Genomic DNA, 141,532 nt, shown 5'->3' with positions numbered 1-141,532 from the left:
GGTTTCCTCATCTGTGCAATGGGATGATAACTGTCCCCGAGAATTCTAACGAGGCTTATAGGGACGCAGAACAAACTATACTTAAGATGCTTCCATTTCTCACCCATTTTCACTCACTACATGAAATATTTTTATTACAAGCAGCACCACCCCAGACGTCTTTGTACATGTCTCCCTGTAACGTCTGCAGGGGTCTCTCCGGCAGACACCTGCGAGGGCATAGGCCCATCTTCACCTTTACCAGGGGTCACGGAGCTCCCCCCGAGGAGCTCCCGTTTCCTCCTCGGCACACTAGGGGTGACGTCATCACACACTCATTTTTACCTGTTAGGACTGTTACTTTTTTTCTTTGTGTCCGTGAGTTCTAAGACCTTTTTAAATGACTTTTAAAGAACTTTAAAAAAAACTTCACAAAGTTCTTTCAGAGATTACCTCGGCCCCCGCATCAGCTGTTCTCTAATCTCTGAGGTGGAAGGACGCCTTCCGTGAGTGTGTGCAGACTCCTCTGTGTCAGACAGCACGTGATATGCGTCTTCGGTCACAGCCCTTGTCTCCAGGCCAATCGGGGTGACACACACTAGGTCACATTCCAGAAAATAAGAAAGACTTAGTCTGGGGACTATATTAAACCCTCTGACTGAAAGAAAGGGAAACTCACTCAGGTTACATGTGTGTGTTAATATTACCTATATATGTACAGAAATGAAAGAATTCAAGGCGGTGCTAGAAACCGATCACTCTCTTCTTTTACTCAGGACGCCTGCAGCCACCGCTTCTTTCTGTGAGCCATCCGTTGTCCGCTTCCGGTGGGCCACTCCTCTCCATGTTCTGCTGTAAAAATTCCAAAGACAGGGAATAATTTGATTGCATTAGAGAATTAGCTCTGCCTTCGTTGCTGTCTTGGGCAGAGACCTTTATGGCCGACGGTCCCCAGAGAGAGCCTCTGACCAGCCTACATGCAGGTCAACTGACAACCGTGTCTCATCTCGGATCAAGCAGTGGGCAACCCTATGCACAGAGAGGGCTAGGGTTTCTTCCATGGAAGGCAGCAGGGCAGCGGCTTCCCCTGACCCAGGTATGAGGCTCGTGGCCAAGGCCGTGTCCCTGTCAGCGATCACATGACTGAACTTCTCTGAAGACAGGTAGAAGCTAAGTGGCATTCATGTGCTCCTGAGTTTCTCATTAGAGAAACAAAAGGAAGTTATTACTCCATAAATCAAGGATCTGTTTCCTGATGAGGAAATGGTTTGACAATAATTTAACTGAAATTCTGTTCAACAATAGCATGCCATTCATTCAATAACACGCCATACCACAAAGTTATTCAGGGAAGGAAGCCAGCGTACCTGAGCTGCACAGTGTTCTTGGCCAGGATGGAGCTATTTTTACCGACTTCGTTTTCTCACCTGGAATAGAAAACATTCCCGTGTAACACAGCTATGCCAGATGTAATAAATGAATACATGTCCTTGTCCCATCCACTCAGGACAGGGCAGATGGGAACATTGAGAGTATACTTGAAAAGAATTTAAGTTATGAGTTTATCCAAGGGTGTGAACCAGAGAATAAAACATACATGCACTCTTCGGCTGCCTGCTTCTTATACTGATGACCTCAAAAATATTCAAAAAGCTTAATTAGAAACTTCTGGCTTAATAGTATTATGAAGAGTTAGCACTTTTAGGACACCTCTCTTATGCCCCTTCTTTGAGGACAAATTGTCCTTCCTGAGGATTTGGACCACTCAAGCATGTAGACAACTCTTCCAGACACGCGGATGTTGCTAACAATAGATCTTGGTGAAACCAGGTTCCTAAAGTACTCAAAATATGGCAAACAGTTGGATACAAGTAATAATTACATCTGAGAAACAATCATGTTGTTTTCTATTGGAAATACATACGCAGCCAGTGAAACGGATTTGTAAGGCTCAAAGCTATTCACTTAGTAACTAAACTGTGAAGTAATGGTATAGTTTTCTGGTCATTTCATATGTAAAAAATAATGTTGGCAATACTGATTCCTAATTCTCAGTAGTTACATTAAAAATAGGAGCATGCGCATTTACTGTCACTGTTGGGGAAAACATCCATTTTTGTTAAGTATTCATTTTCATTTGCGAATGTCTTTAGTTTGCTGTGTGACTGCTTTCAGATGTAATGCTCTCGAGTAACAGCGTTTAAGTGTGTGCTCTCAAGAAAGTTCTGCTGACGTCAATACTATTTTCAACAACAGTGCATGTTAGTTCGCTTTTCTTTACCTTTATAATACCAACACGAATACAATTAGTACTAAGATGGATAAGTGTCAGTCAATGCAGTCATCCACCTATTTCATATACGTGAATGAATCTGTCTACGTCACACACGGAGAATACACACGGACACCTGGGGACACGTGAATAAAACCTGGTCAGATTCAGCCCACCTCAAAAACACTGGCAGAAATGATAGATTCTACCCATGCAAGAAATACTACTCTCTGCCTCTAAAAATTAATAAGGCAGAACTTGCAAACATTTAAAATAGCCCATTTGAAATCTTGCTCAAGCAATGCTGGAAGTAAAATGATGGAGCTGGAGAGTGCGGGTCAGACGTGTGCGCGTGCCCATGGCTGCTGCAGCACCTAACCGACTCTTTCTTGCCTCTAATCGAGAAACTGACTTTTTTCTAACTTCTGCACTACTTCATTGTTTTTTTAATTTAAATTCAAGGGGCACCTGGGTGGCACCATCAGATAAGCATCCGACTCCTGATTTCGGCTCAGGTCATAATCTCAGGGTCGTGAGACTGAAACCCCACATCAGGTTCCACTCTGGGCATGGAGCCTGCTTAAAATTCTCTCTCCCTCTCCCTCTGCCCCTCCCCTAACCCCTGCATGCACGCACTCATGCTCTCGCTCATAATAAATAAATAGATAGATAAATAAATTCAAGTTAGTTCACATATAGTGTAGTACTGGTTTCAGGGGCAGAATTTAGTGATTCATCAGTTGCATGTACACCCAGTGCTCATTCCATCAAGCACCCTCCTTAATGTCCATCACCCAGTTACCCCATCCCCCCACCCACCTCCCCTCCAGCAATCCTCAGTTTACTCTCTATATTCAAGAGTCTCTTATGGCTTGACTCCCTCTCTGTTTTTAATCTTTTTTATTTTTCCTTCCCTTCCCCTATATTCATCTGTTTTGTTTCTTAAATTCCATGTATGAGTGAAATCATATTTATTTGTCTTTTTCTGACTGATTTATTTTGCTTAGCATAATACCCTCTAGTTCCATTCACGTCATTGCAAATGGCAAGATTTCATTTTTGATGGATGAATAATATTCCTATGCAGTAATATTCGTATATATATGAGATATATATGATATTTTTAATATATTGTATTTTGATATATTATATATATATTTTGATATATAGATATATATCCCCCACCTCTTCTTTATCCATTCATCTGTTGATGGACATTTGGGCTCTTTCCACAATTTGGCTATTTTTTTAAATATATTTTTTTTTATTATATTCAATTAGCCAACATATAGTACACCATTAGTTTTTGCTATAATGTTCAAAGATTGATTATTTGCATATAACACCCAGCACTCATCACCACATGTGCCTTAATACCGTTAATACCCATCACCCGGTTACCCCATTCCCCCAGCCCCCTCCCTTCCGTAACCCTCAGTTTGTTTCCCAGAGTCTAAGAGTCTCTCATGGTTTGTCTCCCTCTCTGATATCTTCCCCTTCAGTTTTCCCTTCCTTCCCCTGTGGTCCTCTGCACTATTCCTTATATTCCACCTATGAGTGAAGCCGTGTGTTAATTGTCTTTCTCTGCTTGACTTACTTCACTTAGCATAATACCCTCCAGTTCCATCTATGTCGATGCGAATGGAAGGTAGTCATCTTTTCTGATGGCTGAGTAATATTCTATTGTATATATGAACCACATCTTCTTTATCCATTCGTTTATTAAAGGACATCTCAGCTCTTTCCACAGTTTGGCTATTGTGAACATTGCTGCTATGAACATTGAGGTGCATGTGCCCCTTCTTTTCACTACATCTGTATCTTTGGGGTAAATACCTAGTAGTGCAATTGCTGGGTCATAGGGTGGCTCTATTTTTAATGTCTTGAGGAACATCCATACTGTTTTCCAGAGTGACTGCATCAGCTTGCATTCCCACCAACAGTGCACGAGGGTTCCCCTTTCTCCACATCCTTGTCAACATTTGTTGTTTCCTGTCTTGTTAATTTTAGCCATTCTGACTGGTGTGAGGTGGTATCTCATTGGTTCTGATGTGTATTTCCCTGATGGCTAGTGATGTGGAGCATTTTTTCATGTGTCTGTTAGCCATTTGTATGTCTTCTTTGGAGAAGTGTCTGTTCATGTTTTTTTTTATATAATATTTTTTTATTATATTATGTTAGTCACCATACAGTAAATCCCTGGTTTTTGATGTAAAGTTCCATGATTCTTTAGTTGCATATAACACCCAGTGCACCATGCAATACATGCCCTCCTTACTACCCATCACCAGCCTATCCCATTTCCCCACCCCCTCCCCTCTGAAGCTCTCTGTTTGTTTCTCAGAGTCCACAGTCTCTCATGCTTCATTCCCCCTTCTGATTACCCCCCTTTCTTTATCCCTTTCTTCTCCTACCGATCTTCCAAGTTATGTTCCATAGATGAGAGAAATCATATGATAACTGTCTTTCTCTGCTTGACTTATTTCACTTAGTATTATCTCCTCCAGTGCCGTCCATGTTGCAGCAAATGTTGAGAAATCGTTCTTTTTGATAGCTGAGTAATATTCCATTGTATATATGGACAGATGTAGTGAAGAGAAAGGCCATATGCACCCCAATATCGCATTGTCCATGATAGCTAAATCGTGGAAGGAGCCGAGATGCCCTTCAACAGATGACTGGATTAAGAAGATGTTCATGTCTTCTATCCATTTCTTGACTGGATTATTTGTTTTTTGGGTGTTGAGTTTGATAAGTTCTTTATAGATCAGATCTTTTATCTGTTATGTCATTTGCAAATATCTTCTCCCATTCTGTGGGTTGCCTTTAAGTTTTGTTGACTGTTTCCTTTGCTGTGCAGAAGCTTTTTATCTTGATGAAGTTCCAATAGTTCATTTTTGCTTTTGTTCCCTTCCCTTTAAAGATGTGTCTTGCAAGAAGTTGCTGTGGCCGATGTCGAAGACGTTACTGCATAATTTGCCTATCGCTGATAGTGCTGCTATAAACAGTGGAATGCATGTGTCCCTTTGAATCAGCATTTTTGTGTCCTTTGGATAAATACCTAGGAGTGCAATTGCTGGGTCCAGGAAGAAACTAGTTTTGCTTAGACGTCTGTCTTTGTGGGATGCTGGCCAATTGCATGCTCAAGTCCTAGTCATTGAAATGCAGCTCTGGCAACTCCACGTACATTGTCTTTGGTTGCTAAGCGTGGACGGACTCGTGAGGCGTCTAACAAGCAGATGTGCGGGGGGCTCATGAGCAAGTGTTCTTCATCTTTAAAGAGAAACACAAGGAACACTCACTCTGTCACACGTCCTCACAGGACAACGGACAACAGTGCCATCAGTTGCTGGGACGTGCTGAGGGTAGGGCGGCAGGGTCATGGAAGAGACCTGGTCTCTCACCTCACTACTGTGCTGCTGAAGTAATCAATCTTTGCGTTCCGTATTTGGGGACTTCTTCTAGTAAGGACTACATTTTCCTTCTTTAAGCCAACTCGCTACGTGATTAGATGCTGAGGCGTCCAGAGACGTCCGAACTAATTCTGTCAGCTTGAGGATATTAAAGACTTTGTGTACAGAACAGTTGTGAATGTTTTTTCAGAATTTTCCCACGTGTCTGCATTTTTAAAACTACAATATAAAGAGAAAAAGGTCAGCATCCACAGCTGGAAAAAAACTGGAGGCATTCATGAAGAGTCTTCTTTCTAGTTTTACTTAAAGTTATTTTTTTGATAACTTCAGTTATTTCGTAGTGTTAGTTAACGTTAAGAAAACAACATTTTTACAAGTGCTACTGTGAGGAGATGTAGGTCCCGGATTGTCTTTTCTGTGCAGGACCATTAGACATCCAGCCACCTCTTTCCGGAGGGAAAATATGAAATCAGAATTGTAGCTATCTGCGTGGGCGAGAATCGCCTCAAACACACAAAGGGGAGCCCAGGCCCAGGTGATTCTTGGGGAAACACAGTGTGAAACCATCCTTCTGTCCTTCCTACCGGCTCCCGGTGACCTGTCTTTGGGGAGCCAAACTGCAGGGGGGCACAGAGGCAGCCGGTGCACAGTGACGCCTGGGGCTCTCACTGGCCAGAGACAGAAAGATGACGTGAGGCTTTCCCCACAAGTGACCGTTTACAGCCTCGATGAGACGGGAGGTTCAGTGGGGCTGTGCGTGAAGGGCGAGCAGAGCGCTGTGGTCCAGGCGGCGGCTGTCATCAGCCCCAGAGGAGTGGGCCACGTTTCCTAGACACCTGAGTGTGCACAGTGGAACCAGATGGGGAGACTTAGTCCTCCTGGCCTGGGGCTGGGAGGATGGAAGCAGATGAGAGGAAAGGGGAGCCTGCCCTCGTGCCTCAGGGGCAGACTGCAGTTTCTCTGCGGGCACAGCGCCGGCTGACTTCCCACCAGCGGGGCCCACGAGACTGCAGCCGTGCCAGGCCTTTAAAGGATGCCAAGGACATGTTCAGGAAAGATGAGTGGTCCCAGAAAGAAAGAGAACACAGAAATCCCCCTGCACATACACAAAGGGATGGGGGCGGCAGACAACATGAATTTTTTAAATTGATAGAAGATTCAATTGCAGATAATTTTTTTAGGAACTGAGAAAGAGTTCCATCATTTTCCAGTTAAACAGTTTAAGAGATGAATCCAAGGCAAGGATGGTCACTTCAGAGCTCTGAATTACTGGCCTGCAGTCCCGAGGGGAAGTCAAGCCCCAGAACACAGAGTACAAAAAAAAGGAGACGTAACGTGGTGGATTAAAGGCACAGTAATTTGAAAACATGAAGGGGGATGGGGCGCCTGGGTAGCACAGCAGTTAAGTGTCTGCCTTCAGCTCGGGGCGTGATCCCAGCATTGTGGGATTGAGACCCACATCAGGCTCCTCCGCTGGGAGCCTGCTTCTTCCTCTCCCACTCCCCCTGCTTGTGTTCCCTCTCTCACTGGCTGTCTCTATCTCTGTCAAATAAATAAAATCTTAAAAAAAAAAAAGAAAAAGAAAAAGAAAAAGAAAACATGAAGGGGGAAAAAACCTTTCTGAATCCCATAACAACCTAAAACCTGTTTGCAAGTGCATACCAAGGGGTAGTTCCAAGAAAAACCTACCCAAGGAAGCCTAATGAAATCCCTGCGCACACCAAGTCTGTGGGGACTGCAGGAAAGACGCCAAAGCCTGGGAGATGCACTTCAAACTCTTTCTATGGAGGAAATGACAGCTTCGATTGTGTATTTTGGTAAAAGGTGAAAGATTTATGTGATCTGAAGGGAAAAGCAGAGTATGCTGGGTGAGAAATGTAGCAAAGGAATGGCAAATAATGAGCTAAGCATACAGTTCACAAAGTCCTGAAAAATTTAAAAAACTAATAGCAAATTAAGCTTAAAGATAGAAGATAAAAAGATAAGATATGAATAAAATAGGGGCACCTAGGTGGATCAGTCGGTTAAGCATCTGCCTTCGGCTCAAGTCCTGGGATCGAGCCCAGTGTCAGGCTCCCTGCTCAGCTGGGAATCTGCTTCTCTCCCTCTGCTGCTCCCCTCTGCTGGTGGGAGCTCACAAGTCGGCTCTCTCTCTCTCTCTCAAATAAATAAATAAAATCTTTAAAAAAAAAAAGAATAAAACAGATAGCAAGCAACCACACAATACAGAGGAGAGAGGAATCTGGTTATTTGAAACAAAAAGTAAAATGAGTAAATTTTAGGAAGACAAAGAAAAAAAGAAAGTACAAATTCGTACTAACAAAAATGACAAATGGGACATTTCTAGAGTGACTGCAGATGCCAAAAAGATGGGAGGGGGTTTGATGAACAAATTTTTGCAGTAATGATAAGGGGAAATGGGAATTTGTATTTTTTATCTTGAACAAGAAAAATGAAATACTAAAGCAGGGAAAGCACAGCAGATGAACTACCACTCAGTCCGTCATTAATGCTCCAGGTGCCAGGGGTGAGAAGGACAGGAAGAAAGTGAAGATAGAAAAAAGAAAAGAAAGAAATTTAAGAAGAAAGGTTGAAAACTCCTGCTTCCTGGACGTTAAATTCTGCTGTGTGAGATCATCCATTTCAAACAATTTCAAATTATAATAGATTTTTTTGAAAAGATTTTATTTATTTATTTGACATAGAGAGAGAGACAGCCAGTGAGAGAGGGAACACTAGCAGGGGGAGTGGGAGAGGAAGAAGCAGGCTTCCCAGCGGAGCAGGGAGCCTGACATGCGGCTCAATCCTAGGACCCTGGGATCACGCCCTGAGCCAAAGGCAGACACTTAACAACTGAGCCACCCAGGCGCCCCATCAAATTATAATAGATTTATACAAAATAGTTCTATCTGGTTTTCTACGTAATATTTATTATCTGTGGTTGTCTTTTTTTTAAGTCGTCTACTTATGATTTCTCCCTTTATTTCATGAAAAGATAGCTAAAATGTATTTGGTTACTTTTTTCTTTTTAAGATTTTATTTATTTATTTGACAGAGGGAGAAGCAGCAAGAGAGGGAATACAAGCAGGGGGAGTGGGAGAGGGAGAAGCAGGCTTCCCGCTGAGCAGGGAGCCCAGTGTGGGGCTCAATCCCAGGACCCTGGGATCATGACCTGAGCTGAAGGCAGATGCTTAACGACTGAGCCACTCAGGGACCCCATGTATTTGGTTACTGTTATCTAAGCAATCAACAGATGGTTTTACTTGTCATCTTTAGAATTTGCTTAGTTCTGCTCTTCTTAAGTTTGTTTTGTTGTTCTAACCTCTTCAGTTGAATGCTTAAATCATTCATTTCCTTTGTTATTTGATACAAAGAGGCTATTAAATTTCCTAAGAGCATTGCTTAGCAAAATTCAATCATATTTGATATGCAATGTTTTTTATTATTAATATTTTCAAGAAAATCTCACTATTTGGTTTGGATTTCTACTTGGACCCAAAAGTCATTTAAGAGGTATTTGCTGGGGTGCCTGGGTGGCATAGCAGTTAAGTGTCTGCCTTCAGTTCAGGGCGTGATCCCGGTGTTATGGGATCGAGCCCCACATCAGGCTCCTCTGCTATGAGCCTGCTTCTTCCTCTCCCACTCCCCCTGCTTGTGTTCCCTCTCTCACTGGCTGTCTCTATCTCTGTTGAAAAAATAAATAAAATATTTTTAAAAAAAAGAGGTATTTGCTAATTTGCCTTAATTTCCTGCATTTTTCATTTTTCTTACTAATTTCTCACTTATTGCACTGTTATGATCAATTTTCTCTTCCTATTTCTATTTATAAAATTTAATTAAAGTTTCTTTGTAGATAAATATTTTCATTTGTGTGACTGTAACACACATACTTTTATAAAAGTCCACAATATCTTGTTTGTTTATATAATCTGCTACAGACTAATTGAGATGGATTAAAGTCTCCTACAACCAATGTTTTATTTGTGTATTTCCAGTCATCCCTCCCTGTGGTTTACTGATACTATAATATTTAACATTATATTCTGGACAGACACATGGAGAAGCACCCCAGGGTCCCAGTGTGAGAAGGCCAGTCTATCCCAGTGGGGGACGGGCAGACACATGGAGAAGAACTCCAGGGTCCCAGCCAAGAGCCAGCATCCAGTGTCAAAAGTGTGAGGGAGGCCAGCTTGAGCCTCGCAGCCCAGACACATGCAGCCGTGATAATGAGCTAAGGCGGCACCAGCAGATGCATCTGCCAGAAAGCCACAGAACCACAAAACTAATAAATCATCACTGTTATAAGCCACTAAATTAGGGTGGTTTCTCACTTAGCAATAGGTAAATGAAATATCACATTCACTGATTATAGTTTAATAAAAATAGAAATCATTTAAAAAGCTGATCAAAGGGTTGTTGACTTGAAAATGTAAAACTACAAGGTCGCCTGGGTGACTCAGTCAGTTAAGCATCTGCCTTTGGGTCAGGTCACGATTCCCGGGGTCCTGGGATGATGGAGTCCCGCGTGTCAGGCTCCCTGCTCAGAGGGAATCGGCTTCTCCCTCTCCCTCTGTGCTCTCCGTTTCTCTCTCCCGATCCCCCTCAAGTACAGGAATAAAATATTTTTTTAAAAAAATCTTAAAAAAAAAAGAAAATGTAAAACTGCAATCACAGATAAAATCTCAATCAAAGAGTTATGCAAAACTGAAGTTAGAAACCACCTGGAAAGCACCGAGAAGAGAAACAATTTATATTAAAACTCCAAGGGATTAGTCACTAATGAAATCAGAGCAGTGAAAACAAAGCTATCATCAAAACACAAGAATATTCGGAAGAAATCAGAAAAGGAATAAAATAAGCCAAAGTAACCCAGGAAGTGAAAGTTAATAAAGGTAACAAGCATTGATGGTTAGTTGCTAATTATGTATTACTGGTTAGAATGTGAGACAAGAACTCTTTCAAAAGTGCAAAATAAAAAAGTTGTTTTAGAAACCACTCTGGCAATACCTGGTAACGTTGAAAACACATTCGCACTTTGATTCCACAGTCCTGCCACCGAGAACTTATCCATGGGGGGAGGAAACAGTAGGAAAGGACGGATAGACATGGTCTCAAGGAAAATTCTATCTCCTTATGTTTAGTCCTCTACTGGCAATCAGCAATTTCTTTTGTGTTTTCCTGCTACTCAAAATATAAAGCTAAGGACTCTCTTGTTCTCAAACTGTTTCATTGCCAAGTCTGAATGCCCAAAATATTTATAAGAAAATTGGTAAAAGCTGTATTAGATAATTGTGGGGAGTCATAAAACTTATCTACTGGGTAATTACCCCAAAGATACAGACGTAGTGAAGAGAAGGGCCATATGCACCCCAATGTTCATAGCTGCATTGTCCACAATAGCTAAATCGTGGAAGGAACTGAGATGCCCTTCAACGGATGACTGGATTAAGAAGCTGTGGTCCATATATACAATGGAATATTACTCAGCTATCAGAAAGAATGATTACCCAACATTTGCTGCAACATGGACGGCACTGGAGGAGATAATGCTAAATGAAGTAAGTCAAGCAGAGAAAGACGATTATCATATGGTTTCTCTCATTTATGGAACATAAGAACTAGGAAGGTTGGTAGGAGAAGAAAGGGATAAAGAAAGGGGGGTAATCAGAAGGGGGAATGAAGCATGAGAGACTATGGACTCTGTAAAACAAACTGAGGGCTTCAGAGGGGAGGGGGGTGGGGGAATGGGATAGTCTGGTGATGGGTAGTAAGGAGGGCACGTATTGCATGGTGCACTGGGTGTTATACGCAACTAATGAATCATCGAACTTTATATCAAAAACCAGGGATGTACTGTATGGTGAATAACAAAATAAAATAAAAATTTATGAAAAAAACTTATATGTTAGTAAAAATTCATCAATCTTATTGTTGATTACTTCTGAATCTTCTGCATTTAAAATGAGCTGATTTTTTGTCTATTCCTCTTAAAAATAGGTCTCTTTGTTCTACCACTAGTGTAAAAAAAGAGGGTGATTTCCAGAATTTTAACCAAAAGCATAATCTGTTATCTCACGGCTTCAGCTGTTTACATATTTTAAACTGAATAATGGGCTTCTAATAGTTTCAAAAATTAAACACAGTCCAGACCCATGTTGGTATTTCCACGCTCAGGAGAAGCAATCACGATGCAGTGCAAAACTCCTGTGAAATTCTCATTGTCACTTATCAATCAGCAGTACTCGTGATAATTAACCAAGGATGACAAGTAAAATCAAATAAAGTATAAACTCTATCTGCTGGTGACTATTAAAATCCCTCCCCATTTCAGGGCGTCTGGCTGGACCAGCTGGTAGTGTATGTGACTCTTGATCTTGAGGTGGTGAGTTCGAGCCCCCCATTGGGGGTAGAGATTACTTAATAAATAAAACTTTTTAAAAAGTCCTTCACCATTTCAGAACACTAACCTTAAATCATTCACTATAGGTCATGAAATTGCATTAATATACAAATTACATAAAATTTACCACCTTACCCTTTATAAAGGCACTCTTCAATTTCTCTTTAACATAGCTGACTTGTGAATTTATAATTTTCACCCCAACTCAGACAAGGAGACCTATTTCACTTTGGGAACCCTCTGCATGTCATGGATTTTGCAGCACAAACAGGATTTATACATCATCTCAGGCTCTAGAAGGCGGCAATGTGTGGGGACCACTCCACTCTACTTAGTACAGAGAAAGGTATTTTGATTCCCAGGACTGTCCTTTGCCTATGATGCCTCCTCTGGCCCTAGATTTTTTTTTTTTTATGGTGATAGAAAACATGCAACATAAAATTTACCATCTCTCGTTGTTGGGCAACCATCCCACCATCCATCTCCAGAACGTTTTCATCTTGCAAAACTGAACGTCTATTCTCATTAAACTAACAACTACACTGCCCCAGCCCCTGATAACCATCATTCTACTTCCGGTCCCTATGATGTTGACACTTCAGATGCTCAGGTAAGTGGAATCATATAGTATTTCTCTTCTTGTGACTGGCTTATTTCACGGAGCATGATGTCCTCAAGGGTCATCCATGTCATGGCTTATATCACAATTTCCTTCCTTCTCAAGGCTGGATAATATTCCATTGTATGTCTGTGATTAACGTAGGTGGCCCTCATCCACTCCGTTGATGACCCGAATAAAACAGAGGGTGACCTTCCCTCAAAGAGGGAATTCCTCCTGCCTGACTGCTGAGCTGGGACACAGGTCTTCTGCCTTCAGACTTGAACTCACACTGGCTCTTCTGGGGTCTGGAGCCTGCTAACATTCAGACTGGGACCTACAGCTTCAGCTCTCCGGGTTCTCAGCTTTGGGATCTGCACTAGAATATTCGCATACATGTACACATCCGGTTGTTATGGGTCCCTGGGGCACCCTGGTCAACGCAGTACCACATTTTGTTTATCCACTCATCCACTGATGAGAGAGGATGATGCCTTGGATGGCTTCCACAGTTGAGCTACTGTGGATGTGCTGCTAGAATGTTCTTGTGCAAATACTTCTCGGAGGTCCCGTATTCAATCCTTTTGGATATATACACAGAAGTGCAATTCCTGAATTAGGGTATTTCTATTTTTTATCTTTTGAGGACCCTCCATGCTCTTTTCCACAGTGGCTGCACTAGTTTGCATTCCCACCAACAGCGCAAAGTGGTTCTGATGTCTCCACATCCCTGCCAATACTTGCTACTTTCTATTTTTTGATAGTAGCCATCCTAACGGATGAGAAGTGATACGTCCCTGCCGTTTTGGTTTCCATTTCCCTGATTAGTGAAGAACTATGGACAATTCTTAAAGGTCTTTAAAAAATTACCTTTAAAAATAGCACACATTAACTTTCTACTATGAAATAAAGCTACAGATAGACACATGGTTCTTGATCAAATCTGCTTGTAAGGAAAACCTGTCTTCCTCCCATGTATCTCTTTTATCTCACATGACTACCACACTCACAACACTTCGGACGTCAGATGTATAGGTGCTTTCCCCAATCAGTAATTTTCTGCAAAACCAGCTGGGTGTCCTACAATTTAACTCAGTTCTGACACCTTCTACCTGGAGATAGGATCTGATCCCACAGGTTAAGGGCTCAATCCCATAAGACTGCCCTCACCTCCCTTCAGATGCCAACCACAAATCCAGGCTGTCACCTGTGCTTCTGATGGAGGTGCTTACGACGCCCTCCTCTGGTTCGGTTAATTGCTAGAGCAGCTCACAGAATTCAGGACAACAATAGTAAGCAGGACTGTTGTTGTCCTACTTACTATTTACCAGTTTGTTGCAGAAGGATATGATAAAGGATACCCAGAAATATCCAGATGGAAGAGGTGCACATGGCAAGGTAAGTTTGGAAGAGGCGTGGAGCTTCTAGGTCCTCCCCGGGAACAGCACTCTCCCAGCACCTCTATGCTCTCATCAACCCGGAAGCTCTCCAAACCCCATATAGGGTGCTGAAAATCCCAGCCCCATCCAGGAGCCCACCAAGAGTCACCTCATTAGAACAGAAGACACTGCAATCACCTAGGATATCCCAAGGGATTTAGGATCTGGGGTCAAAGACCAATATCTATATGGTCTTATATATAAATAAATATATGTATATATATATTTTTTTCTAAATTCTTTTTAAAAATAACATGTGTGCTAATTTATTTACAATGTAAAATAAAACTATAGACAGACAGTTCTTGTTCACTGATCTTCAACTTTTCTCAAACATGCTGTTTCATTTGCAAACACACCAGTGAAGCAAAATTAGAAACACAAGGTTGCTGAGTTGACCAGGGGATTTAGCTGGATTAACTTCATAGCTACTGTTATCAACCTGTGTTAGCAAAACAAACCTACACCCTCTACAAGACCACATCCGCTCTAACACCCACACTCTCTAGGTCACCGTGTCCTTGGTCACTCAGGAGATGTACTGACAATCTGAACTCCACTTTCTCAGCCCTGGTGCCTGACCACTCCTCTCTCTAACTGAGCAATTGTTTTCCTCTGGATTTGTTAAGTCTCGTCCCATGGACCATTCTACTTTTTAAGGTGATTTTGCATATTTTTAACTTATTGTAGTCTGTTCTGTAATATAAAATATAAAACCCAAATGCAATGTACAACCAGATGAAGATTGTGGTTCAAAACCGGAAAGTTTCAAAGACTTCTGGGGAGAAGATGAGGAGAGTTGAATATGAACTGGCTACTTTATTGTTCGTCATTGCAGGTGTAACATTGATAATGGGCTTATGCAGGAGCACATCCTCGTTCTTAGGTGACGCACACTGAAGTATTAATGGGTAAAGTGTCACCATACTGCAACTTACTTTCCAGTAGTTCAACATAAAAGAATAGATACTTAATGGATGTAACAGAGTAACACAAGTAAAGCAAAATATACCCAAATTCTGAATCTAAGTGACAAATGAATCCTTATTCATTGTACTATTATTTCAATATCTCTGTATGCATAAAAATTTTGTAATCTCCCCAAAATGAAACAAAAATCAAGCACCTTCTTCTATTTACAAGTTCCAGGAAAAGCAAATGTTGGAGGTGGCCTCAGTCTTTTGTCCATGTGCATAACAATCCTTTGCTCAAAAGTAAAATGATGATACAAAGCTGACCTTATTAAAAGCAGACTTTTCATTAGCCATTACTTTTGTTTATAGCATTGTGTTTGCAACTGAGTTTTTGGTATGAAAATAGTCTACCTAAACAACTGTGTCAGCTTTAATGATGCTTTCTCTTGCTTCTGTCCTTCCTTCCAGAAGGCAGATCAGCTTTTTCCCCACTCTAACCCTTCAGGGTCTGTGCCCTGACATGCGCTCTGTTGTTTTTTGGGTTTTTTTTAAGATTTTATTTATTTATTCATTCGACAGAGATAGAGACAGCCAGTGAGAGAGGGAACACAGCATGGGAGTGGGAGAGGAAGAAGCAGGCTCATAGCGGAAGAGCCTGATGTGGGGCTCGATGCCATAACGCCGGGATCACGCCCTGAGCTGAAGGCAGACGCTTAACCGCTGTGCCACCCAGGCACCCCCGACATGAGCTCTGTTGATGTGGGTTTTTAAACTATACAGCATTCATGTCAGTTTCCAATAGACAAGCAGTCAGAATAGAGACTTGAGAGAAAAAGGGGGTGTCTGCCACCCTGTAGGACCTCCGATAAGGATACCAGAGACAAATGGTATCCTTAGAAGCCATGGAAAATGGTCTCCTGGCTGAGCCTGGTATGGAAGGAGTGACGCTGCCTTAGAATGAACTCGGGATTAGAATCACCCGACACAGGCTTAGACAGCAAGCACGTCCGCAGTTGTCATAAAATATTGAAAATCAGAGGCACTGATCCTGTTGTCTTGGATCCCATAAGTCAGATGGCTCTTCAACCATCCCCAAAAAGAGATTAGTGTACCCTGACATCAGAACCATTCTCCAGTCAATCATCTAGACTGACAATCCAGCAAGACAGGTCAGGGACCGCCGAGGCAGGTTAATTTGATTTAGAAAAACAAAGGGAGCACCTGGCTGGCTCAGTCCATAGGGCGTGTGACTCTTGATCTCAGGGTTGTGGGTTTGAGCCCCACGTTGGGGGGAGAGATTACTTAAAAATAAAATCTTTTTTAAAAAAAAGAAAGAAAAGCAAGGACACATGATGTTTCCTGCTTCCAAGCAGAAGGGAGACAATTCTTTTTCAGTGAAATCTATTCTTTCCAATTGCAACACTTTTTGTACATTTGTAGTGTGTGTGCATATATTTATTTATTTACCTGTTAATTGTTTACCTCCCAAATACCAAGAAGGCAGAAGCTGTGTCTGTTTTGCTTGCCTTTACAGAACCAAAATCTAGCACAGTGACAGATGTATCGTAGATGTTCCATTCACAGAAAGAATGCAATGAGCAGGACCCCTTGTGCAGGCCACATGTGTTTAATATGGCCACATCCGTCACATCAAGAATTTAGGCTAGCTTATCTACATATACAGTTGTCTATTTATGGAAATTTATATACCAAAATCGTATCAGCATGTCTTAGATTGAAATAGTCGATTTCTGGTAATTTATTACACTTCAGTATGCCAACTGTGATGCATGCCAATTAATCAGACTTCATGAATTAAGGTTGGTTAATTATTATATAGAGTGACCTTGTCTGTATCGCATTTTAGGTTTTATAAGAAACATAAAGATTGTCAGATATGTGGGCACCTGGGTGGCTCAGTCGGTTAAGCACCCAACTCTTGAATTTGGCTCAGGTCATGATCTCAGGTCCTAAGATGGAGCCCTGCGTGGGGCTCTACACTCAGTGGGGAGTCTGCTTGAGATGCTTTCCCTCTGCCCCACCCCCCACTCACACGCACTTGGGCTCTCTAAAATAAATAAATAAATCTTAAAAAAAAAAGACTCTCAGAAATGAATTTTAGGGGCAACTCGGTGGCTCAGTTGGTTAAGCATCTGCCTTCGGCTCAGTTCATGATCCCAGGGTTCTGGGATCAAGCCCCACGTCTGGGTCTCCACTCAGCGGGGAGCCTGCTTCTCCCTCTCCCTGCTACTCCACCTCCATGTGCTTGCTCTCTCTGTATCAAATAAATAATCTTTTTAAAAAATGATTTTTAATTGGCAAAACCAGTGGACTTCAAGATATGTGATCATGAGGTGTGGAATGACAGGAGTCACACCTTTGTACCAACAAGGATTAGAAGCCGGCAGGTGCAGCCATCATAGAGCTCTGGAGGCATGGATCCTATTAACCCTGTATCTCTCCATTTCAAGGGAAATCCTGCTGTCTGAGCTGCTGATCCTGTCTCAAAAACATTACTAAACAACAGCGGAGTGACCCGTTGATTGAGGTGTTAGGTACATCAGAGGGCAGAGAAAGGCACCTCCCTCCTCTATCCAGTGTGGCCATGCCTGCTTGATACTCAGAGTCCGTGTACTTGGAAGAATCCAGTCTGGCATGCTCATCTGACATCCTATCTGGTTGCTAGGTGGAGGGGCTGGGGCTCATGGCCTGCTGCCTCTAACAGCTAGAAAATACAGATACTCACAAATATAAGCTGTATGGTGCTTGACAGCTGATGATCCAGCAAAAAAATTTCAAAACTCTGTTAAAGGGACCTAAATTTGAAGTTCAAGGGCGGCTAGGTGGCTCAGTTGGTTAAGCGTCTACCTTTGGCTCAGGTCATGATCTCAGCATCCTGGGATTGAGTCCTGTGTCGGGCTCCCTGCTCAGCGGGAAGCCTGTTTCTCCCTCTCCCTCTGCTCCTCCCCCTGCTTGTGCTCTCTCTCTCTGTCAAATAAATAAACAAAATCTTAAAAAAAAAAAAGAAATCTGAAGTTCAATATAAACTTTTGTGTATTCCAATTATGCTTAGACCCTTAAAATGTCAACAATATGAAAGTGCTTCTCTTATATTTTTCTAAATATTCCTAAATATATTAAGTGAAAAATGCAGAGTGTAATAAATCATGTATAGAATGCTACCATTCCTATGAACACTGGGGTGCATATGGCCTTTCTCTTCACTACGTCTGTATCTTTGGGGTAAATACCCAGTAGTGCAATGGCTGGATCATAGGGTAGCTCAATTTTTAACTTTTTATTCCTCTAAGAAGAGATCATTGGGGGTAGAAAGATGATAGATAGATAGATAGATGATAGATAGATAGATAGATAGATAGATAGATAGATGATATATGGAATATATTACAGATATAGATGTATGTATACATGTATGTATGTATGTATGTGTATATATAATGACTGTTGTTCGGTAATTCACAGCTGACATATTTAAACTACCTTTTCTTTATTTTGGGCAATGTTACAAGCCACAATGCCCCAACTTCTAACACCGTATCACTAGAAAGATTTCTTCCATGAATTAGGGAAGGGGAAAATTATTAAAGCAATCACACATAAACCTCCCCCCCCACAGCTTTATCTTTTCAATGTTAAGTACAACAAAACCCATATTTTTGTTTAAAGCCTGGTGATGGGTATTAAGGAGGGCACGTATTGCATGGAGCACTGGGTGTTACTTGCAAACAATGAATCATGAACACTACATCAAAAACTAATGACTAACAAAACTATGGTGACTAACATAACATAATAAAAAAATTAAAAAAAATAAAGATCCTTTTTATTAACCATTACTTCACTTATACTTTAGGTCAATACAATTTTGAGTTCTATACCAACTAATGATCTCTTTCTTCTTTCTCCTACCTATAGCAATCTCTTTCTCTACATAATATCAACAGTTTAACGTATTACTGTGTATATTACATATGAGTCAGATAACATATACAAATTCTATACCAACACCTCTGTGTGTGTATTTTTGTTTTGAACCTTCAATGAGAAAAGCATATATCAAGTTCAAGAACACTGTGTGTTTGGTGTGTCACTGGGTTGAGGGCTGGTGTACACACACACACAGGTTTTATATATGTATAGGCTTCCCAATAGACGATTACTATTCACATTGCACTGCAATGGATTTGCTTCAGTAAATATATCATGAGTATTTTTGCAGATCAAAAAAAAAAAGAGTTAATTCCTTCTGTAATTTATTATTTCCCACTGATGGAGTTTATAACTGTTCTGCAGGGTTTTTTTTGGGTTTTTTTTTTGTTTTTTTAAAGATTTTATTTATTTATTTATTTGACAGAGAGAGAGACAGCCAGCGAGAGAGGGAGCACAAGCAGGGGGGTGGGAGAGGAAGAAGCAGGCTCCCAGCAGAGGAGCCTGATGTGGGGCTCGATCCCAGAATGTCGGGATCACGCCCTGAGCCAAAGGCAGACGCTTAACGACTGAGCCACCCAGGCGCCCCTGTTCTGCAGTTTTTTGTTTGCTTGCTTGTTTGTTCTGGCTACTCCAAAAATGCTACATTAAAATATAATTTTACACATGCCTTCATCTAGTTATATCTTGGGGACAGACTCCCCAAAGTGAAAAGACTAGGTTAAAAGTGATGGAACAAATCTTCATGTTCAATACGTAGATGCAATTTGGTGTCCAAAATACAATTCATAATCCTGCCAGCAATATTTTCTTGTACTCTTGTTGGCAGAAGGTCTTATCAACCATTTAAAGATTTCATCAACCATTTAAATTTTGTTCCTGTTAATGCTGAAAAATGAAACAGTGCATTGTTCATACTCCAACACCAAATTAAACTGTTATTCCAACTACCTCCATATTGAAATGCCCTAATTCTCCACTAATTTTACTAAAAATTAAGTTCTTATGGTTTTAAAATACAATTGCCAACAAATCCTCCTAGAATTCATATATTCCAAAAGAAAGATACTATACCAAAGATGCTCATCATATCCCCCCCCCTTTGTCCTATATTCCCCTCTCAGATACCCTGTCCCACGGACAGCCCGATAACTGAGTAGTGGAGCTGAGGGCATCCCCGATGGCACCAGTTATGGGCTAAATCCAACCACAGCAGAACTCAATCTGCCAAGAGAGAGCAGAGATGTGAGTCCATGTGACCCTAGAGCAGGCCAGAGAGAAGCTTCATTCATTGGTTCTTTGATCAAAATGGTCATGCTAGGGCCTGCTTTTGTTGGCATTTAACAAAATCCTGGATTCTTTCATGATGAAAACACTCAACAAACTAAACTAGAAGAAAATTAACTCCACATAATAAAACCCATATACTAAAGCTCACGTCTAACATCATACTCAACGGTGAAAAAGTGAGGGCTTTCCCTCTAAGGCCAGTAATAAGGGCAGAATGACCATTCTTGACACTTTTACTTAAAACTATACTGGAAGTCCCAGCCAGAGCAATTAGGCAAGAAGAAATAAAAGGCATCCAAAATTGGAAAGGAGGTGGTAAAACTATCTCTGTTTACAGATGACATGATCTTATATGTAGAAAACAGTAAGATTCCATGAAAAACCTATTAGAACTAATAAATTCAGCAAAGTTGTACAGTATAAAATCAACACACAATCTGTACAATGACAATGAATAATCTGAAGGAAATTACAAATACAATCCCATCTACAATAGCATTTAAAAATAATAAAATAATCAGGAATAAACTTAACCAAGTAGGCAAAAAGACTTGTACGCTGAAAACTTCACAACATTGCTGAGAGTAATTAAACAAGAGACACATCAGTAGAAATACACTCTGTGTTCATGGACTGAAGCTTTAATATTGTTAAAATGTCCATAATATGCTCAAAGTGAACTACAGATTCAATGCAATCCTTGTCAAAATGTCAATGGCATTTTTTGCAGAAATAGAAAGAATCATAGTAAAATTATATGGAATTTCAAAGGACTCCAACTAGCCCAATCAATCTTCACGGAAAAACAAAACAAAACACCACTAGAATCCTCACACTTCTTAATTTCAAAGCATAGTATAAAGTGAAGTACAAAAATGGATATACAGACCAACAGGACAGAACAGACAGAAATAAATGCATGGCCATGTATATGACCAAATGATCTCTGACAAAGTTGTCAGAGCTACACAATGGGGACAGTAGAGTCTCTCTTCAATAAATGGTGCTGAGAAAACTGGATATCCACCATGAAAAGAATAAAGTGGGACCCTTACATAAATACCACATCCAAACATTACCTCAAAATAGATTAAAGACTAAACTTAAGACCTGAAACTATAAACTTATAGAAGAAAGCATACAGGAAAAAATCTCGTGATGCTGGATTTGACAATAATTTCTTAGATAAGGTAACAAAGGAACAGGTATAAAAATAAAAAATACACAACTGGGACTATATCAAACTTGAAAACTTTTGCACAGCCAAGGAAACGGCAAAATGAATAAGCGACCTACAGAATGAGAAAATACTGCAAACCATATGTCTAATAAGGGAGTAATATCTAGGCTATATAAAGAACTACAACTCAACAACAACAACAGAAAGCCCCAAATAACCTGACTTAAAAATGGACAAAAGAACTTGAACAGACATTTCTCCAGGGGCGCCTGGGTGGCACAGCAGTTGGGCGTCTGCCTTCGGCTCGGGGCGTGATCCCGGCGTTATGGGATCGAGCCCCACATCAGGCTCCTCCACTATGAGCCTGCTTCTTCCTCTCCCACTCCCCCTGCTTGTGTTCCCTCTCTTGCTGGCTGTCTCTATCTCTGTCAAATAAATAAATAAAATCTTTTTAAAAAAATAAAATAAAATGTGTGNCTTCTCCAAAGAAGATACACAGATGGTCAACAAGAATGTGAAAAAAATGTTCAACATCGCTAATCATCAGGGAGATGCAAATCAAAACCACACTGAGATATCACCTCTCACCTATTAGGATGGTCACTATAATGACAAACAAAGCAGAAAGCAGAAAATAAAGCATTGGCGATGGTATGGGAAAAGTGGTAGCCTCGTGCTCTGTTGGTGGGGATGTGGAACAGTGAACCTGCTCTGGGCAACAGTATGAACATTCCCCCCAAAATTAAATATAGAAGTACCATATGATCCATGCAAATCTCACTTCCACTATTTATCCAATACGATTGACAATGGCATCTCAAAGAGATATTTGCACACCTATGATCACTGAGACATTATTCAGGACAGCCAAGATGCGGAAACTAAATGTCCACTGACTGATGGCTGGGATAAAGAAAATGTGCTATATACATGCCATGGAAGACAGCTTTAAAATAGAAGGAGAGCCTGTCGTGAGTTGCAACATGGATAAAGGACATTGAGGACATTGTGCAAAGTGAAATAGGTCAGTGCCTGCTTCCACTTATATGAGGTATCTGAAGCAGTCAAGTTGATAGGAACAAAAAGTAGAATGACAGCTGTCAGGGGCTGGGGGGAGGGGGAAAGAGGAGTCATTCGGTGGGTAGAGTTGCAGTTCTGTAAGATAAAAATGTTCTAGAGATCTATGCACACGGTACATGCACTGCTCACTTAAAAATGATTAAGACAGTAAATTGTTATGTGATTTTTACCACCAAAAAAAGATAATTAGCTGATGGCAAAATAATAATTATGGAATGTGTAAGCTATATAGAGGCAGAATACACGACAAAAATAGCACAAAGGCAAGAGATGGAAACGCATAAATATCATTTGAAAATAAATTACAAATTCAAAAAGGATGCTGAGAGAACTTAAAGCCTAAGGATGCATATTGTTAGGATATTAATTTGACCCAAATTGATAAACAGTTCATCAGTTTGCAGGCTTTTTCTTTTTAGAAAGTAACATGCTGATTTCAATGGTTAGGGAAATGCAAATGATTTAGAACAGTCAAAAAATGTTGAAAAAAATAAATATTGAGGATTTGCACTAATAGATTTCTGAACTCCAAAGAGTCAATAAGAACAGTACTGAAATACAGATAGAGAAGTCAACAGAACAAGATCAAAAGGCCAGAGAGAGTCTTTCTCAACCAAGCAGCCTCCCTGCGCCCCCTCTCCTACTACGATGGCAGCCGTTGTCAGTGCCAGTCTACTGCCTTGATCCGGTCACACTTCGAACGACTTGGTTATACTTCCAAATAAAAAAACTTCAAGGTAACAGAAAGTCTAAACATAAACGCCACCATCTCTCTCTTTCTTACCCTTTATCTGAATATGTTCATTTCTGCCACCCCTAAGTATCCAGCTAAGGGGAAAAAGAAAATGTAAGAATTAACTNAATTTAAAAATAATAAAATAATCAGGAATAAACTTAACCAAGTAGGCAAAAAGACTTGTATGCTGAAAACTTCACAACATTGCTGAGAGTAATTAAACAAGAGACACATCAGTAGAAATACACTCTGTGTTCATGGACTGAAGCTTTAATATTGTTAAAATGTCCATAATATGCTCAAAGTGAACTACAGATTCAATGCAATCCTTGTCAAAATGTCAATGGCATTTTTTGCAGAAATAGAAAGAATCATAGTAAAATTATATGGAATTTCAAAGGACTCCAACTAGCCCAATCAATCTTCACGGAAAAACAAAACAAAACACCACTAGAATCCTCACACTTCTTAATTTCAAAGCATAGTATAAAGTGAAGTACAAAAATGGATATACAGACCAACAGGACAGAACAGACAGAAATAAATGCATGGCCATGTATATGACCAAATGATCTCTGACAAAGTTGTCAGAGCTACACAATGGGGACAGTAGAGTCTCTCTTCAATAAATGGTGCTGAGAAAACTGGATATCCACATGAAAAGAATAAAGTGGGACCCTTACATAAATACCACATCCAAACATTACCTCAAAATAGATGANATCCTTGAAATGTTCAAGTTCCTCAGGCTAGGTCCTAGGTTCCTCCTTTCCTTTTAGACTCTCGGCCTCAACATTCTCTCGCTCTCTCTCTCTCTCTCNTAAAGACTAAACTTAAGACCTGAAACTATAAACTTATAGAAGAAAGCATACAGGAAAAAATCTCGTGATGCTGGATTTGACAATAATTTCTTAGATAAGGTAACAAAGGAACAGGTATAAAAATAAAAAATACACAACTGGGACTATATCAAACTTGAAAACTTTTGCACAGCCAAGGAAACGGCAAAATGAATAAGCAACCTACAGAATGAGAAAATACTGCAAACCATAGGTCTAATAAGGGAGTAATATCTAGGCTATATAAAGAACTACAACTCAACAACAACAACAGAAAGCCCCAAATAACCTGACTTAAAAATGGACAAAAGAACTTGAACAGACATTTCTCCAGGGGCGCCTGGGTGGCACAGCAGTTGGGCGTCTGCCTTCGGCTCGGGGCGTGATCCCGGCGTTATGGGATCGAGCCCCACATCAGGCTCCTCCACTATGAGCCTGCTTCTTCCTCTCCCACTCCCCCTGCTTGTGTTCCCTCTCTTGCTGGCTGTCTCTATCTCTGTCAAATAAATAAATAAAATCTTTAAAAAAAAAAAAAAAGACACTTCTCCAAAGAAGATACACAGATGGTCAACAAGAATGTGAAAAAAATGTTCAACATCGCTAATCATCAGGGAGATGCAAATCAAAACCACACTGAGATATCACCTCTCACCTATTAGGATGGTCACTATAATGACAAACAAAGCAGAAAGCAGAAAATAAAGCATTGGCGATGGTATGGGAAAAGTGGTAGCCTCGTGCTCTGTTGGTGGGGATGTGGAACAGTGAACCTGCTCTGGGCAACAGTATGAACATTCCCCCCAAAATTAAATATAGAAGTACCATATGATCCATGCAAATCTCACTTCCACTATTTATCCAATACGATTGACAATGGCATCTCAAAGAGATATTTGCACACCTATGATCACTGAGACATTATTCAGGACAGCCAAGATGCGGAAACTAAATGTCCACTGACTGATGGCTGGGATAAAGAAAATGTGCTATATACATGCCATGGAAGACAGCTTTAAAATAGAAGGAGAGCCTGTCGTGAGTTGCAACATGGATAAAGGACATTGAGGACATTGTGCAAAGTGAAATAGGTCAGTGCCTGCTTCCACTTATATGAGGTATCTGAAGCAGTCAAGTTGATAGGAACAAAAAGTAGAATGACAGCTGTCAGGGGCTGGGGGGAGGGGGAAAGAGGAGTCATTCGGTGGGTAGAGTTGCAGTTCTGTAAGATAAAAATGTTCTAGAGATCTATGCACACGGTACATGCACTGCTCACTTAAAAATGATTAAGACAGTAAATTGTTATGTGATTTTTACCACCAAAAAAAGATAATTAGCTGATGGCAAAATAATAATTATGGAATGTGTAAGCTATATAGAGGCAGAATACACGACAAAAATAGCACAAAGGCAAGAGATGGAAACGCATAAATATCATTTGAAAATAAATTACAAATTCAAAAAGGATGCTGAGAGAACTTAAAGCCTAAGGATGCATATTGTTAGGATATTAATTTGACCCAAATTGATAAACAGTTCATCAGTTTGCAGGCTTTTTCTTTTTAGAAAGTAACATGCTGATTTCAATGGTTAGGGAAATGCAAATGATTTAGAACAGTCAAAAAATGTTGAAAAAAATAAATATTGAGGATTTGCACTAATAGATTTCTGAACTCCAAAGAGTCAATAAGAACAGTACTGAAATACAGATAGAGAAGTCAACAGAACAAGATCAAAAGGCCAGAGAGAGTCTTTCTCAACCAAGCAGCCTCCCTGCGCCCCCTCTCCTACTACGATGGCAGCCGTTGTCAGTGCCAGTCTACTGCCTTGATCCGGTCACACTTCGAACGACTGGTTATACTTCCAAATAAAAAAACTTCAAGGTAACAGAAAGTCTAAACATAAACGCCACCATCTCTCTCTTTCTTACCCTTTATCTGAATATGTTCATTTCTGCCACCCCTAAGTATCCAGCTAAGGGGAAAAAGAAAATGTAAGAATTAACTTTGATGTCATTTTTATCGTCAATGTAAAGGAGGGGGCATTATTAATTAAATAAAGGTGTGGTAGTCCGGTAGTAATGCAGGTTGGTAATAATGATGTAAATTCATGAATAAATCTTACTGGACACACAATACGTTGAGTTAAAGTGTGTGTTTCAGAGGCACTGCCCGGCTTCTCGGGACTTGCAGAGTCAGTGGGACTGGGCTGAGAGTCTCCTCTCCCCTTCGGTTCCCATGGACTCTGCACTGTAATAAAAGCAGCCGTTCTTTGCTGTAACACCAGTTTGCTAATCCTTTTCACCACCACACTATATACCAACTTTTATAACCCGTGCGTATTTGCATAAGCAATCAATACTCAGCAACCTCCAGAGCTCTCTAGCTGGGCCGAAGCTCATTCATTCATTCATTCATTCGTTCACACTGTGAGTAAACCCTCGTCTAAACTGTCAATACCTTCTATCCTCCTATCCTTGAAATGTTCAAGTTCCTCAGGCTAGGTCCTAGGTTCCTCCTTTCCTTTTAGACTCTCGGCCTCAACATTCTCTCGCTCTCTCTCTCTCTCTCACTGCGGTAAAACATACGTACCATAAAATTTACCACTTTGTCTGCTTTTGTCAGTATACGGCTCCGTGCATGAAGGGCCCTCACATTGCGCACTGTCCATTCGTGTGGCATCCCTCGAGGCTGCCTCAATGCCCGTCCTTAGATCTCTTTCCCAAAACCCACTGACCTCTCAGGTAGCATATCCTCCAGGTTTCTCTTAAGTGCAAGTGACAAAAACCATCTCTAGCTAGTTAAATAGGAACGGACTTCACTGAACAGATTTGCAGTAACTTCCAGAATCTTTGTAAAGAGCTAGAGAATCATGCTTGGAGGCTCTGTATCTGTAAATCCTCTCCCCATCACGGTGCCTAACTGGGCCCATACACCACTGCTGTTGCCCCTGGCACAGACCCTCCCACCGGCACCGCCGCTGGCACGCCCGCCTGGGGGAAGCTACTCCAAGAACCACTCTGAAGTTTGCCTCTGGCTGCCGCCGCTGCCCACCGCACCTGCCCACGTGCGTGTGCGCCGCTTGTGGCCTTCCTTTTCCGTGTCACCGCTCTCCACCTCCAAGCCTGGAGCAAGCGTGTCTGCTCGACAAAGTCTGGGCCACATACAGGACCTGCGCCTTTGCTGTGAGAGGAGCATCCCACACTGGGGAGACCAGCTCTGACGCATCAGACAGAACTGCCAAAGCAAAGGACGGGTGCTGGGCAGTGAAAAGAATGGTAAACGCTCGTTATTTTGGTTTATAGGCACTTCAAACTCATTCTGAAGTTAACCTGATCTCCTGGTATTTCTGTCAAAACCTTCCTGTGCTCTCCTAATCATCCAGGTATTAAAGGCAGAGATAGAGAACTATTCATTCTGTGTTCTCCCGCACTCCTCCCCATCAGCTTCATCCCAAGTGTATCCTGAATCCATCCACTTCTCTCCAGATCCAACTATCATTTGAATCCAAGGTTTTTTACTTGGACTATTTCTAAATGATCTAGACCACACCCATTATAACAGTTTTATTGAGATAATTTACACGCAACACTACGCACCCACGTAAAGGTGCAATTCAATGCTTTGCAGCATTTTCACATAGGTGAGATACAGATAGTAATCTGTTTTAGAGCATTTTCATCACCCCAAAAAGAAACTCTATCCATCAGTAGTCACTCCCCATTTCCCCTCAGTCCCCTTTTGGACAGACATTAATCTACTGCTTGTCTCAACACAGCTGCCTAGTTTGGACACTGCCAATGACTGGAATCATATAGTACAGCTGAACCTTGAACAATGGGGGCTAGGCATGCTGACCTGCCACCCAGTTGAAAATTCATGGATAACTTTTGACTCCCCCAAAACATAACTACTAATAGTCTACTGTTGACCAAAAGTCTTACCAATAACCATTGATTNTAATGATGTAAATTCATGAATAAATCTTACTGGACACACAATACGTTGAGTTAAAGTGTGTGTTTCAGAGGCACTGCCCGGCTTCTCGGGACTTGCAGAGTCAGTGGGACTGGGCTGAGAGTCTCCTCTCCCCTTCGGTTCCCATGGACTCTGCACTGTAATAAAAGCAGCCGTTCTTTGCTGTAACACCAGTTTGCTAATCCTTTTCACCACCACACTATATACCAACTTTTATAACCCGTGCGTATTTGCATAAGCAATCAATACTCAGCAACCTCCAGAGCTCTCTAGCTGGGCCGAAGCTCATTCATTCATTCATTCATTCGTTCACACTGTGAGTAAACCCTCGTCTAAACTGTCAATACCTTCTATCCTCCTATCCTTGAAATGTTCAAGTTCCTCAGGCTAGGTCCTAGGTTCCTCCTTTCCTTTTAGACTCTCGGCCTCAACATTCTCTCGCTCTCTCTCTCTCTCTCACTGCGGTAAAACATACGTACCATAAAATTTACCACTTTGTCTGCTTTTGTCAGTATACGGCTCCGTGCATGAAGGGCCCTCACATTGCGCACTGTCCATTCGTGTGGCATCCCTCGAGGCTGCCTCAATGCCCGTCCTTAGATCTCTTTCCCAAAACCCACTGACCTCTCAGGTAGCATATCCTCCAGGTTTCTCTTAAGTGCAAGTGACAAAAACCATCTCTAGCTAGTTAAATAGGAACGGACTTCACTGAACAGATTTGCAGTAACTTCCAGAATCTTTGTAAAGAGCTAGAGAATCATGCTTGGAGGCTCTGTATCTGTAAATCCTCTCCCCATCACGGTGCCTAACTGGGCCCATACACCACTGCTGTTGCCCCTGGCACAGACCCTCCCACCGGCACCGCCGCTGGCACGCCCGCCTGGGGGAAGCTACTCCAAGAACCACTCTGAAGTTTGCCTCTGGCTGCCGCCGCTGCCCACCGCACCTGCCCACGTGCGTGTGCGCCGCTTGTGGCCTTCCTTTTCCGTGTCACCGCTCTCCACCTCCAAGCCTGGAGCAAGCGTGTCTGCTCGACAAAGTCTGGGCCACATACAGGACCTGCGCCTTTGCTGTGAGAGGAGCATCCCACACTGGGGAGACCAGCTCTGACGCATCAGACAGAACTGCCAAAGCAAAGGACGGGTGCTGGGCAGTGAAAAGAATGGTAAACGCTCGTTATTTTGGTTTATAGGCACTTCAAACTTAATCTGAAGTTAACCTGATCTCCTGGTATTTCTGTCAAAACCTTCCTGTGCTCTCCTAATCATCCAGGTATTAAAGGCAGAGATAGAGAACTATTCATTCTGTGTTCTCCCGCACTCCTCCCCATCAGCTTCATCCCAAGTGTATCCTGAATCCATCCACTTCTCTCCAGATCCAACTATCATTTGAATCCAAGGTTTTTTACTTGGACTATTTCTAAATGATCTAGACCACACCCATTATAACAGTTTTATTGAGATAATTTACACGCAACACTACGCACCCACGTAAAGGTGCAATTCAATGCTTTGCAGCATTTTCACATAGGTGAGATACAGATAGTAATCTGTTTTAGAGCATTTTCATCACCCCAAAAAGAAACGCTATCCATCAGTAGTCACTCCCCATTTCCCCTCAGTCCCCTTTTGGACAGACATTAATCTACTGCTTGTCTCAACACAGCTGCCTAGTTTGGACACTGCCAATGACTGGAATCATATAGTACAGCTGAACCTTGAACAATGGGGGCTAGGCATGCTGACCTGCCACCCAGTTGAAAATTCATGGATAACTTTTGACTCCCCCAAAACATAACTACTAATAGTCTACTGTTGACCAAAAGTCTTACCAATAACCATTGATTAATATATATTTTGTACATTATATGTATTATATACTGTATTCTTAGAATAAAACGAGAGGGAAAAAGGTGTTAAGAAAATCATAAAATACATACACAGTGTTATACCACATTTATGTTTAAAAAAATCCGTGTNAATATATATTTTGTACATTATATGTATTATATACTGTATTCTTAAATAAAACGAGAGGGAAAAAAGGTGTTAAGAAAATCATAAAATACATACACAGTGTTATACCACATTTATGTTTAAAAAAATCCGTGTTCACTGCAGTTCAAACCTGTGTTGTTCAACCGTCAACTGTACATAGGATTCTGTGATGCGTGTCTTCAAGGTTACTTCATGGTGTAGCACCTAACAGTATTTTGTTTCTTTTTATTGCAGAATAATAGTACGTTCACTGCATGGATACAGCACATTTTATTTATTTAATCATCACTTAATGGACATTTGGACTGGTTCTACTCTTTTTGCAATTATGAATAATACTTCAATCAACAATCATGTACAATCACGTTTTTATGTGAACATGTATTTTCAATTCTCTTGAAATTACACCCAGGAGTGGAAACCTTGCGTCATATGTTAACTCCATCTTTAACTTTATATGAACTGCTAGACTGTTTTCCAAAGTGTCTCCTCCATTTTTATATTCCCACAAGCAATGTGAGTGTTCACAATTTCTCCACATTCTCGCTGACACTTGCTGTAATCATCTTTGATTATGGCCATCCTAGTGGGTGTGAAGTACTATATTATTGTAGTTTTGATTTGTATTTCCCTTATCACTAATGACACTGAGCATTTTTTTATATGCTTATTGGCCACCTGTATTCTTCTTTGGAGAATGTATTCAAATCTTTTGTCCATTTTTAAATGGGGTTGCCTTTATATTGTTGAGTTGTAGATGTTTGCACATGCTAGAAACAAGTCCCTTATCAGATATGTGAGGTACACATTTTCTATCACTGTGTAGGTTGTTTTTTTCACTTCCTTGACAATGTTATTTGAGGCACAGTTTAAAAAAGCTTTTTTTATCAAGCTCAATTTATCTATTTTTTTCTTTTGCCACTCGTGTTTTGGTGTCATACCTAAGAAACCATTGCCTAATTTAAGGTCACAAAGATTGTGGCTATGTTTTCTTCTGTTCTTTGTTCCACTTTGAGTTACTTTTAATGTGGTGTAGATGTAGGAATCCAAATTATTCATTTGCATGTGAATATCCAGTCGACATATCCATTTGTTGAAAAGACAAATGAATAATGTCAAAAATCCATTTTTGGGGGGATACACAATCCAACCCACAAGACTACCATGTTTGGGTTATTTATTAATAGTGCATATATACAAATTTATTTTTGTACCTTGATCTTGAATCCTGAAACCTTGCTGAACTCATTTATTAGTTCTGATTTAGTGGGTTCCTTAGGATTTTCTATATACAAATCATTTCATCTATAAACAGATATAGTTTTAGTTCTTCCTTTCCGATCTGGCTTTTTATTTTATTTTCTTGCCTAATTGGTCTGCATACAACCTCCAATATAATGTTGAATAGAAGTGGCAAGAGTACATATCCTTGTTTTGTTCCTGATCTTAAGGAGGAAGGCTTTCAGTCTTTCACCTTTAAGTATGATGCCAGCCACAAGTATTCGGTAAATGCTCATTACGGGCTTAAGGTTCCTTCTATTCTTAGTTTGTTGAGTGTTTTTCATCAAGAAGGTGTGTTGAATATTGTCAAATGTTTTCTTCTGTTCATATAGCGTTATGGACTGAATTGTGTCCTCCAGAAATTCCTATGTTGAAGCCCTAAACCCCAGCGTGACTGCATCAGGAGATATGGCTTTTAAAGTTAATGGGGCACCTCAGTGGCTCAGTCGGTTAAGTGGTCAACTCCTAATTTCGGATCAGGTCATGATCTCAGGGTTGTGAGCTCGAGCCCTGGGTCAGGCTCTGCGCAGGGCACGGAGCCTGCTTAAGATTCCCTCTCTCCCTCTCCCTCTGGCCCTCCACTACTGCTCTCTTTAAAAAAGAAAATCCTTAAAGGGATAAAGTTAAATATGGTCTCCCCCCTAACCCAGTCTGTCCTGTGTTTAGAGACCTGCACGATCGCTATAAAGGAGCCTTGAACTCATTAAACATCAAAGAATGTGTCCTGGTAATAAAGGCCACAAAAAATATCAATAGGCCACATTATGTGCATATCTTACTGGTATAAAAAAATGGTAATAGGGATCATGATAAATTTTTAAAAGGGAATTACAGGTACATGGTTAAAAATACAATGGAAGATAACAAAACCGGGTCATAATCACTACCACCCAGAGGAGAAATCCCATGACAAGGGGGTCCTTCGGCCTTCCACTAGTGTGTCTGCTAACTGTGGTCCTTCCTTCTCATCCTAAATCAGTTCTACTAGTTACTGCCAGGCTTAGTGATCATATCTGATCTCTGTTCCATACCCTCCCTCCATGTTGTCTCTTTTTAAGTGTGTTTTCACCTTTGTCTCTTTCCTCTGCTCAGCTTAAGATCCTGCAAGTGGCATATGTCCTGCATAATTACTGCTACCCCCTGCCCACCCCTGCAATCACACACTGTTAACTTCTGATGTTTCTACTTTAATCACTGGCTAGGGGAGTGTGTGTGTGTGTGTGTGTGTGTGTGTGTGTGTGTGTACCTTCATTTACAGGTTCTGTTGCTATTCTAGATCTACACCCTTAAGAAATATAAAATATTACATTAATTGCCTTTGTGCATCTTCTTCGTTCTTAGAGAAAGAAAAGTGCGGACCAACTTCAGTGAGCACATGCCACACAGAGAACACACTTAGCACTACCAGGTGCTTAACACCGTGCTAGATTCTATGTCAGACAGAAAGAAACAAATGGCAGCCTGCCACATTTTGGTTTATTGCAAAGCCAAGACATATAAAAGGGAAGTAAGACAGTGTGTAATAAAGAACTGAATTGAATATAATCAAGTACCAAACTACAAAAGGTCGTGAGTGCCACAGATCTTCAGAAAGGGGAGAAACGATTTCTAGAGCTACCATGAATTTTGGTTACGGGTGTGGGAGCCCAGCAAGGTGAAAGGACATTCAATCTAGAGGTTAAAGCATGGGGCATAAGGACATGCACAGAAGAGAAATGGGATTGATTCATGAAAGAGTAGCCACCTTTAGAAGAATATGGTTAAGTTTACCTTGTGACGGACCCTAGATACCAAGAAGTCTGACTTTGATCTACTGAGAAATGCAGTCACTAAAGTGCCCTTTGGTAGGGAAAGGTGTGGAGTTGTTTTGGCAAGTCAGAACAGGACAAAGATCAAGGAGTGAGATCAGCGAAGTTAGAAACCAGTTCACTGACTATTTAGGGATCAAGAATAAATGTCAAAAAGGGGTCAGAACGATACTTGGTATGTCACGATCACTCAGTAAAAGTGCTAGCTATTATAAAATAATTTCAGGGACCCGTATGGTAAGGCTGGGGAAATAAACAGTAAGATCTATTTCAAAAATATCCATTGCACAACATGAGGAAGATAGACACCCATATTTTTTTAGCTTTGCTTGTCTATCAAGGGCTGAAAAAAGAGAATGAGAAGTCTTGTAAGGTTAACTTCTAGATCTTCCACAGAAAAACACATGTAAATGCTTTTGGGACAATTTGTAACATTGTTACACAATGTTATTGTGTAACATTCCTAATTTTTTATCTATAACCAATTTTTTGGAAGTGTTCCTAACGAGTATATTACTCTACAGCAGATTACTCAAAGGTTTGTTGTGGAAGTTCAACAATCATTAACACACTCTATACTCAGAGGTCTTACACTTACAGGTATTCAGAAAATGTCTTTCCCTCCCTTTTCCTTAATAAGGCAACTGTTATATTCTCTAACCAGATTCAACTGTCCATGACTTTTACCATGTAACAGAATGTAAAGCAAGCGTTGGAGAGTGAAATAGGAATGTGAAAAAATCCTTTTTGAAAATAAGAACTAGTATTTTAAAAAACTACTTTCTCTTGGAATTCAGGTTGGCAGTCCTTGAGGAAAGTACATGGGAGATCTCATCTCCCACCACATCTACCAATGGAATGGTCGTCTCCAACAAGTGAACTCTTCATCTCCACTTGTAGGGGGCCATTTAAAATGGTTTGTCATGCATTTCCTATCATCCGACTGGCTCTGACACTATTGAAGCATGTGAGTTTCTTGTCAGGGAAAGCAAGCTACAGACTCTCAAAGACTGAATGAATATCAGGCCATTTAAAATCATCCTAAACCATCAACTCCATAGTACTGGGAGGGAAAAAAAGACCAGAATTTTGTGAGAAGGCACTTTATGAAATCTGAAGGCAACAGGACTATGAACAATTCAAATGTATTCATTCCTAGATTCATTTAAGTAATCAAATACTTCGGGGCCTATTAATTCAACAGCGGTTCATATATAGAAAACATTTATAGGTGGGTGGGAGGCTCAGCCAGTTAAGCATTTGCCTTCGGCTCACCTCATGATCCCAGGGTTCTGGGATCGAGCCCCACATTGCACTCCTTGCTTGGTGGGTAGCCTGCTTCTCCCTCTGCCCCTCTCCCTGCTTGTGCTGTCTCTGTCAAATAAATAAAATCTTAAAAAAAATAAAACCTTTAGAAAAAAGAAAATATTTACTATTAGCCTAAATTAAATGTCTGTGGGAGGATAATATGAAGGTAGAGAATATAAATCTTAACTTCTACTTATCATCCATACCATTACAACAATAAAAAATCATTAATTTCCATATGAATTCAGAAATTTTATTTAACCATTAAGGAAACCTTAATGTCCTATCATATAATTTAGGTTAATAGAAAACTGGGGGAAAAAAAGACTGAATACAAACTATCTTAAGACATTAATCAAACTTTTAATGTTATCAATTTATTGCATATGTCAGTACAGAAAAATAGAAAGTATATTCTAAAAGAAATTTATTGTTAAAAAAACAATGTCAATGTTTGCTTGCCATGGCTAGCACATCATGTACTATAACATTCAAATGTGAGTTATAAAACTGTATTACTGCTTCAAATAAAAGATGGCAAATAACAAAAATATGATTTACATCATGAAATTGGGTTATTTTATCCTGAATGTACCTGAATATGCTGAAAACAACTTGACTTTTCAGTATTCACTGTACTGACGGAAACGGTTATAATCACGTTGAACACCACACACTCATCCCTGTTACACTGTGTGTATATGGCACTTTTTGTAAAAAGTGTCTCTTATACGTAGTCCTATTTTTAAACTACATTTTTAGATACAAAATATAAATGGAGGTATATTTGTGCCATTTGGCAAAAACGTGTTGATTATAATCAGGATGAATGCATTTATTTTGCTATACAAATGAATATATTATTTCTGATTAGCTAAGATGATGTGCATATGTGGTAATACAAATAAACAGAAGTGCTTTTCATTTTCTACCCTACTGATTTAAAAAATAGATGTCTGTGCTCTGTCGTTTCCAACTTTACCTGAGTGATATGAAAACACATAAATTTAAGTGGATAATCCGAAAGCATCATAATGAATATTTCTCACAGTTTTTTTTTTTTTTCATTATTGTTGTCAAACATAATAGGGAAAAGGGGGGGAGGTCAGTGCAAGAGTTCAGTATATCTCAACCATGACCTAATTTTAAAAGTGACTTCTGTGACATCCTATTTAAAAGTTTACCTTATTTTTTCCCAACCTTAAGGAAGAGAAGGACTCAATAATAAAAAATGCCCTTAAACTGAGATTGCAAGAAAATTTATATAAAATTGAACATGGCCTTCATTCTGTAATTTGACCATACAAACCTATCCCCACCTCAAACCAAATCTTGCAAAAATAAGAAATGAATATAAAAGCATCCAGTGGTATGAATTCTCAATAAGAGAATGTAACTGGCATATTACCAAAGCTGGAACTTGGGTAATTACCAAGTATCTACAGCTCATCATGAAAAAATAAGCTTAAGCTGCCCAGTAACAAAACTGAAAATACCATTTCAGCAAAAATATCCATTTTACAGTCAAAGTATTTGCAATGTCAGGTGCTCTGGTCACTGTCTTGGTTAGAGGCGCCTTGCATACAACTGTATTGTTTTGCACTATTAGGTATCCTTTTTTTGCCAATCTCTTCAGTTAATTATTTTCTGGATCTACATTCAAGAACCAGGTCACACTCCCTTTCCAGCTATTTCTATTCATTTAGTATCGTTTAGCTTTCATCTGTCACAAATTATTTCTCCCCATATTTTGCAATATCCTTTTTCATATTCTTTTTGCCAATCCCTCCCCCCAATAATCCCTTTTAAAATAATGGATTTTGATCTAAATAAAATGTATCTTGCCATATTTAAAATCATCCTAGGATTTCCAAATTTACAGTACCTTAACAACTTAAAATTCATTCATAATCTCTTACAGCTCCTCTTACAAAACGAGCCAGGAATTAATACACAAGGCAAAAACACTTCTATCCCCACTAAGACATGGGTCCAAAGGAGTGACCCATGAAGAATTCATGCTTTATTAAGACCAATTGTTTTGGCCACAAAATTAGACATATTTTGAAAAAATGATGCTATGGGCTTCACAGACCGCTGTTAACAAGAGTTTGTTTTCTACCCTCTTCCCATCTAAGGAAGAGTCAAATAGAGAAGCCAGGAAAGAAAGATCTACTACAACCCTAAACACAGCCTCTTCCCTCTGCGACAGGAAGAAACGCCCCTTAATCCGAAGGGAATGGAGGTGGGGATGGACACAAGTACTCTACAACTTTTGAAATCTTAGTTTTAGGGAAAACAAAAACAAAATTTTATAAACCCTTAAAAAAAAAAAAGGCAGCATAAGAACAAAACACCGATGAAGAAAAGCTTTTATCCTTCATCAGCATAATACTTACAACTAAAGTTGATAAACCCCTCCACAAGCAATAGACTAAATAATCACATGAGAACACACAAAGACACTCTGTAAACTTTAAAGAATGACACAAGTCTAAGGTGTGCCAAGTAAGCTCATGTCTAAGGACACTACATTTGTTGTATTAACTCTTTTCTTTTTAATACATTACTACTCAGGATAGTCATTCTACATAGCAATGATTGACAAGATGAAAAGTATCCTTTAATCGTGGTGAATTTATACATAAAAATACACCTTCCACGATATGCATCACCAACTTTTTTTTTAAAGCATGACTTTCTAACAATAATTTATAGAAAAACAGTGTCCTTCAGAAATCATACTTGCTAGAATGTATTTTTTTCTAAATACTGACATAAAGTGAATAAGACTGTGATTTGGCAAAAGTATTTCTAGCCCTATCTCCACGGAGAGATTTTAAAATTAAGGTCAAGAACATTGACCCATTATTTCTCTGCCCTAGCTGCTTGCACAAAGCCAATAAATACAGCTAAAATATTCAAAATATGGTACATTAAAGCTGACATAATGTAATGTACAGAGCTCAATTACCCCTAATTTTTGAGGACAACTTGAAACAACTTAGCACAATCATACCTCATAGCTTATATTTTTTAAGGTAAATCCTGCAAGTTTTAGGGGCTCTTTTTTTTTTAAGTAGGATTTTTCTTACTCTTCGACACGTGTAAATGCTACTTCTCACTTACAGCCACTTAATTGTTAATGTGGTAATAGATTCTGTAAGAAAATGCTCTAGAGTTCCTTCACTCCTACATTCCTACATGTAGGAGAAAAATAGATAAGACTTCCTGCAACTGTCTTTGAGTGCTATCGTAACAACTGAAACATTAAATCAAAGAACAGCTTTTTTGCTTTTGTTTTTGTAACTTTTATTTTCAGAAAGTCCAATAAATGATATCTTGACTTTAGTGGGCTAGATATACCTAGATACTGGACTTAAAAATCAAATGTGGGAATTTCTGTAAAATAGCATGTACAATCATGTAATGATAAGACNTAATCAGGATGAATGCATTTATTTTGCTATACAAATGAATATATTATTTCTGATTAGCTAAGATGATGTGCATATGTGGTAATACAAATAAACAGAAGTGCTTTTCATTTTCTACCCTACTGATTTAAAAAATAGATGTCTGTGCTCTGTCGTTTCCAACTTTACCTGAGTGATATGAAAACACATAAATTTAAGTGGATAATCCGAAAGCATCATAATGAATATTTCTCACAGTTTTTTTTTTTTTTCATTATTGTTGTCAAACATAATAGGGAAAAGGGGGGGAGGTCAGTGCAAGAGTTCAGTATATCTCAACCATGACCTAATTTTAAAAGTGACTTCTGTGACATCCTATTTAAAAGTTTACCTTATTTTTTCCCAACCTTAAGGAAGAGAAGGACTCAATAATAAAAAATGCCCTTAAACTGAGATTGCAAGAAAATTTATATAAAATTGAACATGGCCTTCATTCTGTAATTTGACCATACAAACCTATCCCCACCTCAAACCAAATCTTGCAAAAATAAGAAATGAATATAAAAGCATCCAGTGGTATGAATTCTCAATAAGAGAATGTAACTGGCATATTACCAAAGCTGGAACTTGGGTAATTACCAAGTATCTACAGCTCATCATGAAAAAATAAGCTTAAGCTGCCCAGTAACAAAACTGAAAATACCATTTCAGCAAAAATATCCATTTTACAGTCAAAGTATTTGCAATGTCAGGTGCTCTGGTCACTGTCTTGGTTAGAGGCGCCTTGCATACAACTGTATTGTTTTGCACTATTAGGTATCCTTTTTTTGCCAATCTCTTCAGTTAATTATTTTCTGGATCTACATTCAAGAACCAGGTCACACTCCCTTTCCAGCTATTTCTATTCATTTAGTATCTTTTAGCTTTCATCTGTCACAAATTATTTCTCCCCATATTTTGCAATATCCTTTTTCATATTCTTTTTGCCAATCCCTCCCCCCAATAATCCCTTTTAAAATAATGGATTTTGATCTAAATAAAATGTATCTTGCCATATTTAAAATCATCCTAGGATTTCCAAATTTACAGTACCTTAACAACTTAAAATTCATTCATAATCTCTTACAGCTCCTCTTACAAAACGAGCCAGGAATTAATACACAAGGCAAAAACACTTCTATCCCCACTAAGACATGGGTCCAAAGGAGTGACCCATGAAGAATTCATGCTTTATTAAGACCAATTGTTTTGGCCACAAAATTAGACATATTTTGAAAAAATGATGCTATGGGCTTCAAAGACCGCTGTTAACAAGAGTTTGTTTTCTACCCTCTTCCCATCTAAGGAAGAGTCAAATAGAGAAGCCAGGAAAGAAAGATCTACTACAACCCTAAACACAGCCTCTTCCCTCTGCGACAGGAAGAAACGCCCCTTAATCCGAAGGGAATGGAGGTGGGGATGGACACAAGTACTCTACAACTTTTGAAATCTTAGTTTTAGGGAAAACAAAAACAAAATTTTATAAACCCTTAAAAAAAAAAAAGGCAGCATAAGAACAAAACACCGATGAAGAAAAGCTTTTATCCTTCATCAGCATAATATTTACAACTAAAGTTGATAAACCCCTCCACAAGCAATAGACTAAATAATCACATGAGAACACACAAAGACACTCTGTAAACTTTAAAGAATGACACAAGTCTAAGGTGTGCCAAGTAAGCTCATGTCTAAGGACACTACATTTGTTGTATTAACTCTTTTCTTTTTAACACATTACTACTCAGGATAGTCATTCTACATAGCAATGATTGACAAGATGAAAAGTATCCTTTAATCGTGGTGAATTTATACACAAAAATACACCTTCCACGATATGCATCACCAACTTTTTTTTTAAAGCATGACTTTCTAACAATAATTTATAGAAAAACAGTGTCCTTCAGAAATCATACTTGCTAGAATGTATTTTTTTCTAAATACTGACATAAAGTGAATAAGACTGTGATTTGGCAAAAGTATTTCTAGCCCTATCTCCACGGAAAGATTTTAAAATTAAGGTCAAGAACATTGACCCATTATTTCTCTGCCCTAGCTGCTTGCACAAGGCCAATAAATACAGCTAAAATATTCAAAATATGGTACATTAAAGCTGACATAATGTAATGTACAGAGCTCAATTACCCCTAATTTTTGAGGACAACTTGAAACAACTTAGCACAATCATACCTCATAGCTTATATTTTTTAAGGTAAATCCTGCAAGTTTTAGGGGCTCTTTTTTTTTTAAGTAGGATTTTTCTTACTCTTCGACACGTGTAAATGCTACTTCTCACTTACAGCCACTTAATTGTTAATGTGGTAATAGATTCTGTAAGAAAATGCTCTAGAGTTCCTTCACTCCTACATTCCTACATGTAGGAGAAAAATAGATAAGACTTCCTGCAACTGTCTTTGAGTGCTATCGTAACAACTGAAACATTAAATCAAAGAACAGCTTTTTTGCTTTTGTTTTTGTAACTTTTATTTTCAGAAAGTCCAATAAATGATATCTTGACTTTAGTGGGCTAGATATACCTAGATACTGGACTTAAAAATCAAATGTGGGAATTTCTGTAAAATAGCATGTACAATCATGTAATGATAAGACTTGCTAATTTAATTCTTAAACAAGTTCTAATTGTCATTATGACTGCTATTAGTGGTTCAGCTGTAGACGTACAAAACTGACAGAAGCTAAAATTCTCTTTGCCACCAAAATTACAAATGTTAAAAAGTTCAAATATGCACATCAAAGCTGCAGTAAAATTCTAAATTTCTATTTTTACATGCCATGATCCAGACTGTACCTAACAAAACATGGTACATTTATATTGGAAAATGGGGTCCCATTTATTCGTAAGAAAAAACTGGATCTCAGCATTCACCAGAGCAAAAGTCAGTGGCAACCTGCACACAGGCCTCAATTTCACTTCTTGCCAAGAACAAAATAGAGTTTACATAAAAATAGATATGATCCAGGTTACCATATACATCGGTATATGACCAGTAGTATTTACATTAAAAACATTGCATTGCATAATTCAAGGAATAAAATACCATCATGCATTTCATTTTAACTGTTAAGGGGAAGAATGCAGTTACAGACTACGTTTGCTTACCATGATTGTCCTGGTATTTACTAAAGGCAGATACTCAAAGGTTTCTCGTTCACAAATCTCCTTCCACACCCCGCCATTAATCCAAGTGTCACAGAGCACACACCACTTAGGCAACAAGAAACTTTTGAATACAATATGCTATTACACTGGCATATTAAACTAAAGGTATGGATCCATAACCACATTGAAAGGTTGGATGAAAACGTATGAAAGAATCCCAAGAATTCTAGTTCTTCAAATGTAAAAAACTATTTGGATCATCTCAAAGGAGCACTGAAGTCCTTTCAAAGTTTAATGTCACTCTTCAGACAAGTACAGACATAACACACTTCTAGAAAGGAACATTCTTTATCATTCTGCACAAATTAAAATACAGTGCATGAATCAAAAGGAACAACATTATATGATTGTTACGTTAGAGGAAGTTTTCGCCATTTCTTCTGGAGAATGACTTTTGAGGACTTCTCTGATGAACTGTTCGAGGGCGGGAAAGTAGCCCTGGCACTGCCACGTGTCATTATGAGTTCCATCCGGAAAAATGGCTAATCTCTTAGTCCGAGATGGGGAGAGTTCATAGAGTTGCTTCATCATCACTGGCGGAATTAACTGGTCAGAGAGTCCAGAGATGAAAAGAGAAGGCATTCTGCACTGAGAGATTTTTCTGTAGGACAAGAATTTATTTTTGTAGCACCATAAAGGAAGGTAACGCATCGGAAAGAAGGAAAATAAAGTGCTGGCCATATGCGGTATGCTTAGAAATGTGTTCTCCACCATAATGGCTGAAATCCTGTGTGAATTTTCGGAGGCCAAATGAATAGCCACTGCTCCTCCCAAGGAACGGCCAAAAAGGAAAATTTTTGTCTTGTCAAGGTCAGGTCTAGTCATCACATAGTCTAGCACAGCTTCAGAGTCTAAGTAGAGTCCTTCCTCGCTGGCTTCTCCTTCGCTTTTCCCATATCCTCGATAATCAACAAGCAAAAGATTAACTTTAAGGTTAACCAACATAAGCAACGCGTTTGGTAACCTGTGACCTATGTTGCCTGCATTCCCGTGAAAATAAATTATAGTTGGGGAATAGGGTGAATTGTCTCCAGTGTATCTTATCAAAATAAGATTTAGACGCACTCCATCTTTGGTTCTGATGAAAATGTTTTCATGTGGAATACCAGTGGGCATGGGGACATAAAGGCGTGAAGAAGATGGCTGTTCTGGAAAATAAAGCAATACATCCTGGAATTTATATAGAATACCTGCTATTGATATGAATATTAACAAAAGTAAGATAATGCCTCCATACAGATGAAAAGTCACTATTAAAGGTAAAAGAGAAATACGGCAAAGAGCCCAAGACCATGAAGCCAAGGCTATTAGCCATCTTTCAACAAAGTTCCACAGCATCCAGGACTTTTCCATGGTTGCTCTCCGTAAGTATCCTGAAGAGAAAGAGAGAGAGAGAATCAGTATTTTGACATATGTTATTTTAAAAGTTAGATCCATGATATAATAAATTATGGTACTAGGAGAATGCTTGGAAGGCTACATCAGTCCATCCACAGTTGCTCTAATTCCCCTTGTTCCTTCTGTTCTCAACAGTCTCCTTTCTCCTTCCACTGCTGTATTTATGAAACACGAATATTCATCAAATTACACTCATTTTTTTAAAAAGTGCTTAATTACTGCTGGGTACTTTCATTAATGCGTTCTCCTTGACTTGACAGAAAAATCAGTTGATGCCACGTTCCCAAATTTTCATATGAGGGAATGGAGGCTCAGGGGCATAAGTAAAGTGCTGTGCCCCCAGCTCCTCAGGTAGAAGAGGCCCGAGGCCAATGAGCATGACCCCAAAGCTCCTTGTGTGCCCACCAGTGAGCTAGGCAGGCTGAGAAAAAAACATTTTTGTGTATTGAGGCTTGACATGTAACATTATTTTCAGGTGTACAACGTAAGGAGATTTATATATATTGGGAAATGACCACCACAGTAAGTCTAGTTAAATCTGTCAACATGCACAGTTGCAAAAAATTTTCTTTTCCTGTGATGAGAACTTCTAAGAACCACTTTCTTAAAATTTCCAAATATGCAATACAGTATTAATGATAGCTGCCAAACAGTACATCATATCCCCATGGCTATTTATTTTACAACTGGAAGTATGTACATTCACCCACTTCATCCATCCCTGACTCTGGCAACCGATAATCTGTTCTCTGTATCTATAAACTTGGGGTTTGGGTTTGCTTTTTTTGTTTTGGGTTTTTGGGGGGTTTTTTTAGATTTTTGTTGTTGTTGTTGTTGTCTTTCTCTGACTTATCTCCGTTAGCATAATGCTCTCAGGTCCATCCATTTTGTTGCAATGCCAAGATTTCATTCTTTCTTATGGCTTGGTAATATTTCATTGTATGTATCACATTTCCCTTATCCTTTCATCCATCAATGGGCACTTAGGTTGTTTCCATATCTTGGCTGTTGTAAATAATGTTGCAATGAACATACACATATCTTTTTGAGCCAATGGTTTCATGTTCTTTTGATGTAGGCCAAAAGCAGCCTTGCTAGATCATATGGTGGTTATATGTTTGATTTTCTGAAGAACCTCCACACTATTTTTCATAGTGGCTGGCAGCATTAACATTCTCACCAACAGTGCACGAGGGTTTCCTTTTCTCCACATCATTGCCAACAGTTATTTCTTGTCTTCTTGATAATAGCCATTCTGACAGGTATGAGGGGATAGCTCACTGTGGTTTGTGATTCGCACTTCCCTGACAATTAGTGATGCTGAACATCTTTTCATGTACCTACTAGCCATCTGTATGTCTTCTTTGGAAAAAATGTCTGTTCAGATCTTCTGTCCATTTCATAATCATATTGTTTGTTTTGTTGCTACTGAGTCATGTGAGTTCTTTATATACTGTGGAGACTAACCCCTTATCAGATATATCATTTGCAAATATATTCTCCCATTCAGTAGGCTGTCTTTTCAATTTGTTGATGGTTTTCTTTGCTGTGCACAAAAGCTTTTTAGTTTGATGTAGTCCCATTTAATTATTTCGTGCTTTTGTTGCCCCTGCTTTTGGTGTCACAGATACAAAAAGCATTGCCAGGATAGATTTCAGGGGCTTAGTGCCAAGTTTTCCTCTAGGAGTTTTATGGTTTCAGGTCTTAAAGTCTTTAATCTATTTTGAGTTAATTTTTGTTTATGGTGTAAGACAGCGGTCCAGTTTCATTCTTCTGCATGTGGATATCCAGTTTTCCCAGAGCCATTTGTTGAAGAAACTGACCTCTCCCCCACTGCATATTCTTGGCTCCTCTGCTATAAATAAACTGACCATTTGTGTGTAGGTTTATTTCTGGACAATCTACTCTGTTCTACTGATCTATGTGTCTGTTTTTATGCCAGTATATTGTTTTGATAGAGCTTTGTAATATAGTTTGAATCAGGGAGTGTGATGCTTCCAGCTTCTTCTTTCTCAAGACTGCTTTGGCTGTTTAAGCTCTTTTGTGGTTCCATACAAATTGCAGGATTATTGTTCTCTTTATGTAAAAAATGCCATTGGAATTTTGATAGTGATTGCACTGTATCTGTAGATTGTTCTGGGTAATATGAACATTATAACAATTCTTCTAACCCATGAACAAGGAGTATCTTTCCATTTATTTCTGTCTTCTTCAATTTCTTTCATTAATGTCTTAGAGTTTTCAGTGTACAGGTCTTCCACCTCCTTGATTAAACTTATTCCAAGGTATTTATTTTTTATGGAAATGTAAATAAAACCATTTTCTTAATTTCTCCTTCTGATAATCATAAGTATATAGAAAAACAACAGATTTTTGTATATTGATTGTGTATCCTACAACTTTACTGAGCGAGGCAGGTTGAAGGCAAATTTTAATAAGAGATGGTTAACATATTCTAACCAATCAAGGCCAATATGATATAATTTATTGTCAATTTTCTTTTTCACATTATAAATTATAACTAAACAAACTAAAGAATAAAATATTTCTTCTCTACCTAGAGGTTTTCACAGTTAAACAATCTATTTAAATTAACCACTGGTTTCTAATACTGTATTATTTTTGAGAAAAAGTTGGATAATTTGTTGTTCACATCAAAAAAGAAATTTCAGAAATTTCAGATTGCCAGTATCAAGAAATAATACACAATCTTTCATACAGCCCTTATTGCAATTTAGTTATCAGTTGAGTCAAAACATGTTGCTATGATGTATTGTACTGATAAGGCCATAAAAACCTGGGGAATAAGTGTGAAACAACAGACATAGCATTTCCATTTGAGAACCAGAGATAAATGAAGAAAATGACTTATTGGAGAAAAACCTTTTTAAAATTATGACTGATAAAAGAAAATACAGAAGAAAAGTGATTCAAGTCAAATTTTTTTGGTTACCAAATAAAAAAGTTTATGCATGTTGCCTTAAAAAGGCAAAAAAGGTGAGATGTGTTGTAAGTTTTCTTATGTAGCAGTCATCTATATATTTGCTAAGTTTTAAAAAATATTAAATTCTCTTTACTAACAAAACTACCATAAAGTTATTATTAAATTTAATAAATGTTAGTGATTGATTTTTTAAAATTTTGCTGTATTCCATAAGCTAATAAATGTGACACTTTCATTCACTGAATTAAACACTGAAAAAAATCATAAAACCAAGTTAAATTAGATTGGCTAATAAAGATGAGTTAGATGACTTAACAGATTTGATTTTTCACTATTAGCTCACCAAACATGGCTTACTATCTTGCTAAACACAGACTTTCAAATTTGAGTTCTTGTTCAAATGACTCAGAACACACACCAACAACGTAACATTTTTCTGCAATTTCTCTGAAATCAACACTGCCACCCAGTTGTAGCAAGTTTTATTACAATGAGCACTGCGGTAAGCCAGAGAGATGCACACACGTGAGGGATCACAGAAGCAACACCGGAATAGTAGGTGTCAAGAACTGGTTAAAAACCAGATTGAAAGAGGCTAATAAGCCAATTAAATTCAATACCGAAAACTGTTCCAGATCAATTATCAATTTTTTGTAGATTGTTCTGGGTAATACAGAACCTTTACAACCTATGACAGATATTTATCAACAAGCTTAGATCAGACAGGGCTACTCTATATTCCTTCAACACAGTGGATAAGTCTCAACAACACATCTGGCCCACTTAAAACTTTTCATCTAATGTTTACTTAATTTTATTCTTATTTTTTTAATTATAAGTGATATCAATGATTTTCATTTGTACCCAAAAGGTGTACTGGAGAAATGTGAAATCACACCAGCATTAACTTTTTACATCAAAACAAAAAAAATTTTTGTGTAATGATTAGGATTAGCAGGGTTTGGGATAAAATACAAATATACTAGAGCAATATACTATTTGGAAAATAAGATACCATTTAAGATTATTTCTTCAGTGAACAATTTTGCTGTCTTTTTCATGGTTAAAGCCAATCATTTATGACAGTTATCAGAGAGATGAGTAACTCAAACACCATTTATTTCGTGCCTTAGTAGGAAAAAAACACAGTAAAATTTCATCAACCTAAACACTGCTCTACCATACATTTCCTGAATAATCTTGTGTTTATTTCCAGTCCGAATTTCCTTTTCAGTAGAATGAGAATTCTTTAAATGCCTACACATAAGGCCAGTCAGCACTACCAAATGAAGCTAATTTACAAATGCTATAGAGACAGGTTAACTTTATTTGCTTTCGTGACTAGTATTTCTAGCTGTACTACTATGCTCCTAACCGCGTTCTGCTCAAATTAACGTCAACATCAGAATGTACCAAGGAAATCTAGAAATTTGATAAGGGTCCCGACATCCTGGATAATCAAGAGTTGACCAATTTTCAAATCAAACAAAAACTACTACAATATTTCATATGTACATATGTATCAAATACATAGGGAAAGACAGTTACAATTTTCAATTATTCAAACTTTGAAAAATTATCTTTTTAAAATAGCCTCTTTAGTTTCTAATTTCAATATACAATACTGCATTTAAATCTATAAGGCCAAGAACTGTCTTTCTCTTTTTCACTACGTATCCCTAACTGGGTAGTATACCATTTCACATATATTCAAGACTAAAATAGTTTCTAAATGAACAATCCAGTAATATATCTAAATTACTAGACTTCAGAGAAAACATAACTGTATTCTGAGCAATGGGCATATATTTAGGACTGGACATCAGAAAAATGGCATATTTGAGTCCACTTTTGAAATAAGAGGCATTAAATTTGCAGTTTTCCACAAAACATTCCTGAAAAGTCACCTTAACTAAATGACTTTGTGATAAACAAACATAATCTTATAATTTTAAACTGTGTAAGAAAGAATCAAAGTCAATCCATTTGGAGGAATATCAAATGGAAATCAACTTTAAGGACAGGTGAATAAAAAACACTCTGAAGTGTGTATGCTGTCTTCTCTTTAATATGCTTTTGCGTATTGGTGGTTTAGAAAGCGACCTCTACTCACAGACTGCCTATTTTTACCTAATCCAATTTGCTAATAATTTCTGCTCCCTAGTCTGCGTCACACTTCTATGCTCTTAAAGAACTGGAGCAAGCAAACCTAATAAAGGGATGGATTTTTTTTATTTACTAAATGTGTTGAAACTATCAGCAAAATAAAATTATGGGAGCCATCCGCTGGCATGTAAAAACAACTTCGTATAGACCCAGATGTCATGAAAGGCAATGAAATGAAAATGAAGAGTGCCTCCAGTACATCCACTGCATAGATCCTGCAGCTAGTGGTATGCAAGTTTTCCATATATTCTGTCAATAACTTAGTGTGAGTAAAGAGTTAACAAAACCTTTTCTCTGGCATGAAAAAGATGACTTCTGGTTAACCTTCTAGTACTGTTTCCCTGGAAACCTCATAAAAGTGGGATGCCAGCTTTTTCTAAGCAACATTTTGTGTGGTAAACTTGACCCCTAGAGGTGAGCTACATATGGATGGAGCAGACACTGAGTAGGGCTACACATGTCCAGTAGGAAGTATAAAGAAGGCCTTCTCTCCGGGGGCATATGACTTGTAACAGACGTGTTCTCTGCTGAGTCCTGGATGCGATGCCCACGTGCTATTACAAAAGATACTATTTGCCATGCAGCAGGAAGCAGCTAAGTCAGGGTGGGACCTGCTCCCACCCACATGTCATCTCTCCACCAGCCTGAGCTATTATTTAGGAACAACACACCTGATGCCGACATGTTGGGTTTTCCATCTCATATCTTTCAAGAAGGGGGAGAAAGTGCCAGGTATGGCCTATCGGGTCTTGAGAGTGTGCTGTTGAGACCACTGCTGTTGGTCATGGACAATAAGCAAGGCAACTGGTTATACCTTAGAGTACATTTTATGGGGCAAAACATTTATGAAATGTGTTGCCAAAAGAGATGAATTATCTGTCAGGTTCTTTTGTATGCTCAGATGCATTTGCTGAGACCATCTTAGTATCCTAACCAACCAACAGAAATGATGAGTTTAATATATTCAAAGTTAAACCAAAGTTCATACTAACTAGAAGAGTTGCTTAGAGGGAAAGAGCATTAGACCTATAGACAACAGAAACTCAGTCAACCAGTATCTTCTCATCTTCCATGCTTATGCCTACATCTTAAATATCCAACATATTCCCATTTCTCAGTTCTCCTCTTGCCATGCTATCACACCAAGTTTCACATGTCAAATGTCTCTAAAATCCATCTACCTGTGGCTTTAACCACTCCAGGAACTCTCTACTTAATATCTGAGAATCTGATGAATGAGCCCTCAACACGATCTCTCATAAAAAGTAAACCTCAATTGCTAATAAATCCAAAGGATTTTTCTCAATCCACACTGTAACACCACAATCTTCAGCAGCACCAAACACTGACTCTTTCTCAGCTTCCAGTTTACTCAAATCCCAGTGTTCCTCCCTCTGATACACCCCCAAATGTAGGTATTTTCCAAGGTCCTATCCGTTTATCTCCCTTCCCTCAACCATCTCATTCTTTCTCATGGCTCCAACTATCACACTTGTGTATAACTTATTCCAATTCTCAATGTCTACTCCATCTACAATCTCAATTTATCTGTTCCTTGAGTACCTGATGTTCACTGACACCTCAAACTTATCTACAAATAACCACATCCTTCTCCTCACCTTGCATTTTGCATGCTTTATGTTAATTACGAAAAAAAAAAGCATGATGTGCAAACAAATACTTTTTTTTAAAAACACAGGTGAAATTCTGGAGTTCAATACATAATAACATGTAAACTAAAATTTAATTAATGTGTTACAGTTTCAAAAATAAACACATTATTATAACATGCACAGGACTTGACTTTGAATGAAAAAAATCAACATTAAAAATAATTTTGTGCTTTTTATTTAGATGAAGTGATCAGAGGCATCAAATTGATATTACTAAGCACTTCTCAAGAAATAATCTTTTCAGGGACGCCTGGGTGGCTCAGTCAGTACAGCGGCCAACTCTTGATGTTGACTCAGGTCATCACCACAGGGTCAGGAGACGGAGCCCCATGTCAGGTTCCCAGTTCCGCAGGGAGTCTGCTTCTCTCCGTCTGCCCCTGCAAGTGCTCTCTCTCTCTCTCCTGCTCTCAAATAAAAAAAAATTAAAAAAAAAAGATCTGTTGAAAGCATTACTAACGTTTATCATAATGTATAGACAAAGTAGATATGATAGATTTTCTTGTAAAAGAATGGTTTTGAAATATTAGTAACACCTCGATGTACTACAGAAGCACTTTAATCATGAACAGAACTTACAGATCTGGTGGTGATCACCTTGAGAATTTTATGGTCCTGATTAACTTGTTTAAATAAAACAAGTTAAATAAAACCTTCAGGGCTCCATGTGCTTCAGGTATTGAAATACCAGACCATTATGAGTGTACAATCACCAATTTAAGACTAAAAATAAAAAAAATTTGAAGCCGTGAAGCTGTCAGAACCATCTCGTTGGCTACAGGGTGAGCGGAGTGATAAGTCAACCAAGTGAGTGACAGGCGTGCTCACCTGATTCCATTAATCACCTCATGCTCTCCCTCATACATATGCCCTTGGAGAATTGCAAATGGTTCCATTTCTAAGGGAAAATATTTAAATAAATATTGTCTCAGCTGATGCTCAAAAGAAGGAGAGACCAGTACCAAAGTCATGCACTTCCTCAATGACTCAAGTCCCCAGAACACAACCACAAATCGCCATGGGAGTTCTCCAACCCAGCACGGGCCACTGACGCGGTCCCACCGTTGGTTTCCCAGCCTCATCAGATTCCAGCATCCCACCATACTACTTAAAGATTAAAGACAATGCCACAAATATGTACAGACCCTACTACGTGCTTGGGCACTGCAGACTATTTACATTTCATAAACGCATAGCGCTCGTTCTCAAGTAGCTCATGATCTACTCAGGAAACAGGCGCATATAGAACAGTGCATATCTAACATAAATTGATTTAATTATAGAGCAGACGAAGGAAAACAAAGATCACAACTGCCCTTAAAAACAGAAAAAGAAAAATAAAACCATAACTATGTGTCCTTTACAACCTAATTTGAGTAATCTCCTACTTTCATCATGCTTGCTTACTTACAGAAACCAAGTGGAAATTTATGCAAACTTTTAAAAACAGGTCAAAGCACAACTCCATGATTAAGGATTTCTCTTACCTGCCATCAAATAGCTGTCTATGCCACTTACTTTTATTCATTTAGCACAATTATTCACAGAAACTGGAAGTATTCAAGCATAATCTAAGTAAATACTTGGCAATCACAGAGTCGAGGAAATCAGAGCAGTTGAACCGGATGATCTTTAAGGTCCCTATTAAGCCTCAGATCTTTCTATGCCACTGGTTCTCAAAAGGTGGTTGCACTGCACACTCCTGGGGCCACCAAGACCCTTTTGAGGTATCTTTAAGATCCATATTATAATTATACTAAGACACTATTTGCCTTTTCACTATTTGCATTAACGGTACAAAACCAATGCTGGGTAGGACTGCAGCCACCTTAGCAACAATTAAGGCAGTGGCACCAAGAGCGGGAGTCCTATTCTTTATCCTCATGAACTCCAGGAAAGGGGGGAAAAGCCAGTTTTACTTAAGAATGTCACTGAAAAAACTGTAAAAATTATTAATTTAATTATATCTCAACCAGTGAGTACATATCTTTAACATTTTGTGTGACAAATGTGTGACAAAATGGGAAGGACACAAAAAGCACTGCGCTATGTACTGAAATTCTGATTGTGTGCTGAACTAGCTGCTGTTTGTAGGTGACAACATTTTTACTTAAAAAGACAACTGGTTATGCAGGCGTAGGTGTCTGGCAGACTTTTTACAGAAAATGAATGTGAGGGGCGCCTGGGTGGCACAGCGGTTACGCGTCTGCCTTCGGCTCAGGGCGTGATCCCGGTGTTATGGGATCGAGCCCCACATCAGGCTCCTCCACTATGAGCCTGCTTCTTCCTCTCCCACTCCCCCTGCTTGTGTTCCCTCTCTCACTGGCTGTCTCTATCTCTGTTGAATAAATAAATAAAATCTTTAAAAAAAAAAAAAAATTAAAAAAAAAATTAAAAAAAAAAAAAAGAAAAAGAAAATGAATGTGAAACTGCTAATAGTTTTCCATGACTTCAGGGACTTTTCTGATGGCATCGGGGTAGGGGTGATACCAGCAAATGTCATTTTTGATAACCTTTTAAATTATCAACATTTGAAAGAACCTGCCCAACACAGCAAACAAATATTTTCCAAATGACCAATGAATGATGTCACGTATTCAAGCATGAGTAAAAAATTCATTATACGATAAACCAATAGATTTTAATGTAACAAAAATAAAAATTCTTTGATCCAAGTTTCAGATTCCATAATGTAACTAACCCTTAAGAAACTACCATCTGTCGAGTAGTGCAATAATATCGAAGAACATCCGTAATACTCCTTCCTTTACAACTACAGGTTTGTATGCGCCTGATTTGCTTCGCACAGTTCACCTAAAACAACCTGCCTCCTGAGAATGAATACAGACCCATGATAACCTGCCTTCTGTTAAGGAGACATTAGAGATATTTACAGAAATGTAAAACAATGCCACACTCCTCAGAACAGGTGTTTTGGATAAAAATATGTTAATATGTAATGAATTTTTTGCCACCACTTTAAAATGATGTTATATATTTTATAAACTCCCAGCTTTAATTTCTAACACAGTAAATATCTCTCTCTACAGTACACATATACAAAAACACTTCGGCATTCTTGATAATTCTTTAAAATATAAAGAGGTTCTGAGACCAGAAAGACTGAAAACCACTGTTCTATAGTGCCTCACTACATAACCTTACTGTCTTTCTCCTCCAGAAACTTGTATCCTTCAAATTAAGAATGACGTACTACGGGGGAGAACTTAGATAACTATCAAAGCATCCTCAACACCCCAGAAATCGACCTGAAGATTGCTCTCCTAAGGGACAGCAAAAGCCACACTGAAGAAGATTCCTACAGCTGGGACTTCCAGTACTATGGGGAAGAAAGTGGGGCAAGTGGACCTCCTTGTCTCGTTCCTGACCTTAGGTGAAAAGCATTCAGTCTTTCACCACTGAGTAGGATGTTACTTTTGGGTTTTTTAAATATATGTATGGCCTTCATTATGTTGAAATATATCCCCTCATACCCACTCTGTTGAGAGTTTTTATCATGAAATCAGACGTTCAATTTTTTCAAATGGTTTTTCTGAATACTAAAATGATCTTATGATTTTTAGCCTTCACTTTGTTAACGTGTTGCATCATGTTGACTGAGAATACGGAACCATTTTTGCATCCCCAGAATAAATCCCTGACACTAATATAACCCTGTATGCCAACTATACTGGAATTAAAATAAAAAATAAAATAAAACCTGAAAAATACCCCCCAAAGAACAATGTACTACATTAATTTAAATATTTTGTGCATTATAATATATACAGGTTGCTAAAGCTTGCTAGATTCTGGAAGAGAAATATCTTTAATAAAAACACAGTATTCTTCAGGCTCCCAAGGATCCTAAACAGAAGATAGATGACAAACTTTGGAGAGAGAACTTTCTGCCCAGGCAAAAGTTCTGTCACTCTGGGTGAGGCTTGTACTCAGTGAATGCTGCTTCAGACATGCTCAGATCACTAGCCAAGTCCACATCTAGATGTGGCAACCCATTTTGAATGGTTATTCCCACACACCACTTTCTTACCTTGGGTTTCTGTTTCCACATTTGCTGAAGGAAGCTGTTACCTGAATAATCCCTAAGGTCTCACAAATTCTACTTTATAGGTGACAGAAAAATTACAGGTAGAGTTGGAAAATAAGCATTAGATTATAAATAGTCTTTGCTAAATAATACAGCAGAAGGTTGGAGGGCCCAGTTATATGACTTTAATAAGTAACTGAAAAAAATAGTGAGAGGGGTTAAGTATGCACCAAGATTAAAAATGAGTCTCTAGAAATCCCCGATGTGCACACAGTGATTTTATATTTCAATTGAGGTTTGTGAAATATTTTATTCATCATACATTTTCGGTCTCCTTTCCAGACCACTATTGTCAAAGTAACATATTTTTAAAGCACACACAGTTAAAGTTGTAGAAAATAACTTTCGCTGAGCAAACTTCACATAAAACATAGCATGTTTTAGGACTGTGTAATTACTGGGAGGGGAGAAAGGAAAGCCAGGAATATACAAGGAACTATCATGAGTTTCTATGAACTCTGAAATGTCTTGTTTTTGCTTTAGTTAATGGAACTCAGGTTAGTCTCTCCAATAAAAAGTAATGTACACAATGGCAAACACTACATTAAAGATTAATTTCAAGTCTAGAGTAACAACCACATCAACTTCCTCCTTGCCAAAAAATATTATCACTTCCCTCTGAAGTGGTAATCTATTCAAATCAGTTCTTTATCCAGTTATATTTTATCCACAAATGATAAAGAAAAATAAAAACAACTTAAATATATCAAGAATTAAAACTCAAACTATGGGAATGAATACATTTTGACGATCATTGTATCAATAACTAGCAGAGTAAATCAGACAAATATGCTATTCTTTCAATCATACTTAAAATTATATTTTAATAAAGGTTGGAATTCTCACAACAAAAAAGTAAATGCTAATTATCCTAATTATTTTTTAATTGCAAATGTTTACGTGGTATTATACAGTGTATAATGATTAGTGATTCTGCCAACAGTACAAGGTCTTTGGAAAGGACAGATGTTTACTTGTATGTGAAAGACAAATTCCCCCAAACAATCTGACTGAGGTTTCACCAATTACATACAATGGAAAAAGTCCTCAGTCATGAATGTACTATTATTTTAAAGGCCCTTAAGTCCATCTAAAATCGGTAATTTGGGGGGGAGCTTGTTTAAAAATAAAAGCTGATCGTCTGTTAAAAAGCATACCTCCAAGTGACAGAACAATGTGCAGGTTCAAGTGAAGGCTGAAAACACAGACAGCAAATTCGTGTGTCACTGCTAACAGCCAGATCACAAGGCAACAGCAAGGGGTCTCTCCTGCTGCTCATCAAGTACTGAGGGGATTCAGTCTGCAACCCCATTTCCAGTAATACAGAACTCAGGTTCAACCTTCCTGTATCAACGTATCTCTTTTTCTGCTAAGCAGGGGGAAGTGAAGAAATCATGCCAGACGCACAGCTGACGTGGAAACACAAGCAGCTATCAGTGTGCTGGAGACACCACAGAATGAATTATCTACTTCCCTAATGGGTACCCACATGTCATCAATAATGAAAAGGGTGTACTAATAGTCCTCTGGGACAAATGAACAACAACGGCCTGTGGAAATGTTGGATAGGAACTGAATCATTCCCAGAGCATCTTGAACTGGGATTTAAACCTGCCTGAGCAGGTATCTCAGACATATGTACCAGGCAGCCACACAGAAGCATTTTTGTGCTTTCCCCTCTACTTGAAGCATGGAAGACTTGGCAAATACAGTCAACTCTGACAGAACAAAGATGACAGATCATTGTCACTGTGGAAGCCAATCACAGTTTGCTCTGAGATTATAAATATCTGTAACAAAGAAAATTATTTAAAAAGATCCACAAAGGCTAAAAACGCAAATAGCAATGTTAGAATTAAGACTGATAATGAACTTTAGGAAGTTTCCAACTTATGAAGGGGGTACTGTTCTAGACACTTGACTATACACTAGATGCATGTAACTTAAAAATTATTTTCTGATAATGATTTTCAGGCCAACTCATTAATGCATATAGTTCACGTCCTAGAAATACTACACCTTTGCAACTTTAGAATGTACTACTATAGAAATTAAGACATATAAGAAACAGTAACATAAAATGCAGTAATTCATTATGAAGTTTATCATTGGAGNCTAAAAAGAAGATAGATGACAAACTTTGGAGAGAGAACTTTCTGCCCAGGCAAAAGTTCTGTCACTCTGGGTGAGGCTTGTACTCAGTGAATGCTGCTTCAGACATGCTCAGATCACTAGCCAAGTCCACATCTAGATGTGGCAACCCATTTTGAATGGTTATTCCCACACACCACTTTCTTACCTTGGGTTTCTGTTTCCACATTTGCTGAAGGAAGCTGTTACCTGAATAATCCCTAAGGTCTCACAAATTCTACTTTATAGGTGACAGAAAAATTACAGGTAGAGTTGGAAAATAAGCATTAGATTATAAATAGTCTTTGCTAAATAATACAGCAGAAGGTTGGAGGGCCCAGTTATATGACTTTAATAAGTAACTGAAAAAAATAGTGAGAGGGGTTAAGTATGCACCAAGATTAAAAATGAGTCTCTAGAAATCCCCGATGTGCACACAGTGATTTTATATTTCAATTGAGGTTTGTGAAATATTTTATTCATCATACATTTTCGGTCTCCTTTCCAGACCACTATTGTCAAAGTAACATATTTTTAAAGCACACACAGTTAAAGTTGTAGAAAATAACTTTCGCTGAGCAAACTTCACATAAAACATAGCATGTTTTAGGACTGTGTAATTACTGGGAGGGGAGAAAGGAAAGCCAGGAATATACAAGGAACTATCATGAGTTTCTATGAACTCTGAAATGTCTTGTTTTTGCTTTAGTTAATGGAACTCAGGTTAGTCTCTCCAATAAAAAGTAATGTACACAATGGCAAACACTACATTAAAGATTAATTTCAAGTCTAGAGTAACAACCACATCAACTTCCTCCTTGCCAAAAAATATTATCACTTCCCTCTGAAGTGGTAATCTATTCAAATCAGTTCTTTATCCAGTTATATTTTATCCACAAATGATAAAGAAAAATAAAAACAACTTAAATATATCAAGAATTAAAACTCAAACTATGGGAATGAATACATTTTGACGATCATTGTATCAATAACTAGCAGAGTAAATCAGACAAATATGCTATTCTTTCAATCATACTTAAAATTATATTTTAATAAAGGTTGGAATTCTCACAACAAAAAAGTAAATGCTAATTATCCTAATTATTTTTTAATTGCAAATGTTTACGTGGTATTATACAGTGTATAATGATTAGTGATTCTGCCAACAGTACAAGGTCTTTGGAAAGGACAGATGTTTACTTGTATGTGAAAGACAAATTCCCCCAAACAATCTGACTGAGGTTTCACCAATTACATACAATGGAAAAAGTCCTCAGTCATGAATGTACTATTATTTTAAAGGCCCTTAAGTCCATCTAAAATCGGTAATTTGGGGGGGAGCTTGTTTAAAAATAAAAGCTGATCGTCTGTTAAAAAGCATACCTCCAAGTGACAGAACAATGTGCAGGTTCAAGTGAAGGCTGAAAACACAGACAGCAAATTCGTGTGTCACTGCTAACAGCCAGATCACAAGGCAACAGCAAGGGGTCTCTCCTGCTGCTCATCAAGTACTGAGGGGATTCAGTCTGCAACCCCATTTCCAGTAATACAGAACTCAGGTTCAACTTTCCTGTATCAACGTATCTCTTTTTCTGCTAAGCAGGGGGAAGTGAAGAAATCATGCCAGACGCACAGCTGACGTGGAAACACAAGCAGCTATCAGTGTGCTGGAGACACCACAGAATGAATTATCTACTTCCCTAATGGGTACCCACATGTCATCAATAATGAAAAGGGTGTACTAATAGTCCTCTGGGACAAATGAACAACAACGGCCTGTGGAAATGTTGGATAGGAACTGAATCATTCCCAGAGCATCTTGAACTGGGATTTAAACCTGCCTGAGCAGGTATCTCAGACATATGTACCAGGCAGCCACACAGAAGCATTTTTGTGCTTTCCCCTCTACTTGAAGCATGGAAGACTTGGCAAATACAGTCAACTCTGACAGAACAAAGATGACAGATCATTGTCACTGTGGAAGCCAATCACATTGCTCTGAGATTATAAATATCTGTAACAAAGAAAATTATTTAAAAAGATCCACAAAGGCTAAAAACGCAAATAGCAATGTTAGAATTAAGACTGATAATGAACTTTAGGAAGTTTCCAACTTATGAAGGGGGTACTGTTCTAGACACTTGACTATACACTAGATGCATGTAACTTAAAAATTATTTTCTGATAATGATTTTCAGGCCAACTCATTAATGCATATAGTTCACGTCCTAGAAATACTACACCTTTGCAACTTTAGAATGTACTACTATAGAAATTAAGACATATAAGAAACAGTAACATAAAATGCAATAATTCATTATGAAGTTTATCATTGGAGAGGAAAAAATGTTAATTAGAAGAATTAGAAAAACTACAACCTTTTTTGGTCTAAATCTAGGAAGGGTTATCTATGGGCCTCGGGCATTCCTGAGGTCATTAAACAAGAATTAGAAAGATTTTAGAATCTGAGTTATAACTGAGGCCTAAATTAGTAAAAAACAGAGAGAAAGAGAAATAGACTCCCCTGAGATGAGAAATGAGAGAGGGGAGATCAAAGGAAAACACTGGGCCTGACAGCTTCCTGAACCTATCACTAAGTGATACTGTTAACCCAGAACAACTTGGTTCGTAAATCCTATCACTCAGAGGGCAAGGGGCCAGAGGTGTGCCTGAGAAGGCACGCGGGGCACCAGGATCCAGAGGTACAGATAGCCAGAGGCTGGCTTACACTCATCATCTCAAATCCACTACCCATGGGAGGCAGTGTGGTGCAGTGGAAAGAGGCATGTTTTCCAGCTCAGTCTGTTATTACTTAGGTGACTTTTGCCAACTCGCTTAGCTTCTCTAAATACAGGTTTCCTCATACATAAAGGGGAGATGAAACATGTAATTAAAAAAACTGCTGGGATCAAATGTAATAGGTAGTGTGTATGCAGCTATGTCTGTAAGACAAAATTTAAAGTATTTCATGATCCACCAAAGCCGGGTAAGTGAAAGTACAACTAGAAGTTCTGCTAGACTTGGATTAAATAATGGATAAGACTCACCAGAGAATACCTGAGTACTTGCGCACAGAAGTAATTAGGGCAATGCCTTATTTTTCTGTCAAAACCCAGCTCAGGTAGCAGCTCCTTCAGAAAGCCTTCCCTGGACCTCTCCTTACTAGCAACCATTCCATATTCTGTAGTTTGTACACAAAGTAAGTGGCAGCACTTACTACTATAGTATAATTAATTCATCCGCCTTACATAGACTGGGAGTTCCTTGATGACGGGGACTTCATCTATTCGATTCTGTATTTTCAGTAGACAGTGCCTGGCACATAGTCTATCCACAATTACTGAATTGAGCAGTCTGTGTTTTAGGTAGGGTAATTATGAGATGATATGACATAGGTAACAGCAAATTGTTACCTCCTGAAATAAAATTTAACTTTTTAGTAAAAGACAATAATTAAACTAAGCATGCACACAAAGAAGTATTAACCCGTGCCAAAAGAAACTGGGAGGGGATCCATGAAAATTAAACATGAGCCCATATCGTCTTGTGCCTTTCTACTCCGTTACTACTACCTAGCAAACCTATGTTAAACAAGTGTTGAAGAAAAGACCTGGTTTTTTGGTCATGACACCTTGGGCAATAACACGAGTGATGCATTTTGCAGAAAATAAATGCTGACAGAAATCCACAGCAAGATGGGCTTCGACTGTGCGGGGTGCGCTCCCGCTGTTTCCTAGACACCCCAAACGTCCTGCCGTGAAACCCGCAGGTCGAAACCTGTGAGTGGCAGGTCCCTGCGCCCTAGCAGCTGGGGATTTTCTGGTTCACTTTTCCTCGGGGCGTGGGAGGGTGGGGGCGGGGAGGGGCGGTCTCCCAGTACCGGTCTGTGCGCGTTACTGGGAACACCGCGGCCCGGATTCTGACACCGGTTCCAGGTCCGGTCCCCGCACGGCACCCCGGGGCCGTCGGTAACCCGCGCGCCTGCGTCCACGCTGGGCGTCCCTCTGGGCGCCTCCCCCGGCCCCCGTCCGGATCCCCCAGCCCAGGGGAGGCCCCGCCGGCCGCCCCCCGCGTCCCCCCCGGCGGGAGCGCACCCCGCGGCTCGGCGACCGCGCACCGCACTTACTTAGACCTGCTCGCAGGCTGCGCAGTTGGCCGCGGACTCGGAACCCGGCGCCGCGCAGCAGCGTCCCAACGCGCCGCTTCCGTCGCTCCTCATCGTCCTCCGCCAGCCGAGGGGCCGCCGCCGTCGCCACGGTCTAGCCCGGAGCTCTTGCGGCGCCGCTCTCGGCTCCTCCACTTCCGGCCCACGCTCGGTGTCGCCGGCAAATATCCCCGCCGGCTCCCACATCACCTGCTCTCCTCTCTGCCTTCCTCCCCTAAGTGAGAACCCGACCCGCCCTCCCGGGCATGCGCACAAACCGCAGTCGGGGGAGTCCCCGCGACGGTGGCCCGCACGGACAAGATACCTTGGAGCCTGGCCCCCGGCGCACCGGAGCTCGCGGTGGGCTACCCCTTGGCTTCTGCGCCAGGGGGTCGACCCTGGAATCCTTCCGCCCCTCATCCGAGGTCCTCAGGGTGAGTGTTCGTAACGCACCAGATTTCCCTTCCGGACACAGTTCTAAGCGTGCACACAAATAAGTATTAATTACATAAGAAAGCGTGTCTGCCTAATAGAGTCAGGAGGATATTGGAGTACTTAAAAGGCGTGCATAACTCGTTTTGTTTCTGTTTTCTCCCAAACCTGCCGTCTCCTACCTCTGTCAGAGGCCTGAACCTGGGGAGATTTAGAGGGTCTTTCAAAGAAAAGGAATGCAAGATTATCTTATTTTTGCAAATTTTACAAAAGCACAAGACCAGGGGACACATTGCTAGGGTCCAGGGCCTGGGAAGTGGCCACACAAATGGGCCCTTGAAGCTGGTGTTTCATTAGGTTCACTGTATTTTTCTTTTCTAAGATTCTATTTATTTATTTTGAGAGAGAGCACAGGTGGGGCACAGAGGGGGAGAGAGAGAGAGACAGAATCTCAAGCAGACTTCCTTCAGAGCGTGGAGCCCAACTGAGGGCTCTATCTCACCACCCTGAGATCATGACTTGAGCTGAAATCAAGAGTTGGAGGCTTAACCAACTGAGCCACCCAGGGATCCTTCAATAGCTTCACTATCAATCCCCCTGGGCACCAAGTTGTACTAAATTGTTTTTCTACAGATGTCTGTCCCCCTCCCTCAGTCATTCCCTATGCCATGTACCCTATTTTATATATACAAAGAATATTTCATATTTAAGAACAAATAAACATGTATCCTCCATCAGATGGAGAGCTCCAGGTCAAAGGCTCTTGATAATAGCTTCTTGTTGTTTGTTGCCTGGTAAATGCTAGGCACTAAGGTAGACTACTTACATAAGTAAACTAATGATCACAACTCTAGAAGATACTTAATGAAAAACCCCAGATTATCTTTGAACCAAGCATTAGGAAGGTTAAAATATGGTAAATTGAAGACTAAGATTTGAATTAATTTGGAGTTTGATTTCATAATCCATGGTTCTTCTCTTAATCAAAAACATAAAGTGCAAAGTCTGACATTGTAGGAGCTCAGTAGATGCTGAACAAGGTGCAAATGTGCACAGACGAATGCCCTTTCATAAGATGGGCAACTGTGGGGGGGGGTCTTCTACCAACACTGTTGGGTGCTACTCCAAGACAAATTGATAATTAAGTTGAATAGCAGGTAGAGAAATTATCATCACAAGAGTATCATGTGACTTTAAAATTTCATAGCTGATTTCAGAGAAATCTTTGGAAAACTTAGGTGAATTAGACACACAAGGAAATTCACTGAATGTTGTTAGGCTAGAAGGAGCCCTAGATCTAGCTCTACTACACACTAATACTGTGAATTAAATAAGTGTCAGTTTTGTAAAATGAGATTTTTGTAGACTAAGTGCTCCTAAGGGCACTTAACAGCTCTAAGATGTTCTGAGTCCGTTGCAGCAAAATACCACTTTCTTAAAATACCATATCTTAAAGCAACAATATTTTATGCTAAGAGGAAATAATTCTAACTTGTTCCCCCCATCCTCATGGATAATTTCTCAATTCTCCATGAAAGAAGACAAACCATAACAAAACATTGGTAGAAATCAACAGTTCCTGGAATATGTGAACTGAGTTTGTTTTCATCTCAGTATTGAATGCCTAGCACAATTACTGTATTGTTGCTGAATAAAGATTTGCCAAATTATTTTATTTTGAATCCTTGAACGGACACTAAAAGAGTTCAGAGTTGATTTCTGGGCATGCAACTCTTTATGTCTGTATTAAGAATTATATATTATGTATTTTTGTGAATTATGTATTATTTCTGTATTAAGAGACAATTCACATCAAAGTTGTACCATCGTGAGAAACAAATAGGAAAGGACAGTCTTAGGCAGTTTTGCAAAAGCCTATTTTTCCATTTAAAGGAAACAGCAGACACTTGGGAGGGAAGATGCCCTTTTCAATCCTGGGCATTTTCACAACCAACCAGTGAGATGAGTGTTGGTACCACTGTTTACAGACACAAAACAGAACTCTATGAGGCTGTCACTTGCTAGTGAGCAGGCCTAGCGGAGAGAAGACGAGTTTCATGGTCCAAGTAAGGAGCTAGTACAGAATGTGCTCTCGGTTCTCACTCAGAGACGAAATCCACTCTCATGGGTCAACCACTTGCAAAGAGCACCTGCTGCCTTGGGAGGCTAATGGGAATTGTGTCTGTAGTCACACTGTTACAAGGGCTCCCAGGAGTCCTCCGCAGCCTTGCAAGACGCGCCAGAGCCCATCCAGAGCGTCACTGCGCCTGCGCACATTATCCCTATGACGTCACGGCCTGGAGCTGCGACGGCGTACGCGCTCGTCATCTTCATGATGTCAGGGCCTCCTTGGCCTTCAGTGGCGGTTGTGTCTGCGCCCGGTGCAGCTGGCGGAACAGCTCCTTGGGCAGCGGCTTCCGGTTTGGTGACCGCATCTGGGGCTCCGCTTCTGATAGGACATTTGTGCGGCGGCGCGGCTGGGGCGGGGCCTCGGAGTCCACGGGGCGAGCCGGAGGGCAAGTCCGGGCAGGCAGAGGCAGAGCCTGGGTGACCAAAACGGGAGGGGGCCGTCCCGCGTCTTCTCAATCCAGCAAATGCTGATGGTCTTCAAAGTTTGTTTTTCTTGTTTCGGGACAAAAAGTCTTTCAGTCCCTCCGCCCCTCCCTGCGTCACAGGTGCAGGGCTCGGGCCACCTTGGCGACCTCGCTACGTTAGGAGTCGGGCCTTCCGTTTGGGGTTCTTGATCTAGACCCCCACCCTTGGACTCGGGGGCGCGAGGATTGGAGTTCGCCTGCGTCTGCCTCCCGGGGACCATGTTGGCTGCTGTGATGCTGTGGTTGCAGACGTTCTGATTCCAGGGACCCCCTTCTCCCCAAGCCGGTGGGGACCCTCGGGCTCAGAGAGGTAACGGGATCTTCCCCGCGCCAGAGATTCACCCGGGATCCGTGGCGGGTTTCCTTTTGGGGAGGGGGTGGCGGAGGAGGGGTGTGGACCCCTCTGATGGTTTTGCAGCACGTTCCGGAGGAGTCGGACAGAGATACTGGAGCCTTATTTCTCTTCTTACATTTCGTCTCCCACCGCCTTCTGGTCTTTTCCTTTCAGCTGAGATTCTCCCTCCGATTGTCACAAGTCCTGTGGGAGGGAGGCTACTGTAAACCCTTTGTCTCATAGGAAGCCCATCATCTCCTCCTGGGTGCAGGGAGGAAACTTAAGTTGTTCCATCACTTTCTCTCCAATCAAATAGCCCTGAATCATCTTATTCACGGAATACTATCTTGCTAGTATGTTTTGTTTTGTCACTTGAGGACAATATAGGCAGCAGCTGAATAGACGATGAGTCATTATTGTACACTAATTGTATTCATTCTCTTGAGTGTCTTCTTTATATCAAAGAATAAAGCATACCCCTCCCTTAGTTGCTTAATATTTTGCAATACTTACATTTTAAATGTTACTTGCATCAACAAGCATTATGGTACTAAAATTAAACAAAGATTTGCTAACTGCCAAGTACTGTGTTAAGGACCTTGTTAAAATATCTGATGTCATCCTCGTCTTACCTTCTACAGTCATTAACCCCATTTTACATTTAGGGAAACTGACTCTGAGAGAAATTATGTGGTTGCTCCATGTCACACAGCTATTAAGTGTTGAGTCCACAGTTGAACTCACATTTGTTGGACTCCAGAGCCTGAACCCTAACCACCAACTGTTTTGTATTTTTACAGATCAAAAACATCAGCTAACAAGCTCAGAACCCAGAAAATAAAATTAGAGAATGTTTAAAAGGAAATCCTTTTATGTTTAATGGAAATCCTAATACTTGACTTTTTTGTACAATTTTAATTTATTTTTGTTTTCTTGTACAACTTGACACTTGATCTTAGCCAAAAGGCTGAAAAGCGATTTTCTTGTGTAATTTTAATGAGTAAAAATATTTAAGCCTATTCATTTTATATTAATTTTGGAACCCTTGTTATATTTATAGCGGTTTTGGCATACATGTGTAACCTAGATTTCAGTGTTGTTATAAAATAATTTAAGTCTTTGCCTGGAACTTGTTGAGGGAAATTGAGATCGAGTAGAATATTCAGATAGATCAGAAGCTATATACCCATCTTGAACATTCCAAGAAGTATTTCTTAACATTCTTTGTTTTATGTATATATTGTATATGAATTGTACATACATTATATACCATAATGTACTAGCTTGAGGGAGCATGTTTTGAGAGGTAGACAGTGAACACAAGAATCAGGTGGTTCAGTCAGTTATGCAAATGAGACAGAGGCAGCAGTTACTGTATTCAAAGATAAAAGTCTCAGGAAAGTGGTCTCTCATGGGTTTGTCTCTTGGTCTAACTGACTCCATAGAAGTTGAGTTTCCTTTGTCAGGCATTAGACTGAGAAGTGCGGCCTTTTTCCCTAAAGGCCACCAAATGGCTGTTGTGAAATTTTCCCAGTGCCGTCGTAGCTGCTAAATGTTTTTGAGCAAATGAATCCCCCAGGCATACTGGGGGCAGAGCGCTGTATGACCAGCCTCTGGCCTTTCCTCATGTGCTTCTCCAGGAGCTCAACTCTAGGTGCTCAGTAATTCACTCCATAAACAAACCTACTATGTGCCAGGCACTATGGACACAAATTACAGCTCCTGACCTCCGGAGACTGGCAGTGTAGTGACAGTGGTACCATAACCAGCTGTTGGATTTCTTGCGCCAGACATCAGGCAATGCAGCCATGTGCTGGTAGTGTGTGCTGTCTTGTTTGCTGCCATGGGGAATCTCATGGTCTCTGAGACTTCAGTGATCTCCCTTCTCCCTGGGAGGCTGCTCTGACTCCCTGCTCTCTAGGCAACATGGGGATGTGCCGGGAGATGTCTGAAACCACAAGATAGGACACGGCTTATATTCCTGGAACACACTTTTTTACTTGAAGTCTTTTTTGGAAAACTTAGTTGATTTTTTTTTTAAAGATTTTATTTATTTATTTGACAGAGACAGCCAGTGAGAGAGGGAACACAAGCAGGGGGAGTGGCAGAGGAAGAAGCAGGCTCCCAGCGGAGGAGCCTGATGTGGGGCTCAACCCCAGAACGCCGGGATCACGCCCTGAGCTGAAGGCAGACGCTTAAGGGCTGCACCACCCAGGCGCCCCAAGTTAGTTGATTTTAATGTTACATAGTTTAAATCATATAATAGCTCTGATATCTTATAGATTCTAATAGAATTTGCTGGGGTGCCTGGGTGGCTCAGTTGGTTAAGCATCCGACTCCTAATTTCGAGTCATGGTCTCAGGGTGTGAGATGGGCTCCATACTGGGCATGGAGCCTGCTTAAGATTCTCTCCCGCTCCGTCTGCTCCCCGCCTAAAAAAAAGAATTTGCATGAATATTTAAAACTTCAAAGAAATTTCACACTTGTGGTGACCACTTTGGGAAAGTCTAGACCCTAACCCAGCAAGGTACCCATTATTTCCTCTCTGACTTTAGAAGATGCTTCAGTGAAAAGGTCTGCCTCATGACATTTTACTTTTATTAAAAACACTTAGCATTTTATAATTAGTTCCCATTATATCCCCTCTCTCTTTACAGAATGTATGCTCTCTTAAGGCAGAAACATGTTGTGTGCCTGGCGCACATGCAGTCGGTGAATTGTTGGGAGGTAAATGGCATGCGAATATGAACAAAAAGTGTACTAGTGAATTTAAGTTTGTAAAGCTATTAAGTAACTATGACAAAATAGAGTCAAAAGAGGAAGGTCAAGTAAGGATTTCATAGGGAGGGTATTTAAAGCTGGGTTTTGAACACTGGAGTGATTTGGCCTAGCTAGCCATGAAGTGAAAGTAAACACAGATGTGGCCTTTGTTTGGCTGAAAGAAGAAAATACCTGGTTTTTTGGGTGAACTCCTACACTTCCTGCAAAGCGGAGTTTCAATTCAGTGATTTGTTAAAACTGCCTATTTTTGATGCTGTACGGTAGTCTGACAGAAAAGGAGGAGAAATGTAAGGAAAGGCCTTACCTCAGAAGCCCAGAAATGAAATGAATTGAGCCTTGTTTTTCTGTTGTTACTCTTTTGCACAATGAGCTAAATAAGGAATGGAATCATTAATTCAATAGAAGTTAGAATTTAGGGAGAAAGAGAAAGTGGTCGATTTCAGTATTGTAAATGTAGCAAAAGGGGCCGGTGATACTTTTGATAATGCATACTAAAGAGGATTGAAGTGAAATAGTTGATTTTCATTCAATGTAGAGATTGAAAAGAGACAATTTCTAGCATCGATTCATTTTCATTGAGCAAACTTTGATCACGAACGAGGCACTCTCTGTAAGGTCTTCACATTAAATATGTGGTTGAATTTTGTCTTTTACTGAAAGTTATTGTCTTCTTGCCTTATTAGTTAACCAGAAGGTTCACCACCATCTCCATGGCGGCCTCACACACTTCGCCGACTGTCGCATCTCGCGTTCCTTTTGCAGACTTGTGTTCGACTTTAGAACGCATACAGAGAAGTAGAGAGCGTGCAGCAAAAATCAGACACTTCAGGGAGTTTTTAGATTCTTGGAGACGATTTCATGATGCCCTTCATAAGAACCAAAGAGATGTCAGCGACTCCTTTTATCCAGCGATGAGACTCATTCTCCCTCAGCTAGAGAGAGAGAGAATGGCCTACGGAATCAAAGAAACTATGCTTGCTAAACTTTATATTGAGTTGCTTAATTTACCTAGAGGAGGAAAAGACGCCCTTAAACTTTTAAATTACAGAACACCCACTGGAACTCGTGCGGATGCCGGAGACTTTGCAACAATTGCGTATTTTGTGTTGAAACCAAGATGTTTGCAGAAGGGAAGTTTAACCATACAACAGGTAAATGACATTTTAGACTCAATTGCCAGCAATAATTCTGCCAGAAGAAAGGACCTGATAAAGAAGAGTCTTCTTCAGCTAATAAGTCAGAGTTCAGCCCTGGAACAAAAGTGGCTTATACGGATGATTGTAAAGGACTTAAAACTTGGTTTCAGCGAACAGTCTGTATTTTCTGTTTTCCATAATGATGCTGCTGAGTTGCATAATGTCACCACTGATCTGGAAAAAGTCTGTAGGCAACTGCATGATCCTTCCATAGGCCTCAGTGATATTTCTATCACTTTATTCTCTGCCTTTAAACCAATGCTGGCTGCAATAGCAGATATTGAGCGAATCGAGAAAGACATGAAACACCAGAGTTTCTACATTGAAACCAAGCTAGATGGCGAGCGTATGCAAATGCACAGACAGGGGGATGTGTATCAGTACTTCTCCCGGAATGGATATAACTATACGGATCAGTTTGGCGACTCTCCCCGGGAAGGTTCTCTTACACCGTTCATTCACAGTGCATTCAAAACAGACGTACAAATCTGTATCCTGGATGGCGAGATGATGGCCTTCAACCCTAACACACAGACTTTTATGCAAAAGGGGAATAAGTTTGATATCAAAAGAATGGTGGAGGATTCTGATCTGCAGACTTGTTATTGTGTGTTTGATGTACTGATGGTTAATAATAAAAAGCTAGGACGTGAGACCCTGAAAAAGAGGCATGAAATTCTTACTAGTGTTTTTACACCAATACCAGGTAGAATAGAAATAGTGCAAAAAACACAAGCTCATACTCAGAAAGAAGTGATTGATGCTTTGAATGAAGCAATAGATAAAAGGGAAGAGGGAATCATGATAAAACACCCTCTGTCTATTTACAAGCCAGACAAAAGAGGTGAAGGATGGCTGAAGATTAAACCAGAGTACGTGGATGGGCTGATGGACGAGCTGGACATCTTAATTGTCGGGGGCTACTGGGGTAAAGGTTCCCGAGGGGGGATGATGTCTCATTTTTTATGTGCTGTAGCAGAAAAGCCTCCTCCTGGTGAAAAACCATCCGTGTTTCACACTCTGTGCCGTGTTGGTTCAGGTTATACCATGAAGGAACTGTACGATCTGGGTTTGAAATTGGCCAAACATTGGAAGCCTTTTCATAAAAAAGCTCCACCCAGCAGCATTTTATGTGGCACAGAGAAGCCAGAAGTATACATCGAGCCTTGCCATTCTGTCATTGTTCAAGTGAAGGCGACAGAGATCGTCTCCAGTGATATGTATAAAGCTGGCTGCACGTTGCGTTTTCCACGGATTGAAAGGATAAGAGAAGACAAAGAGTGGCACGAATGCACCACCGTGGATGACTTAGAGCAACTTCGCGGGAAAGCGTCGGGAAAGCTTGCGTCCAAACACCTGTACGTAGGTGACGATGATGAGCCGCAAGAAAAGAAGCGGAAAGCTGCCCCGAAGGTGAAGAAAGTTATTGGGATTATCGAGCACTTAAAAGCACCCAACCTTTCTAACGTAAACAAAGTTTGTAATATATTCGAAGATGTGGAGTTCTGTGTCATGAGCGGAACGGGCAGCCATCCAAAGCCTGATCTGGAGAACAGGATCGCAGAATTTGGAGGTTATATCGTCCAAAATCCAGGCCCAGACACATACTGCGTGATCGCAGGGTCTGAGAACATCAGAGTGAAAAACATAATTTCTTCGAATAAACATGATGTTGTCAAGCCCGAGTGGCTGCTAGAGTGTTTTAAGACCAAAAGCTGTGTGCCGTGGCAGCCTCGCTTTATGATTCATATGTGCCCATCGACAAAGGAACATTTTGCCCGTGAATACGATCATTATGGCGACAGTTATTTTATTGATACAGATTTGAACCAACTGAAGGAAGTGTTCTCAGGCATTAAAAATTCCGGCGAACAGACTCCTGGAGAAATGGCTTCTGTGATTGCCCATTTAGAGTTTCGGTATTCCTGGGACCGCTGCCCTCTCAGTATGTTCCGACAGCACATTATTTATGTGGACGTGTATGCTGTCATTAATGACTTGAGCACCAAAATCGAGGGGACGAGATTAGCTGTCATGGGTTTGGAACTTCGATTTCATGGAGCCAAGGTAGTTTCCCGTTTAGCTCAGGGAGTGTCTCACGTAATCGTCGGGGAGGACCGGAGTCGTGTTGCAGATTTAAAAGCTTTTCGAAGAACTCTTAAGAGAAAGTTTAAAATCCTGCAACAAGATTGGGTCACTGATTCCATAGACAAGTGTGAGTTGCAGGAGGAAAATCGATATTTGGTTTAAACCTAGCTTTTCTACTGAGGAAAGCCTGTGATCCGGTAGCCTCATTGTAACAGATGGTCGTGATAAAATATTAAGCTACACTCTATTTTTATCTCTTAAAATTAATGCTTAAACAGTATTATTAGATATAGAAAAACAATAATTTTAACTTTTGAGATAGATAAGACACCAAATGGACCAAAGCCATGAAAGAAAAAATTCTTTTAGCAGTGTAGTATTTAATGACTTTTAAAACCAAGATGAAATAAGCAGTTTAAAGAAGCGACATTTATATAATATTCCTAGAGAAATCAAGAATTTTGACTCAAATATTAATAAGATACATTCAGAAGCTTTTAGAGTCATTAAAAACATTGGTCTAAGTGGATTTTCTGTGGTCAAAATTTTAATAGTTTTTATCTAATAAAAGCATTGCAAGAAAGAAGCAGAATTGTTACAATCGGACTTGTAAAAAATAGGTCTTTTAAATTGAAGGCTAAAATTCTTTCAAGTGTGAAATGTAAACAAATTTAATTTTTAAGGTTAAGGGCAAGCTCATGAATGAAACCTTGTTGATGATGTCATTAGGTAAATTAGGAGAAATAACTTAAAATTATATGAATTTAATTAAAAGAAACTTGCAGCTTTAAAAGTACTTGGCCCATATTTATTTTTTTCTGAAACAGAGCATGTGTTAAAGAGAGTGTCTCTGTGTGAACTGTACTCCAGGATAAATCGTATTCACAAAGAGTGATTTTCCTAGATGTAATCCAGGGTACATGTCAAGATGGCATATGTGTTGTAACTTCCATTACAGAGTGGTAAATTGTTCTATTTAAAATGATTTTTATCCTTAGATTATTTAAAATCATTATGTGTAATATGTATTGTATCTGAATTTATTTACCAAATTTTAGAATACAGTCTATTCATTTTGAAAAATACACTTTCATGACACCTTTGCAATACTTGAAATATGGAACCCAAGGAATTATTATTTGTAAGTAATTTGAAATTTTATCAAAACAGTGTAACAAATGTTTTATTTCTTAATTTAAATAAAATATTTAATATGCTATTAAAATTTATGATGTATTTATTTTAAAACAATTCATAATAGTTATTTCAATCAGATAGATATTATGGTATCAATATAATTTTTCACTGATTCAAATCAGGTTCCTATTTGAGGTCCTTTGTATTTCATATTACTGAAATGAACTTTATTAAAAATTTAAACTTACGGGGCACCTGGGTGGCTCGGTCAGTTAAGCGTCTGCCTTCGGCACAGATCATGGTCTCAGGGTCCTGCAGTCAAGCCCCACATTGGGCTCCCTGCTCAGGGGGAAGTCTGCTTCTCCCTCTCCCTCTGCTCCTCTCCTTGCTTGTGCTCTCTCTCACACACACACTCTCTCTCAAGTAAATAAATGAAATCTTTAAAAAAAATTTAAACTTGTATATTTTTATAATACCTATTGAGAAAACTACAAAACAGATACCAGTAAGGGTAATAGGGGAGAAAAGTACATAATTTTACCACCAAAGATAGTAAAATTCACTATTTTAGGTTATCGATAGTAAGGAACGTGCAAAATACATTATTTACTGTGTAACAGATAAGTATAAAATTATAATGCTGTATTTGATCAGCTTCTCTCAATGGGAGAATTTACAGGTCACTAAAATATACCACATCACTTTAAATTGTTGTATACTATTCTATTGAATGTAGTGTAATGTATTCAGCTAGCCCGTTATTGTTCAACTTACAGGATATTTGACCTTGCCACCATCTCCCTGCCCCACCTTTTCGTTTTCCTAGTGAAGATTGCATTAAATCTGTATCATGGTCTGTGTATTCTAGTCCTGTTTGTTTCTTATACATTCTTAGAATGGAATTGCTGATTCACAGTTATGTATTTTTTAGTAAATTGATATGCATTTATGCAAATTTGATATGCAAAATGCCTTTCTAGATTCTTTTCATCTCTAAATGTTGAAGAGTTCAGTTACTTAGTACGGTACCTATTCTCTATCTTTATTCGCTCCCGAGGTATTCTCATCCCATCCCTTGGCTTTAAATATGCTGATACCTCCCACATATTTTTAGCCCCAAGCTCTTTGCTGAACTCCAGTTCCTGTATCTATCCACGTAGCATCTCCACATGAAGTCTAATGAGCCTCCCATACTCACTGGGTCTAACTACATTTATCATAGCAAAATTTTAAAATTCAAGAGAGAATAGTACAACGAACCTGCATGTGCTCATCACTCAGTGTGAGCAATTGTCAATGATCCATCTTTTTCATATTTACAGACCTCTGGATTATTTTGCAGTCACTTAGATGACCTAATTTAATTTACAAGTATTCTGTATAGAACTCTGGATTTCTTGAATACACTTACGCTCTTTGCCAGTGTTCCCCTCTTCACTAAATGGTGCATTTGTCCACCCTACTGCTCAAGCTGAGAACCGTGTAGCCATCCTCGGCCCCCTCTGTTCTCATGTTTCCAATACACAGCAAGTCTTTTTGACTAGACTTTCCAAATAATCCAGGATGTGACCTCTCAGCACGCTCCCCAGTAACCATGGTCTGCCCCTATTACTCCTGGACTACTATCACCTTCCTTTTTGCACTGTTATTGCAGTCACTCTCCAGGATGCCATTTTTACTTTTGAAGATGCAGTCAACTCATTTTTTCCTCTACTGGTCAGAACTACTGAATCCCCATCACTCATAAGTTCCAAAGTCTTATAAACAGCCTGTTGGACCTGGCCCCGATTACCTATGTTCTGTTAGCTCTCTGACTTGATTTCCTACCAGGTACGCCCTTGCTCACCATACTGTAGTCTCACTGGTCCGTGTGATTTTCCTTTCAGCTTCGTTCGGGTCTCTCATAGTTTGCCCCACTCATGTCCCCAGCAGTCACTATCCCTTCACTCTGCTTTATGTTTTTCCAAGGCACTGTATCTTTCTTTCTTACCACTAGAATACAAATTCCATGAATGAAGACACTTGGTATGTTTTATTCACTGTTGTAATCAGTCACTCAATAAATATTAATGGAATAAATCCTCCGAATCAGACAGGAAAGCCTACTTTGCTCTTCACCAAGGCTGTGGGTTCTTGCCAGAAAGCAGGATGAGGTATTTACTGTTCAAGAGCTCCACGTTTTTCTGCATCCCTGATGACCTAGCACCATCCTGAAAGAGTTCATATGTTTAGGCTGATGGCACCTTCTTTGAAAATCAGGTGGCTGCCCTAGCTGCTTCACAGTTGTGCACTTTGCCTGACATTGGCATGAACAGGGCTGATTGGACACCTTGGAATTCTCACTTTGGGGAAAATGATTGGAAACCTTGGAATTCTCACTTTGGGGAAAATGATTGGAAACCTTGGAATTCTCACTTTGGGGAAAATAGGTTGAGCATAGCTTTAAAACATCTAATATGGAATTCCCTGATCACTAGAGCTATCCTATAAACCATCACCATTCAGTTTTAAGCAACGTATGTTAAGTTCTTACTTTGACGGTCATATGAGTTAAAAAAAAAAAAAAAAGAAAAAGACAGCCTCTGCTTTCAAGGAACTCACAGAGTACAGAAAGATAAAGATAATTGGAATACAAAAGATAAGTACTTTCCTAGTTAAGGGAATGATGGATTTCCTGGAAAGCCATATGCCGTAGTGAGAAGAATACAAGCTTTAGAATCTAGTTATCCTGGGCTCAGTTCCAGTTCTGCCACCAATTACCTGTGTTATCTGAGCAAAACCTTAGTTTCTACACTTTCAAATGGAAACAGTATCTATCTCACCCAGAATGTTTGAGGACAGAACTATAGCACCCGACATACAGAAAGGCCCCTCTAGCTTTTATCTGCTGCTCTTACATGGGCTTTTCCAGAGGAGGTTAATTATACCAATGGGGGTTAATAAGTGAGTGGATTCTGGAACCATCAGTTGAATTCCCTCAGATATAGTGGTATGGAAGGTTTTTCCTGGCAGAGGGAAGATAATAAAAACAGACATGGGGACTATAAAAATTCAGGGGAGAATGTAAAACACTCAGATCTAGGTGGGAGGGAGAGATATAGGTAAATCAGGATAGATTTTGAAAGATTTTATTTATTTATTTTTAAAGATTTTTTAAGTTCATTTATTTGAGAGAGAGCAAGAGTGCGGGGAGAGGGAGAAGCAGACTCCCCACCGAGCAGGGAGCCCTATGTGGGACTGGATCCGGGACCCTGGGATCATGACCTGAGCTGAAGGCAGAGGCTTTCACCGACGGAGCCGCCCAGGCGCCCCTTGAAAGACTTTGAATGCCACACTTCAGAGTATGAGTTGTATCTGGTGCTCAATAAAAATGCATTGAAGAATTTTAAGCAAGATATTTCAGGCTCCCGTCTAAGACATATTTCTTGATTCCCCCATCTTAGTTCAAGCTCATGTAACAAAAATACCATCAGCCGAGGAGCTTAAACAAGCAAGCATTTATTTCTCACGGTTCTGGAGGCTGGAAGTCTGAGATCAAGGTGCCAGCATGGTTGGGTGAGGGGCGTCTTCCAGATCACAGACTGCTCGTGGCGTGTTATCTGGCGGAGGCCACTAATCTCACTCACGAAGGCGCCCCTCTCATGATTTAAGCAACGCCCCAAACTCCTAGCTCTGAATACCATCACCTTTGGGGGTTAGGATTTCCACACGTGGATTTGGGGGGCACACAAACATTCAGACCACAGCGGTCACTTCGCAGACTAAGAAAGTTTTATTTAGATGTCAATTTGTCTTCCTGTCTGAGGGCCTGCAGCTCAGTATTCTCGAGCTTCTATGGCTGCCACACGCTCTTCATTCACACTGTTGTAAAGACTAAATATATTTTAACAGACCTGACGAACTACCTGAGCCATGATAGTCTCTAAACAAACGCAGTTCCCCGCTTCTCTTCATCGCTGCTTCTTCTCTGGCGGAAACACACCAGGGACAATCCAAATCGGTCTTTGGTCAAGACTGATTTTTTCCCTTGATGCATAATGATGACATTAAACAGTCATTTTACTACTATTCAGGGTATCATGTCATGTGTGATCTCAAACAAATGATGTATGTCCCCAGACCTATTTAGCCTCAGTGGATCTCAGTGTGGGCATTGGCTGAGTGGTATAAAGGACAAAGTGTTCTTAGGTCTCTCACAGCCCTAAAATTCTTATGTGCTTGTAACTTTTCATTTAGGGTTATTGTGTACTGGTTGGATTTATTAAAAGCCTTTTTATGTCTATGGGTAGTTGTAGTGACTATAGGACGATCCTAATTCTATGTAAAATTTAATTCAATAAAGGGTTTTCAACACATACTATGTCTCAAGCATTATAACAAACTTGGGGATTAAAAAGTAACAAAATAAATAGAAACGTGAAACATGTTTCACCATGAAACATGAAATATGATGGTTTAGAATATGTTATATAACTTTAAATTTTTAAAATTTAACATTCTAGATTAAATTAATGATCCTAAATGTGTTAGGGATATCTCTTTATTTCAAACTATTGTTTAGATAATTAATGAAAAAATAGCCTGGGCTCCATCCCAGGACCCTGGGATCATGACCTGAGCCAAAGGCAGATGCTTAACTAACTGACTGAGCCACCCAAGCTCCCCAGTAGGATTTTCAGTGTATCTGTAGATTAACTAGTTTTGCCGTCCTTGCATGTTTTCTTTCATAGACATGATAGCAAATACAACATTTTGAAGTAGATTAAAAGTAATTTAAATTCCTTCTTTAAGTGAGATTCTAGCAATTTCTTTTAGAGAGCAAGAGAGTGGTGGGGAGGGGCAAGAGTGGGGGGAGAGAAAGAATCTCAAGCAGACTCTGGGCCCAACGTGGAGCCCAGTGCTGGACTCTGATCTCATGCCCCTGAGGTCATGACCTGAGCCAAAATCAAGAGTTGCGTGCTTAACCAACTGAGCCACCCAGGCACCCTGATTCTAGCAATTTATTAGTTTATTTTTAGCTACATAGATTAAAAAGCTTAGAAATAGCTACAGTATTTTCATTTGGCAAATGTATTTTGCACACAGGAGGGAGGCGGAATCATTGAGGGTCAGAGGATGGACTTTGGTGGGCATAGTGTAAGGTCATCCCCATGATCCCTGCATAATGGTGTTCACATCCTTGTACAATCTTCTCCCTTTGACGGTGGGCAGGCACTGTGGCTTACTTCTTATCAGGAGAATATGACAAAGACGATAGATGCCACCACATGATTACATGATATTTTGTAAGTCTCAGTCTTACTAGCCTCTCTCTGTCTCCCTTCCTCCCTCCTTCCGTCTTCCTCTTCCCTCTCTCCCTCCTTCCATCTCTTTTCCCTCTTCCTCTCTTTGCTGACTTTCATAGAAGTAAGCTGTCATGGATCCTACAGCGGCAAGGGGCTGATCCTGCCAAAGCCATGAGAGCAGGGAAGCAAACGCTTTCCCATTTGAGCCTCCAGTTGGAAATGCAGAAATAGGTGACTAGTGCACATCTCATCGTGCTCTCCTCCTGCTGAAAACCTTCAGTAATTAAATAAGGAATGCACGTCAAAGTGCTAGCAGTGTTTAGTGCTGAAGAGGCAGTAAAGAAATACTTCCTCCTCCTTCTCCATTTGCTCTGTAAGGCTTACTAGGAAAAAAAAAATCCAAATTGATTATAACACGTTTATATCCTGACTTCAGTCTTGTCTTTCTCTGCTTAGCCAATTCCAGCCACACTGACTTATTACACTTCACCCTTTCTACCTCCACGACTATCCTGTTTTCTCTTCTGAAATGCCCTCTTAGAGCACCTGCTATGACAATCCCCCCATTTTAAATCCTATTTATCTTTGTAGAGCTGATATGCCACTTTTATCATATGATCTGCCCCAGTTCCCTAGTCACGATGCCTCTCCTCCCTACCACCCAGGAACTTAGCAATTTTGTGCTCTTTATAATTCTCTGCCTCAAAATTGATTTATCTGATGATATCTTTTGAGTTAGCTCTGTGAGGATCTGAAGAATGCTGCAGGACTCTCATGCTTCAGTGTGTCTGGTGTCTATGGAGGGTCATAAATATAGTTGGAGTACAATGACACAGTGTTGCTTCACTACTTTCTTTTTTTGAGACTTTCTTCTTTCCTTATGCATCGTGTCACTGAGGTTACTGTGGTTTTGAAGAGACTTTATACTGACACTTAGGACGTCAGGGGTGCTCACCATCTAAAAACTCTGCTGGAAAAAGACACACATGCACTTATATCTCAGCGGTTGACAGCACGGACCCTGGACACAAGGGGCCGGAGTCTGAATTCGGACCTTCGTACTTGGGCAAGCAATGCAACTTTTCTGTGCCTTGGTTTCCTCTTGTATCAAATAGGGTAGTAACGGCACCTAATTTATCAGGTTTTCTTGAGGACGAAGCGTGCGTGTGCGTGCGTGCATGTGCGTGCCCGTGAGCGTGGACGTGTCTTCCAACAACGCTTGGTACTCGGCGTCATCGGGCTAGTATTTTGTCCGTAAGGGAGAAGGGGAATAACAGGTACAGGGGTTCTGTGATACATGGTAATAACAGAATGTGAATTGGAGAAAAGAACTGTTCTTATAAGGGAGAACCTTCCAACAGGCAGGCAGGCATTTTTTGCCCTTTCTTCTCCATAGTGGTTCACAACTGGGGATGATTTTTACACACCCCCCTCCCCCCACCCCTGGGCGCAGGCAGCATCTAGAGACTATTTGATTGTTAAGACTGGGGAAGCACAACTGGTGTATGGTGGGGCCAAGGAAGCCGTTAAACAGCCCGCGATGAACAGGGAAGTCCCCCACAGCAATTAACCCGACGAAAAGCTCCATTGTATTGAAGTGGAGAAAGTTGTTCCAGAATCATGTGAAATGTGATGGGGGAAGACATTCTTTTTTTTTTTTTTTTTTTATGTTAATCACCATACAGTACATCGGGGGAAGACATTCTATCATTTGTGAGTAATACCTTCTGGCCAGCCGTAATCAAGCTTTATTGCGAGTCAGTTTTTCATTCATAGAACGAATGTTCATTCCTGCTTATTTCTTTTCAAGGGGTTGGTATGTGGGTTAATTAGTGTTTGCAAAGTCCTTTGAAGATGGAAAGTCCTATGTAAGTGCTATTTATTATTAATTAGCATTCCGGAAGACCTCTGCTGTGACCATGCTTGCTCACTAGCCCAGCCAAACCTCAAAGACCTGAGCAACACTGAATGATTTTTTATAAGTTGGAACATTTATAATGAGAAAGATAGGCATCAGGGACCCAAGCCAACTTTAGATGGCTGCGACATGACTGTATATAAACTGGCTCATTAAAATCAAGAAAACTATAGGTTTTGCTTTGGGGTCTGTTTGCTAAATTGGAGTAAATTACTTCCAACTTTGCAACATCATATATAGCAAGGTCGGGTGGTAGCCAGAATCTATAATACAACTTCAATTACTATGAAGAAACAAAAATAATTCATTGGAAAAATTACATTATATTATTTATATTTATAAACTGATTTTCTCTGACCCGTGAGTCACTGTGTAATTTACACTGTCCGATAAAATGAAAGCAATAAAATGGTTTGCAAAAACTTCAAGAAACGAGGACACTGGGTATAATACAATATGCTTTTTTCTATAAGTATGAAGTATAATTTATGTCATGAATACAGTTTAACACTTTCCTGTATAAATGTCTTTAAATTTCAAAATACCTCTTAATCTCACCTAATGTGACATTTTCCTGTTAGAGCAAAGAGTCTAACCTATAGATTTACATAACAATGTTATCTTTAACCCAGCATCAATCTGGATAAAAGTATTTGTTGGTGACATACTGAGGTAAATCTGGGGTGGCTAGCCATGAAAAGGCATAAACTCAAGCTATAGGATTTAGTTTTGTCAAATTCTGATGGAAGACCATGTGTGAACTTCAGTGTAAAGGGGATATTGCATATCAATGGGGGGAAACATGGATTTTTTAAAAAGATTTCTTAATTTATTTTAGAGAAAGAGAGTAGGGGGAAGGGACAGAGGGACCAAGGGAGAGAGAGAATTTCCAACAGGTTGTCTGCTGAGTGTGGAGCCAGATGCAGGGCTCGATCCCAGTACTCTGAGATCATGACCTGAGCTGAAATCAAGAGTCAGAGGCTCAACTGACTAAGCCACCCAGGTGCCCTGAAACATGGATTATTTAACAAATAGTTTGGAGACAACTACATAGTCATCTAAAGAACAATAGTCGATTTGGAACCCTCACTGCTTAAACCAAATATATTTAATACAAACCAGATATTTAAGAGTAAAAACCAGGGGTGTCTGAGTGGCTCAGTCAGTTAAGTGTTGGCTCTTGATTTTGGCTCAGGTCATGATCTCAGGGTCCTGGGATCGGCCAGAATCTGCACTCAGATTCTTTCCCTCTGCCCCTCCCCTGGGTCACGCTCACTCTCTCTCTCTCAAATAAATAAATATTTAAAAAAATAAAAAATTTTAAAAATAAAATAAAACAAAACCATACAAATAATATAAATACAGGAGAAGGGTATCTTAAATATTGAGAACAAATCAAAATAGAAGCCAGAGAAGAAAAGATTTCTAAATGTAATTTACAAAATTTATAAAAATACCAAGCAGTAAATATCATCAATAAATCAAAGGAGGTGACCGAGTAGGGAAAATATTTGTAATGAAATAGTAGAAAAATGACTTTTTTCTTTATGATATGAAGAGCTTCTATAAAAAGGCTATCATCTACGTAAGAAATAACAACTATGACTTTTTATAAAAATGCTCAAAAACACAAAAATATAGGTGAAAAAAATGGCTACTAAACTTATAAAAAGATAGATTGCTCATCCTTAACACATACTAAAATCTATTTTTCTTTTTGCTATAAAATTTATAAACCAAAACTTTGATATTTCATTTTGATAAGAATGTGAGAAAACAGATATTCTTATGCTTTTTTAATGCAAATGTTTATTTATCTCATGTATATGTTAATCTTCTATGGGGGCAAGTGGCAGTACCTGCCAAAATTTAAGATGCATTTATGTTCTGCCCAAGTTATTAAGTTTCCAAGGGTTTACCTTACAGATGTTGTGACACATATACAAAAGACACATTTACAAGGATAGTTTTGTAAAATTACTGTGATGAAGGACAAGAAATAAATGTTAACAGAAGTTCGATTACATAAGTGATGGTATGTCAGCCCGTGAGAATATGAAATTCTGATATACAAAAAATGCCTTTTCGGGGCACCCGGGTGGCTCAGTCTGTTAAGTGTCCAACTCTTGATCTCAGCTCAGGTCTTGATCTCAGGGTTGTGAGTTCAAGCCCCACGCTGGGCTCCGCACTCAGCATAGAGCCTACTAGAAAAGAAATGCCTTTTCTTTTCTAGGAGTTTCCCTTTTTTTTTTATTCTGACTATATCTCAGGAAACTGCAGGGCACTGAGGAAATTCTTTTAACATTCGTATTTTTTTAAGGGACATAGAGACTTGTGTGCTCATACAGGTTTCCCCCAATATCCAAAAGTGGCGTGTTCCTAGGAAAACTTCTCTAAGCTCCACGTGAAGTGAAGAAACCATTACCATTAATTTATACAAAAACATTTTTGAGCATTCTTAGGCTTTTCTGAGACCTTAGGACACATCTTGCTAATACAAGCACAAAATAAATCAAGATGAAGCCCAGATGCTCACAGATAGATGTCAGAGCCCTGGTGGTGGGATGGGGAGATGTTGAATGTGTTTGCTGGGGAGCGACTGGGCAGGCATACAATTTTACTCATACGTGGAATTTAAGGAACAAACAAGCAAAGGAAAAAGACAAACCAAAAAAGAGGCTCTCAGCTGTAGAGACCAAGCTGATGGTTATCAGAGGGGAGGTGGGTGGGGGAGATGGGGATTAAGGAGTGCCCTTGGGATGAGCACGAGGTGATGTATGAAAGTGATGCTTCATGATGTCCTGCACCTGAAACTAATATTACGCTCTATGTTAACTAACTGAAATGTAAATAAAAACTTTTAAAAAAGGAACACCTTGTGTAACCACGACAGAGACCCACCACCTTCTTTCCTTGTTATTATTGCCATGACAGCGACCACACTTGCATATCGGTCCATTTATTGTAAATACAAATTAAAAGATAAGATCTGGTTCATCCAAAATGGATACTCTAGATTAAGGATGAGATGGAAAATTAAAGTGCACAGTTGTCGCCAGATGGCCTGGCCCCCACTCAGCAGTGCTGCCTTTCTCTGCCCCACAAAACCGGGGGACACGCTTGGAGAAGATACCAGTTCCTTCCCCCACAGTATATCTCAGAACGCCTGTTTCCAGCACATCCCGGGCTGAAATGTAAATTTATCAATTGAAGGAGCTTCCCCTTTTGTATCGGAAATCCCAACGCAAAATCAGCTTAAACTTTTCTCAGGAGAGAAACTTGGTCATGTATTTCTTACAACATTGTCTCCTAAGAATAAGTTCATTAGAAGATAATCAGCAAAATACTTTTTCAGACAATCTGTTAACAGCCTGGCATCACTCTTGCCTTGGTAGTAGCAGCTGCCAGACTCATGATTCACTGAACAGGACAATAAATTTCAACCTTATTTGATTCTGTTAATTAGCGTAAATGAGATCACTGTAGGAGCAGTTGCTAATTATCAGTTGCCATCAAATACCTGATGGGACAGGTGGAGATGATATGCATAATTTTAATCACATTCCTTTATTGGAACATAGGGAGAACGATCCAGTTCTCGGTTGGCGTCCGTCTTTAAAGTGAAATCCCATATATATGGCTGGATGGATGTGCAGGGACGCTCATCATAATATTATTTGCAACAGAAAAAAATTGGAAACAACCTGAGTGGTTATATAAATAGAGTGCTTCGTATAAGGATATGGTAGGCAGCTGTTAAATTATCAAGGGGAAAAGTTTCATGGTATGCAATGGATGAAATATATAAGCAATATGCAATTCTTTTTTTTTTAATAAAGATTTTATTTATTTATTTGACAGAGAGAGAGACAGCCAGCGAGAGAGGGAACACAAGCAGGGGGAGTGGGAGAGGAAGAAGCAGGCTTCCCAGTGGAGCAGGGAGCCCGATGCGGGGCTCGATCCCAGGACCCTGGGATCACGCCCTGAGCCAAAGGCAGATGCCCAATGACTGAGCCACCCAGGCGCCCCTGCAGTATGCAATTCTTAAAAAGTATATTTTAAATGCATAGAAAAAATATAAACTTATAGATCTTGTATCAAAGTAGGGCCACCAAATGTATATTAAGTGCCATCATTAGGACTCCTTTTCTTTTTCTTTGTGTTTTTATGGGTTTTCCAGTACTTTCATACTGAGGGAAAAATTCCAGTGAAATGAAATCAGGATGAACTTAAAAATGAAACACTGAACACTGTGTTCAATGAAAATTGAACATCAAAATCAGAGGTCTTATTTTTTTTTCCTACTGGCATTCATAAAGTAGGTTCGTTTTTTTCCTATGGGCTTATTTAACTTCTCAGACATCCATTCCTTTCTAATGATTCCTGCATTCAGTTCACAAGTTTTTACTTAGTGGGAAGACAGGAGTTATGTGTGATTCGGATCCTAGCCTGGGAGGCCCAATCCAGCTCTGACCGACGTGGTGGTGTCACTGACAGCACGCGGGGACGGCAGGCTCGCGAGCCTGCACTCTGGTCCGGCCTGCGCTGTGGCCTAGCAGCCGGGGCTAGGCCACCAGAGGCAGCACTGTGAGAATGAGCCTCGCGGACACATGTTTTCCTGCTTTCTTTAGACAAAGAACTGATTTTGTAGCCCAAGAGATTAAAGATACAAAGTAGAAATTCTCCAGGTGCTCTTTGTGTCGGTGACAGGAGCCATAAATTAGGAAGTTATCAAACACAGGTTGGATGCCTGGGGGGCTCAGTTGGTTAGGTGACTGACTCTTGATTTCAGCCCAGGTCATGATCTCAGTGTCCTGAGATCGAGCCCCACAACAGGCTTCATGCTGAGGGTGGAGCCTGCCTGATATTCCTGCGCTCTCTCCCTCTGCCCCTCCCCCGGCTTGCACACGCACTCTAATCAAATGAATGAATGAATGAGTGAATAAATAAATAAAATCTTTTTTAAAATGCACTATAAGTGAATCACATTATTATTATTTATAGCCATGCTCTGTTCACAGTGATCTCAGAGCACTGGCCACCTCTCGCCTTTGAATGTCCATCCTATTTGCGTGGTCCATCCCCACCCTTACCTGCCCTGCACCCTCCTACAGCCCCTCCCTCTATGAAATCCTACTGTGTTTTTAGCCCAAACCAGACAAGTTGGTACTTGATCCCCCTGTTTTACTAGAGTTATAGTAGTCTTTAGTAGGTCTTTCAGGGAAATGCAAAATTTTACCTACATTTTCACAGAATTTTTCCCGCCTCAGTTATAATTCATAGAGATACATAGCAAACACCTGTTGGTTAGCAGGTTAGATATTATTGTACAATTTTACTTTTATACTTATATTTTTATCTGAGTAGTGTAAAATAAATAGAGAATAAAAGTAAATAAAACAAGAAATAGACATAGTGCTGAAAAGTTGGCAAGTAAATAAATAAGTAATATTTCATAGGATTGCTGATGAATAATTTATGGAACTATACTTTTTAGTAGAGATTTAGAAAAATAAAAACTAACTCCCTGGTGGAGCAATGATGTTTAATTTCAAAGGAATATATATACATATATACACATTAATATATAATACATTTTTATTAATATATTAATATATAACATATATTATTAATATATATATTAAAAAGGAATCAGCAGAAGGAGGCACTGAAGTTAACTCTAGAACATATTCAAAAACAACAGAACGTAGAGGGTTTGTACATGATTGGAGCGGGGCCTGGGGACTGTGGATGGCAGGAAGCACCTGCTACCAGTTTTAAGGTGTGTCAGCTCAGTGTTTGCGTGCTGCGCTCTGAGTCCGGTACTGCCGGCAGAGTGACTCTGGGCTGCTCGTTCTGCCGGCTCTGAGCTGAATGCCACTTCCAGGTAGAATCATGATGATAATGGGCTTCCCTCAAGGGATTGTGGTGAGAGTAGACTAATATCTGTAAAGGACTTAAAACAGCTGCTTAGCACCAGGGACACAGATTCATTTTTGTGGGGGCCTAAGGCTTGTACAATTTTTAAAAGAGTTTATTTATTTATTTGTCAGAGAGAGAAAGAGAGAGCACAAGCAGGGGGAGGGGCAGAGGGAGAGGGAGAAGCAGGCTCCCCACTGAGCAAGGTACCCAATGCAGGACTCAATCCCAGGACCCCGGGATCATGACCTGAGCCGAAGGCAGAGGCTTTACCGACTGAGCCACCCAGGAGTCCCAAGCTTATATAGTTTTTGAGCTCTTCTATAAGAAAAAAATTTTTAAAGTTTATTTATTTATTCAAGCAATCTTTACACCCAACTTGGGGCTCAAACTCACAACTCAGAGATCAAGAGTCACACACCCTTCCAAATGAGCTAGCCAGGTGCCCCTTTAAAAAAATCAATACAAAATTAGATACGACAACAAATGATATCATTGGGAAAGGCAGAGTAACATGCTTCAAAAGTCTCCTCCTCCATAAAAGCAACAAGAAAACTGGCAGAACTTGTCAAAGTCAACTTGTTTTTTTTTTAAAGAACTCTGGTAATTAATTTGCACTCAGGCTTGCAAAAATCGAGGGGACGTTTATTTAAGAAAAACGGTTTGATTTTGTTAAGACTCGTGAGCTCTGTGGTGTCTTAACTTGCCCTGTTTCCATTGCCCTCTCCCTAATTCCACGGCAGCCCTAAGACCCAGCACCCACAGTGACAGAGGATTCCAGCAGCCACCAGGGGGGCCAGGGCAGACCCTTTGTCAGAGACTTGTCATGATGTGGCCTATCTGGCAGCTCCCCAGGAAACCCAACTGTAAGGCTAATTCTAATTTTACTAGACTCAGAGAGGGCCCAGGTAAAGAGCTTTTCCCTGGGGACACGGACAGGAAACAACGAGGGGAACTGTTGGACGTTCCATCTGCCTGAGCTGGGATGACGTTGGGACAAACGGCTAGCTAACCCCAAACCTAAAAGGAAGGGCAAACCCTAAATGTAAGGAGAGTGGACGTCCACAGAGGCCTTTGAAACACTCCCACATAGTCTAGAATCCATACCCAGGGGGGCCTGTCCTCAGAAACCACCTGGAAAGGCCCCGAGCTCTCACCAGGGGCTGATATCAAGGCTCTGAACCGGCAGGAAGCAAAGCTTCGGGCAGCGTGGTCAAGGCCTGGCTGAGTGGAAGGCACATTCCAACACACACACAGCCCTCACTCCTGAGACACCTTGTGCAACATAAGCCCTCTCAGCTCCGGCTTCATCGTCCAGGCTCTTGGTGTCTCTGAGATTGTCTCCTCCCCGACGTGCACCAACAGAAACTGGCTCGTGCAGATGTGGCAGAAAAAGGCAACACGGAGGAAACAAGAGAACTACCCGTGTTAGGTCTCACCCTACATTCAAGGGATGCTACATTTTATACAGGTGAGGTAAGAAAGCAGGTATGATAGGAAATTATTTATTAAATAGAAACGGCCGTGATTTACGGGGCAGAGCATAGTAGACTTTGTACCCTTGAAGACTGTAGTAAGTGACTGATGTTAGGACTCAGAATTTCTTTGACTGAGAAAGTGAAGAGACATATTGAAGGGGATGGAACCTGAAATTAGAGGCTAGGCTGGAGGAGGGATATTGCTAAGCCTCCTTAGAACCCTGTGATTCTAACATATTAATCCATTCTGTCACCTGATGTGTAATATACTCGTAGTATTAAGAATATTCAGTACAATGTTTCAGAAGCACACCAATCCAGACCAAAAAAGTACATATAGATGTATATGTGTATAATTAGACGTATATATATTTACCTATTTACACCCTAACTCTCTGCCTTGTCTTTACTTCTAGTAAGTGCTTCCAGACCTTCTGCATAATTTGTTGCTTATTTAAAGATTTACTACTTTAATTATAGACATCCTCTCTCTTTGAAAATTCTTTAGATGTTTAGGGAAATCTTACAGCTCATTCAAACCCATATAATTTATTTATATAACAAAATTTAAAAGCTTAATCAAAACATTCCTCAGTCCAAATTATTATTGGCTATTTTAAATCTTTTGACCTTTTGATAGTTCCATAAAACATTCTCAAGCAGCTATAATTTTCAAAGGGCTAGAGCAGGAAAAAAAAAATCCACCATCTATTACCTCTAGACAGCTCTAAGGATGAGAGATTATGAATCTTGGGCTGTCATCAGACCTAGAAGAGGGAGGGAAAAGGTTTATGTTATCATAAAAATGTCATGGAACTTTCTAGACATTTCTTTAAAAGTGCTGGCACATGTAGATTTTTCCAGGGAGTTAAAAATATTTGTGCGTATGTGTAACACAAGCCTCCAAAAGAAAAGGGCTCGGTCAGGAGAAGCAAACATCCCCGGGCACGTTAGGGGCAGGAGAGGAGAGATGCCGGCTGAGAATAAAATACAAAGCGAGAAAGGACAGGCAGGCAGAGGGAAGGGAGAAAATATCAGGGTCTGTAGATTTGGGACAAACGCTCGTGAAAAACAGAGACCTGCAGCTCCAACCCAGATTTTCACACAGTACATCTGCCCAGAGTAAATGTCTTAAATGTGCAATGGAAACATACTTAAGATAGTTCTTAAATATACATGGTTTTATTTCCCCCAAATGAACAGTACCTGTATGGGCTGAATTGTGCCCCCCCATTCCTATTTTGAAGCCCTAACCCTCAGTACCTCAGAATGTGACTGTATTTGAGACACGACCTTTGAAAAGGTGACTTAGATAAAATGAGGCTGTTTGGGCAGAGCCCTAATCCAACCTGACTGATGTCCTCCTAGGAAGGGGAACTTGGGACACAGAGGACCCCAGGGATGCGTGTGCGGTGGAAAGACCACATGGGGACACAGCACCCTCGAGCCGAGGAGTGAAGCCCCAGGAGAAACCAAAGCTGTCCACACCTTGATATTGGACTCCTAGCCTCTGGGACTGTGAGAGAACACATTTCTGTTGTTTAAGCACCAAGTTTGTGGGATTTTGTGACAGCAGCCTGGAAAACCAGTAAGTGCCTTCGTACCATGCAAAGATCACGGGTCTCAATCTCAGTTTCGCCGTATACTAACAATGTTCTCGAAGGCATTTTTTTCATAAACATTTTTATTTTAGGATAGTTTTAAACCCCTTTCTCTGGAATGTTTCGACGATGATTAAATCTAAATGGAAAATTGTTCACATCCCTCTCCTCGTCCTCGTTCAGCAGCAGTGGTTGCTCGCTTTGGGTCAGTTTTTTCCTCTAACATTCGTCGCTGGTACAGGCACGATTTCTTCAAAACCACAAATATTCCAGAATAGGAAAGTAGACTTTCAAACTGGGGCATGTGTCATATATGCATTTAAGCTATAGCTTAATTATAGGAATAAAAGCTATAAACCCTTTTATCAGTTCTTTGAACATAAATATTTTACAGGATAGGCTAGCGAAGCAGTAATGTTACAAATGGGATAATTAAACCTGTTCTGATTTTACGGTGCTGGAAGAAGATGCAGCAAATCTGGAAGGCATCTAGAGAAGAGTAACAGGAACTGTTAATTAATACAATAAGGTGACTTCCTCTGGCAAAACTGGCAGCCCCGCTGCTTACCTCCAGGAAAGGACCTGGTCCGGTCCTTGGGGTCACTCCCTTGCTATCGGTCCCCTGTTGCCACCTACTGGTCAGGAGTGAATTTCCTCTGCTGTTCTGTTTTTTGGTTTTACTTTTTTTAAATGGGCTTCACACTGGGCTTGGAGCCCAGGGGCAGGGTTAGAACCCAATGCTGAGATCAAGACCTCGGCCAAGATCAAGAGTCGGATATTTAACCGACGGAGCCACCCAGGCGCCCCTGGCCTGGCTGCTTCAATATTCATTGGTTTAAACGTCTATCTTTCAGTAATGCAGGAAATAGAAATTACGGCCTGTTCTAGGTAGGCACTGGTAACACAGCAGTCAGACACCGTGCTTGCCTCAGAGTTCAGAGTTCGATTCAGTAAAATGTCAGGGCCACGCCACGACATTGAAGGAGGGTGGAGTGATTCTGGATGAAAAGAGCCCACGGGAGACACATCAAGTCCAGTGTTGGAGATCAGGGAAGGATTTTCAAAAAGAAGTACAAAGAAATGGTTCAAATTTGGGGTTCTGAGGTGTCCCCAGGTGGCTCAGTTGTTAAGCATCTGCCTTCGGCTCAGGGCATGATCCCAGTGTTCCCGGATCGAGCCCCGCATCAGACTCCTCTGCTGGGAGCCTGCTTCTTCCTCTCCCACTCCCCCTGCTTGTGTTCCCTCTCTCGCTGGCTGTCTCTCTCTCTGTCAAATAAATAAATAAAATCTTAAAAAGGGGGGGGGTTCTGGAATCAGAACGCCTGGGAGGGAAGTCCCAGTTGTTACTTTGGGGAGAATGCTTTGCTTCTCTCCATCTCAGCTTTCTCACCAGGGAATAGGGACACCAGCCTCAAAGAGCTGCAGGGGAGAAGAAAGAAGGACAAGTAAAGGGCTGAGAAATGTGCCCCATCAGTAGTAAGTGACCAAAAATATTAAACGTCAGTCTTGGTGCACAGTACTGTTCCCGGGCTCAGGGCATACAATGGCAGCAGTTTAAAAGCGTGTCCACTGGTTCTGCCGCACCGAGAAGCCTGTGCGGGCAGGTGCGGTTTGCCCAAGATAAACAGGGCAAGGGGGTTGCGGTTTTAGCTCAACTGACCAGCATGCCTCCCTTACCACCGTCAGGCCGGCTGATTCCCCTTCTAGATCAGGGTTTTTTGTTGTTGTTGCTCTTTTGGTTTTTGTTGTTGTTGTTGTTCCAAGAATGAGTTTTTGTTTTGTTTTGTCTTTCGCCATCTTTTTCTCACCATTGTGCACAGACTAAATATTCCTGTTTCCTTTCTTCCAAACTTACTCTGATTTCACATCATGCTGTCTGGATTCTGGGTCACTTATCGGCTGGATGCTGTCCCGAGTCACTGACATTGAAAAATATGTATCTACACATTGCCCGTCATAGACCTCCGAGTTCAGAAACCGCTTTATCATTACGCCAGTGCCTAACTTGTACGTGCTCTAAATTCATTCCAATCTCTTTAGTAGTTCGGATTCTCTCATCACACAGCAGTTCACCCCTACTCTGTGTAGCTGGGACTTGGTAGCCTGGCTAACATAGCCATTTGTTTATTGCACGAACCCCACCTTGTGGTTTATCGGGTTACTATGCATTCCTGGGTAGACTACCGGACGTAAGGAGCAACCTTTCTTCATTGTATTGATTTTTCCCCCAAATAACAGAAGGAGTAGGAATGACTACTCCTGATCGCTGCATTTTTTGTGGGTACTTCCCTCCCCCCCTTTGGAAACAAGAATATGGCAACTTTGAGTGTTTCTGCTTACTGGATTTCAGACCCGGGGGTGAGGTCAGAATTGCCAGGTGGAGCATTATTAGAAGTTAGTTAAGTTAGTTTTCTCTGTGGAAGTCATGTGTCCGTCTTTTAAACTGACCCAGAAGAATGGCTGCAACTTCGTACCTAGGTAGCACCCCACATTGTAGTGGAGAGCTTCTGCATTTTCTTTTTTGTGATTGTTTGATGTGCTCAAGGAGAGGGGACGAGACCCATAAGAAATAAGAGCAAGGAGCCGGAGTTAAATCTCTCGGACAGTTTCCTGGCAGGCAATGAACTCACCCCTGAGGGAGGCAGGACAGAGTTGGATGAACCCGGGTCCAGGTTGGTCTTCAGCTCTGGGGAGATGCTTCCAGCAAGCATACTGGGAGGTCACGCAGCCCCAGGCCACTCACCACTCTTTATGAGAAGGGACGGTAGAGAGGGAATAATTAGGGCCGCCTCAATGGCTTGTCAGAAGAGCTCTCCCCGCCCCAGTGAGGGCAGCGTGCTCTCTCTGCTACATTCCAGCTTCTGTGGGAACACGTTGCAGGCTCACTTCCCTCACACGACTGTCCCAGCGGCCCGCCCAGTGACTGGCACAGAGCTCAACACATAGTGGTGATTGACTAACAGGAGGAACGGCCTCACCAGATGATAAGGACAAGGAAACGTGGAGCAAGGTCACAGGCTAGTCGGGGAGTCAAGCTGAAAGGCAGGGGCAGCAGCAGCACCAGTAGCACCAGGTGGTACCAGGAAAGCTGTCCGTGCGGAGAAGAGACTGGCAGCCACGGAGGGTCCCGAAATCAGGAATCCACTGGCCATCTCATCTTGTTTGCTCTGGACACGGAAGGTCTCTGGGCACAAAGGGGTAGTATTTGCCTTGTCAGTTTTTGATGTTGCCTCATGATGGGTACAGTCCAGGGAAGTCCAAGTTGCAATTCACCTTATATTTCCGCAATGTCATGTGATAAAATATTGTTTCTGGTAACACCTGTATCCAGTGCTTCTTAAGTTTTATCTCCTTCTCCAAGCCAAACGGAAGTTACTCTATACTTAGTAACTATAAGGAGTAGATTTGCTACTTGTTACATTTCTGTGTATTGATGACCAATATAATCAGTTCTCATCTGTATGTGAAAAAGGAACTCAGGAAGGAAAGATAACTGAATTTTGTATGGCTTCTATAAATTGTATAAATTGAGGTATGAATCTATTGATCAAGCAATATCACCATTTGTAGAAAATACACAAAGGAAGTGGCTCTACCATGAGTCACAGAGAAAATTTAAAGAAAGAGACTTATTTTCATAAGAGTTGATTAAAAGTAAACAATATATATCCTTCAATGAATATCTATTTATTTGTGTATTTATTTATAAATTGTGGAATAATCGACATAAAGATGATACTAGTCTCAGTACAACATGATTGGCTGTCTGTATATATTGCAAAATGACCACCACAGCAAGTCTTGTTAACGTGCCACCACACAGAGTTACAGAATTTTTGTTCTGTGATGAGAACTTTTAAGTTTACTCTTTTAACAACTTTCAAAGAGACAATACATTATTATTAATTATAGTCACCATGCTGTACATCACACCTCCGTGACTTACTTATTTTATAACTGGAAGTTTGTACCTTTGGACGCCCCTTGTGGCCCCCCACACTCAGCTCTGACACATGGCAATCACCGTTTTGTTCTCTGTATCTGTGAGCTTGATTTTTTGTTTGTTTTAGATTGCACATGTAAATGAGATCATACAGAATTTGTCTTTTCTCTAACTTATTTCATTTAACTTCATGTCCTCAAGGTCCAGCCATGTTGTCCCAAATGGCAAGATTAAATTCTGTTTATGGCTGAGTAATATTCCACTGTATACATACGGAGTAATATTCCACTGTATACATACGCTGAGTAATATTCCACTGTATACGTATACTGCATCTTATTCATCAATCCGTCATTGATGGAATGGATATTTATTACATATCAACTGTATACCAGGCATGGTGTGGCTGCTGGGAATTAAACAGTGATCAAGACAATGAAAAAGTTCACTTTCCTTGTTTTTACAGACTTGCAGAATACAGAAAAATAAGCCAGAACTTGCAGTAAAGAATGGAAATGTTGGGCGCCTGGGTGGCTCAGTTGGTTGGGTGACTGCCTTCGGCTCAGGTCATGATCCCAGAGTCCTGGGATCGAGTCCCATATCAGGCTCCTGCTCAACGGGGAGCCTGCTTCTCCCTCTTCCCCTGCTGCTCCCCCTGCCTGTGCTCTCCTGCTCTCTCTCTGTCAAATGAATAAATAAAATCTTAAAAAAAAAAAAAAGAATAGAAAGGTTTGCTTGGGGAAACAGGGATTCCTACAGGCCATGGCGTCTAAGTCGGGGAAGGTGATTCATGGGTGTGGGGTGTGTGGGTGGAGGAAGAGTCCCAGGCAGAGAACAGCGTGAACAGATACTGGTGAGGATTTTACTCTCACCCTCAGGGCGAAGGGGGTGTTTAACTGGGGAGGGGCACACGCAGTCCAGTGCACTATAAAGCTCTGACTGATGGTGGAGAATACACTGCAAAGGAGTAAGGACGGGGAATAGGATGGCCTCTTGGAATGCTGTTTGTCGTTCCTCTTTCACAATCACGGTGGGTGCACCCCAGAAGTGGGAAGCCTTTGGTGTGGGGCACCACCTGACTTCTAATCAGTGCCTCTTTCCCCGTATGTTAGCACTCAGTTTTCTTTCCATTTTATTCCAGCCTTTGAACATTTTTCCTTTTTTTCTACCTCTTCATTAGCCTTTAGTGAAGACAATCCCGTCTACCGTTGCTAAGGCTTACAGTGTGCAAAGTCCTGCATGTTCTCACGTGGTGTTTGCAACAATCCTTTGGAACAGGTGATTTGCACGCTCAAGAAAGTTTGAGGAGCGCTGTTCTAAATCTTCCAAAACCCTTATCAGTGATCCACAAGCCTGTGACCCAGCGACTTCGCAATTGCCTGATGTGTTAGTTAAATAAAATGCAAATGTGCAAGCTCCATAAACACCACACTGAATGGGAACCTCTGGACATAGGACCTTGGCTCTGCAGTTCTAGAAATCCCCCGTACAGGGGCGCTTGGGAGGCTCACGTGGTTGGGCATTGGGCTCTTGGTTTCAGCTCAGGTCGTGATCTCAGGGTCGTGAGATTGAGTCCCGTGTCAGGCTTCACACTCAGCGGGAATCTGCTTGAGATTCTCTCCCTCTGCCCTCCTCCCGTTCACTTGCTCTCTCTAACCTAAGTAAATAAATTTTTTTTAAAAGAAATTCACCATATAATTCTGGTGCACAGACATATTTTAACCCCTAATATAAGGCAAGGGAAACCTCCAATATCTGCCTGAGTTTCTATATTATTTGCATATCAACAAAATTGTTCTTTTCGAAGACTATTTGGAGAAAAACATTGCATAAATTAGGTCCCATTTGATTTATGAATGTATTTAAACTGTCATTCAGTTATGCTGTTCAGGACATTTTGCAAGCATTTAAGAGTATTCTAAAATGTCTCCAGGAGAACATGTTGCATTGGTTCTGTTGTGTGGTAAGTATCTGTCTTCAGACTCTAGACTTTGTCTTCAGAACTTGGAGCCATTCCTAGAAAAATCAGGGGAAGCTCTGACGCCCACTCACATTTACAGTGGGCCCGACCTTTTAAGGCATTTAATCACAGAGTTTCATAACATGCAGATACTAAATTCAAATTCTGGAAACTCAGTGTTTTAAAATTTTCCGTTTCTATTAAATCATCACATTTGAGGATTTTCACATCAACGAGTGAAAGCAAGTGAAAAATGCACAAAAGCAAATGAAATGTGTTCCTGTTTGTTATTAGCTTCAATGCTGAATATTTCACCTTGAGGCCATTATCCTGTCGCCTTTCGTGTCATATAGGCCAGGACGTTGATCGCTGGCCCTGGGATGTTTGTACGTGGGGCTAGACGACAGCGCCCCCTGGGGGCCGCGGAGTTTGCAACGCTCGAATATCGGAGAATCACATGCTGATTAGAATTGGGACCAGGCTCTCTGCTCCCTGGGGAGTCGGCTTCTCCCTCTGCCCCTCTCCCTGTTCATGCTGTCTCTCTCTCTCTCTCTCTCTCAAATAAATAAAATATTAAAAAAAAAGAATCGGGGCCACAACTGTAATGAAAGAGGCATTTTCTTTGGTACCTGCAGTGTCTGTGTTAATATTCTAAGCTTTAATATCCTATTGTGGGTAGACTAGGCATTCATGTAGGAAATTCAAGCAATTCTGCCACAGGGAGTTATTGAGATGGGGATATGTTGGGTTCTATTAGCACATTCAGTCTTGTAGGCCCACAGTTGCAGGGGGGGCTATGTTTCAAATGCTTCGGACACAGTTCTGAGAAGCTTCTATTTCAACCGAGATGATTTGGTACACACCTGGAAGTCAGCTGCTTGTCCTGTGTAATTTCGGAAGGTTTTCTGCCATTCCCATCACCACCCCTTCTGTTTAGTCATAGATCTAATTCCATTTTGGGCTCTGTGTTCTGATTTCAGATAAAAGTGAGACCACCACTAGGTAGGAAGAGCAGCGAGCTTCAGGAGCTGAAGCTTCGGGTTAATTCTTCCTCAGTGCCGGCGTGCACAGTGGGGCAGTTCGTGTTGTCCATCCATGGGTGGGTGTTGGAACCGGGAGGGTCTACACTGCCCAGCCTCCTGGCCGGAAGTGTGGCTGTGTGGGAGCCACAGAAGGAAGGGACCCAGATCCTGAATGAACACGGGCAGGAAAGCTGTCTGGTGCCTGGGATCACCCATCCTACACTGTTTTTCTGATTGAGAAATGATTGAGAAATGAGCTGCTATTGTGCTGAGCCATTATCCCTTGGGGACTAGTGTCACTGTCTCTCTGTTCAAATGGAGAGAATGGCCTGGGGAGGAATGGAAGGAAGGCGCCTTCGGGGAGAGCAAAGATGGACTCCTGCAGTCCACACCCCCCCACCAGGGCTGGTCCTCGCTTTTGGGAAGTGCTATAGTGTTCAGTTTTGATGTCATACCATTTTTTTTGTCCCAAATGTAAATAGTAAATAAATTTTCTTATTTACCCGTTTGCTCAGTAATATAATATTTCCTGAGTACCGACTGTATGCCAGACAAGTATATGCTGAGGGATGGGCAGAATGCCAACGAAGGATCAGTTCCAGCCCACAGGCCTTGATGACCAAGGTTTAGGCCAAAGGGGTTGAGGAAGAGAAGAGAGATGGAGTAGAACGTGATCACAATGGAGTAGCACGAAGGCTCTGATGGAAATGCGTCCAGAGGACCGTGAGAGCCTCTGATCCCACGTGAAGGTCATTGGGAATGATTCACCAGTGCCCAGCTTTCAGTGCTGAGGGTGAATAAATCAGCTAACTTTAGACTGAAGACGTTTGTAGTAAGCAATAAAAAATTAAAAATAATTGCAACAGGTGGATAAAATTAGAATACTCGCTTAACATACTTGGAAATATTTACAAACTGGAAAGTAGAGAATGCATGGAGCAGGAGCAGACAGGGTTCACTGCATGTGGACTAAAGGTTAGGCTTCAGCAGGATGCCGAGGAGGACCCCCCCCCCATGTTGTGGGGATGTCTCCTCTACTGGCCAGTAGATGAACCACAGACAGGTAACAGCAATGCGCAGAAATGAAATTCTTGGGGCGCCTGTGTGGCGCAGTCGTTAAGCGTCTGCCTTCGGCTCAGGGCGTGATACCAGTGCTCTGGGATCGAGCCCCACATCAGGCTCCTCGGCTAGGAACCTGCTTCTTCCTCTCCCACTCCCCCTGCTTGTGTTCCCTCTCTCTCTGGCTGTCTCTCTCTGTCAAATAAATATATAAAATCTTTAAAAAATAAAAAGAAATGAAATTCTTTATCTGCGGTGTTGTAGGTTTCATTAGCGCACTTCTTCTATTATCCTCATGCCTTTACTGTCTAAACATCGTTTGCCATGTTCCGCACTAGATTCTGAGAGTCAGACAAGGCGTCGTGCATGGGGGGAAGTCAGCTACCTGATCTGCTCCGTTTCTAAAAGTTTGCTGACACACCAGTTACTATTTAAGGAATTATTATCTAGTGAAAATTCTATCTAAATACCTATTCAATGACACAATCAGTTTGGTTTTTTTTTTCCTTAAAAGATTAAACTTACCCAATTCAAATTCTTTGGTGCTACCATCACATAAAACTGGATATCTCCCCACCAAATTATATGTATCCCATATTAATCCAATGAAGGTACTGGTAAAACAGTCAAGATTTTGTAAAAATATTTACTAACTCAAATTTTTTTGAGTTTTTTATTTATTTATTTTAGAGAGAGAAAGAGAGCAAGGAGGAGCAGAGGGAGGACAAGGCAGGCTCCCCATTAAGTGCAGAGCTTAACATGGGGCTCAATCTCACGACCCTGAGATCATGACCTGAGCTGAAATCAAGAGTCTTAACTGCCTGAGCCATCCAGGCTCCCCTTAACTCAATTTTTTCTCTCCCTCTTTGCTTATCTATATGTACATGAGAATGTAAACCACTAATTAATGCTTAAAAAAAGGAAGATGGGGAGGCAAAAAAAAGGGGATATAAAGTAGTTACATATGTGCAAATGAAAGGTTTATGTTATTACTTCTGAATTTAGAATAGGTTTTATTAAAAAGCCAATGCAAAGGCTGACACTTTATGAGTGAATCTGATCTACGTATGATGAATCAGGTAATGAAGACCTAAAATTTCCACCTAAGAGAAATTTCCAAATAAGGACTCTTTCATTTTAGCCACCAAATAAGGGCCACCTCTCTGCAAAGTGATTTTTCAACCCAGCTCCAATACATAGAAATCTGCAGGCTAAAAAGAGCAAGGAGAAAGTACACGGTTGTGGAAATATTGAGTGTGGAGCCTAAGAACATGCAAGGGAGGTAGACAATTCAGGGCGCCTGGGTGGCTCAGTCGGTGAAGCATCTGCCTTTGGCTCAGGTTATGATCCCAGGGTTCTGGGATCGAGTCCTGTGTTGGGCTCCCTGCTCAGCAGGGATTCTGCTTCTCCCTTTCCCTCTGTGCTCTCTCTCCTCTCTCTCACTCCCTCTCAAGTAAATAAATTTAAAAAAAAAAAAACTTAAAAAAATAAAGGAAGGTGGACATCCCATGGGCGGTTAAGACAGGAAAGAACGTTCGGCCCTGCAGAGGGCAAGTAACTTAGGAAAGAAATATTTCTCTGGAGTCCCTGTGCAGTATTCAGGAGATTTTCGCACATTGTCTCATTTCATTCCGTGGCCCTGCAGGGTAGACGGCACCACCCGCTCCGACTCAAACCTACGTTCTCTGACCCTAAGGGCGTGCTGTTCCTGCTGTGTCCATGCATTGCAAGGAGGTGACTCCCAGAAGTCATAGAATTAATGGTACATGCCACAATATCCTCGTTTTGTAGGGCTATGAGGCTGCAGGACAATTTAGAGATTTTTTAATTCAATAGTGTCACCTTACATTTATTCAACCATTAGAAAACCATGTCAGCAATACCTTAAAATTTTATCCTAACCGCCCCCCCGACACACCTCCATAGAGATCGCTATTTCAAGCCACCATCATTTCCTCGACTTACTGAAATAGCATCTAATTGATTTCCCTCTTCCACTCTTGGCCCCTTAATGTCTATTTTTCACACACCATCCATGATGACATTTGTCAAAAGTAAAACCGGTCACTCTCCTCCTCTGAACAACATTGTACGAAGATTTTGCATCACATGCAGAGCAAAATAGAAAATAAAATACAAATTTTTACCACGACCATCAAGGTCCTGTATTAAAAAGCATCAGGACATCTCTCTGATTCCACTTCTTACATCCCTTAACACTCGCTGCTTCAGCCTTTCTGCAGCTACACAGACATGCCAAGAACACTCCAAACTAGGTCCTTCGCAAATGTGGGAGATACAGGGCGAAAAAGATAAGGCAGAGATGAGTCAAAGAATTTTGTTCACAGCAACTGAGTTAATGGTGGTGCCTTTTATTTGGATGGTGACGAGGTAGTTTCTTTTAAGATTTTTATTTGGGAAAAATGTAAACATAACCTAAAATTGGAACGACAATAATATAAAAACCCACATACTCATCTGTGATGAGACAAACAACCTTTCCAAGTTGGTGCCCAGGCATTTCACAGCACGGTGGCCCTGCTCACGTCCCGAGTCTGCACACTTAGGGATCTGAGCGTAGGATTCCCGCCCCCAGTCCCCACCTTGTTTTTCCTGGGACATCTTTTGAAAAACCACTCAGAGTTGAGCCTCTGAAAGTTAGTGACTTCTGGACAAAACCACCCTGTAAGTGACAGGTGCAGCTATGCTGCTCTCTGTCTCCTGCTCACTCATGACCTGGGACAGAGGACCGCCGTTCCCCTGGCTCTCAGCGCACCCCAGGCCCCCCACCCCCATTTGGGGCATCTGCAAGTAACACATCTTGTGACTTTACTTCCTTTGTGCGGTTGTACTGAAACTGTGCCTTCAGTCAAGATGACCCGGGGTTTTCACTTCCCCAAAGTGGGAGCTCGGATGCCGAGGGAACTACCTGACCACCCCGTTTGGCCTGTGCTCCTTCCTGCAGGAGATCATGATCTGCACATTCTTAATTTATTTCTCCAGCTCTGGGTTCTCGGCACATCTTCACCCGGCTGAAGCAATCAGCAGCCCACTGAGATCCTTGCTCCACCCGTACTTTAATTAGATTCTTTGCCTGCTACCTCCCACCACCATGAGCCTACACAAGCAAATCCCAAACCTCACATCGTGTATTCTTATCACTTATTTCAATCAATTCATTATTAAATTTATTATGCATCTCACAAGGAATCTTTTTTTTAAACAATCTCAATTCTGTTATCACCCCTAAGAAATGAACAGTAATTTCCTAATAGTATCAAATATTTATTAATGTACAAATTCAGAGAAGTCATGATGAGTCATGAGAATCAAAAGCTTTCCTTGGGCTATATTAAGTTTTAGATGCTTATTGGGGACCTTTTTAAGATGTCAAGTAAGGAGGTGATCATATGAATGTGGAGTCTGGGGGGACCGGGGTTGCAGATGTGAATTTTGGAATCAGCAACATATATACATAAAACAGTATTTAAAATGATAATTTTGGAGGAGATTCCAAAGAGAGTGTTCAGGAACTGGGCCTGGAAGCATGCTGACCCTTAGGGGATGGGAAAAGAAAAGAAAAAGTAAATTTTCAGATAAAAAAGTGAAGCCCAGAAAAGGTAAGTGATTTGGCCAAGACCAACAGAGCAATTTTCATCAAGGCTAGAACTTGAACTTGGAGCTCTGTATTCTTTTTTGGGTCATTTTATGATAGAAGTTAAGGGACATATATTTCACTTTTCAAGTATCTGTTGATTTTGAAGTCAGATATCCTAGATATTGACCTGTTTCCATATTGTTATTAATTTCATTATCGCATACATTGTCACAAACAAGGAAACTCATTGTGTCACAGAGAAAGCATTTCTTGTTTAGAGGCTTTGCTCACAAAGGGATCGATTTCTGAGTGGGAAATACGGCAACATTGTGCAGCTATCATTGCCTGAGACTGTGAGCCTCCAGATAAGGAGTGAATTCTCAGTGATGGTTCAGTGAAAGGAGAGCACGAAGCCTGTTGAACCTCTTGAGAGATCATAGTAACGTCTCCACGGTACCCCGAACTTAGGACTAATCTAGAAAATCATCAAGCGCTCTGATTCTGGTCTTCTCTCTTGGAAAAGCGACACTATTGTTTATGTAACCAATTCAAAGCAAGATTTTGTTCACAAGTAGAAACTCATTTTTTATCATTAAAACTTTAAGGGTAAGAGGGTCTCAGAGCAATACAATGTCTGCTCTCTGCTCCTCCCCATTCAACAGACAGTCGCATATTCTGGTGCAGTCCTAGTCGTGTCCCCAAGATCGATGGTGAAGGTAGGAGGAAATGGATTTGGCCGTATTAGGTGCCTGGTCCCCAGGGCTGATTTTAGCTCTGGCAAAGTGGGTATTGTCGCCATCAACGGCCCTTTCACTGACCTCAACTACATGGTCTATGTTTGCCAGTATGATTCCACCTGCAGCAAATTTCATGGCACAGTCAAGGCTGAGAATGGGAAACTTGTCATCAGTGGAAGGCCCATCTCCATCTTCCAGGAGCAAGATGCCGCCAACATCAAATGGGGTGATGCTGGTGCCGAGTATGTCATGGGGTCCACTGCTGTCTTCACCACCATGGAGAAACCTGGGGCTCACTTGAAGGGTGAGGCCAAGAGGGTCATTGTCTCTGTCCCTCCTGCAGATGCCCCCATATTTGTGATGGGCGTGAACCATGAGAAGTATGACAACTCCCTCATGATTGTCAGCAATGCCTCCTTCTTCACCAACTGCTTGGCCCCTCTGGCCAAGGTCATCCATGACAACTTTGGCAACGTGGAAGGACTCATGACCACAGTCCATGCCATCACTGCCACCCAGAAGACCATGGATGGCTACTCTGGGGACGCTGTAGTGTGATGGCCAAGGGGCTGCCCAGAACATCATCCCCACTTCTACTGGCACCAAGACTGTAGGCAGGTCACCCCTAAGCTGAATGGGAAGCTCACTGGCATGGCCTTCCATGTCTTTACCCCAAATGTGTCAGTCATGGATCTGACCTGTCACCTGAAGAAAGCTGCCAAATATGATGACATCAAGAAGGTGGTGAAGCAGGCATTGAAAGACCCCCTCAAGGGCATTCTGGGCTACACTGAGAACCAGGTTATCTCCTACGACTTCAACAGTGACACCCATTCTCCCACCTTCAATGTTGGGGCTAACATTGCTCTCAATGACCACTTTGTCAAGCTCATCTCCTGGTATGACAATGAATTTGGCAACAGCAACTTGGTGGTGGACCTTATGGCCCACATGGCCTCCAAGGAGTAAGAGCCCCCTGGACACCAGGCCCAGTGAGAACAAGAGCCCCAACTCATCCTCCAATACACTGAGAATCTCCCAATCTCTGTAGTTTCCATCCCAGACCCCCTGAAGAAGGGGGAGGGGTTTGGGCAGCCCTACCTTGTCATGTATCAATGAAATATAGTGTACCCAGTGAAAAAAGAAAAAAAAAAAGAACAATACAATGTCAGGTATGCTAGCATGGAGACACTTGGTATCTCACAGTTTCTTTATTAACTTAAATTTTCAAGTTGTGTCATCCCTTGGATTACATCTTTTAAAGAAAGAAACTTATGGTTTGGATTTATGGTTCTGTTTGGATTTGTAGCCATGATGGCAAAAGAAAGACTGGCCACTATGACCTTTATGTGGGCCCTTTTGTCCGGGGAAGGGGAAGCTAATGAATATAGAGAAGAAGACCACAAGGAAATGACAACCTTTCTTATTATCAAAAGCTTATTCCAATAAACTCATTGAAAGCATTAATTACTCAGGAATTATGAACCTGGAAATTGGCCATGATATTGTAGTTGGTAAGAACGTTGATTATTAGCATGAACAAGTTAGAAAAAGAAATGAAGTTATTTGGTGTTTTAGCAGATATTTTTCTAAAAATGTGCACCAAAAAGTGGAAGTAAGCCCAAGGATACAGTGTCTGACAGAACAAATCAATCAAATTTATTGGAAGAAATCACCCCATTTGGCATTTATATAACACCTTTCTTCTGATGATTTGAAATAAGTTGGCTAGGGATATTAGATCTCTCCCTCGGCGAAGTCAGAATATTAATTTATAAGAAGGGGAAAGAACCTGATCCCATCTGCATGGGTTTCAGCCATGCAGTGGGGAGGACATGGTGTGGGGATGCTGGCACCACACATACCTAGACAACTGTCCGGCCTTCGAACAGGGTATTGTACTTTGTGGGCCCCAGTTTCCTCGTATGCATTATTGGTCTTTCAAGTACGGTTGCTGTCAAATTTAAAATGGACATGTATGCAAATGCGTATACACCTCACACAAGTATCTGACCTATTGAAGGTGATCCAGTTATTAAAATTTTAAGTGTGGCCACATTTTGCACTCATTTATCAACTATGCCTCCTGAATTCTCAGAATAACTGCCCACCCGGAAGAGCAGCTCCTGCCCAGCCGGCCATTCCTTGACGCTCAGGTCGTGCTTCTTCACAATGAGCCAAGTCACCAGAGAACGAACACGGGTCTGTGCTTCCGTGAGTGGCCAAAGACAAGGAAAGCAAAATGCATTTGTATGATAGGATTGGGGAGTCAGGCTCTCACTTCATAGTCTAGAAATAGACTGCAAAGGGCCATAAATATATGGCTCATTCTCAGCAGACCACTAACAGGGCATTAGGAGTACAACAGAGCCAGTCTAGGATAAGGCAGTGAAGGGTCAGAAGCACACACCATTACATGATGGATCAGACAAAATTGGAATGTGAGAGGGACAAGCCTCCTCCTGACCGACACGTGTCTTCTCTATTGCAATCCACCACCAGTGTGCGTGGGCACAGGTGCCCCTCCCATGTGACAGGTAGAAGTTCTGGGGCTTCCTGATGGGCCAAGGGAAGGTCCTTCCCTGTGGGTGCCTGCGTGATTCACCAGTATCTGGATTGCTGGATAGCAAAGAAACAGGAAATACAACCATTTTAAGGCATGTCATGCTTCCGGCTTCCTGATTCCAGGACGTTGTGGATTCTCTTCAATCCCTAATCCCTGGGATTAACTAGTGTTCTCCAGAATATATATATTTCTTTATTATAAAGAATCTATATATGACTACAGAGGTTAAGAAGTTCTAAGCTCTGAAGTGAGCAAACCGGAGACCTAGGAGAGCCAACAGTGTCAGTTCCAGTCCAAGCCTGAGACCAAAGGCAGCTGAAGACCAATGTCCCAAGCTGGAAGACAGTCAGACAGAGTGAAATTTCCTCCTCCCCCCCAACATTTTTGTTCCATTAAGACCTTCAGTGGGTTGGATGAAGCCAACTCACATGAGGGAGGGCAACCTTCTTTGCTCAGTCTACTAATTCAAATGTTAATCTCATCCATACACCTTCACACACACACCCAATCATGTGTGATCATGTGTGACCGAAAGTCTGGGCATCCAGTCAAGCTGACACACATCACATGAACCATCACAGTGCCCCACTCCTGGCTGGGACACGTCAGACAAAATTTGTTACTTGGAGTTTAGTATCGGAAAGTTGCTTACATTTGATATGGTCATGGATTCTTCACCCTTAGAGGATCCAAGAAAGAGATTCAGGGGTTTGACAATTGCGTGTGTGTGTGTGTGTGTGTGCGCTTCTGTGTGTGTGCTTGTGTGTGTGTGTGTGCGTGTGTGTGTGTGTGTGTGCTTGTGTGTGTGTGTGTGCTTGTGTGTGTGTGTGCGTGTTGGATATGAGAATTTCAGGGGGAAGCCTTCATAACCCCATATGACTTCAGTTGTGTTCACAGCCTTCATATAAGTCTCAGTTGGGTTCTTGACACCCAGCATGTTAACCACCATGCAGTCTGAGGCCACAGGATAAAGATCAGAGTCCCGAGTGGGGCAAAGGTGTCTAGATGCACAGACCTCTTCAGCAGGAAAGCTAGGAAGACAGCTGTCACATTTTCTAACCTGGTGTTCATGGCCCTAACCTTCTGTGCTCCTTCTAGACCGAGAATTCGATATTTAATGATTTAGTGGTTATTAAAGCATATGTGTTGATTCACTAATATAATTCACTCTTAGAAATGTATCCCAACACTCCACTACTTGGGATTTGTGACCTTTGGGGGACAGATACTTCATTGTCTTTGAGGACTCGTGTGATGAGAGATGTCATTGTTCTCAGAGTCTGTTTGGGCTTAAGTAATTTTAAATCTGAGGAGTTATATTCTCTCAGCTTTGCTCAGGAAATTCTGCCATATTATCTCCTAGGCTTCCATATGGATTTGTCTCTCACTTCGGCTCAAAGCTTGGCCATGGCCTATAACAAAAATACTGCTCCCATCACAGAACCATAGACCCTGTGAAACAAAAATCTGATAAATAGTGGGACATAAGGGAAAGATTCTAAACATATATTTTATATTTTCGTTAGTGTCCTAAGGAGATTATTGATTTTTTATCTCACTTTCTCCTGTTTGTTTAACCATTTTCCTCATTTTATGCTAAACTATTTCTAAATAACAAGAGCAAAACGGTTTTATGATATCAATAATTCAAATTCTTTTTAATTTAAAAAATACAATCTTTTAAATGTCACATTTGTCTCACATTCTACTTTTCATTGCAATATTCCCTGAAGCGTGGATCTTATCACTAAGAGAGCCTTTATAGTCATTATCATAAATGTGAGGACGCTCATTAGCTCGTCTGTGTGGTCTTTCTGCCGCCTGCACCACCTGACAGAGCATTTTGAGCTTGCATTTAGTTATTCATGGAGCCACCCAGTGAGCGCCATCGTTCACATGAATATTGGTTGAATGAATGCTTTGAGTAATAGATTTTACTTGCTTTACTTGGTGTTAACGTGAAATTCTATCAAGTATCGGGGCCCAGTTCATAGGCTCTTGCGACGGGAACAACTCCTGGGAGTGCCAGCAGGTGGCAGCAGAGAACACCACAAGAGGGCAGAAGAGCCTCTAAAAAAAACCCAGGCACCAACAGACAAGTTCTCTCTCTTCCCTGCGACTGAGTCCTCCTGCCCGGCCTCCCAACCAGCCTCAAGCGTGGAGTAGCATGTGTCTGTATGCTGGTGAGGAATTAGCTTCTCAGTATGGAGATTACCTATCGTATTAAGGCCAATAATAATAAAAATAGCTAAAATGTACCGAGGGACAAGTCATTCTCACTGTTCTAACCGCTCGCTATGTATCATTTCTCGAATACTCATAACACCTTTCTGTTAGTGTTATTATCATGTCCATTTTACAGACAAAGAAACGGAGGCAGGGGCTTTGCCCAAGCTACTGGGTAGAGGAGGTAGGATGTTAAACCTGGCTGTCTGCCTCCAGTTTCTTAACCACAATATTTTGTTGCTTAATGGTGGGATATGTAATAATCTATTAAGATTAAATGTGTTAGGAAAAATACGATGGGTTTTCTGAAAAGAGACTTGAATATTAAAGATAATCATCAACTGGCGAAACCACTATGTCGTTAAGGAGTTATCCAGTAAGAAATAAAGGAATGAATGAATAAAAGTACAGGTCATTCAAGCAGGAAAGTGGGATTTCATGGAGTCCTGGAGTGAAGGGATGTGCAGCCTGATGGGAGTGAAGAAAGGTGCCATGGGAGGGCAGGAGAAGCGAGGGACATTGGTGTGGGCGCACAGTGCCTCACGGGGCCATATGGGGCCTCGGAGACTGGATCTGGAGTTATTGAGGGACTCAATCTTTACTGTGTCCTTGTGCTTCACCAACGCTGTCTAATTCCAAAATGATTTCTGTATCCCAGCTCTAACTGTGCTGTAACAGGATTATATAACCCCAAGGAGGGGAATCAGACAGAGCTTAGGGAATATTGCTACCCATGCTTTCTTCCTTGTGTGAACATTGGGAAGCATAAGCAGATTTACCGATGACTTTTGATTTAATCATTTCGTGACATATCCATTCACATCTTCTCTCCCTAAAACCGTACCCTCGCCCTGGAATCCTGGCTCGTCTCTGAAACCATCCCTTGCTTTTGTCCTTCTGTGTGTTTGTTTATCTTGTTTTCTAGAACCTGGAGGGGCCCCTCCCTTCCGGGGCCCCTTTCAATGATAGTTCTTGGATGAATGTCGGTTCTGACCAAGGAGAGGCAGAATCATGGGGAGGAGAAATGGGGCGCAGGAGAAGATCAGGGGGGGCCGGTATGCAGAGCAGCCCCTGTTTCAAAAGCAGTTTACCAAAAGCCTTCTCTTGGCATTGTCGGCTTTCTGGTGGAACCATGACTTCCCCAGCCACACTATAAATTCTTAGAGAGGTGAGGCCACGTTTTATTTAACTTTGAGTCCCTCCCAACCTTATCTACAGCACTTTGTGCCCAGGAGGCACTCGGTGACAGGTTGTAGAGGGAGTGTGCCAAGTCCAGCTCACGTGGCCCCGGGTTTAGGTTGGCTGGACGCGGCACCACTTCCCCAAGTCTCTTAGCAGCCACGGGGCCGATGGGGAGCCGGCCAAGCTGCAATTAGGCAGCAAGCCTTTCTCGAATTTGGAGGAGAGAGTAAACTGCTACAAAATATGGCCGTGAAGAGAATAGGCAGGTGGCGTAAGTCACAGTTTGCAGGGTAAAGAATACGCTCAGGGATGCTCCATAGGCCCTTGTCAAAAGCAGGAGCTACGTTCTATCACTCACAGGTTGCAAGAAAAATTAAAGCACCGCAGGAGTGCGAGATCGGTCCATGCACAGCGCAGCCTCTGTCCAGGGGGTGGAGCAGGAGGTCGCGGTGGGGGCTGAGCCCCCTGCAGGGAGGCTGGAGGACACTGAGCAGCCTCAGGAAAGCTCCGCTGGTAGCTAGTCCCACCTCCTCGCACCAGCACGCGGGAGCTAGGAGCCCCACACACCAGTCTGGGGGGTACAAACATTCAGTCCAGAACTCTCACCAACGGGGGGACCGTCGCTTTGAGAGCCACTTCTCTAAAAGCTTTATGTCAGGTTTAGATTTCTTCTGGATATTTCTTTCACTCCATCCTCTGAAATAATGTCTCTCTCTCTCTCTTTTTCCCTCCCTACTTGTGACAGGCCTTTGAGGACAGGTACTGTTTTTCTAACAGCGCATGAATATTCTGAGATGAATTTGTATGTCCTTTAAAACTGGATAAAAGTGCAGTTATGAGTGACAGTAAAGTACACTAAGCAAAATGAAGAGAACAGAGGCCACCAATGATATCGCCTAAAAGAGCCCATGTTTACGTGTGAGTTACAGGACTGACCAGATAGTGTGTTTTTGACAGTGTTTTTTCCACTTAAAAATATTTTGTGTTGACAACATCTGGCCTACTGGTTTATATGAAACGTTAAGAGTAGGGTAATAAAAGGTGGCTCAGTCAGTTAAATGTCTGCCTTTGGCTCAGGTCATGATCCCAGGGTCCTGGGATTGAGCCCCACATCGGGCACCCTGCTCAGTGGGGAGTCTGCTTCTCCTTCTCCCTTTGCTCCCCTCCCCTCCCTTCGCCCCTCCACTCATGCTCTCTCTCTCTCAAATAAATAAGTAGTCTTTTTTTTAAAAAAAAGAGTAGATAATAAAAACTTACTGAGTACGCTGAAGTATTTTTGTCAAAAGCCTAAATACAATCAAACCTCTCTATGTAACCCATTTTACAGTATACAGAGGGATTAGAGGAACAAGTTAAACGACAAGAATGCAATTGGCAAAATTGAGGATATGGGAAATTCTACATGGAAAAACAATAACTGCTTCTTAAATTATAAATGAAAATGACAACATAGACAGGAAATCGTTACAGATTAAAAGAAACATCAATAAAATGCAACATTTGGGCCTCATTTGCATCCAAATTCAGTAACCTATTTTTTTTAAACATTTGAGTAGACGTGATGTGACCATTGACTTGATATTAGATTATGTTAAGTAATTGTTGTTATTTTTATGATAATAGACTTGTGTTACATAAAAGCAACATCATATCTGCTAATAGTACATATTGAAGTATTTATAGATGAAATGATACAGTAAGTTGGACTTGCTTTAAATATTCCAGCAGAAACTTGTGTTTCTAGCTACAATGGACTCAATTCCAGCAAAGCACACCTTCTGTATCCTCCAAAAATAGAAAAGTAGCATATAAATTAACCCTTGTCCCCCACCTCCCCACCCTCCCAAAAATTCTATTCAGAGACATCAGCAGCTAAAGCTGCCCAAATTTGAGGGTTCAAGATCACTGAGAGAAGAGAAAAATCACTGAGTTGAGCCTGACCTTCCATGCTGCATTCCCCATGAGGCATTTGCTGATATTTAAAATAAGCTGGACAAGGGGCCGAGAAACCAAGGAGAAACCTCATCTGACCGCAGTGGCTGTGCAGAGCTTTTGGCTCTCTCACAGAACCAGGACCCTAGAACTGAAAGTCAGCCTACCAAACCTGCTAGGATTTGGGGGGCCAATTCCTCTGGCTGAGGGGTAAGCAGGGCTTTTGTAAGTTTCACCAGCCTGGATGAATGAACTTGGGTTTGGGGCCTGCTAGGAAGGAGGCATCCTCTTAGACATCCCAGACTCTTCATTGGAATGTTGGAAGGACAGTGTTCTAAGAGAAGTGTAAACCTGAAATCAACCACGTCTTTTAGAGTCTGAAACCCCAAACTCACCTCAGAGTCGGGAGCTTTACTCTTGTAGCCACAGACTGGAGAGAAAACAACCTCACCCCCAGGTTGGAGATAGCGGTGGCAATGCTACAGAAATCAGTTCCACATGAGATGAGGAGTTTCTGTCTCTATCACAACTGCTGTCAAAAGCTAAGTGCTCACACAGATACTCTACAATTTGTTATGTTAATATCCAACATTAAGTCAATTATTACCAGGTATGTCAAAAAACAGAGAAAAGAAAAAACAAACAATAGAAGCAGAACACTAGAAACAGGTGATCCAGACGCTGGACTTGTGAGACACAGTCCTTACAATAACTGTGATTGTGAGGTTCAAGGAAATGGAGGACAATCTGGAAGATTTCTCCTGAGAATCTGAGTGTAGTAAAAGGAATTCAAGGGTCTTCAACTGAAAAATACAGGAAGTGAAACACACGGTTTTAATTGCAGATTATATTAAGGGAAGATTTGTCCATCAAAATATCCAGAGAGAAAAGATGTAAAATACAGAAAAGTATACAAGAGACATAACAAATGAAAGAGGTCTCTTGTGAAATTGAAGACAGAAAGGGAAGGAGAAAGAATAGGACAGAGGCAATATGTGAATGGATAAAGTAGAAACAATTTGAAGAGATAATGTAAGCTAAACCTTAAAAACTCATGAGAGAGAGTGCACCACAGACTGAATACACCATAGATCGAAGCAGGATGAATGCAAAGAGCTCCATGCCCAGGCGCGTCATAGCAAAACTGTGGAAGCAAAGGAAAAAGTCAAAGAGAAAACTCTTAAAGGTAGCAGAGGAAGAAAATGCATTCCCTTCATACAGGCCATAAAATTCTGTTGATCTCTCAATGGAAAAAATAGAATTTAGAAGACAATTGGGTAATATTTTTGAAGTGCAGATAGAAAATAAATGCTATGAAGAATTCCATACTCAGTGAAATTATCTTTCAAAAAATGAAGGCAGAATAAAGGTATTTCCAGAAAAACTAGCATTGGGGTAATTTGTTTCCTACAGAACTATACAAAAAGAAATGGAGAGTTGAGTTCATTAGGTGTAAGGACAATGATCACACATAAAAGGAAATCATTCCATACAGAAGACTATGTGTTAAGGAAAAAGTGAAAAACAACAGATTGAGTAAATATGTGAGCAAATCTAAAGAATATTCATTGTACAAAATAATAATAGTAAACACCCATGGAATTTAAAATTAAATTAAATTAAAATACAGGTGACAATTACATAAATGGCAAGAAAAAGGGAATACGTGAAGTGAAAACGTTCTATGGTCTAGGAATTGCTAAAAGTACTCATTTTTACTTGACTGTCTTAAGTCAAGGACGTAAGTTATAATTTCTAGAATGATCACTAAGAAAGGACAGTAGAAGGTAGAACTGATAAAATGGAAGAAGGGAAATATGGTAAAAAAAAAAAAAGGTCTAATTAATCTTAATGCTCCCCATGAAAGACAGAAGAACATAGAACAGGAGGGGGAAATATAACACAGACAGGGGCACGGCACATTTAACCCCAATCAATCATGAATTGAAGACTTAATATTGTGAAGATGGCAATTTGCCCTAAATTGACATACAGATTCAATCTAATTCCTATGAAAATCTCCCCAAAATTCCCCCCCTTTTTTGGTATAAATTGACAGGTTGATCCTAAAATTCTTATGAAAAAGAAAGAGATCTAAAAGAGCTAAAAGAAATTACATTTTTTTGTTTTTCAAAAATCATTTAGAATATTATATGCCCTTTACCTTTCTTGTTAAATATACTCCTAAGATTTCTTATAATTGTGTCAATATTGTCAATGATATTTTTCCTGTTGTGTCCATTTCTGGGTGCTTATTAATGAAACATACAGAGGTGATTGATTTTCATTGCTGTATTATACACAGCTACCTTCTCACATTATTAATTCTAGTTGCTTCGTGCTAGAGTCTTGGATTTTGTAGCTATGCAATAATGTTATCAGTGAAATGCTGTAGTTTAGTTGATTAATATAACCTATCATATCAGTGGCTAAGGAAGAAAAAGCCTCTGATCATACCAACTGAGGCCCAAAAAAAAAATTGAAAAATTCCCAAACTGATTCATGATAAAAACTCGCAGCAGATTAGGAATAAAGGGAACTTCCTCAACTTGACAAAGAACATCAACCAAAAATCCACAGCGAAAATCATACCTGCTGCGGAACAGTGAGATCTCACTGCACACCTATTAGAATGGCTAACACCCCAAATCCTGACACCACCAGAGGTGAGGACCTTCTTTCTGGCTTAAATATTTTCTGTTCCTGTACTCAGAGGGCCTTTCCTCGGTGTGTGTGCAAGGAAACAGAGAAAGCTCTGGAGCCTGCTTATCTTCATGTAATGGCACTAATCCCATCACGAGGGCATCACCCTCGTGGCCTTATCTAAACTGAAGTACATTCCAAAGCCCGGAGCTCCAAATACCATTAAGTTAGGGATGAGGACTTCACCACATAGATTTTAAGGGTCCACAAATACTCAGTCCATTAACAGCGAATTTGCAACACTATCAGTAGCTCAGAATGACTGCTGCATAAATTGTGGATGGGGAAGAAAGTAGATGGAAATGAAAAACTGGGCAGTATTCCATCTGGAAAGGTCTTGCTAAGGAACTCAGGCTTTATTATGCAGGTTACGGGAAGCTATGGACAACTTTCCACTGAGAAGCAGCATGATGGGAGCGACATAATCAGGGTTATCCAGGAAGCAGTACTGGAGTGGATGGATGATAAGGAATAGCGTCAAGGAGGCCTTTGTGAAACCCATAAGGAGAGCCTGAATCAAGGCAGCATCTAAACAATGAGGACGGAGGGGACAGAACCACTGTGAGATGGACAAAGCAAAATCCACCAGCCTTGGAGAAGACTAGACACAGGAGAGGAAAGCAACAAAGGACAGACAGTGACAGCAGCACTATATACTTGTTCTGGAAAGAGAAGTAAAATTCAGTCATACAGGTGGTTAGGCTCACAGAGGAACACACATTTGGATTTGTTAAGTAGGCATTTAAATTCCTATCCATTTGGACTGGGAAGACAGAACTTTTAAGGAGGGCAGTAGATAGTGTCAAATCCCAGAGAAAAGTCAGAAAACATAAGGACAAAACACTAACCACTCAGTCTAGCAAATGTTGTGTAAGACGGTGGGATCCCAAGGCCCTTGTCAAAGTCAGCATTGCTTTGAAATGCAGTGTAACACGGAGCCGCGGAAAAAGCTCAATATATTTATCCAGAAGTGTATTATCTAGGGGATAATTTACTGAAAAGTAAATTGACTGCTCTCCACTCAGAAAGGGTAACGTGGTGACGTAAGCTTGGACTCACTAGTACGTGGGGCCTCAAGTTAATGATTTTCAGCAGTTGGATGTGGTTTAGTTTAACTTGTAGCTACCCTCATTCCAAAATAGATAAAGCCAATGTGCCCCTATCCATGCGAAGTCCTAAAATAGTATAAAATTAATTTACTTTCCATCTAGGCCACTTTGCTACCTACCTCTGGAAAATCATAACATCAAAATTAATTTAACTATTTTCTTGATGAGCTTTCCTAGCCCTTCTTATTAAAACTCCAAATGAGTATCTTTGATCATTCTCAGAAAATACTTTTCAAATGCCAATTCCCTTGCTGGCTCAGCGTACATTAACAAATAGTGACCAATGGGACCTCTGAGTGATTTAATATCAAGGTGCAAAGCAATTTAAGAGCCAGTGCACCCTACAGGAATGCAATTATTTCCTATGAGGATTTCATCGTTCTTGAACTGGAATGAAGTCTCTACAAGAAGAATTGCCCTTTTTTCTTGAGAAAATGTGAGTTTCTTTGCTAATAATAGTCTATGTACTTACAGTCAATTGGAGGGAAAATTGTTTTGGCTGATCTGAAAACACTTTTGCAAAAAAATTGCAGGTGGTTTGTATAGGAAAATGATGTTCATCCATATTTATTCATTTTGAGAGATTTTTAGGGCACATGAAACTGAAGTGCTGATAACTCTCATTTAATTTATTCATACTCTGCTTTGGTTTCGCTTTGAGCATCTATGCTCCTTGAGGCGAGGTTTCCTGGGCAAACGAAGATGGGAAGGAGTTTTTACCCCATCCTCTCCCCAAGATCTTGGGTTGTTCGTTGGCAAAGTTAGTGATTATTTTCTTTCTTTTTTTAATTTAAATTCGATTAGCCAATGTATCAGTTTCAGATGCAGAGTTCAGTAATTCATCAGTAGTGATTATTTTCTATAGAGTTCATTACAATATGTAAGTGCATATCTGAGTGTGTCTCACACCAACTGTACCATTTGGATGGCAACACCTGAATTTATCTGTAAATGGACATGTTGCTTCATTATGATGCAACGAGCGTTATCCCAGGCTCCCGTTTATTGAGGCGGTTCTGAGCACCTCCTACTGGGTTCCAGTAAGAGCAAAAATGTGAATGAAGCAGCTTCTGTTTTCAAGAAGTTTCTAGTTAAAGTGGCCAGTGGGTTGACATAAGTGCGATTTACTGCATGGTAAATCCTTTGCCATGAGATGCGTAAAGAGCCCTGGGTAAAGAGGACAGTTTCTCGAGGTTGAGAGGACGCGAGCTCAGGCAAGCGCAAACACACCGCACACACGGGGCCTCGGGGGTTGTCAAAGAAAAACCGCACGGGCCAAGGAGACTTCATTCAAGGTCATTGCAATGGCGGAGGGGGGCCGGGGCTCAGTCTGAGCTTCACTCCACTACAGCAAAGGGCAGGGGTCCTTAACGATAGAGGAGGGGAGAACATGCCACACGTGGGTGCGGAAAGGCAGCACCAAAGTACAAGTAAAACCGTGTCCTTGGGACAAGCGGTAGTTTTGCAACACGCCTGCCCAAGTCAGGCCCGTCTCCTCCAACAGAACCCGGGAGATGAGGGGCTTATCACCTGCGAGGTTTACACTTCAAAGGGATGGCTCTGGGTCCTTGAGAAAGACAGTCTTGGGTTCTAAAACTTGCAAGAGGCCTTTAAAAAGATGAGCAGATAATCACAAAGAGGAAGAAAAAGAATTCACGAGTTTTCCAAAGGAAGCGCCCTAAGCCGAAAGTAGGAAGAAGCCCGACTCAAGTTTCCTCTTGCTGAGCGAACATTCGCGCTGTTCAGAGCTGTCTCTGCATCCCATGCACGTGGCGGGAGGCGGTGAGCAGGTGACCTGGCCCGGCCCAGATCATGGACGGTGGTGGAAGTCCTGAGGTGGGCCTCAGCCTTCATTCTGTAGCTACAGAACTATTTTATGCATGGGAATGAAATGATCAAACTTCCAAATTAAGAAAGTATGACAATTTGCATATGTGCAGGAAAGAAGAATTAAAGAGGGTAAGACAGGTCACAGGAAGAATAAAAACGTGAAAGGGATTCTCTTGCTTAGTGCTCAAAACTGTGATGTGGGTGTTTATTGTTTCCACTTTCACATGATAAATTCAAGGCTCCAAGTGTTTAAGTAACTTTTCCAAATGTCATGTATTTAGTGAATGTGAGTAATTTCACACCCATCTGTCTCCCAACCAGCTCGCGAGCTTCCCACTTGGCAGTGGGGCTACTGAACCAGTGGCCATCACACGGAACAGCGGCGGGCTTGCTTTGGGAGCTATGAGGTCACGTGTGAATGGTGGTAATTCGGGATTGATGGCACTGACGTGATTCTGGAGAACTGCAACGTGAATCACGATCACTGTCAGGTGGATTGAGATGGATGTCAACTCTTCCTAGAAAATACTCCCAGATCTTGGCCATCGTAAGCTTCCTTCGGTTTCCTAGATGGAATGAGATAAAGCACGTAACACAAATTCACAAACTGTGAAATCCTGAGAGATGAAGGGTATTACTTCAAGTTAGAAGAATATAAATTGTTTATAAATCAGTTTCCATCTTAAGGGGACTAGTGTGGATTATATTCCGAGCAGCCCCATTGTGAATTATTTATAAAGTGAGGGAGTACTTCCTGTGGTATGACTGCGGATTTTCGTATTTTAGGAGGCTGTCTGTGGATGACTCAAAAACCCTCCCTGAAATCCAAAACATTACCTTGAGAAATTATCCATTTAAATATGTATCACAATGTTCTGTATTGCAGGTTATGGAAAAGCCAGTTCAAGCTGTTCTAAATACACAGTTAATTAACTAGGTTTGCTGCTAGAAATTTCGCCTTAGGAGAGCCTTGGTGTAGTAACTTAAGCTACGTGCCCAGAACCACGTTTCATCCTGATTGTGCCCTCTGCTTCTCACACTGTTGGTCTCATGCTCCCCCTGCAGGGGCTGCACAACCTCCCATCACACTCCCTCCCAATCACTCCACCAGCAAAATGGCTTCAACACCTCCAGCCCTCCATTCTCACATCACCCAGTTCACAACAAGAGAGAGTGTCTCTCCTACTCTCTTCTGTGGAAAAAAGAGAAAACTTCCCTTTCCCAGAAGACCTTCATGAATATCCCCTCCTAGTGTTTTCCTTTGGCTGCTGGATTTTCCCTGAACCAACCACTGTGACCAGAAAATAAGTAGGCTTCTTGACTCATTCGAGTCAGTTGGCCCCTCTCACCCTTACCCCTGCCGCTGAGGTTGGAGCAGTCCTGCCCCAACTACAGTGTCCCCAAAGGCTGGATAACTCCGCTAAGAAGCAGACGATGGACATTCCCCGCAAATCTCATCAACTATCTTTGTGGTTGAACTTAAATTCAGCTCATTTCACCAAGTGGATCCATTTTCTTTGAGATTTCTTTTTCAATTACTTTGAAGTTCATTGGATCCTCCCCCAATAGGTTTATTTATATTTCCTTCAAATTATCTATGATTTAATTAATAGCTTAGTGTTTTTGTTTAGTTGACCCTGGAATTTGTCTGGAATTTGTTTCAGTATAATGTGAAGAGAGGATCCAAGACCTTTTTTTTTTTTTTTTGGCGAAATTTTTCTAAGTTCTTATTACCCTTTATTGAAAAGTTCTTCCTTGTGCATTGTGCTGTCTCCCTTAAGATATATTTTCTTAGGTACCTGTTTCATTCTGTTTCTTTATTGACCATTCTCTTGCTGTAACTCCAATTTTGTTTAACTATTAGCCAATTCTTTTTAACTTGCTTTTCTCCTAAATATAAATGCAAGATATTTACATGGTGATTTTTTCCATCAAGGGCATATAAAAGAAAAACCCCTTTCTGTACTCATTTCATTCCACAGAGATAATAATTTATTGTATTTCCTTCTGGAGACATTCAATGTCAATGCATCTGTTCATACATATATGTAAAAATCTACAAAGGAGACTTTGCATTGCATACTGTTCTAAATCACAATCTTTACAATTAACAGCATTTGTTGTTCCATGTTAGCAAGTAAAAATCAACTTTATTCTTCACAGTAGCCACAGAGTATGTATATTTACGTATGAGTAGAGGTGACGTAACTGGCATTCTCTTATAGGACCCTTAGCTTATTTATTGTTCATGCTGTGAGTATATTTCCATTTGTGTACAAGTAAATTAATAAGATAAATCCTGCAGGTGGGTATCTGGGTCAAAGGACAAAAAATGGTATACACTTTGAAGAGCTAAGTTGTCCTGTTCACGCTACTCTGCCAGAGGGGATGGCAGACTGTGTCTTACGGTCTCGTCAACATGGCCCCAACATGACGGTAAAGATAGTATCTTACCTTTTCAAGTTTGTGTCTGTGTAATTCTATTTTATCACAACATGTGATTTTCATGTTTCCTACGTGTATAAGCAATTGGTCTCCTTTGTATTATCACTTGTATTTTTGCTTTTTTATTTTAAAAAGTGAGATGTTAGTCTTTTCCTACAAATTTGGAATAAATCTTTATACATTTTAGGTATTATCCCTTGGTCTGGCCTATGTCTTAAAAAATAATGTTTCCTTAATGTATGCTTCCCTTTTAACTTGGGTTATGGGGGGTTTGCTTTTTCATAGTTTACAAATGTTTATGTGTTCAAGTTTTTCAGTATTTTTCTTTATGCCCTCTGATATTTGTTTCTGTTTTCCTGAGCTTCTCAAACTATGTCAATCTCCTGATTATTGCAGCATTATAATGTTTTAATATCTTGCTCTCTGTTACTGTTTGCTTTTCAGAATCCTTGTAGCTATTTTGTAAGTTCTCTTTTCCCGGCATACTTTGGAATCCGAATGCTTAGCTCCCCCAGAAATCCAGTTGGTAGTTTTGTTGGGAATTTTCAAAAGCATAAACCTGCAAGAGAGAGAGCGAAAGAGAGAGAATACAGAGAGGGTAAAACTTTGGCAAAATTTTGGAAGCTGGAAAGCGGAGGTACCGTAGTAACTAACGTTACATGAGCAGGAAACATGAATCCTAAACTAAAAATGGGCAAAGCCAAGAAGCAACCCGACTCACACAGCTATTCCTCCCGAGGCTCGGGACTGGAAAACAAATAACCTCAAAATGGAAGATCAAAGGCTGCACTGGGAGAACTGCTTCTTACCTACTTAGACACCAACTGTCCTCTTTCCCTGCAAAACATACCCACAGAAGAGGGTAAAACAGAGGTGTGCCTGCTGGGTCAAAGCAGGAACAGCTGAGAGTCAGAATGAGATAATGTATTTTAAAATATCTGGAAAACGATCCTCCCACACACATTGTTTCCTGACTTTTTCAACAAAGCCCTAGTTCTATCACAGTGATTGTCTGGGGAGGATGCAGGTTTGCGGGGCCTGAAGCTCACAAAATTTGGAGACCCTTCCTATGCACTGAATGGTCAGAACTCTTGCCACTGGCCATAATCCCCAGGGTGAGGGTATTTGGAGGTGGAGCCTCTGGGAGGTGATTGGGATTAGATTGGTATAGGAAGGGGAGACTCTCAGGATGGCATTAAGGCCCTTAACAAAAAGAGGAAGAGACGCCTGAGCTCGCTCTCTGCTTCCTGGGAGAGCGCAGTGAGGAGGCCACTGTTGCAAGGGGCAAGAGAGCTCTCACCAGGGGCCAGATCTGCCTGCCCCTTGGTCTGGAACCTCTTAGCCTCCAGAACTTTAAGAAATAAATAACTGTTTCTTAAGCCACTAATCCATGGTATTTTGTTATAGTAGCCTAAACTGACCAAGACAACTGTCTACCAAAAAAAAAAAAAAAAAAGAAAAAAATCAAGATTATAAACTTGCAAAATCAAAGGACCATGTGGACACATTGCTCAGGCCCCTGTCTCCGCCTGGAAGGGCCCTGAACACGGGGAGGCTTGTGTCTCATTAGTCACATCGGCCCCTCCCTCTGCACCACGTGGTGCTGCTGGGGTTGGTCCTCTGAGGTCCTTCCTCCCCAGCTTCCTCGCCTTGGCTACTCCAGGTCTACTGGATGATTTTACTGCACTCACTAATTTAAGCCCAACTGAATTTAACTTAGGTTTTGGCTAAATAGGCCAGACATTAATTTATTAACCAAATTTTGTTATTTGTACTTTTTTATTCCCGTGTCATTGGAAGAATTCAAATACAATTCTGACCAGCAACTTCCCTATGGTATTCAAGATGGCATCTGTGATAGTTACTTTTCATTTCTTTACTAACTCTGGGTGCTTTTAGGGGAACTTTCTCAGATAAAATTAAATTAATGTCTTCTGAATAAAAGGACATTTGGGGAAATATATGAGAGGAAAGATTATTTTATTTTTTATTTTTATTTTTTTTAAAGATTTTTATTTATATTTTTGATGGAGAGAGAGACAGCCAGCGAGAGAGGGAACACAAGCAGGGGGAGTGGGAGAGGAAGAAGCAGGCTCCCAGCAGAGGAGCCTGATGTGGGGCTCGATCCCAGAACGCCGGGATCATGCCCTGAGCCGAAGGCAGACGCCCAACGACTGAGCCACCCAGGCACCCCTTGAGAGGAAAGATTATTTTAATAAAAACCAAAATAACCATAATCCTTTCTGGGGTATCAATCAGTTCTTCTGCAAAATGTTAGTTCAGAATTCTCATTTAGCAACTACCATACTTTCCCCATAATACATTTTGCTCTTCAAATATTGTCAAGATGACAATTTGAATACCATTTGGTTCTCTCTGACTTCATCTTAAAGAAACTTGCAAACCTCCAATCGAATTGCCTATTGATATCTTTGAATAGTTTGATAAATTACTGAGGTAAAGGAAATTCATAAATCATTCATTTATTTAAAAAATGCATGCACCTCTCATTTTAATGGGAGATTGTGTATACATATAGGATATATGCATTATATATATACTCTCGGTATGAATACACACATATCATCCTATAATACATATGTATAGAACCTTCGATGATTTTCTGCTCCCCAAGCCATTCCTGATTCCTTCACTTAAATGCTTTGTTTCCTCTCCTCTCTCTTGTCGAACTTTCATTTCCACTCTTTCTCCTCCTTACCCATTTTTTCCTGTTTCAGGATCGTATCTGGAAGTATGGAGTTAGTTGGAGTCCGGAGCTTCATTACAGGTTCAGCAGAAGGGGAGCGCCAGCTGAGCGGGTGGGGGAAGGGCGCAGTGTGGCTGGGCCTCCCTGGGTGGGGCAGGCGCCTGGGCAGAGCGCCGGCTGGTGGAAGAACAAAGTTTACGTCTGCATGTATAATGTGTATTTACATGTACAATCTCATCTCATCTTTTGTACAACCCTATACATCCTATTATTAGGTCCATTTAACAGATGAGGAAGGAGAGGCACCGAGCATGTGAATATATACTCCAATATCGGCAGAGCGGTGGAGCACGTAGTCCATGCAGGTCTGCGGATTCCCAGCTGTGTCCTCTTCCTAGCTCCCTGCCCTCGCAGCCCTTCCACTTTAACAGAGAAACGTCATCAGTTACTAGGGAGCCAGGGAAGTTTAGCATCGCGTTCCGATGCATCGCCTTTCAGTGATGAACTGTCTGAAAAAGGATGGAGTCCTATCATGTGAAAAGTGGTCAGCAAGGCATCATTGGGGAGTTATTGGAGGGGGGGGTACTTGCTTTACTGTAATGTTACAGTGATATTAAACCAGCAAGAAGGCATCTCAAATAATATATAGTTTAAATAATACTCCTATATTTTAATTTTCTTCAGCTCACTGTTCATACATGAATTGCTTATTTCTATATTAATGTTTCAATGAGTTTACCATTTTTTTTTCACATATATGCCTAATCCTGAGTATATTCCTATATCTTCTACAGGGGTCCTATCCTAGCCAGGCTAACGTGGCTCTTTCAACGCTAATTCTCTTTAGTGCATGGGGACCTGAATGCGGAGCTATTAATGAAGTCACGTAAGGGAATTTGCCAGGAAGACACACTCAGAGCACCTAGCTCCGGACCACACACAGAGAAATCTTGAGAGATCATGATAGTGTCCTTCACTGAATTAGCAATTTAGCCGGCGTGCTGGGCACTACTCCTTTCTCTTGATGGTGGTCATATTTCAAAGTAAGCCCCGGAACATGTGCAAGGTCAGACCCAGAGGCAGGTTGCTGAGGAATCATTGATTTTTGAGAATACCTGCCCTCTCAAGCTAGAAATTACAAATGCATTTTGCAATTATGCGATTTCTAATTACATAATGAACTTACACAGGCCACTGTCCAAGAAAGCTCTCTGTATTATATAGAGATTCCAGATTCTACTGAAAGCGTGGAGTAAAATGTAACGTTATTTCTGCAAACAAGGTATGAACAAATCTTTACCCAAAACACCACATATTTTTGGGCCTTGCAATTTAACAAATACTTTTGTTGATAGAATGTCAAACTGAGGAGGGATTTTAATAAAATTAAATGCCTAGTAATATATTTTTCCTTTGAACAATAAGCATTTTCCTCGAAAAACATACGTGAGACCTAATTTGAGGTGTGCATTGGAGTGTGGGGTCTGCCAATTGGCAGCTTTTGGGGAAATAAAATGAATAGAAATTGCAGAGTAGGAGATACCAATACTGAAGACAATCTTATGCCTGGTTAATAGTCTAATTATCACGGCATTCTTTTTAAAAAATATTTTATTTATTTATTTATTTGTTTGAGAGAGAGAGAGAGCAGGGTGGGTGAGAGGCAGAGGGAGAAGCAGGCTACATCCCGAGCACAGAGCCCAATTGGGGCTCGATCTCATGACCCTGAGATCATGACCTGACCCAAAACCAGGAGTCAGACACTCAACTGAGCAAGCTACCCAGGCACCCCATCACTGCACTCTTGATAGTATATTCTCATAGCAGATTCTCTGCAAATGAATTTTGAGTTCTATAAAGTTACACTTCATTCTCTTAGAAGAAAGCAGATAGTATCTTGCCGTGTGAAATAACAGATAAGATGGGAATAATGCACTCTCACCCAGGTCACCTGCCCTAGTGACTTAGTTAAAATCCACTTTGAACAGCTGTTATTTTTATGATCTCACTCATCATTTCAACCAAGATTACCCTTATTTTAGATATTTCTTTTTAAGAGGCATTTTTCCTTGACTACTTGACTCTTTCTGTTAAATATATTTTAAGCATCTGTCCTAAACTCAGATTTCTTCCCCCAAGTACAGATGCATTTTATTTGATTTATAGATGCTCCATAGTTTATCCTTGTTTGTTCTCCCTAGAACCATATGATTTTCGAGTTTTCAGAGCTTCACATTTGCTGTTATTTATATCCAATAAGCACCCAAGAAGATTTCCATCAAATAAATGGAAAATTGAATTTAATATACTTAATATATTAAGTCCTAAAGTGACACAGCATTAAAAATAGGAGGGCATAATAGACAAATGTAAATGATCACACTTTCCCTGAAATATTAATAGGCCCTTAATCTTGTCATTATCAAGAGCTTTGTGCCCTTTCTAGGGTGAATTAAGCCTTGTTCTCTATCACAGGATTTGACTAAAACTTTAATTATTGATATAATTCAGCCCTTTTATAACATAGCTCATTATTCAAGTCAGATCCACTAATCTATATTGAGCACCTATTTTCCACTGAACTGTGCAAGGTGCTTTGGGGACGCAAATTAGAAGCAAAAGACAAAATATCACAATCTTTGGGCTTTTTGATGTGTCTAGAGAGATGGTAGTCCAAAGATTACCCCTTGAAATATTATAATCACATATTGCAAAAATATGAAATGACATGTAGAGCTTATAACTTAATGGTGGAGACAGATGCACCGGTAATTCTATTGTATAGTGGGTTTTTTTTTAATTGGTGAACTGTTCAGATGATAAGGAATGGCACTCAACTAGGGTTCAGGAAGATATCACTGACCAAGCAATGCTGTATCTGCTTATTAAGAGACTTTCTGGAAGTGATGACAGTTTGGAAGACTTAGGTCACATGAGCAGGATAGATCTAGCTTGTGTATGGACGCAGAACCCCAACTATTTGATGTAGGATCCAGATAAAATGGTTGCAGGTGAGGCTGGAAAGCTGAGGGTGACCTTACCTGTATTCATCGAATTTTCCTAGGCTTTGCCGTGATTACAACTTACAAATATTGGCCACTTAACCAACTACAAGTTGATTTTTTGATCAGGTAGTCTGCTAGATATTGAGACACATCACCAGCACTGTTACCGAATGCAAAACTTCACACTGCCATTCCAGTACAAAGGATAGACCCCAGAATATAGGATCTCGAAGGAAAAATAGATTTTCTAACGGAGTCTTATCCTTGTGGGAGAGAACCTGTCTAGGACACACAGACAACACTGGACCAAAAGAGCGACCAGTTCCCGGGCCTATCACAAGGGGTCGCAGCAAGAAGGCTTATAAAGCTGTAAGTCACTCTTCTCCGACCTTACCCCCCCTCCCCCACTTCCCGAAGGTACAATTCCTTAGGGAATGGGGGTGTTCTCAAGTTGCTTTAACCTGAACTTCAAAGGGCATCTGGGCTACTATTAACACAATGCCGGACTTGAAGGATGGTCTCAATCAAGGTTAGCTTCCCCTCCTCTCCTGTCCCAACCTGGGTTGAAGAAAAGAAAACATGTTAGCTGGCAAACCAAAATGACAGTAATTTCCAGGCTCAAGCAAGCTGTGCATTTGATAATCTAGGCTTTAGGGAAGGACATAGCAATTTAGTGCATTACATATCAGCCTGAAGTGATTTTTTTTCTTTTTACAGAGAACTGCAACAATTTTTATTCTTAAAATGTATTAAGCAATCCATCGTATCTCTACTATGAACATCAACTGTTGCCACACTTCATGACTAGGGCTCATATTTTAATATCTTGTTTCCAATCCTGGTTATAGCTTCCTCGAATCCAAGAGCCTTGGATTACATCCGTCCCATAAAAATGTTCACAGCGCTCCGTGTGTCTTTAGGGATGGTGGTGATGAGGGGTCAATAAGGGTCTCATTTTGTCCCGTTTATTATTTGAAGCGCTATGGTGGTTTCCCTGTTCATCTTAGACCTAGTTTGGGAATATTTTAAACAAGAACTTGTCCTTAAAATTAAGACTATCTGGGACACCTGTGGACTGAGCTTCCGGTCTGAGCTCTAAGGGAGCGGGGCGCAGGGCAGCTGTATTTTAATAGCATTATGTGGGAAAAGTGAGAAGGAACATTTTAATCTAATCATGAATGTCCTTAATCAGAGCCCTGCTTTCGGCAGGAGGTTAACATTAGGGAGAGGGAACAGAACCGCAAATACAGACTCCACCTCATTAGAGAAGAAAAGCAGAGGAAATGATGTCACTGGCAAACTGTGGGATGCAGGATGAGAAAGCTCCAGAATGTGACGCTGGAGGGAATACTGAGGAAAAGGGCGCACAGGCGAGGCCCCTCAGCAGGACAAGAGTTAACCGAGTGAAGAAAATGCCTTGATTTTTGCTGCCTCGCAAATGTACTGATTAATTCAGTAGGTTTCCAGTGGCATGAAATGGAGCTCAGAGAAATTTCAAGAACATTGAACTAGGGAGAACTAAGGGATTAATAATAATATTAAATAAGTTACGGGTTTTTTTTTTTTATTCTTCCACCTGCATGCACTGAATTGTTTTTAACCATCGTTTATTTTTTAGCTTGGGAATATAATGAACATTGAATTTCTTCATGTTTTAGGAATATCATGAGGATGAAGAGACTTATACTCATGAGTTTCCCTAAACACACAGTTGGCTTTCTTATTTCTGCTTTCATGCAGGTTTGCCTTCTCCCTGCCTCGCGTCTCTAAGTACCAGTTCAGAGGCCACCTGTCATCTGGATCACTCTTTGATCCCCGCAGACAAGGTGAGTAGTATGTGTCTCTACGTATCTATTGTAGTTGTTACAATGTAACCCTAGAGTTAGTAACATCCGTTTCCTTTTCCTGTGAAGTCAGCTAGGGTAGGAATGATGTCTCGTAGTTGTTTTGACTTCCCAGGGGTTAGTGTGTGCTTAGAGTAAGAGCCTAAGAAACCTAAGGAGAGAAAGTCAAGGTCTTGAGCAGAAAGAGGTCTTAAAGTCAGAGTCACTGTGGAAAGGTTTTATTTCATCGACTCTCAGGGGTCTGTTTGGATTTGTACATTGAAACTCAGCCCCCTCTCCCCAGGTCTGAAGGGAAGGTACCTTAAGTTGGGGCTCAGAAAAGCAGTTCTTGTGGTGGGGGTTCGTGGATAGAGAGACTTTGGTGTGACAGTAGTTGTAAAAGGACTAGTTTTAGGCACCAAGAAAACCCACCCTGTCTTTTAATCTGTTCCCTACCCATTTCTTTCCTCAGATGACCCCTCTGGTTTCCCTGTCCTCGGACAGAAAGACTGTCTTGGGGTGCCTGGGTGGCACAGCGGTTGGGCGTCTGCCTTCGGCTCAGGGCGTGATCCCGGCGTTATGGGATCGAGCCCCACGTCAGGCTCCTCTGCTATGAGCCTGCTTCTTCCTCTCCCTCTCCCCCTGCTTGTGTTCCCTCTCTCGCTGGCTGTCTCTATCTCTGTCGAATAAATTAAAAAAAAATCTTAAAAAAAAGGAAGACTGTCTTAATGGTCATGATCACAGCCCAAAGCAGTATGTTGCAAAATGGATGTTGGTTCAATTATGAATAAAGACTAAGACCCACAAATGAAACACAAACAGTGAATAAAACCAAATACCTGGTAAAACAAAGAAACAAATCTCAAATAATAATTGAGAACACGTCAGTACGAGAATTTGCACAGCCTTGCAGGTATTTACATAATATAGTTTTCCTATGATCTCTCCAACACAAGCAGAATACTTCTATTATTTGCCCACATAACCACCGTTGGCTTCCTTTGCACAAACAAGAAGAAGGAATGTTTGGATGATCTCTTGGGCTTAAGTGAGATTTTGCCCAAACCAACAATGAGCTCTGGTCACAATTAGCTTCCCTTCATCTCATGAGTTTCTAGAGCTGTAGGAAAATTACTTTTTGAATCCAGGTTAGATCTCACATAGAACATTGTAAATGTACTCAAAAAAGGTATGTTCTTGGAACACCTGGGTGGCTCAGTCGGTTAAGCATCTGCCCTAGGCTCAGGTCATGATCCCAGGGTCCTGGGATCGAGCCCCACATCAGGTTCCCTGCAGTGGGGAGTCTGCTTCTCCCTCTCCTCTCCTCCTCCCCCCACTCAGCCTCTCTCACTCTCTCACTCTCTCTCTCTCAAATCAATAAATAAAATCTTTAAAAAAAAAAGATATAATCTCTGGGTGAACTGCGTCCTTGCGGTAGTAAACTAAGCTATGGGTTTTATTAAGTAAGCCCTCAGGAATTCCCACTTATCTGGCCCCAACTTTAATAAACATTCAAATGTCACTGATTGAACAGACAGAAAAGACTACTCACTCTGTAATTCCATTTATACGTTATTCTAGAAAAGGCAAAATTGTATTGACACAAAGTGGGACAGGGGTTCCCAGGACAGGCTGCAAAGGGGCGTGAAGGAACTGGGGTGGTGGTGGAAATGTTCAATATACATTATGTGGTGGGCGCTAAATGACTCCACGCATCTGGACAAACTGCATCAGATCGGACAGTTAAAATCAGTCGTTCTTATTGTAGGTTAATTCTACTTCAACAAAGCCACTAAAATCCAATGACCAAGTTGGGTACATGACAACTTGTGATTCTTATAATTCATCGCTGCAATTGCCTTATGTTTCAGAGTTATGCTCTGAAGAAATTTAGAAAACTCAAGTGTTTCTCGCTTTATCACAGGCAATATCATGGGCGACAATTGGGCTAAAATAGAACCAGTTTATAGAGTGCACAGATGAAGATGGGGAGGCATGGAAGAAATGTAGAGAGTGGGATTTAGTATAATCCCTGCCTCAGTTTCTAGAATAAGAATTGGCAGCATTACTAGTGCCTTACCCTTGAGTTTACTGACTTCCAAAGCTTTGCTTTTTGTATTGATTAATCCACTGTGTGTGTATGTGTGTTCACACCTGTATGCACACTCAAGCATGTGTCATGGAAAGAACATCGCAACTAGAGTCCCAGTTCCATCCCTTACTGGCTGTGTGGCCTTGGAGGAATCATTTAATTTTCCGAGCCTTTTCTGAAAGGGGGCATACTGTCATTAAAAACAAAATCCTAACACCCAGTATTGTGAGAGGTTCAAGAGATAGTGTTACTTTTACCAACAGAGTACTAATGAAATGAACCAAATCCTTGGGAGTTCATGGCCCTGGCATGAAGCTGTCGTGTATTCAGCCTCCAGCCCTCATGAGAGCAGGTGCGAGTTATGCCATGTGCTGACATTGACACTGTTTGTCTGTCTTCTTGTTCTCACAGCTAGTGACACATTTTGATAATCTGCTTAATGACTTCAGGTGTTCATCTCCATGAAACTATACCTCCGTCACTCTCATTCTCTTAAAATAGACTGCACTAAAAAAGCTTATTAAAGAATGTGCTGGTTTTGAACTCACATTAACAGAATCACCAACAGAAAACTCTCTATTTTGCAGAGGTGAATAGTTCAGTCTGTGGAATAAGTTCAAATAGAGAATAAGTATAAATAGGAAATGTACACATCTTTCTATTTCTCAATCTATTATCACAATACGTTTTGCTGTTTTGCACCATCCTCCTTCCATTTGAAGTGGGCTTTCAGGTAACTTACCAAATTTCTATTTCTCATCCTTGCCTTTTTTGCTCAACAAAGAATTCCTTTCCTCACATGACTTTCTGGTGGATAAAAGCTTCCTCAGCCCATCACTCCTGGATCATCCTTCATTGAACCTCCTCTTCTGTGAGTAATCATAATAAATCTGCTGGACTCTTTACTCTCGTATTTACTTATACCTCATTTACAGCCCTTATTCTTTGTTTGTGTCTTACGCTTACTTGTAAACATTGCTTCCTGCTCTGTGGGTAAAATTTATTACACTTACTTGTTGCTAGGCACTTTCTGTGAATTACCCAGTGAGTTTGCTACAGGATCCCACGAGGTGGGATTGTTGCCTTGCTTTTATAATTAAGGAAATTGAAGGAAATAGATGTTAAATGTTTGGCCAACGTCTTACAGCTAGTAAATGAAAAACAGAAGATTGGAGGGATCAAACTGATAGCCCCTTTAACATGTGTATTTGTTTCAATATCTGTGCCTTTACGTAGACTTTAATCCCTCAGAGGGCAAAAGATGTTTCTCCCTTACGTTGTCAAGTGCTTAGCACATGACTTCGCCCCTAATAAATTCTTGATAAGTATTTGTTGAATGACTGAATGGAAATACATATTTGCAAATCATGACAACTAAAATTTATTATTTTTAATAGGTGGAGAATAAATATTACAGCAAATCAACAATGGATGATTAAGTTAGCAGGGAAGAAATTAGAGATTTTTGGAAGCAGTGCAATGAAAAGTAAAGGTAAACCATATTCAATCACATCAGAACTGAAAAGTAAAAACCTCAATTTTCAGTTTTTACAGACATACTAGAGTACAGGTGACTCTAAAAAACACCTTCTCTTAAATGCCTGGCTTTGTAAACCAACCAAATAGTTAAGAACCCAGAATATGAAGCCAGATTGACTGGTGGCTGTAAGTCCCAGCTCTGCATCTTGTTGGTAATGTCTCTGGGCCTCAGTGTCCTCATCTATAAAATGGGGTGGTGATTGTGCTTCCTTCAGAGGGTGATTGTGAGGATTTGGCGAGTTGACATTCATAATTTTCATAATATTGACAGGGACAGATATGTTATGTAAATGTTTGTTTAACACACAATTCTTGTGTTTTCAGGAGAGGTCAGATGGAATCGCGTATTTGCTGACCACCAAGCATGTTCTAGGGGCACCATGTGTCATGTTCCCTGCTGAGGCAGGTACCATCAACCTTTTCGTACAGGTGACGAGACCACAGCACAAGAAGCCGTAATCCATCCAGAACCCAAGTTCAGTCACAGAACGAACGTGACTCCTACCCCCACCTGTTAACACGACACCCTCCCTCAACTTCTTAAAATTAACCTGGACGTCGATTTTGGATCTGCACACTGCCTGTCATATGCTGTTTCACAAACTGTAATTCCTAATCATCACTGAAGGAACACATATAGATCGAGGACCTGAAATAAATTTCTGTCCTTAAGAAACTCACAATGTATTTAGATAAATAAGATATTTCAAGAGAAAGCTAATGATATAAATAAATTTGATAGAAATGCCAACTGAATTAGAATTAAGAAGAACTTTTAGGAGTTCAGAGACAATCCCTTGCATGCTCATTTAGTACTTGATAGCTTTCTTTAAAGGTAACTTATTTAAATCTTTATTTTCTTCTTTCCATCTCTAAGATAATGCAATCTGCTGAATGGACTTCCTTTTGTTATGGTTTTCCAGGATGGTATTCATTGGTTTACGATTTCAATGTTTCTTACTCTGCATAGATAAACCTACCATTGGTAGTATAGTCTTAAACATCCATTTCCTTTTTGTACTCCTTCGGAAAATGTTCAATGATATTAGACTCCAGCAGGCTATGCAACACGAGGTGTGAGACAGAACTCCCTTTTGTCTTCTGAGCCTTAGAAACCATGCCTAATATGAATGATCTGATATCAATTAGCAGAGGACAGTGAGGAGGCAGATGAGATCCTGGTGACAGAGAATGAAGTCGATAGGTCTCAGTTTGAACACCTATACTGAAGGAGAGGTGAACACACGGCAAAAACAGTGACTGCTGCAACAGGTCACATCTCCTTGAATAGAAACACAGAGAACATATCTTCTACATACATACATCGGGGTGGGGGGGAACCCAAGATGGTGCAGCTTGCCCAGAGCACTCTGCCTGACGATCATCCTTGGACATGGGGGGTAAGGAGATTATTCTTCACACGAGGTTGTCAAATGCAACCCAAACTCAGGATTTGAGAACCAAAGGGACATTATAGATCCTCATTCCTCAGAAGACAATGGGGGGCCCCAAAAGGCAAACGGATGCTTTCAATGTCATACAGTTAGGTAATACCAGACCCGGAGCTGATACAGAAAACAGGATCTTGATGATTAAAATCATGTCTTTATTCTAGATTCTGCACTGGCGCTAGGAAACATTATACCAAACATAAGGGTTTTTGATTATTTTTCTTCTCCATTTATCACTTGTGTACCTGGGCTGCTGCCTCACCATGCACCACAATAATTCCTCCCCCATCTCCCCATTTCCTCTTCCTGTACTGCCATTAGCCAAAAATGGCAGTACTTAATTAAGGATGGACATACTGGCTGAGAGGCAGTCCTGGAAATGTACTGTGAGGTTTTGGAGACTGAGTCCTCCCCCATATGCCAGGAAAGGGGCTCTGATTGGAAATGGCGAGGTGCAGAAAGTAACTTTAGACACGCGAGGCCAACACTGTCACCTGAAGCCGATGGAAGGCTGGAGGTCCACCTGACGTCCCAGATGATCCAGCAGAAGAGGTTTTCCACCAGGGGTGGCCAGTGGTACCTGGTGGCTCCCGCTGCTTGATATAACATGCCAAGAGGACAGGAATATGTCAAAGAAGGACTTTCAATGAAATGAAATCGTGACTTGCTGGCTTGGAAGGCTCCCAGCTCTCCAGATGCCAAACAAGGCTAAAATTAAAAAATGGCTTCTGAGCAAACATCCAATCCAGAGCACTGTCAGGAAAGCCTGGTGCAAAGACGAGGGTGAGAAAGTCGTTGTGATATGCTCCGTGAAAACTCAGAAAGATCAGCCTCTGCCGGACCCAGGGCCCTCTGGGGCGATGGGGGTGCAGCCGTGGTCCTCTACTACAGATGGCGGCCTTCCTCCCGCAAGAAGGTTGGTCGGCAGAAGCCCGAGGGCTTATTTTTTTACACAGTCTGGGTGAAGTGTCACAAAATTCAGTGACTTGGTTCCTAGCAAGGGTGTTAGTCAAGTTGTTAAATTGGGCAGACTTCTCTGCAGAGCTGGAATGTATTCGTCTCTCTCAGAGAAGCTCCAGGCAGAGACAAGGCAGAGCCCGAAAGGAAGAAGCCCCCAGCTCTTCTCCTTCTGTAAATGGTACCCCCCTCTTTTCCCTTTCCTCCTCCCAGCGCGCTCGGGGAACACAGTGAGGTTGCCCTCCCTTCAAAAGCCGGTACCTCCCGTTTGTTCTCTACTGTGGCTCCGTCTCCTCCCTGCCTGGCGTAGCATGGACCCCAATCCTCCCAATTCTCGCTGAGGCTTTTTAGTGAGCAGGGGAGCTCTTTCTTTGGGAAGGTTTTACTTTCAGACTCTCTGGAGAACGAGGTAGAGAAAGAAAGAAAAGTAATGTGGGCAGTTACAAAGACTCCTGAGTTTTACGCATTCCGAAGTCTACAGACAGGCTCCTTCTGGTGCCTGATACCCAGGGGCCTCTGCGCAGCCTGTCTGAACGAGGATTCTGGAACTTATACAACTTTTGTGGACAGGTTCTGGGTTAAAGTTTAAAAAAGTTTATTTAGCAACATGTTGGAGTTTTTATAGGCAAATGTTCATAGTGTATTTAATTTCGAAAAGTTAAAAACAGCATGTGTATATAACCTGGTTTGAAAGAATATATATACACATGGACTTAGAAAAGACTCTTCTCAAGTGTACTAACAAGCATTTATAAAAATTGTAACTGACTCATAAAGCAGGTATTAACAAACAAATACCAAATAAAGTAACTGGTACCGTACATTCTCTGAACCCAATGCAATTTTATTAGAAATAAATAAAAGAAAAAAAAAAGAAAGAAAAGATAACCAAAGAAAGACCTCATAATTTAATAAATTTGAATATAGTCCTCAATACCACACACTTATATTCCACAAAGCCGAACTGACGGCCAACACTGCTCAGGGCCCTCTCCACCAAAGCAGAGACAGACGCCAAGTCCCGAGTATGGCACCTTTGCCTGGTGGCAGGTTGACTCCACGGGTCCAGTTCCATTATAGTGGGGACCCATATACTTACTTTCAGTATGGATTCGACTTCCGTGCCTGCTAGATCTCCAGAACTGCCACTGTAAACTTATGAAATGCCTTATTCTCTTTCATAGTATTTCATACAACACTTTCTGATCAAGTTATCTCTCTTTCCTTTTTGTTTAAATGGCAAAGTACACAAGGCAAAACACTCGTACCATGACCTTCACTCACGTCATGGACCCAGTTATGAGATGCAGCTGGCTCATGACAATTCAGGTCAGGGAGAAAATACCGCGTGAATGTGGGCTATTGTCCTATGGGCTGGAGTGAATGCACTGAAAGATCAATGAAGAAATAATGCTGTCTCCTCCATGGCCAGAACGTTGGATCGGAGAACCAGTAGTAAAAGAAGCAATAATAGCACCTCTCACTATTACACCTAAGGCCCATTTGCAAAATCCTTGTTATCCATCACCATGAATTTAGACCCTGCTCTGTCAGAAGTCGAGGGCCTAAGGGAGAGGTGACTCATCACGGGATATAACAATGTTTCCATTGTGACTGCCATTTTGATTTCCTCATGCATTGATCCAATAGCCCCACAATACTCGACGTCAGCTGGGCTTGGTTACCCTGACAGGCATGGGGAGTGCTGCTGCTGGCAATGTGAGTCAGGATGAATGTGGTAGAATCCGGGACAATGATTTGTGGTATTTCATTCCCGTGTCCTATCTGGTGGGAAAATTCATGCAAGACTTCAGCAAGTCCATACAGACAAAACCATGAGGGGCTCAGACCCTGTGGAAATAAAGATTTGTGTCCTTCACCTCAACCCTCCACACAAACAAAGAACTCACCCAGCTAAGATGCTCCCATGAAATGCGTGGAAGGAGAACCTGTTTTGAACGTCAATCACAATCTCTTGATTAATTGCAGAAACTCGGACCCTAGGAACTACCCCTCTTTTTACCTTTGCTTCTTAAGCGTGTATTTGTAAAAATAAAACCATTTCCTTCTCCCTTTTTCACAGCATGGATAAAATGAGTGCTAATAGGTGTTAGTCATTAAGTCCTTAGGTTATGGGAGAGTAAGGTGGGATTATGACCGATCTGGAAGAGGAAGGGATGTTACCCAGAAATGTGTACAGTGATTGGTGGACTGTGGTCTCCCTTTTAAGGGAGTGGGCGAGTGTAAGCAAGGATGATTGAGAGTGCAAGTCAGTGTCTATGGAAGAGAAGGTATGTTGGAGAGGAGCCATGGCACTGGCTCTCAGCATAACTTCTAGTGAGTCTTTGCAGGAACTGGAAAGCAGAAAGCTGCATTTCCCAGCTTCCTTCACAGATAGGGTTCTGAAAATGAATTAAGTCCTTCCAGTTAGATAAACATATGAGATCTGGAAGATAGAAGTTAGGTGGAAGCTATGATTCTGAATATTTTAGAAAGCCGAGTCAGGGTATGTATATATTTTCTTGCATGAATAGTCAAGACTCCACTACTCCAGCATTTTAAAATATTTTATCAGTACCCAACACTCTATATTAACTAATTTTATGCCTAAAATAGTTGGAGTCATTTCATTTCCTGTAATGGAATCCTTACTGGCACAATTTTTAATGAAGAAATGTTAGAGGCGTTCCTCTTAAAATAAGAAAGGATACAAAAATGGCCAGGCTTACCACTACTTCCATTCACTAAGAAGAGTAGAGTAAGGCAAGAAAAAAGAAATAACATTAGAAGAATTGGAAAGGAAGAAACAAAACTCATAGACTGCAGCCAGGAGAGCATATTGTCAAAACCTGCTCTTGACCGTGAGAACGTCTTCTAGGTATAGCCCCTGAGAGGTTCTCACTCATGGATGCTTATGATCATAACACTGTTTGCAATAACACAGAGTTGGTTTTCAAAGTCATAGGTATCACCAAGTTGAGAATTCCAATCTCTTCCTTAACTGTTAATATATTGGACAAAATATTTCCTTAATGAGCATGTTTTCTAATAATGTACCCTTTGCACAGCTGTTTTTGTTTGGGCATCTCTCCTACTGGAGAAAAGGGAAAAGTCTTTGTATTCAGAGAGTATAAACTCTGACACTTCAAATTATTAGAACAGGTTCCGACTCCCCAAGTTCTTCAGATTCACAGATTTAGTCCCTCGTCTACATGTAAATAGTGCTATAATCCTTTGTGTTTTTCTCTTTCTGGGTAAACATAGTCCTACATTTCTATAGCATAGTTTGAGATGATCTTGAATTCTGACTATTGATCTCCATTTAATATGTCCGTGTGCTTTTTCCATCTTAACGTTTATGTTAAGAACATAACATGGCATTTTTGGTGTGCACTTGACAGTTCAAAAATAGGCTATTGGTTACATATTTTATTCTAGAGAATACATTTCTATGAATTCATTCTTACTCATGAAGATTAGGGTCGAGTAGCCTGTAGTAGCCATGTTGCGTTGTTGACCCTATATTCCATTTTTATCTGTCCTGACATCCCTCTGCTAGAGGACCTAGCTGAAATAATCAATAGACATGAGAATCACCACTTCCATCCAGGAGAGAACGATAAATCTCAGTGTCACTGTTTAAGTTTGGCATCTCTTGTTCTTAGTGGGGATTTTCCCCTCTGTTCTCCACTCTCCTATATCTGTAAACACCCAAAAGTCACCCAGTCTTAATATCCCACACGATAATTTCCTAGCCCAACTACTGACCCCCCCCAGACCCTCATACACACTCTTTTATCTCGCTGGAGATAGACTGCCACTAACTAATTTGGTTGTGGCTCTAATGACCCGTCTACTCTTTGCCAATCTTTTTCTCCATGCGGGCTAAAATATACCCTGTATTGCAGACCCTGTCAGGGTCCCCGTAATACCACTGTGAGGTATGAAATGAGGAAATTTTATCCCTCTGATTGATACACCTCAACACCTCAATCAGCCAAGCAGGATGGGAAACGGTCCCCAGGCACATGTCCTGTGGCCCGGTGGACATTGCCATCTTGCTTCCCCATCTTGCTTCCCTGTGAAAGAATCCTGCTTTCTGATGGCAAAATGAAGGTCTGTGGATAGCTGAGAGCCCTGGAATGAATCACCTTCCTCCTGGGTTCCTCCTATCTTTTCTGTGCACCTAGTTACGTTTCCTTTTTATGTACATTCCCACCAATATCTCACTCATTGGAGAACAGCCTGTACGACTACATCAGCCTCTTCAAATAGATATTTTTTTCCTTAGTTAGGTCGTATGTTAGTGTATCTTCCGAATTCCATTATGAGAGCCTTCTATCATTCTTGAGCCCTTTTCCCATTTAAAGTCTCCAGCTGTTGGAACATACCTATATTTGCTCTTCGAAGTTTAGAGAGACCCTGAATCTTTTAATTTATTTGACTCAGCCAAAATTGCTGGTGATACAAAAATCAATGATACACCATGTCTTTGAAGACTTATGCCCAGTTAGGCAAGGTAAGACAGTGCCTTACAGTATAAATTCATAAGAGCACCTCTAGACGGTCTTAGCACGAATGTGAGGGCACAGAGGGAAAACCAGGGCACTCCACAGAGGTTTTGCAGAGCGAGTGGGAGTTTACCTAATAGAACGAAATGCTGGCGTATTTCTGACAAATGGGGCAGCATACATAAAAGCCCGATTACATGAGAGAGCGTATGTGTCCAGAGAGCAGGGAAGACGCTGTTATCGCTGGACGATGGTGTACAGTAGGGGAGTGATTAGTGAGGACGGCAGGAGCAAGATTATGAAGAATGTGCATGTTCCTGCTAGAGTTGAAATCTCATCAAACACTAAGAAATAAAAAGGATCCATATAAGAATCTTCAACCAAGAAATGATCAATTCTATGTGCTTGGGGGAAAAAACCTCTCTGAGATCTAACAGCTTGGGGGAATTCTAATATTTTACTTTTATAGGCCAGGTGGCTTGAAACAACTCTTTTTGGAGAGCACCGAACTTTGTGGCAGTGGTTACGGAGCAATGCTCACACGTGTTGGGACTCACAGTTTCTAGGGTTAATAAGTCGAGGCCTTTATCCACTCCACCGCTACGTGAGTATCCGCTCAGGTCAGCATTCACATTCCAAGTTTGGCCACACATAGCTGTTTGATGGACAGCAAAGGAAATTGCATCTTAAAGCTTATTTGGAGATGTATGAAAGTGTTCGGTCACCATACAGTAAGCCTGAAACTAGTGTAACACTGTATGTTAACTAACTGGAATTAAAATAAAAACTTAAAAAAAAACTTACTTTGGGACCATGGGAGAGACGAGATCGAACATTTTCTTAACGTTGCGAGGCGTCTCTAGATTACCCCAGCACACCTTCCCGTGTTCCTTGGATGCTACGAAGACATGCTGTCTGTAGGAATGTTTGGACTTGTTCACTATTGTATCACAAAGAGCTGTCACAGGGCCTGGAAGCTAGGAGGCATTCAATAACATTTAGTGCATGAATGAAACAAGCCCGCGACAGTCTCGGTGAGCCACAGTACAGCCTTGGCAAGCGGCTGGTGAGAAGGCAAATAAGGAATTGTCAAAGTGATGGAAGATTCTAGCAGGTCTGTGGTAGGCGGAAACGTGGTAGGGCCCTGAATCATCCCCCAAACCTGACCTTGAAGTCGTCACTTCTTGTATGTGCTGTCAGAGACGAGGGGGCCAGAATTTCAGGTAGAGAAATTGTCTAAATTCATGAACTAAGTGAAGGCTCAAACGCACGTTTAAAGATTCCAAAAGGTTTTAGGGAAAGGTGACTTTTTCTACTACTTGTGTTTCTCAATTCTTTCTTTCTTGTGCTTTCAAGCATTGTGATTATAGCTGCCGTTTATTAGGCACTTTTTGTATACAGGTACTTTATGCTCATATCTGGCCTAATGTTCATGACAGCCTCATACGATGGATATCCTCCTTCCTATTTTCTAGGTAAAAACAGTGAAACTTAGGAAAGTTAACAGCTTCACCCCTGGTTATGCTGCCGTTAATCATGAAATGAACGCCCGAACCCAAATTTCATCTAATGAACATCTCTATGCCCTTAACAAGTAAGCCGTTCTTCCTGAGTCAGACTTGGCCTGAAATGAAGAGATAAGATAAGCTCTTGTCTACGGTTCCTTTCTACTTCAAAAATTAATGATTTGATTCCAGGTACAATTATGGAAGTGTGTGCGCTCAGAAACAATCATTAACTCTAAGTTAAAGCCACTGGTTTCAGTGTTACAAGTTTTATTTGCCCTCCCCCCGCCACACGAACGACAATGCCCTGATGTCACAGCTCCTGCCCGTCGAACAGAAGTTTGTCATTGTCGCACCAAGAACAGAGAGCTGCTCTAATGCCAGCGGCCTGCAAGGTGACCCCTGCTCCCTTGTCCATTAACATTCTTACCTGTTTTTAATTGAAAGGAAGGTACACCTACGATTTTCCTTTGAAACTGTGCAAGCATCATGCTGACAAACATTGATCTTTTCCAAAATACCAGAAATGTATGACTTTAAAAAAATATTCTGCCTTCTTGTTATTTTAGAGGGACAGCTAGCTGTCTTTGCAGGGGAGCCGGCAATTGGTCAGTTCATTTTCCATGTCCTGGTGTCCGTCCGCCTCCTTGCTCTGCTCTCTTTGAAAATGTTGTGCTCATTAGCATTCCCCTCGCCCACTGAGCAAAGGCAGGACTGAGAGAGATTCTTCTGCCTGCTTCAAAGCAGCTGAACAGAGAAATAGGTAAGTAAAAGTGATCTGAGGGAGTCCCTAATGTTTCTCCATCTTTATACTATTTCTCATGTACCTGAATTCTGCAAGTCACTAGTTGAAAATTCAGCTTCGTCTCCTGCAGGTTCTGTTTCCTGAAAGAAAACCAGAGAGTAGCAGTGGGTAACGGGATTATTTAGAACCTCCATAACGCCTTGAGCTTCTTCCACTAGTTTCTCGCTTTTACATTTCTCCATAAAAGAAATGCATTCTAAGAAGTCACTTACAAAAAGAACCTTAATATTTTTATCAGCAGTTATGCTCGGGATCCACATTTCTCAACCAGTGACGCCAAATGCTCTCCTAGCTCGGGAAATACTCTTAGAGGCCTTCAGCTGTTCCATGTTTTTACACGAAGTGTTTGACTTTATCTTTAATTAAACACTTACTATAAGCATATTCTGGATCACCTGAATGACGCCTATAACTGAATGCCAGCTGTTATTTCTGCTACAACAGTCACCTTTGTATGTATCTTCACCCCGGGTAAAGACCACATGTAAAGCGTTGCGGTATGCTGGGGAAAGGAGGGCTTGGCAGTCGTCTGAGCAAAGTGGTGGGGGAGTTAGGCCATCACACGTCTCTCGCGGGCAGAGGACGGCTGGGTTCAAAGAGACCTCTGCGATCACAGATGTGACTGCCTTCAAACTGTGAGCAGACACAGTTGTCAGTTTGCAACAGTTTACCTTCCGTGAAGACGTCTCTGCTCCCGATCCTGGCAGTGATTACCACAGATGCCCTCGAAATGCAGAGCTCAGCAATGCAGCTATGCGAACTTTGTATTCAAATAACACATGAATGCTAATGAAAATCATCATTAGAGAAGCTTTTGTGACAGAATTTCATTAAAGTGAGAAGCTTGATTAGCTCCAGCAGTCAAGTCAAAGTTATTAATATTTTATAAAACATACCAATGCAAATAGGCATTTTCTATATCGTATATTTAAGTCAACGTGGGATAAAATGTTAAAATGGAAAGGGAGAGGGCAAACTTTTCCTTATTATTAAATACTTATTCTTTATTGTTAAAGCCAGCATTTATAGTTTAATTTCAACAAAATAATCTAGTTGAATAAATATTATTAACTGGAAATAAATTTATTTTTCTGGTTTTATTTTTGTTTATCTTGTAATTTCTTCGGATTTGATAGGTGCATTGAACTTGTAGGAATAAGGAATTTATACAGGTCGTGTAGCTTTTAGTCACTATATGATGAAAACATGAGGACATTTTTATTTAAAAGGAGACTGTAGGTTATAAAAGTCTGAGAATATACCATGATATGCTCAAATGGTAGCCGCCTGGTAGAAACTTTTCAATGTACTGGAATCACAGAACAGAAAGAGAGTGTAGTTTACATCTGTTCTACTCCCTGGTTCAGGCAAAGTGTGGACTCAAGTAGTTAGAACTCATATCCAGATCATACAGCAGGTTAGTCATGCAGTCAAGTCATGTTTCTGAGCACTTCAATCCTCGGTGCTGAGAATAAAATGTACACACGTGGCTAGTGGCAGAGCCCTACCTGGAACCCACATCATGTATGACCAACTCCCATCTGTTTCTAGTTCTCCGTATGTCTTTCTAAGCCTGCATGCCAGCCAAGACGAAGCCCGATGTCTTATGCAGAAATCCAACAAATCCTAGGGACTTCTTCCATTCCGGATTCTATTTCCATTAACAGCACAGTTCATTTTGAAGTTTGTTGAGGGGATTGAGATTTTAATTTTAATTATAGAGGAAGAGAGGCAAGGGAATAAGTGAAAAAAAAAATACCTGACCTCAGACTACCCATACAAAATGAACTGTGGCTCTTTCTTAATCAAAGACAGTGTTATATTGTCTTTATATGGAAGGACACGGCTTCATTATCCTCCATGGTCTCTCCAACTATGATGACAAATGACAAATTAAGATGGGAAATTTGCGAATCATTGAAGGTGTCCGTGTTATTCCTATGCTCAGTCTCTGGGAAAGAGTTACAAGGTGATGTGTTGTGTCATCGGGCGCTTGGTATGAGTATCAAACTGCATTTGCCATCAGTTCTCTGAGCTCTGCTCTCACTGATATTTTACCTCTATCACCTTGAATCCCTAGGATTTAGGTCCAAGAGGCCTTCAAAATGGTGGGTGTTTTCTTTTCCACATTTGGTAGTGAACCTGACAAATGGAAAGCTCAAAGTCCCTGTGTGTAATAACATGGCACGGTTTTTCTCAAAAATATTTGCTTTCATCCCAGGGAGTCTGAGTCTGTGCGACAGTTGGGTGAGAAGTTCCGACTTCTGGCTGGATATACCAAGAAAGGCATTTTGTAGTTGACACTAATACCCTTCCCCAAACATCCCAGCTCTCCTTCCTGCGAGCGTGGGGCAGGATGGCTCTTCGTGATCCCTTGAGGGTCTGACCCTGTGGTCCACTCTGTCATGGAAAATTCCACAGTGCTCTCTTTGATCAAAACCTAGGAAACAACTCTGATTAACTTAAGGAAGAAAGGCACTTATTGGGAAGGACAGTGAGTAGCTCAAAGAATTGAAACAAGAGCTGGGCAAGCAGGACTCGGGGAGGATAGAATAAACCAGCTCAGGTACCAGCAACAACACTCTTTTTTTTTTTTTAAGATTTTATTTATTTATTCGACAAGATAGAGACAGCCAGCGAGAGAGGGAACACAAGCAGGGGGAGTGGGAGAGGAAGAAGCAGGCTCATAGCAGCAGAGCCTGATGTGGGGCTCGAACCCATAACGCCGGGATCACGCCCTGAGCCAAAGGCAGACGCTTAACCGCTGTGCCATCCAGGCCCCCCCAGCAACAACACTCTTGAGCACCTATCTTGTGCATTGGTTTTGAAGCCAAAATGGATCCTGGCTACACCTACAGAACTTGTAAGAAGTGCTGATGTTAAAAATACGGAAAAAACTTGGGGCATCAAATTAAGGGCCCGTGGCTGAAATTCATTGACAGTAATACAAAGAAGTATTTTCAAGTCTAAATCTGGCAACTAATATCTGGAGTGTGCCAAGAATTCCTGGAAATGAACAATAAATCAAAAACAAAAATATAACCAAAATTTAGTAAAAAATCAAAATTTAAACTCTGATATCACAATGAATGAAGGTTATGAAGGGATAATCCCCATAAGGAAAAAAAAAAAACCTAAAGCTAACCAACTTATGAAGAGATATTCAGAATCATTGACAAATATAGAAATTAAACATAAAACAAAAATATCCCCTTTGAAATTTGAAATGAAAAGAATTAACACACCGGCTGTTGCCAAGAGTTAGTGAGGATGTGAACATATATAAAACTTCATGCTTTGCTATTGGGAGTGTGGATTGGGGCAGCCATTTGTAAGCGATTTGGCCATCTGTCATTTAGCCAAATTACGCACACAGCACAGTATTCCTGTTAGCTGTCTACCGCCCAAGGAATTCTTACATAGGTCCCTAAGGGGACGTGTTGAAGAATATTCATCACAACATTCTTTGTGTTACAGTGAGTTGGTTTCAAGTTGACCGTCCATTCCTGGAAGAAAAGGAAGTTAAAATTGATAGATATACACCAATGGGTATTGTGCTGTAGCTAGAAGCAGCAGTTAGAGTCAATGGATTTGATATAAATATAAATGTATCATTGGGAGTATTAGGTGAAGAGCATGGATAGATAGATAGATGGATAGATAGACAGATAGATAGATGGATAGCTTTTAAAAGTATTTGCTTCATAAAGAAAGAAACAATAGAACATATTAAGCTCAATACCATTAAAAGAATATAGAATGCATGCACACCAAACAAAGATACACATTTTTTTTTCAAGAATGCAGTAAACAGAAGTATCCTATAGGGTAAGAGAAGGTAATTAGAGTGTAATATAAAATACATCTCTCTCCCTCTCTCTCTCCCCTTATTTTGGAGCACTTCCCAGGTGATTATAATGTGCAGTAAGAACTACTCTTGAAAAAGACATGAAAGCTAACAAAAGAACAAACAAAAAGTCTCCAGTGGTTTTTACCCCTTATAAACGTCTTCACACAAGTTCTCAGCTCCCCTGTGGGAGAATGTGATCACTCAGCAAGGGCGATGTTTGCTCCCCCAGTTCCTAATCAACTCCTACCTGCATATGGAGCAAGAGGGGCTGTCGCCCAAGAAAAGAATGCTGGGCAGACCCAAACCCCACATGGGCCCTGCAGCCCCCAGTGTTAAGTGGAGCAGATGTTTGGATGTTTTGATTCTCAAAATATATTTAAGACAAGATCTTTGATTCCAGGATGATAAAATTAATTCGTGTATTGACAACGAATCTCCATACATTCGGGATTCAATTTATTTCACTTAAATGATGAAGGACTCTTGAGTGCTTTCTTACTATGGTAAGTGCAGGGGACAAAACACAAATGTATTTTGGATCATGCCATAGGGAATTCCAGACTGGTTGGATTTCCACCTGTCATTAGTGCTACATAATGTCTTAGAATGAGACATTTATCAGATGCTTGCGAATGATTAGGAAAAACAACCTAAAGTGATGAGTTGTGTGAGGTATTTAGGCAAAATCCCCAACATTTGCCCTGTAAGTTCTTGACAATGAACTTGACTATCCAGCACTGGGTGGGACTCCATTCCCTATGTTCTGCTCTGGCACCTACTCAGGCAACAATTTAGATCGTGACTTTGTGCAGATCTCCATTGTAATTACCGGGCATATGTTCTAACCACAGAGACACATTTAGATCCAGAAGTGATCTTTGGGGTTCTTCTTATCCCTGTTTTTACTTTTATAAAAGAAAGAAAGAAAGAAGGAAGAAAGAAAGAAAGAAGAAAGAAAGAAAGAAAGAAAGAAAGAAAGAAAGAAAGAAAAGAAAGAAAGAAGAGAAGGAAGGAAGGAGAGAAGGAAGGAAGGAAGAAGAGAAGGAAGGAAGGAAGAAGAGAAGGAAGGAAGGAAGGAAGAAACTCAAGTCCAGAGAAATGAAATCACTGTAGCTAGAAGATGGGAGAGCCAGGGTCTCATTCCAAGCTTTCACGCGGGTATCAGGAAATTTTGTGGTTCTTCCCACATTTGTCTTCCTAAGGGGATGATGTGTTTCCGGTGCATTCATGGTAGATGATACATAGTGGTCCAGATCCTTCATGTCTGCATAAACGATACAGAAATGCTCTGTCACTTTATCTTCACAGCTTAGTTGTTTGAAATTTGATGTACTAATGCTTGAGTGTTTTCAATCATAAGTAACATAGTATTATGAGCCGTTAAATACGTTTGTTCAGCGTGTATGTATTTGTGTGTATATGTGCTATGCAAGCACGTACATATGCTTTATATGTCTGTATGTGCACATAGAACCTTCTATGTCCAAGACACTAGTTCAGACATAGGGAATATCATGATGAAGGAAAACAGATATAATTCATGCCCTCAAGGAGTTAGAGTTCAGAAGAGATCATTTCTATCAAAACAAGTGAACAAAGCAGCCCCCAACTCAGACTGTGACGTGGCTTAGGTGTTGAAGTGTTTATGTTCATACTTGTGTGTGTGTGTGTGAGAGAGAGAGAGACTAAAGGAGGGAACGTGGAATGGGACGCGAGATAAAAAGAAGTCATGCATTTCTTTTATAGGAGGGAACGTGGAATGGGACGCGAGATAAAAAGAAGTCATGCATTTCTTTTATATAGGTCTTAGAAATTTGAAGAAAATTGTATTTGTTTGGGTGGACTTAGGTGAATATTTTCACAAGAACACCTTCCAGGTGCTGGAAATCCCTGGGCTGGCAGTTCTCACCAACCATGTCGGGGCTGCCTTCTCACCTTTCCGGCATCTTCACTCAAACCCAGAGCATGATTTACCAACTGATTCTACTCACTTGGCACTTTATGAGCTTTCACCCTTGCTGTGTTTCATCTGAGAACATTTCCCTAGTCTTGTCTAGATGTGGGTGTGCTCTGTGTGAAAGCACAGGGACTCTGGGTAGACTAAAGCTTCTGATTATCACGTGTTCTTTAGTGCACATTGAAGTCCGCATGCGGGACCCTGATTGCTGAGTTGACCTCCTGTTGTGACTTCTCCCCCAAGTCATCCTCAAATCTGTGCCCCTTCTCAGCACAGATTTGAGCAGCCCTTTGTGACTTATTCCCCCTTCCAAAGCCTCACCCTTGGACTGTGATCTGAGCACGAGTCTCACTTGTCCAGACAGCAGCCCTTTGTGACTTATCCCCCCTTCCAAAGCCTCACCCTTGGACTGTGATCTGAGCACGAGTCTCACTTGTCCAGACGCAAGGGAGCATTTCCACTAGCAACACAGGACATGCAACCAGGATGCCTTAATTTTCCCGAGAAGCAAATTGCCCTGACTTCTCCATTTCTACTGATGCTGTGGCCTTCTCTTGCTCATTCCGGTTTAAGAACTTAAAAGCATTTTAACTCATCTGGCATTTT

At 40.8% G+C, this 141,532-nt stretch overlaps 2 protein-coding genes and 1 pseudogene across 4 annotated transcripts; 2 read left to right on the top strand and 1 right to left on the bottom strand.

The window, feature by feature from the left end:
- Positions 1-39,541: 39,541 nt before the first annotated feature.
- ABHD13 (abhydrolase domain containing 13) lies at positions 39,542-59,896 on the bottom strand. Its single transcript, XM_034665462.1, has 2 exons — positions 59,632-59,896; positions 39,542-42,462 (listed from the first exon to the last, which is right to left on the bottom strand). The coding sequence occupies exon 2, from the start codon at positions 42,440-42,442 to the stop codon at positions 41,429-41,431; it is 1,014 nt and encodes a 337-aa protein (XP_034521353.1). The 5' UTR covers positions 42,443-42,462; positions 59,632-59,896; the 3' UTR covers positions 39,542-41,428.
- Positions 59,897-59,928: 32 nt separating this feature from the next.
- On the top strand, positions 59,929-126,619 carry LIG4 (DNA ligase 4). 3 transcript variants are annotated; one of them, XR_002142030.2, is made up of 5 exons: positions 59,975-60,083; positions 122,177-122,262; positions 125,136-125,222; positions 125,749-125,843; positions 126,215-126,619. XR_002142030.2 is itself a non-coding variant. In XM_011220553.3 (2 exons), the coding sequence occupies exon 2, from the start codon at positions 66,501-66,503 to the stop codon at positions 69,234-69,236; it is 2,736 nt and encodes a 911-aa protein (XP_011218855.1). In that variant the 5' UTR covers positions 59,929-60,083; positions 66,474-66,500; the 3' UTR covers positions 69,237-70,299. The 3 variants fall into 3 exon arrangements, 2 of the variants coding, with proteins under 2 accessions (XP_011218855.1, XP_002915906.1); XM_011220553.3 differs by lacking the exons at positions 122,177-122,262; positions 125,136-125,222; positions 125,749-125,843; positions 126,215-126,619 and adding an exon at positions 66,474-70,299 and having other exon boundaries at positions 59,929-60,083; XM_002915860.4 differs by lacking the exons at positions 59,975-60,083; positions 122,177-122,262; positions 125,136-125,222; positions 125,749-125,843; positions 126,215-126,619 and adding exons at positions 60,124-62,985; positions 66,474-70,299.
- Positions 98,702-99,700, top strand: LOC100476545 (annotated as a pseudogene).
- Positions 126,620-141,532: the final 14,913 nt, after the last annotated feature.

This window comes from Ailuropoda melanoleuca, chromosome 7 (assembly GCF_002007445.2).
Source record: "Ailuropoda melanoleuca isolate Jingjing chromosome 7, ASM200744v2, whole genome shotgun sequence".
In the NCBI taxonomy this organism is placed as follows: Eukaryota; Metazoa; Chordata; class Mammalia; order Carnivora; family Ursidae; genus Ailuropoda; species Ailuropoda melanoleuca.
This window is presented reverse-complemented; position numbering and strand designations above follow the sequence as displayed.

What these genes read in the sequence shown, in the direction of transcription:
- LIG4 (XM_011220553.3), top strand. Translation starts at nt 66,501, where the DNA reads ATGGCGGCCTCACACACTTCGCCGACTGTCGCATCTCGCGTTCCTTTT.
- ABHD13 (XM_034665462.1), bottom strand. Translation starts at nt 42,442, where the DNA reads ATGGAAAAGTCCTGGATGCTGTGGAACTTTGTTGAAAGATGGCTAATA.